The sequence below is a fragment of the Chelmon rostratus genome, chromosome 11 (genome assembly GCF_017976325.1).
Source record: "Chelmon rostratus isolate fCheRos1 chromosome 11, fCheRos1.pri, whole genome shotgun sequence".
Classification (NCBI taxonomy): Eukaryota; Metazoa; Chordata; class Actinopteri; order Chaetodontiformes; family Chaetodontidae; genus Chelmon; species Chelmon rostratus.
Genome location: NC_055668.1, coordinates 8716364 through 8857830, shown reverse-complemented (window position 1 = coordinate 8857830; position 141467 = coordinate 8716364). Strand labels below are relative to the sequence as shown.

Below are 141467 nucleotides of genomic sequence, written 5' to 3'. Positions count from 1 at the left end.
TACGTATATTTTGGGTGAGAAATGGAGATAAACTAGAATGAGCTTTAACACCATCCACCCCATTTTGTATACAGATAATATCCCATCTATGAAGACACCTAACACAGCATAACATAGAAGATAAACCTCCTAGTTAAAACAGTTAACTTTTCACTGTCAATCTAGATCTGACCATAGGTGTTCTGGTCCAGGTTAAACATTGGCTCAACTTTAAACTAGCTAACTGTGGTTGACGATACTGGAACACACTACCTGTATCAATGTGCACTTTAGCAGGGTTAGCATTTATGAGTGTCCAGAGCTGCTAACATAATGTCAAAATCAAATATAGCTCACTGATTTACATCATTAATTTCGCAGGAAAAACAAACAACTGGAATAATTAGTTTTATAAAAACGAACATGAAAATTGGGATGTGGGCTGATGAGCTAGCTCAGCCTTTATACGTAGTTTAGAGACATGTTATTGTTTATGTGCTGCATAAATAGTGTTTCTGTAGTCTAACCACTGCATATGTTCTGTAGAAAACGCTTATTACTAACAGTGCAGTGAGGCCCGCATAAAAGGGATAAACAGATAGGCTTGCTGGATTTAATGACAAGAGACGAGCTGGTGAAATGGGGGAAGGGGTGCAACATGAACCTTCAATTTTCTGCCCTGCCCTACCCAGTAGTCCTTTGTTTCATGGCAGGGAGTAAGTTATTTCTGCTCTTAACTCTAACAAATCAGGGGGAGAGACCAAAAAGACAACGAAAACACTAGCAGTTAGAAGTTACAATAGTTGCTAGTAGGCTGTTTAAGGAGATGTCTAGTCGAGCCAGATAGCAGGTAGGCCAGGAAGTTCTGCAATATTAGCCAAGTTAGCGATTGTTAAATTGATAGCCCTGATTGCCTGTCAAAAATGCTGACCCGCAGATGCCAGTTTGTTCTGAAACATTGCCACCGACCATCCGAGAAGAAAGTGCTGAATATGCTCAAACCAACCATGCACCCAAATGGGATAGCGGAGATTAGGGGGTCAATAAAAGCTAAATGTTAGCTAACGTTAGCCGACTTTTCGTCGGATGGATTATCGTTATAACACTAACGTTAGCTTTCACCGTTTGCTGTGGAAAGTCATGAATTCGACGGTTTCCTCTCTAGAGATAAGGTAGCTTATACAAAATAAAATGCCAACAAAACCAACAAAACACACTGGAATGAAAAACAACAACAGCCAGCTAGCATACAGCGCGCTACCGCGGACGGTTCTCTGTTGACAGTTACCCGAAGCAGAGTACCAGCTCCCGGCGTGACTTGCTTCTCTGCACACCACTCGGTTCGACATCTTGGTTCCCAAGCCGCCTATCTTGGTTTGCTTAGCTCTTGTCAGGCGTAAAAAAATAATTTGCAAAAGCCGGTGTCAGCCAATCTAGAGGAGAAACAACGCCTGCTAGCTACCTTGCTCGTAAAGACAAAGGGCAGTTCGACTCGAGAGACAGCTGGGCTAGCTGGCTAGCAATCTCAGTGTTCCGTCAGCTGGACGCTGTGTTGTTACCGGTTAATAAGTTAGCCGGAAAGAGCAGCTAACGTCAGTTTTTTAGACAGTCTGGTAATACTACCATGCAAATAAGGAAAGGCACAAAATACAAAATCTTTGTAATGTGCTAATATTAAACAGCCAGAAATGCAATATCGAGCCCAGGAGCTGTCATAGATTCAGAGGGGCTCGGAGGATTACAGGCTTGTCTGCCGAGCCAGGTAAGGGGCGTCGCTGAAACTCTTATATGAGTGACGTCAAGCATTTTGATTGGTTGCTTGATTAGCCAACATAAAGTGATTCGTGGAAAAATCCAGGAGGCGTAGCCATTACTAAAATGATTGTTTGATTATGAAATTGCTCTGTCCGCCAGGTGAGCGGGGACAGTATGACAATGGTTGACAATGGTCGTAGGTCTGATGGAAGGATGTCAACCAAAACTGTATTGTTTGCTGTTTTACTATTATCTTAAAAGGATAAGAAAACAATGAAATATTGAACAGTGAGATACTGCAGTGTTAAACTCACATACTTTAGAAACTATAACCTTGTTTTCTCTATTCAAATAAAACCATGTGGACAATCAACTCACAGGACAAATGCAAATTTGCTCCTCAGGGATTATATTTCTTATCTAATCTATCTTCACATTTAATATTCATGCAATGCCTTGATGTTTGTAAATGGATCATTGATTTAAAAAAAAGCTGAACTGATATCTAGGATGGGAAATGTAACATGAATGATGAGACAATGTGACAGTTTAAATACTGTATGTGTTATTTAGTATGTATTAACAAAGAGATAGAAAGTGTAATTTGTATAAAATGTACATATATATAGTCAAATTCTTATTTTGTATTTTTTATTTTCCATTGTCTTTGCTATTTGCTATTTTTATTGATGCTGCCTGTAACACCAAATTTTCCCCATCTGGAGATTAATAAAGTTAATCTTATCTTATCTTTTCTTTTCTTTTCTTATCTTATCTTATCTTATCTTATCTTATCTAGCCCATGTTAGATTCAAGCCTCACCTTATTTGATGTATCTATATATATGTGTGTGTGTATTTTTCCTTTTCCTTTCTTTTAAATGTATATTCTCATGGAAGGATGGAAAAGTTTAAGTTAAATACATCTTTCCAAAACAAAAAACAATAAGGTGTGCCTAAGGTTCTCCAGAAAAAAAAAAAAAACAATGCCAGGCCCTGATATTAAACTATGTTACCAGTAGTTGTTACATTTTAAGTAGGGAACACACTCTGTCATTCTTTTCAATGCTCAACAAACTGGAAGTCAGTGCTGGGGATATGCATTCAGTCTTGAATGATAAATCTCAGAACAGCACAGGTGTAGGTCATACCTTTTTGTCAATGAGGAAACGTATCATGCACATATCAAGTACAACTGTACACACATTATTATATTGTTGAATTAAATCAAAGTATTATTTATTGCTATATTCTATTACAGAGGGGGGCATACATACAGAAAGAAATACGAGCAATGTGGCTAAAGTCATTTACCACAGTTTTTATGTATTAATGCTAAAATAGAATTAACCTCAGGTCTCAACTCAAGGAGTGTTTTGAGCATGTGTGCGGAGCCTGTGATCAGTCTGTGGAGCAGCATTGAAAAGGGAACGGTGCAGTGTGCACTTTGTTCTGAACTTTCCTGCTGATCCATATGGTTGGCATGATTGTCCCTATAAGAACATAAGACATTATTTTTCTTCTCTTTTTTTTGTAGCAACTGGATCTTTTTTCAGGTTAGGTTTCCAGTTGGTTTATGAGTCCTGAAAAGTTGCAGACAATACAGTTTTATCCTGAAAATCCAAGCGGAAGTCATATTCTTTTTGTTTTTTGGTCAGCGGAACTGGAGTGCGGAGAGGGGACTGCTATCTGGTATACACACGGAAAAGCGGAAGTTATTGTGAGGATGTTCGTGTAGTGATGAGGCAACGGAGTTACTGTAAAGTCTGTGGCGAAAAGGTCGTTTTATAGACCCCAGACTTCGGATTGATACCGATTATAAATGCAACTTAAAGGCTACATTTTACCGCGTCCTCTGTAAAAAGTGGCTAACTCTGAGTTACAACTGGGAACAAGGAGGCGGTAACGTGACAGTAATTTCGGCCAAAATGAACGCAAGTAAAAGCAAAGACAGCGGTGAAGTTATTAGAAACTACCACAAGCAGGCGTTTGAGTATATATCGAAGGCATTAAAGATCGACGAAGATGATACAGGTTTGTTTATTGTGTTCGGGAGTTAATGGCTGTGTTTTGGCGTGTGACAGCTCGTGATAAACACCCCTCCTCTCTGTGGTGGCAGGGGAAAAGGAGCAGGCTGTGCGGTGGTACCAGAAAGGAATCGATGAGCTTGAAAGGGGAATTGCGGTCGAGCTCACGGGACAAGGTAACAGGCAACCAAACACCCGGATGTATATGTTATGCTCTTCTGACGTGCTTTAGGCGTATACTCCGTGTTTTGTTTGCAGGAGAGCAATATGAACGAGCAAAGAGACTTCAAGATAAGATGATCTGCAATCTCACCATGGCGAAAGACAGACTTGCCCTTTTAGGTAAGTGGGAACTCGGTTGCCTGGCATCCTAAAGTTAGTTTTAACAAACAGTGTTGCTATCTAAGCTGATGCTGAAGATCAGCACTGTCCTTGTGTCACAGACGCAACACTGGCATCTAAAAGGAGCTGTGATCCCCAGAAGACCTCAAATCATGTTCTTCCACAAGCGAAGCCGGTGCCTAAAAGCCAGCCTGCAGGGCGAGGCATGTCCACAACCGTCAGGCCTTCCTCTGCTGTCAGACCCTCATCTAGACCCGCTGAGGCAAAGGTGATTCTTATTTTTGATAAGATTTAGTTGTGCAGTGGTGTTTAGTTGTATGCTTTTTCACAATGTCTGATTCGGATCACATTGTAATGTGTTCCTGATATGTATGCGCCTGCTAAGGTGACCCCGCGGATGGGAAAAGCTCAAAATGGAAAACCGGCAGCTGTGAAACAGCCTCCAAAGAGGGATATGAAAAACTTCAAGAACGTTGACAGCAAACTGGCCAACTTGATCATGAATGAAATTGTTGACAGGTATTTAGAAGCAATGCTGTTGTGTCACCTGTAAATTTCGCTGTCTGTGGAAAACATAGTCAAAAACACCTACGCTGCAGTTAAAGTACCTTCCTGTGCTCACTGCAGTGGAGCGTCTGTATCTTTTGAAGACATCGCGGGACAGGAGCTGGCCAAGCAAGCACTCCAGGAGATCGTCATCCTCCCGGCCCTAAGACCAGAGGTGATCACTTACAAACAGTTTGTCTCTGCTTAATAGATTTCTACGTTTTCACATTTACAAATAATGCTCATTCACATTTTTCCATTCAGCTCTTTACTGGTTTGAGAGCTCCAGCACGTGGCTTGCTTTTATTTGGCCCACCTGGAAATGGGAAAACCATGCTGGTAAGTTTCCAGGTCTGTCAGATCAATCTGTGTTCTTTATGATTTGCATATAGCTATTGATATTCTCCGATCACAGCCTTTACTTCCTCTCACAAGGCCAAAGCAGTCGCAGCCGAGTCAAATGCCACATTCTTCAACATCAGCGCTGCCAGTTTGACTTCTAAATATGTAAGAAAACACTTTGGTGCTCTTTTTTTCTAGAGTATCTGTCCAAAGTTTGCTAAGTTTAGTGTAGATTTGATTTATATAACCTTTCCTGTGTTCACCATCGCAGGTGGGAGAGGGCGAGAAGCTTGTACGAGCACTGTTTGCAGTTGCCAGAGAATTACAGCCCTCTGTCATCTTCATCGGTATGTAGTACTCGATTTATGGAATACATGCACCGCAAACACCAATTTTTGTCCCCCAGATGTCCTCATTTTGTTTTTATTTCACATTCAGATGAAGTTGACAGCTTGCTCTGTGAAAGGAGGGAGGGAGAACACGATGCCTCTCGTCGATTAAAAACCGAGTTCCTCATTGAGTTTGATGGGGTAAGAGCAGCAGCAGCCGTCGCTCTGCAGCCTCTGAAATTTGATCTTGAAGCCGCAGCAGAGGGTTGAATTCGCTGTCATCTCAGAGGGCACAGGTGTCATTTTCACAACGGTGCTTTTGTGTTTCAGGTGCAGTCAGGAGGGGATGACAGGGTGCTTGTAATGGGAGCGACCAACAGGCCTCAGGAGCTCGATGAAGCAGTGCTGAGGTAGATGACGCAACTCCACGTGCTGCACAGTGATTACTTATTTCTTTTTGTACAAGCTAACTACAGTTTTTCTCTTGTGTTCATGTCACAGGCGCTTTGCAAAGAGGGTTTATGTGGCGTTGCCGGATGCAGAGGTATTTACTGCGAAACCATTAACACAGCACTATGATCAGTGACCTTTGTTAGCTTTGAAATGTGAATGATGCAGCATTTTTTTAAGTTGAAGTAACTCTCATCCCTCCAGACAAGATTCACTCTGCTGAAAAATCTTCTGGGAAAGCAGGGGAATCCACTGAGCAAGAATGAGCTGTCTTCTCTTGCCAAGTGAGTTTTGTATTTACATGCCACACTACCTTCACAGCATTAGTTTTGTATTTACTTGCATTAATTCCTGGATATGCAACTTGATAGAGCGACTGCAGGATATTCAGGAAGTGACCTCACGTCGCTAGCCAAAGATGCTGCACTTGGGCCGATTCGAGGTAAGACATCTTCCTCACTTCATCGTATGGTTTGTGTATATTTTAGTCTCGATGATGAGGTAAGTCGGCTTCTTTTTCATGTGAAAATCCTCTCGTACACAGAGTTGGGACCAGACCAAGTCCGAAGTATGGCTGCGAGTGAGGTAACGCTGTTAAAGTGCACCAGATACTACATATATTTCCTTTATGCCTGTTTAACTACCATTATCTAACAGTATTTATTTGCTTACTTCTGCTCTTTTTGTCTTTGTTCACAGATGCGTAACATCAAGATGAAAGACTTTGAGGACTCCCTGAAGCGCGTTAAGCCCAGTGTTAGCCCAGCAACTCTTAACATGTATTCCAAATGGAACAAAGATTTCGGTGACACAACAGCTTTGTGAGCTCGATAGTTCATTTTCACTTGTAAAAAAAAACAAACAAACAAAAAGAAGGTGAAAATGAAAAAACAGTTGATCGTCCTGTTTTAACCTACGGGTACAAGATGTCATTAACAAATGAACTTCAAAACCTGGAACACTTTATAGGTTGATAAAGCAATAATATATGTAAATATTATGCCATTTTGCAGCATTATTGCTACATTTCCTGTTTTATGGGAAGGCTTTGCTAGTAAGATTTGTATGAGTTTCTTTATTACTCTCCTAAAACACTTTTGCTACTTGAAATTTCATTATTTATTCTTAAGAATGTCCTGCAAAATTACAAGTGATCTTTCTCTTGCCTCAAGAGGGCAGCAAGTTTCTGCAAATCCTGACATCACCTCACTGATCCAGACTGTTTTGCACAACATCTTTTAGTTCCCTGATGTATTGACATGTCGATGGTATTGATCACCAAGTGCTGTACTTGTACACATGCCAGAGTGATAATAATTGGGAGAAGATTTGTCAAATTGGGTTCTTTTGTTGTTTTTGGATTTTTTTTCCATTTGTTGCTATAGTTTATAGATACTAATGCTTTGAAAGTTTGAGACCTAATGAATTTTCATGTTGGCCAGCTCTTTTTCTTTTTTTGTCATGACATTTAGTTGACAATGGCTTCCCACTCTCCTCATGCATCAATAAACTGGTATATTAAAGTCTCCCCATCTTTATATTTTCTTTTCTTTTAAATCAGGCACAGTATTTGAATGTCAAATCACTCCCTTTGAGTCATAATCATACAAAAACACAATGATTAATGTACAGTATACATAAATACTTTCTACTCTATTCTTTCAACACAGCCTCTCAGCACATTGAGATTTTCTATTAAATCTAACAGGACCCCAAGCTTAATAAAAACCACTGCAGGTTTTCCTTAATAAGAAGCACAGAAAAGCAGCTCATTAAATTATCTTCATTCTATATAAAAGTGTGAATATCATTGGTTGGAGTCGTAGGAATTGAGGTATCCCCCAAAAGAAACAAAGTTCTGCAAGCATGTTTTAAGATTTTTGTTACATGCACAAAATTTACATCCTGGACAGACTTCAATTTCAGTGAGTGAAGTTTCACATTGACAGGTAGGTGGTGCTGCTGCTCTGTTTTCACCTGTTGCTCCCTTCTGTGGCCCAAAGTGCATCCAGAATGAGCAAATGTTTGGCCTGCAACCAGAGAAGTGTGGAATGCAGTAAATTACTATTAATGAAAATAAAGCCTGCGTCCTGCTGCGAGGTGACAGCTTGAGTGATCGACTGGATTAAGTTTTGGGTATGTCTGATAGTTGTCGGAGCCTCTGTGGGGCTCATGCACATACATGTAGGTGCTTCAGAGAAACGGTCACATCGTTGATAAGCGAGGTTGCATTCTGCAGCTCTGTGGTCAAGACCCCATAACCAGCCACCTTCTAATAACAAGGCTGGAGACTCAGCTCGATCGGGGGTCACCAGCTGTCGGGGCATGGCTGATTCAAGCTTAGTAAATGCTTGTGGTCAGCCTTTATTTCAGTGCACTCCAAACTCCCCCACTGAGAAATCTGACTGAACCACCTCTTCCCCAAAGGCCCTTCCTATGGTCAGCTGGTGGTGTTGCCTGTGGTTTATGTGGCCCCGGCAGCTGCATAGCCTGTTCCTGCACATGTTTACAGACTCTGCAAATGCAAACATTTTCTGCAATTAATTAAGGCTGTCCTCTGACTTTTATTTCCATGCTGCTAGAAGTTATCATGAAGAGAGCTCAGCATGCAAAACAGTCTTTCCCAGAGCTGCAACCACACCTAGGCCTACTCTCTTTTCCTCAGGGGAGAGATGTTGGATGGGGAGTGTGTTTTGGAATTTGTCATGACTGAAGAGCTTCTTTCATGACGCCAGACAGGAGTGGAGCATGTTTGGGGTCGGGGTTTAGTCATCACCTTTTTTCTGTGTACACCCTTCACTGAGAGCATCCTGCACACCAAACAAATGATCTGTATGATGGACTAGTTGCAAGGCCGTTTAGTCATGTAATTTTAACACCTTTCACCTTCATGTCTGCATATACAATAAATGCCTACAGGTGGTAGAATTAGGTAATTGCCTCATATTCTGACAAGTCATTACTGTTAAAATACCCTGTAATTACAGTAAAGAGCAATCATCATATGTACACGTTGTGCTTTAAATTTTCAAGCTGACAGAAGACAGAGAATTACTGAGGTGGTTTGAACCTTGTAGATGATTGACAGCTTCCCTTTTTGGTTGCGTGTCAGCGCCCTGCACCTCCACAGTGGCTCATTGATGCTTCGACCACTACATCCACTCGAGGGAAAACAGAATAGGTGATCATTTGATACCTCCAGTGAAACAGCCCACCCTGTAGAGAGTAGAATAATAGTCAACACAGAGAGGACCTCTGAGTGATTGAGCAAACAGTCTGCGAGTGTTTCTTCAAGTGGCCCATTATGAAAACACTGTGCGGATGGGAGGGTTTTGTTATAGTGAGTGCAAGTGTTTCATTTTGAGGCTGCTGGGATTATCCTTTGAGTTTGTGGAGGCATTAATTGGAAACCTGACATATTTTGTCCATTGTCCTGCTTTACATTAAATGTTATAAGACTGAAAGAAAAGATGCACTGACTGTGTGCAGCACCACGTTGGAGGGTGGCTGTGTGCTCGGCTGTTTTTAAGAAAAGTAAATTGTTGAGCTGGTGGGAAGAGATTTCCTTCAAAAGCTGGGATTTGGCCCTTTTATCACCCTCGGTTTAAAGATGTGTTCAGGGTCTACACAGTGGAACGCCTTCAGGGCTGAGGGAGTCCACTTTCAGCACTGGCTGCTACTGTTCCACCAGTCTGCACACCCAATACATAACTTCATTTACCATGGCAGTGTTGTCTTTGTCTCTCAGGGGAGGCTACAAGCTGGCTCGAATCTTGTATCCAATGGCAGAAACTGTCTTTTATGAGCTAATTTATTTTTCTTGCTCGCTGTTTATTTAAGGTGTGTATATTATAGGTGTGTGAGGGTGGAAAAAGGGGTGTTGGTATATAAATTTGTACATATATACATATGTGAACTTGAGCTTATTTATGGCAGATCTGCCTTAACCCAGAGCACTCAGGGTAATTGAGCTAACTAGATCATGTGGAGTTTACACATTAAAGATGCTTAAAGGAATATTTTAGCATTTTGGAAAATACAGTTTTTCAATAGTTTCAAGACTGTAGGCCTTTAGTGACAATATATCATTTAACTAGTTGTTTTAACCAGGTGCTTTGAAATGATGATCAGATATGACATGTACGAGCTAAGGGAATAGTCTCAATAAGGTAACATAAATAACTGTGAATTGGCATCCATTGTCACTTTGAGTCTTTGGCTCATCAGGAACCATGAGGACATGTTTGTTTTGCTGCCTGATTTGTATTCATAGAGAGTTTACAGTAACCACCTGACTGTATGTCTGTTAATTTCCACTCCAGCGGAGTGATAGGTCTGTGGTGAGGTCAGTAATAGCTAGTCTCACAGCCTCACTATCTAATTTGGGAGGCCAGCACCTTTTTACGAGGTGTAGGGATACAGCTCGTGGAAAAGCAACATTTTTTCAAACTGCTGTATAGCATGTAGGTAGATTATTGATGAGCCGACGGAGGAGATTATTTAAGGCGTGGGGGATTTGAAAAAAACAATTACTCTTAGAGTGAATTTATCCATGTCTGCATGCTTTGGAGTGAACTAAGTTAAAGTCATGTATTTTCTCTCCCACTGCAGCCTGCAGCCACAAAGCTGTAAAAAGCGGAGGTGGATGGAGGGGAGCAAAGTCTGTGTCCTGCCCGCACATGACCTGCAAAGCCATTAATCTCAATAACCTCTGAGGCAAACCCTTTTGTTTGACTTCATAGAACCTGTTCAGATATATCAATCCTGTGTGGCCTGTTAGCACATCCCTAGAAAGGTCTAAAAGCTAAATAATGCTCCAGTCATCCTTTAAATGGAGGTGAATAGCTTGGACAAAGATCCTCCACAGACGATGCTCAGGATCTTATCGGCATTGGACCGAGGTGGACATGTTGAGACGTGGGTGTGACGCGGGGAGACGATGATGAGGGGAACGGTGCACAGCTAAGGTGAGCTGCAGGCTGCCCTGCGGTGCATTCCTTCAGCTCATGTGCAGCCAAAACACTTGATGAAAAGTGAAAGTGCAGTGAAGACTGAGCATTTTCATGGGAATAATGCTTTGTCATTCTGCTTTTCCCACTCCCCTTGTCCTCCCCTTTTTATCTCTCTGTTGCCCTTCCCTCGGGTCATTCATGTGGGGACAGGAGTGATGGTTCAGCTCCACCTCTGACCCCAGTCAGGTTCAGTGTGCAGCAACTAGACTACCAATCCATCCCCAGCTCACACTACTTGGTCAATGTGAATCCTGCCCGCAGATCCCAGGATTAAAAACATTTGATATCTTTAAAAAAAAAGTTGATCTGTTGATAATCACATTACTCTGTATCTCATCTCATATAATGGTAGTGCTATTTTATAGTCACTTAGCAAACGTCTTTAATTGACAGTGATAGTGAACTTCGGCTGCACTTTCAGTGAACTCACAGGAGACACTGCAGAGAGTCCTTAATTATCACCTTTTTACAGCTGCATCCACTGAAAGCACTGGAGGGCCAGATCGGGTGACTAAAAGTATCTGAGCTGATGTTGTGGCATTGCTCACTCAAAGGCTGGGTCCAAAGTCCCTCCCTTGACCTTATAGTAAACTACATTTACTGCCCGCCATTTTCTCGAGTGTCTGAATTTTGAGTGTGTAATTGTATCCCCTCTGTAGGGACCTCAAAAATTCCACAACTGGACAAAAAAAGCCATGTCCACGGCATATAGGCCTGCGCTATTTTCTGCTAACAATCCCACGATGTAATACACTATATTATATAGATGCGAAAATTACCATCACATGACTCTATAGCTGTAAGTGGTGAGGCGCGATGATGATGATAAGTTTTTGAAGTCTCAATTTAGTGCTCCCTATTGAGTGCTATATGAGGGGGTAGTGAATGAGTGAACAAAGGGGTGATTTCGAACACAGCCGTAAACTACACTTAAACAAGAGTCTGCAGCCATGCTAGCTGCTCTGTGAGGCTGCACTTCGGCACAGCGGTTCCTTAAGATATATGCTAACATAAGCATGCTAACATGCTGATTGTTTAGTTTAGTCTTCGTTTAGTTTGTTAGCGAGCTAACATTTGTTAATTGGGACTAAACACAAAGCACAGCTGAGGCTGATGGGAATGCCATTATCTTTGCAGGTTTTTTCTCATGAATCAAAGTACTGGACAAATTTGAATATTGACCTGATAGAAAAGTCAGAGGCCCACCGAAGGCTTTAGGCCTTTAATGCCTTCAATAAATTTCAGGCAATCTTTCCGTCAGTTGTCAAGATGTTTCATTCAAACCAAAAATTTAACCTAATGATGGCACATGAGAAAAATTAGGAGATTAACAAGGTCACTAGATTCATCATCTGTGGACCATGAATGAGATGAACCAGCTGACCGTCCCTGGAGCCACGCTGTGGGCTTGGCTTACAACTAAATCTGATTACAGCAAACAGACTGAGTTGACTTAAAGAAGGACTATAATTCAGTGGATGAGTTCTTCCTGATAAAATAATGTCTTAAGCATCTTGCTCGTGGCTTACTAAGTCTTTAAACTCAGGATCACACAGCTGCTCTTATCCAAACCCTCCTTTGAATGTGGTGGAATCGGTATGTGCAAAGATTCAAGCAATTAAATCTCTGCCTTTTGAAAATGATTTGCTCTGGCAGGTATTGAGAGAGTTAAGCAAAACACACATTCCTGCCATGGCATTAGCAATAGAACCGAAAGGACTGAAGCGGTTTGCAGAGTCACAGGTCTGCAGATCTGAACATGTTGGCATTCACACTGTGAGCCTCCTTCGACGATTTGTATGAAACAAAGTAAGGTTATTTATAGACGTGGAACATGACATGTAGTACGAGCTCAGTCACAGGAAACAAACGTGAACAAAACAGCAGAAACATCTCTATAGAAGCTCAGACTTTTTACACTGTGCATTCCCTCATGATAGCAGCCAGTGTTACGGTGATCACTGGTGGATGTCACGTGTACTTGTTCATCAAGATTCAGGTAGCGTGCTGTGTTCTTAAGCATTTGATCACGCATTAGTGTCCATTTGTGCGGGACATCAAAATCTATCAAAGACGTCCCGCCGAAACGAGCCTATGGAGAGGTTTGGTTTAGTGAGGGTGTTTCAAAGGCGGCTGTGTTGGCCACACGCCCAGGAACAAGCCCGGAGCTCTTTCATCTCTCTGTGTCCTACAGCATCTCACAGTGTCTCACAGCACCACTCTCAATGCAACACACATCACACACTTTGTGGTATTTGGTAGATCTTTAGTTTGTGGTACACCGTGTCTCTTTGTGGCGCTGTAGGGGAAGTGAAGTGATGAAGAATAGTCCCCAGGGCTCAAAATCCATGTTTTTTCATGCAAACATATTTATATTTCTGGCGACATTGGTTTGTGGAATGAAGAACTCTGTAGTTTGTATTACCAGAAGTGGCTGTCATGTAGAGAATCTCACGGCTGGATCACGCACTGGGTTTGAGCCTGAGCCTTGAAACTGCACTTGTTGTCTTGGAGCACTTGGTCAAGAAGCAGACCTTGACCTCTGTCACATGACCTGTAAAACAGAGGTCTGTTTATCCCGAGCATCGGATCATGAGGTGTCTGCTGGGGGAGGGGCAGGGGAATGGGGGTAATTCTGACAGGCTGTTTTCCAAATCTATCATCTTCCATGGTGACTGTCTGAAAAACAGAGAACATTGGGGTAGGTAAAACTTAGACCGGGTCGAGAAGCAAATTCATCTTTACACATACATGTACATTATGTCAATAAGGATAAATGTATGAGGGCTGAGTCACAGCTGCATCTGGCAACTACTTTTAAACTTATTTTGACTGATTCATGTGGAACAGGAAGAAAATCTGAGCTAATAAATGACTACAGTGATTATTGGATGTTTTAGATGGTGAATTTCATATATCATAGGTTTGCACAGCATCAGGAGTTATAAAGTTTAATGGGCCCCACTGCAGCATCCTGTGTAAATCCCTGTATACTTTAATTAGAGTACGTGTGAATTAACCACAATGTGTCGAGTAGTACTACTGAAGATTAGCATCATATTGCATATTGCATTTAAAAATCTTGAATGAGTATTAATAAGCATGAAGGCAGGAGCATATGAGGCTGTTTTCTGTGGTCATGAGGACATTCAGAACACTGACAATGCAACAGCGTGAAAGGGGTCACTTGTACTGATGAACCCACAGAATTATCATCTGAATCTGCAGCTCCTCCTTGCTTTGCAGACCTTTACAGCGAGTTTTCAGCGAAAAAGCTCAAAAATCACGCTACACTACTGGCTTAGTTCCAAAGGGCAAACAGACCCAGTTAGCGACTAACCGAGCATTTAGCTGCTAAAGAGCCGGATACTTCACTCCGAATTTTGTCAAGAAAAAAAACTAGCTAAAAGAAAATAAACACTGGACATAAATCAATAAGGTGGACAGAAACACAAGACGCTAGATGAATGATAACGTTGTTGAATGTGTAAATAAGCAACTCTTTACAGATTGTTGTGTTCACAACTTGTTTCTGCTGCCCTCAAGTGGTCAAAATAAAAGATTATTGTAGGTTCAAGAAACTGCTGCACCTTAACTTGTAGCTTGCAAACTGCAGCTGTTGGCATGCTGCTAACACTCTTTAAACCAGGGGTGCTCAAACTTTTTCCCTTGGAGGACCAAAACTGAAACTTAATGGTGGACCACATGCCAAAATGAGCACCTATTGTACTGTATTGTAAAAGTTCAAAAATGGAACAAGGATCACAGGTTCCCTTAACTGCCTAACTCCCTGCGCAATCAGTCTGACCGCCTTGCTCATATTGTGTGAAGTAAATAATAAATAGCTTTATTACGTGTTTGAACATATTTAAAGAGCATATTTACCTAAATAAATAAATAAATAAAACAGCATACATATTTTTTTAAATTATAATTTTCTTTTTGCTAGAAATATCTGGCGGGTCAGCTTTGACCTGCAGGCCCCACTTTGGGCAGCTCTGCTCTAAACTGCGTCATGAAGAGGAAGAGTCTAACTGTGATCAGATTAATAACTGGGCCGGGTCATTATTTATGAGACATATACCACTGGGATCCTCAAAGGATGAGTAAATTTATTGTATCCTTCCTCGCTCTCATTACGTAGTTTTATGGTGGCTCAGATTTTTATGTGGTGTTACTTTACTGATTAATGAGAAAGGCAAATGTTAACTGGGCCTCAAAACAGATTGCAGTGAGAGATGGTTAGACAGATTTTAATTGAGACTGGGGAGATCAGAGGAGCATCTAATCTGCTCTATCAGGGACAGACACTGTTAACACATAATACCATGTGGCTGGTATTTTAAGTGGAAGCCCAGATCTTGCCAGGTGTTCTACAGCTGGGCGTTGAACGCTTAAGTGAGTCACTACACAAACTGTCTGGTATGTTGTCCAGGTGGTCAATGGAGCGCTTCGTTTTAAGTGAAACCAGGCTCTGGAAGCTTAAACCCCCTCCACAGAAAGCAGCTGAATATTTCTGCTCTATCACTATCAACCAGCACACAGCAGCAAGAACAATGCACTAAATTTGCTTACAACAGCTTACAACATGTATGTGCATGTTTAAACACATTTTTCACATCCTTTTTTGTACATTCGGTATGATCTTCCATAATTATACCTCACAGTGCACATTTGCATCCATTTATCACATCTAAAAATGAGTGTGCATGCTTTGGATTGCAGAACATTTTGAATTTAGATTTGGCTCAGTGTGTCCTTTGGCTGTAATTGCGTTTGCATTGTTGTCACTGTGTTTTTCGTCTCTGCCAATGCTATGACCTCCCTCCATAGGGATCAGTGGACATTGGTGTGATAAATAAACAGACATCAAAATGTATTGTTTTTTCCATGATGCAACACAATGGTCGTATGCATGTTCTGATTTGCACTTACTTCTTGATTCCTAAGACATGTAAACTGGGAAGACTGAACACATCAGTTTGGGAAACACTTTGGGAAAAATGCTTAGTGGGTTTCTTGGTGGTACCTCTTAAGTTCAGCAATTACCACATTATATCTCATTTATTTTAATCCAGACAAAAAAACAAACTGTAAAAATGACAGGTTTTGGTTCAGCTTTGGCCTGGCACAGTAGATTCCCAGAGTCTGGTTCCTGTTCAAGGCTAAGTGTTTCTAAGCTAAGCTAAGATAACAGACAACTGGCTGTAATGTAGCTTCATATTTACCGACTTTGGACTTTCTTATAGCGTGAGCTGGGTGATTCCATTGGTTTTGTGCATTTACATTTCTAAAACATTCCACCGCCTCTAAACATTTAGAACTACGTCTGATTTTCAGGAATTGATAACCAGAGGCTTTTAAGGGGCCTCGAAGGCGCCACATACACCCAGCGGTTAGCAGGTCAGTTTATAAGTCATTTGTTTCTTCTCAATTAGGCTCAAACAGGCGTGTGTCATGGGTCATCAGTTGTAGCGAGAGTGTCATCTTTAAAGATGACAAGTTGTTGCTGAGGGAGAGGATAACGGTGCAGTCTACTAACCTCCTGTCACACACGGGTCAACTCACCAACCCCGACGGGGCTTCAGGACAACATCGATGTTGTTAACGGGGTCACGCATTTTTAAGGAGATTTGAAACGCTTGTTTGATGTGACTTTGATCCTGACTGACAGTTTCAAGCTTGTTTACCCCACCATCGACCCATGTGTTACTGCACGTCAGGCCACCGGACAGGTGGGCTTCCCTCGAGATGTCCACAGAGATCTGCAGCGTGATGGGTTGTCAGGCTGTCAGGCTCCTGCAGCTGTAGATCCTCAGAGGAGCAAGGTCACTAATCTCGTAAATCCCCAGAAGGCCAGAGGAGAGTATGCAGGGTCAGAGCACAAACCTTTCACTCAGACCAAGGAGGCTGATACAAAGAGCTAACCGTGCTCTCGCCACTGTGCCAAGCAGGGCTGCAGGGCTGCCAGCCACTCCAGGTAAGCTTCAGTGGAAGCACAGGCTAAAGTCTGTCAGACTTCAAACAGCTAGCCACGTAGACTCTGGAAGATCTTCAGAGATCCTTGGAAATCTCTGAAGGTATGAGCGTGTGCTTTATGCCAAGCTCAGAGCACATTAAATTTCTGTCTGTTATGATGGTCCATGTGTCAGACTTGGCGACTATAGAGTCATAAATTCTGGCCAGGACTTGACTGAGAGGCAGGCGGACTACACGTCGGCCCCCGACCAATAATAGCTTGCTGTCTTTCACGACATGCATGATGTCACCAGGAAGGAAGTGCCAGGGATCGACTTCTGGGAACATGAATGTAAACAAATAATGGCGGTGGGTATGAAACTGGCTGTCTTGTGTTCAGACAAGCCTAAAAGAAAGTCTGTGACCTTTCGTCTGTTTCACAGTTGCACCTCATGGCATCGACATCATTCCTCTTTCATTTCACTATGTTTGCAGGTGTGCAAGGAAGAGCATTCTGTGCTCCTGTTGGTCAGCATTTTGAACACATTGTGGAATTCGTTGTGGAAGGCAAAAAAATTCTAGCAGGCTAGTCTTTATGTTGGGCTGTTGTCAGGCGTCCTGATGCGATTGAAAACACTTTGCAGGAAAAAACGACCAATTGACGCGCCTGACGCCCATCTCTGTTCACCCTATGTCTGTCAGGTCGGACTATTATCAGTCTTATATCATAAAGTCTGAACCTGCCATTGGTTCTCCTTTGGATATGATCCCTGTTTTTGCATCTAATTGTCTCCATTTGTCAACAGGATGTAGCGTTTTATTTGCAGGTTTACATTTCAGCATCCACATTTCGGCAAAATATCCCCTCATGTCAAAGCTGATGTACAGACCCCTTCAGGAAGGGCATGTATTCAACCCTCAATAGGACCTACTTACATAAGTTACCTGCTTGAACAAACAGACCCTAGAGAAGAAATTGCAAACTGGACCCGGTGCCCAAATAAATGTTTGCATGTGGTTCAGGGCCAAAGATCTTGAGCCACAAAACCAATCCACATGGCTCGTTGGGCTCGACACAGAGTCTGTGTTCACTTGCTTTTAAATATATACTGAACCATTCATCTATTCTTTTCCTATGGGGTTTATTATGGGGTATTATGCAAAATTTCAGAGAACTTCAGAAAACAGTGCAGCCCCATTCTCTGGAATATAATAGTTGCAGATAAGACCAATAATATAAAGTGTTCTTTTCCTGTGTTGAAGTTCAACAGGACAGCAAAACAAAAGTGCGGTAACACCATGCACTGGTTTTTAAGTAATTATATTTGAAGCAGTAACCTCTGCTGCTGCAGACTTGCCGCGTCAGGGCAGAGAACTGTTTTGGTGCAGGGTGAAGAGGAAAAACAGTCCGGTCTTTGTACCTGTGGTAAAGTGACTGCATGAACTGTGGCCTTCACTGAGGAATTACAGAAAACTTTCACTTACGAGGAGCCTTTCACAAATCTCAGAGATGTACCACAGAGCTCTGGAGTGGGGTCTTGGTGCCACCTCAAGTGTAAAGTCTAATATCCACATCTCATCCAAATAATATCAGCAGACCCAGTAGCTCCAAAGAATGTGGACCCTCCTGTAGACCTCTATATGCATCATGCATATATTTATGTGTCATCAACCTCATGCGGTAACATGAAAGTTGTTCTTTGGTGAAATAGCAACAAATGGGCCTACTTCTGCGAACCAATATTACTCCTGAGAGACTCAAGCCGTTTGAGTAGCAGGTGTGAACATGCTGTGGGCAGGCAGAAGTGGTTTATAGGGTTTTGTTACTGGACCTATGCCATCCTCACCTGTAAGCCAGCTGGATGTTGCTTTAAATTAGCTGTCCTGTTTCTGAAAAGAGGCCAAGAGTCTGTATTTTTTATCCGTTTAGCTTCCCATTGAGAGCTGATTTGATAGGCTTGTGTCTAGAGGCGCTGTCACAAGTCCACCAGCCATTATAGAGGCAACATGTAAAAAAAAAGGCCAGGCTCTGACGAACCTCCTTGAACAAACTTTGTCACAGATTTCCTTTTGACAAGTGAAAGCCATGTCGGCCAAAATCTTGTGTCTTGAAATAACTGTGAACTAAAAGGAAGTATAGAAAAAATTTGCTGCTGTGAAGGACATACTTTACCAACATCATGCACAGGTTGACCCAAAAAATGACAGGCGAGCCATTTACCTCCACACTGTGTGGAGCCTTCATACAAGCAGTCCCTGTGTCTCTGGTTTAGTGACAGGGAGAGAGAAAGTGTGTAGAGCTTTTTAAGCAGATCCTGTATTGGTCTCTTGACCTGGTGTATGTCCTCTGTGAAGAGAGGCTTTGTTGCGCTCAGACAGCTCGTAGCCTTTAACACACACCTCCATAATAGCATCTGTGTCTGTGATTTTCCATTTGGAAAATTGTGAGCTTTTAACCTCACATCCCAGACTTCGCTCTTCATAGAGAGAGGGAGAGTAATCGTCATAAGCCTAATGATACAGTGGCCTACTGTGGCTGCACTGTGATCGCCAAGCTTCGCGCACACGTGCCAAAGCATACAGGCGAGAGTTAAGCTAATCTCGATGTCTTCCTGTAACGTGCTAACGCCTGAGCATTGTACAGTGTGCATGTATATGTCACTGCTGTGTGCTTAGCTCAGCAAACCTCAGATGTAACGTATATGTATAAAGGCGCGAAAACATCTGGGCAAATATGAACCGTTTGCAAGATCCTGCCCTCACATGCTTGTCTCATGTCTAAGAGTCACAGGTTTTTTTTTGTTGTTGTCCTTAGCACCTGTTGAATGCAGGTTATTCCTTGGCCTTTGACCTGTTAGCTTAGCTGCAGTGTAATCTCAGTAGCAGCTGTCCTTCACAGTGAGGGCACGACACGCGCTGGTCGCTTTCTGTCAGACGGTTTAATCTCCTCACTTTCACTGTAAGAGGATGGCGTTCCTAACCACTAAAGGTGTGAAGATCATTCATGAAAGCTGCATTAACAATAATGCCATGACTTCCCTTTAGAAACAAGAACGCTTGTCATGCAGTAAAGACCAACACTGGCACAAGCATTTCTATACGATGCCTCCCACAGCCATTATCACATTATCCACTTTAACCCGAAGACTCGTACCACAGAGGCATCAGAAAGCCTCCGTCTCCCCGGGCTCATGCACAGGGATCACTGCAGAGCTGGAGCTGTGTCGTGTGGCGTCTCTGGGTGAAGGCAGGGGCGAGCGATGACTGGGTTCAGTGTTTGCTGCTGGACGGGTGACAGTCGGGGTCAGAGGTTCACTTCCCCCTCAGCCCCGTCACTCTCTCCAGACTGGCTTTTCGGAGGCTCAAAGAAAGGGTTTGATGAGGAGGACTCGGAAGCACCGAGGCATCTGGCAGCAGCAGCAGCAGCCCTTCCCTCCACATCCTGAGGGCCAGCAGAGCTGCTCTGTGGCAGCCAGGGGAGGGAAACAAGGTGCACACTGTGATCTAAACACCGACTGAGGGGGGCGGTTCAGGTTACCCCTTTGATAGGTGTTTTTGCCACAGAGACGCTCACTGTGAAGAGGAGAAGAGTGGAGGAGGGGTGATGTGATGCAATTGTAAGTTTACATAGAACAAAAGGATTTTAATTAATAAAATTAGACCAGCATGTGTTCGCATAACCCCAAAGTCCCCACCAATAAACGGTTTGTTTCAGGCTGTAATGCTGTAAATCATATGGGAGGGTTCCTCACACTCATAGAGGGCCAGATGGTCTCACGCTGACATCAGGTCACAGTAAAGTTTTCAGTGCACACTTTGGCTTGCACAAACTTAATGATACTTAATATGATACTTCTGGCCTCAGTGTACATTTAGACGAATGTTCTCGACATTTTAGCTGCATGCAGTCACACTGGCAGGACTGCAGTCATAACCTGCACGACCCCTTTTAAATGGAGACGATTAGAGAAACTGGAACGTGTCTCTGGAGAGGAGGTGCTGGTTCTGGTGCAGAAATATGTGCAAAAGTTTTTTTTTTTTAAATGTTTAGGATCACGTAAATTGTTGCCAGACCATATACAGAACAGCTTACTCACCAACTGCCTCTACAATGAGACAACATAAAGTCACATCATGTTTCCCATTTTAGGATTATGCTTAATTCATGTTATTATTATTATTAAAAATAATATTTTATAATATTGGCCTTCTTGCAATGAGTTGGATGAAACGAACGGTAAATATGAAGCTACAGCCATCAGCTGATTAGCTTAGCTTAGCATGAAGACTGGAACAGCTAGCTTGGCTCTTTTACATTTAAAGTTCATCAGTCAACACTCTTATCTTGCTTCTTTAATCCGTACAAAAACAGTTTTATGGCGAGTTGTTTGCCAGATTATTTCTTGACCGAGCTGTGACTTCATGGAGTTAGTTTAGAAATGCATCAGTTGCTGGTAAGTAAAGTTTTGTTGACCGAGCCAGGCCAGCTATTTCCCCGTTTCCAGTCTTTGTGCTAAGCTAAGCTAACCTGCTGCTGTCTGTAGCTTCATAATATCAATCTGCTCATAGCATCTATAATAAAATAATTCTAGTAACACATGTATCAGTATTTAATTAGCTGAGCTAAGCTAAGCTAACACAAATTTGGAAGTTTCATATGCCACATGTGATCATCATTGTTTTTTGTTTACTCTAAGATCATCAGAAATGTAAGAAATGGTTTTGGCTGTTTAACTTCAGTCATTATACTGTGTTGATGTCTAGGTGGAAAAGTTCAGCATCCAGCTTCCGAGTTGGCTGCTAAACAGGACGGCATTCACATAAAATATTTACAGAAAACCGCAGTGGGGAAATAAATGATTAACAAATATCAGCAGTTGCAGAGGAAGCAGTTTGTAATTTGATAAATTGCTCAGACTTGGTGTAGGTGTGGACTCTGTCGAGGGCCCTCAGATGTCTTTGTGTGAGACGAGTTTTAGAACTAAGACTAATTAGTTTAAGATAAATGAAACCCTACAAAGGTTATTTCCATTAGTGGACAAGCTCACCAGACATTTCCCTGTTGGCCAGGATTTCCACCCAAATTCTCCATCTGCTTAGTTGTTAAGAAATAGATAGGATTACAGGTGCAATCATTTGGACAGTGAGTGGTGAGGTATTAGTCACTGCATCTAAGCTGGATTTAAAATGAACTGATGGGTCATCCCTACTGGTGTAACACAGTAGTGTCTACTGAGAGCAGGCGAGAGCAGAGCTGCTGTAGAGGGAAGCAAGGATTCATGCCTTGGCATCGAAACACAGGCCATGGAAATAACGCTAAAAGGTTTTCCTCTGAAGGTCGTGAATATTCCATGGAGGAATAATAACCTCAGTTCTCTGCATACAGAGCCTCCTCTGTCCGAACAGGGCGAGACCATCATCGGAGTCTACCTGTTAGTGTTGGGTAAGTGAGCCATCATATACTGGGATATAATGAAACGTGCAGTGTAGGGCTGCAGTGTTTCATTTGTGTGCTGTGTTTGGTTTGAGGTTGAAATATTGTAGTAGAGCATGGACACTTTAAGAGCAGGAGAGTGCCCATTGTAAAAATCATCCCAATTATCCATTGTGCATCATACTTCTGAAAACATCCTAAATCAATATCTATTAAAAGACATATATGAGCGACTTACAAATACTTAAAATATTTGCACTTAATTTCAAACATATTCTAAATTATTGCAAAAACATATTCTATGAGAAACTCTTCTCTCCTTTAAAGGCCTATGATACCAGCAGGAAAGAGTCACCCGCTAATGTTGTTCCTCTTGTTCCAAAGGCCAGTCCACCGCTGACACAGACAGTTTGTGTTGGTGGCACTGTTTGTCTGCTGGCCCACATCAGCTGATGTAGCTCAGGGATTTTGTCTCACACAGAGACTGAGTTATAAAAAGACAAGGGATACTCTTGGCCTTTTGCCACCATTATATAAACTACAGAGTGAAATGATTTATCTCTGAACTTCCTCTATTCTGTGCGCTATTCTAGTCTCTGTTCTATAATTATTGAGTTGAACTAAGGAGCTTAGCAGGTAGCACGTTGGTAGAGGTCAGCAGCTAGGAACGGTAGCACTCTGCTCTACTCTGCTACGCTATATTTAATTCTATTCTACTATGCTCTACTTTGTTGTACTCACAGTGACTCTACAGTACAATGCTCTACTCTAATCTTCTCTCTCTCTCACCCTGATGTCTTCTATTATGCCATACTGTACTGCACTCTGTTGACTCTAATCTACTCTATTACTGCTATACTATACTACACTGCACTACTACTAATACTATAAGACACTATACTTCACTACAGAATACTATATGACACTACTCAACTATACAGAGCTAAAAACTTATGTATATGCTATAAGCACTTTGCTGCTATTCACTGCAGTCCTTTCTGCCTAAATACAAAATAACACAATAAACACTCCTCTACTGTACTATATCAAACATTAAAATCAGTATTGTTTGTACACTCAAATATACTATACAATATTCAACAAAAATCTACTACTACACTAAACTCTGCACAACTCCTTTCTCTTCCACTCAACTATACTATGAAATTATCTTATACTGTTCTATACTATGCAATACAAATCTACTACTTTACCGCAATACTATACTACTGTCTACTACTACTATACTATATTCTACTGGACTACACTGTACTATACAATACTACAAAATTCTGTACATAACTCTACTCTGTTCTACTCTACCCTTCTCCATTTAACTTTACTATATTCCACAATACTATACTGTACTACACTATATTCGACTGAACTACATTATACTAAACAATACTACACTATACTATGCACAACTCTACTCTACTCTTCTCTACTCCACTCCATTTTACTTAACTCTACGCTACTCTACTATATGATAGTAGAGTATACTGTACTGTACTATGCTATACCAAAGCAGTGGTTCACTAAATGTTCTCTGGATATACTGCATGTTTGTCTCACTGTAGGATGGCTGTCCTGGTTTGGAAACAGTTTAGTGATGTTCGTCCTGTACAGACAGCGGGCCTCCCTTCAGTCAACAGATTTCCTCACTTTAAATCTTGCCATCTCCGATGCCAGCATCTCCGTATTCGGCTACTCCAGAGGGATCCTAGAAATATTCAATATCTTCAAGGATGATGGGTATTTGATCACCTGGATCTGGACCTGCCAGGTAAACCACGCTAAGACAATACTTCATTTAAAAGAGTTAAGTTCAAAAGACTTGTTTGCTTATTATTATCAATAATCTCTATATCCTTTCAATTTTTCCCCCAAATATTTAGTTATTGTACATTTTGCAACATTAACACTCAGTGAAATCCCAGGAACATCTGAATGTGATGACTGTGCAAATTAAGTTAAAAAAAAACAGCAACAACAGCACGTGAATGCATCTTCTCTCTGGGGCCAATCCCAATTAATGCAGCACATTAAAGGAATCTGAGGAAGTCTTGCAGTCCAGTGAGTATGCGTGTGAGTGTGTGTGTGTGTGTGCGTATGTGCAAGGGATTATGCTAGTAGCCATGTGGGCTGGAGGTTAAACCTGTAATAAGATTACCAATGTGGAGGCCTTTAAATGGGGGAAACTCTTCGAGCAGCATGGCACCTGTCAACAACCAAGCAGGAAACTAATAAGAGCTGCAGGGAGGACATTTGTTGTATAATTTAACCAAATGCTTTGACTGCATGTTGCTTAATTCTGAAAAGTGATTTATATTAAATTAAAAGACGAGTTCCTCTGTATGATTTCTAACATGTAGTGTTCATGTCTATGTTTCCCTCCCCTGAAGTCTCAGCTTGAAATGAAATAGCTGTCATACTTTAGCTTGGAACTCATCCAGGGTATTTTTCTTGCTCAAGGCTAGCTGTGGTGGAAATCGTGATATCCGTGCTGCAGCGAGTGAAGGAAAACAAGCTGGTGTAACCAGAACACTTTCGGCCTCAGTAGCATAAACCCCAAAATCTGAGTGGGAGAGACCCTGTGAGTAGAGGTCTGCTGCTCCCAGGCTTAAGTACAGCCACTGAGGTGACCTCACCTCTCAGGCATCCAATCTCAGATTTTCAGGTGAAGGCGATATATTGGGATAACAGTACGCCCCTCTCATTTCACCTTCCCCTGGGAGAGGTGGGCTGAGAGATGGAGCGTCAGTGAAAGATAAAGGAAAAGTAAGAGGTGACAGAAATAGAGGAGGGAAGGAACGGGAAGGTGAATGAGACAGGCATGTGGGAAGCATTAGCAGATTACTGCATGGAGCATGATGGGACATGAACAGTTGCGAGCTGGGCCAGATCCCCGTGTTTTGCACCTCATGGTACAGGATATTATTGAATATGACAGAGCCTTATGAAAGCCTTTGATGTTGGAAAGCGGAATACAGGGAGAGGATTATCAAAGCAGTGTATAAGGTGTATAAATAATACATAAATACTTGTTCTATGATCCAAAATGGCTTTTCTTTTGAGCCAAGACAGAGGCAGAGGTGAAACACTGGTGAGCTGGGAGGATCAATTTCAAGAGGTCTTAAATTCTTATTAAAAAAAAGTACTATAGACTTCTGCTGCATTAAAATCATGCTGGTCTAGACACTGGCTGTCTAGTACTGAATGCGAGGGTGAAAAAAAAAACGTGATGACTGACAGTAATAGGATTAGCACTAAGGAAGATCAAGAAAGTAATCAGTGAGAGACCTCAGCTGATCCATGTCACCTGGAAATGGCACAGTGGGGAGCTGGGTGTCGCACAGTTGTAGCCAGACTGAAACACAGTCGCATAATTCCTTTTAACGAGAGCTGTGATTAAAAGATCATCGTCCCAAACAGTTGACTAAATGCTACAAAGCTTCATGGTTTAATTCATTTGGCATTCATTGAACTTTTTCTCCCTCTGGATTTTTTTGCGGAAATCAAGTTAAAAATGAATTAAAGAATTAAAGCTACAATGAAAGTTTCCGTTTTAATTTCCCCAATGCTGACCCTGCGAGTTTAAAAGCCCGCAGCCCACATCACAGGAAATTCCCTGGGTCTGCAGCGCATTGGCAAAAAATAAGAGGAGCAGGAAGAGCTCTTGAAGAAGAAGAAGAGCTGTAGCGTCTCTATCTGATAAAGACTAAAGCAAAACAAATTCAACAGACAAAGGTCTGGAACAATTAGGCAGGCAATAGATCTATGCCCCGAGGCCTCAACAACCACTTGAAGACATTTTAACGGCATGATGTCACGATGCGCCAACTCATTCTGCTTTCTCTCAGGTAGATGGTTTCTTCACCTTGCTCTTTGGCCTTGCAAGCATCAACACCTTGACCGTTATCAGCATCACCAGATACATCAAGGGATGCCACCCGAACAAAGGTCAGACCCAACCTTCCTGAACTGAAGTGACAGAACATAAAGACAGCTTCAGCCCCATGTCTCTGCCTGCCTCGCATTCCAGCAGTTCTTATCTGACAGAAAAGTGTGTTTTTCAGTGCTAATGAAACCTTATTATGGACTTCAGCTATGGAAATGACTACCACTTGTCCCCAGAAATTTCATTTACATTTGGCCAACATGTCATTAAGTTAATTTGAGGTGACTTTTTCTATTTTCGAGTATAACTGATGCTGAAGAATGTCTTAATTATATGGAAATTGGGCTGAGCCTCTGTTGTCAGCCTGGGATAAGAGTTTTTACTGGGTGTGTGGTAACTCATAAAACACAAGTAATATAAACCTGTGCATGTTTTTTTTTTTTTTTTTTTTTGCATTGGTGGTTAAACTATATGAACATTAGCAGTACATGTGGGATATCATCAACTACACTACTGCAAAGGGCAACAAATGTTCCAAGCAATGATATCAGGTAATGCGGCCTAATAAAGCCAACCCAAGTAACCCATAGCAACAATTGCATTGTACTCTCGCCCAAGCTGTCCTTATCGTATCGTATTGACATAAGATATGTGAGCGCTGCTCAGGAATAGAGCAGGCCGATTGATTTTCTTTCTTCCGCTGAATACAAAGCCATGTGTGCCAACAACAGAGGTTCTTTTCAGTTGCAGATGTTTGCAAAGGCTGTTAATATAAGAAAAGACCTCATTGTTCAATAAATGTCACAATCTTGACATTCATAACAAGTCAAGAATGCTGCATCTTTAAGTGCCTCTCACTTTTTCTGTCCTGTGTTTGCCAAAGTCGTAACACTTAACCTTTTAAAACTGCAAACAGTCTGTTCCGTGTCTTGGGAATATGATGTTGTATTCATCGCACGTTTCCTTGTGTATTTTTGCAGCTTACTGCATCAGCATGAACACCATCGCCGTATCGCTCATCTGCATTTGGACTGGAGCGATGTTTTGGTCCGTCGCTCCACTGCTGGGCTGGGGCAGCTACACAGGTCTGTTCTCACACACTAACCCACCAAAAAGACTATAAGGCTTTATTTTAAAAGCCTTGATCTGAACTTTGTGTCTCATGTTCTTCAGATCGAGGTTATGGCACCTGTGAGGTGGACTGGTCCAAAGCCAATTACTCCACCATCTACAAGTCCTACATCATCTCCATCCTCATCTTCTGCTTTTTCATCCCTGTGATGATCATGCTCTTCTCCTACATCTCCATCATCAACACAGTGAAAAGCACGAACGCCATGTCAGCTGATGGCTTCCTCACCGCCCGTCAAAGGAAGGTGGAGAGAGACGTCACAAGGGTAGGCAAAAACAGGGGAAAAAATTCCAGTTTGTTTCTGGTGTTTTTATTGGAAGGACTTGATTGGAAAAGCAAAACGAGACTCTTTAAAGCTCTGCTTAAAAGTACTCTGTCTGTAATAAACCTCCTCTCACGTTATTCCAGTCCTGACAATTGTTCCCTCATGTTTCTCTTCAGATTTCTATTGTGATCTGCACAGCTTTCATCATGGCCTGGTCGCCATATGCAGTGGTGTCTATGTGGTCAGCCTGGGGCTTCCATGTGCCAAGCACAACCAGCATCATCACCCGTCTCTTTGCCAAGTCTGCCAGTTTCTACAACCCGCTCATCTACTTCGGCATGAGCTCCAAGTTTCGCAAGGACGTCTCCGTTCTGCTGCCGTGCACGCAGGAGCGAAGGGAGGTGGTGCGTCTGCAGCACTTTCAAAACATCAAACCCAAGGCTGAGGCCCCGCCCCCACCCGAATCACTTCCTGTCCAGAAGCTGGAGGCGAAATACGCCACGGGAGAGCTGAACCAATGCAATCCTGACAGCGACTCAGGGGTCAACAGCCCTCCTCAGACTCCTCCATCTGACACACAGGAGGTCTTCCACATTAACCTGCCCTCGCACATTGAAACATCAGAGTACTGGTGTGACAGGCTCTGAAGGACTTGAATACTTGAATTACAAGGGGTGATTAAGTGTATTTTTGTATCTTTTGGTCTTACCCTTGTTAATGAACTGTATGTGTAACCAATGTTAATAAATTATTTTCTGAATCTCAAGTGGGATTTCACACCTGTTCATTTCTAAATGCTTCTTAAGCAATCATTCAGTCCAAATTGGCAAAATGGCAAAATCACACAGAGAGATCCATAACTGACTTTCCTGAATCTTCTCAGAATACCTCCAGCCTGTGAAACGTGCAGTCACTAACATAGCGAGGCAAGAGATGCACGATAACATCTGGAAACACTGAGCTGTCCTTAACTCAGTTGAAGCATGTGATGGCACAAAATTCTGCTGCTTCCCCCTGCTACCCCCGAGGGCACTCATGCCATCCGACCTGCAATACATGCCACATACTCTGGGAGATGCCACACCACACTCGGTCAGGAAGGTGTCATTTCTCATCTCCATTCATTGAAGCATCATCACGTCAGTCACCCAAAGTCAGGTTGGAGCAAAGGTTTCCATGAAAGGAAGCTTCCTTCCCTCTGTGGCTCTACTTTTGCATAAAACTGAAAACTCTTCCGCAGGCTCATGGGTGTGGGTGTGGTGAATTAGAGCAAGTTTTTTTTTCTGCTGACAAGCTTTCAAATTAATGGCCCCACTGAAAGATAAATGGGCAACCCTCAAATAGCACCTGAGCTTTTTTCCCAGCAGCATCAACAGGCAATTTTCTACTTGAGCCATGAAGGTTTAATCTAAAAAAAAAAAAGTTCCTGAGGTGGTTTTTGCATTTCTGCAAAGACTATAATCACACACACAATGAGCTCTTTTACAGCAGCCCTTAAGACCTCTGAATCAAAATGGCAATCAGCTTCAGCATAACCATCCATATGGTGCATAATAGCAGCAGCTTGTGCGCCGATCTGCATAAACCAACAGACTCTCCCTGTTAGAGTAGTAGAGACTGTGTGTGTGTGTGTGTGTGTGTGTGTGTGTGTGTGTGTCAGGAGGTACTGTGAGGGTGCACACGCACTGCAGACCACAACAGCAGACACACAGACCACAAAGTGACAGTGGATGTGTCTCACAGTGTCTGATTCTCAGGCAGGTGTTGTTTGGTTCGTTCGCTGGAGGAGGAGTGATTACTCTGGTGAGAGTTTACGCGCTTGTTGGTTGTTTTATTTCGCAGGCAGACAGTGAGATGAGCGGGTTGCAGAACAAATAAGCAGGCTCTCTCTTAGAGAAAAGATGCAGCTTGAAGTGTGATGCATATAAATTCAGGAGCGTACTGCATTTGCTGGCTTTTTGTGTCAAATATACAGTGGGCTGCTGGCGCTGCTTTGGTGCTGGGTGCCAGGTCTCCGCATCCTCTCCTGATGGCCCCGGGTTACTGATTCTCTTCTGCCTGGGTGAAGAGCGTGGTGCCTGAAGTGGGACGGGCAAAGAGGGGAAACTCTGGCCCCGTCCCGTTCTCCACTTTTAATGAGCGCTCCGATCATGCAGGAGTAAAATTTCAGGTGGAACAGCGCAGAGCTTGCACACACGCCCGCTCGTCCAAAAGTGCTTTTCAGTGAAAGAGTAAGGATTCGCGAAAAGCTGCGCAGGGAATTACTTTTTAGGAACGCCTGGAGGACTGTTTTACCTTCTCAGGTAGGTTCACCTTCGTTGCTCTACGTGAATGAGGATTTTGAAAGGAGAGCCGCAATTCAGAACTGATATCGCGTTTGCTGCTGCGTGGCGTGAATGAGTTATCCACTTTTTAAATGATGCGTAATTGCGCGTAATTGATGTCCGTCGCGCCCAAGCGATTTTTTTGGTACTTTCGTTAATCAGGTCTGTGCGGAATTTTAACCAACACTACATCAGGTCTCTGCGTTTTTACCTATTAACACGTTTTCTTTGCATTTCATGACTCTGGTTCATTTCAGCTGAGCTTGTGAGATTTGACAGGCTGCTCAAATGAGCGTACCACTGCTTAATTCAATGTTTGTTTTACTTTCTGTTTATTTATCTTAATTTGTCTTTTTCCCTCCAGTAAACACAACCTTCCTCTTTACTTAAGTAAGTTTTTTTTGTTTTGCTTTTTTTTTTTTAGCTTGATGAATTCAGTCATGACATGATCATTCCTAACCTGTGGAAAATGATCCAGCTTTTATTTTTGTTATCTTTTCTATCAGGAAAGCTTGAGCCTTTATTTTGAAAAGACTCATTTTGCGAGTATAATAATAAGCAAACCTGAGAGGTGACATCTTCAGCTTTTGCTTTTTCCTTCTTCTACATTGTGTTTGGCATTTCTTTGTGTTTTCTTTCTGACATTTCTGTACGGTCTGAAGGAGCCTGATCAAGCACAGGTGGTCTGTACACAATATGTCCAGCAGCACACTGCAGGCTCTGGCTTGCACTTGAGCCAGTGCCAAGAATTAAAGTAATTCAGCCAGTTCTGTGCTCGATAAACAAACACTGTCCTAGCAGCGGCAGCCCAAAAGGCTACAGAAATGACCTTGTAGAGACATGTTGGCTTTCATGTGTGTGTGATCTCGCCAATGGTTCTTTAGTTGGCTTGTTGCTACAACACTTGGCACATCTAACACGCTTACAGTACATTTCTGACACCTGTGAATGCGGGGATTTAACACTCCCTGGCACTGGGTGTGTGCAAATACTGTCTCACTTCAGGCATGCCATCACTCAGGAACACTGTGAAACTGAGTTCAGGGCTGGCCATGAGACGCACATAAGCCTCAGTCCCCTTTAGTGCTTAACCCTCGTTGCATTCACGCTGGCCACCCCAGACAAGGAATGTGGCTGCTGCTGAAATGCAGGAAGACTGAAATGAAGCCCTTGTGTTTTGGCATGAAGCTGCACGGCCCTGAATTTCACCACCAATGATGAAAAAGCTTTTAGGGGTGAAAATGTGAAATAGTTTCAGCGTATTATCAATGCTTATCAACTACTTCCTTTACACACATCTAAGACTGCGACGCAGCAGTCACAGGTGTGTGTGGTCTGCCCACGTTTCTTGACTCTGTTTGAAATAAGCACAGACAGCTACTGTACATCCTGTTTGCATTATAGCCACTGCATTCCTGTGACACTCCTGCCAGGTGTGATGTACATCCTGCATTATCAGCTGTCTGTCTGCAGGATCTGAGAATGTCAACAGCAGACCAGTCTTTGTGCAAAAAAGCTCGGCCTTGTGTAATCTTAGTTAAGGTTCTTCTGTGCATGTAATCCACATTGTAGTGAGAATGTTATCCCGAATTGAGTTGCGCTTTAATTCCACAAACTATGTGACCTGTCTGAGCTGCTGGGATCAGCAGGCCCCTGCACAGAACCTTTCATCTTTTGCAGTGGCTGTGAAAATCACTTTGCTTATTCTGTGTACGGATTCTCAAAGTTAATTGTCAGTAATCAAACAAACTGCCAACAGTTTGTTTGATTTGTGTCTCCACCCAGCAGAAATGGGATGCAGGAGATGCTCAGTTTGGTGAAGTGATGAAGTATAGCTGTGCTATAGGTGCAACCCATGCCTTATCTAAAGTCTAACACGGGTGAGACGTACAACACATGGGCAGACTGTAACCCTCCCTGTTTATAATTTAAGGTGGCGCTGAGTCTGAAAGCCCTCTCCAAAGCTATCTGAGCATGTGATAAGCTATCCCAGATCTCATTCTCTGTTTATTTCTGATCCTTCAGTCAAACCTGTGAGTGTATGTGTTTGTTTGTGTGTGTGTGTGAGAGAGAGAGACAGATTGTGTCTTTGCAAGTCCCCTCAGGATCTATTATCCACTGAAGGAAACTCCCCACACTGTCAAAGGATATCATTTGCCCTGTGTTTCATTGCTTGGAGAAGGGGGCATTTAGAGGCTCACACAGAGAACACAAATTAAGACGTCTCAAATTATTGTCTTTTTTTTTTGCGCGCTTCATTTTTTCCTACAATGATGTCATGCCTTGAAGGACTCCGGAACCGAGTCCCTGAGCGAAGGCGTCTTTTGGAGATGTGCCTGATAAAAGTCGCTCTACTGTAAATTGGGGAACATGGTGTTCACGGTTTGGATTTCCTCGCAGGTGTATGACAGATCAGTTTTGTAGTTTGTGTTATCCAGTGAAGCGCGCTGACTCACCTCTCATATGCTACCGGTTCGTCTCCTGTAGACGTTCATATCTGTCCCAGCTTGTTCCCAGCCTCAGCTTTCTTCCCCCGCGAGGACAAATTGTAGTCCTGACTGTGCAGCAGTGATGTACCTGTCAAAGCACAACACTGTGGAAAAATCATGTCAGTGCTCATGAATGTCAGATAAAAATGCTGCGCTGCATTAGGGAAAGTCCTACCACTGCTAACTGCAGCTATATTAATTTTTACCTGAACATGATTTGCTATGTTTGTGGTGTGTAGTCACTCTAAAACTCGCATCATTATATGAGAAATCACAGGAAGCACCTCACACACATTCTATGTAGAAGCTGTAATAGAAGCTGTGAATGTCACCTTATGTTGACCAGCCTGGCAGGACTGTGATGCTTTACACCAATGAAGATCCAGCACACGATGCTATCGTTGAGGTGAAAGATGGTGATTCACATTTGAGTTTTAAAGGAATAGTTCGATATTTTGGGAAATGCACTTTTTCACTTTCTTGCCGAGAGTTAGATGAAAAGATTAATATTATACCTGTGTAGTAAATATGAAGTGACAGCTTGGCTTAGCATAAAGACCGCGGCGATAGCTGGCCTGGCTATGTCCAAAGGTTAAAAAATCTGCCTACCGGCTCCTTTGAAAGCTGGAACAAGTTTGTGTCATCCATTCAAAAACTGAAGCGTAAAAAGCGCCAAACTGTTTCTTGGCTAGGCCCGGTGAATTCCTGGGGTCTTGTCATCACTGTGAGGTTTCCGGCCAACCTGCGGTGGCTGCAGAGAGTCGCCACGCCCGGCCAAGTGATGCACATAACCTCCCTTAAAACCACAACTTGCTGTTTTACACTTACACTTTTACGGTTTTGTGTGAATCACATTTTCAGTCTTTGCACTGTACTAAGTTCGGCTAACTAGTTGCTAGCTCTAGCTTTATATTTCGCATAAAGACACGAGAGTGCTATCAGTCTTCTCATCAAAACGAATAAGAGTGTTTTCCAAAATGTCAAATGATTCATGTAAGGAGTCTGTTTCTGTTTACAACAAACAGCAGAATTTAATTTGGAGAAATTGTGAAACTTTTTTACCTGTGATTGACTGATTTTATATGATGATTAAAACATGGGTATAGTATGTATAACTGTACTCCAGCAGGTTAAAAATGCACTAAAGTCAATGATTTACTGCCTTTGTTCATCCAAGGAAGTTTTGCTAAGAGCATTGTTCTCTTTTTCAGGGACGGCCTATTTACATTTACACATTCACACCTGCGAGCTGCTCAGTCCAGCCACAGTCTGATCTGTCGGCCACAGAGTTCCTCAAGGCCAGTAGTTCTATTGAGGAAAGGACTTTCCTCAGCCAGGTTTACCCTCCTGGAATCCAGCCATCCACCTTTTAGTGACTAATCCGTTCTGACATACGCATCAGTGTGAACTGCATCACATCTGACCCTGCCTCAGAGGTCGCTGTATGATCACATGATCAGATTGACCCTGCTGGTGTGTGGCGGCAGCGACAGACAGTGGGTACAGCGTTCCTTTGCTAACAGGGAGGCCTCAGTCATCACCTCCTCAGGGAGGAGCTCCATCCCACCGGCTCGGTGCAGAGCAGGGACCGGATTAGCTCTCATATTAGCTCATCTTCCAAGACACCGTGGAGGACTTCTTTTAGGGTCTGTCTTAGCAGCAGAGGCATCATTACTACAACAGACCTGCAGTGTCTGGAATGATGTCTTGGCGACTGACTTCTGTTCTTCTTAACACAGGCTTCGACTCGATTTACAAGTTTTAAATCTGAATAACAGACAGCAAAAGAAATGTTCTGTGTCTACTGTAAACAGACCCTATTTCAAACACATCCAGCTTGATGTGGTTGGTGTCAAACAAACAAGCCATCTGAGTGAACACAGTTCTCCATTCCTTACACCTTAAATTACATCTGTGTGTGCTCTCTAATTGAGTCTGACTCCATAGATAGAGGGAGGACTCTCACATACAGTGTTGTGATACGGTCCAGATGTTCGCTGTGGAGCTTCTAATGGGCAAAAACTCTCAGCCTTTTGTAAAGAAATTGGAAACAAGCCGATGCTGAAACACAATCTTAGAGAGGAAGGCCCAACACAATAAAGCCACAATAAATGCTTACAAAATCTTTAATTCGCCATATTGGCTTTACAGATGCTAGAAGAGCTCTCTGTGTTGTTACAGTCCACAGTCTGTCTGCTATTTATTCAAAAAAAAGGTGTATCTCAGTGACACAAATTGACTCTGTCTTGTTTCCAGCTGACCCTACACTCGTCACACTCAGAAATGTTGACTTAAGTGTCCCGAGTTGCTTACAGCAGGTAAGCAGGGTGCCGGAAACGGTTTTCAGAGGATACCAGTGAAATTCTGCTGTTTCTCCTCTCTCTCTAAGGTTGGGAGGTTATACAAGGACATCTGCCTGACCTGCTGAACCAGCATCATGAAGAGGGCAGCACTCACCATCGTCTGCCTCGGTGAGCAACCCGTCAGTCTCTCTGCGGGAGCACGCTGGCTTTTAATACAGCGTCCTTTGCTACAAAAAAAGCTCCTTCAGAATGACTTTCCTGTAAATTCACTCCATCAAACAGCAGCATCCTCTGCAACAGAGGTCTTGTGTGTACAGTAAACACGCTGATAATTATGTTACTTTGTCTGCTATTATGCGAAACTCCCTCTGCCTCACCCACAGCGCTCCTCCTGTCCTGTGCTTGCTGGGCCAAGCCTAACGGATCAAAGAACAAGAAACCAAAGCAAGGTAGACATCATCGCAAGCCTCAACCCAAGTCTCTAATCTCTGTCAGTCCCGGGGTACAGGTTCTCGACTGGCTCGCTCCACTGCAGCCGCTTTTAATTCACTTATTCAAAAAAAGGTTCATCTGTGTCTAAATCACTTCATTATGAAAAAGGATTTCAATTTTAATATATAGACTGTGAACAAAGACGTGGATCTTTGTGCTTTGCAGGGCAGAAGGTGTCTAAACATTTATTATAGTCACTGAAATTGCAACTAACAATTGAAACAAAACAACTAACAAGCTCTCCAGAACCAAAAGATATTCAGTTAACTGTCGCACAGTTAACTGTCGCAGTTGAACATCACCTAACAAGCAATGCTGACCCATCAAAAATTCTGTCTTGAACCATCTCGCTCTTCTTCTTCTTTCCCTCCGCAGTTGTTCCAGCCATCGAGTGTGACGTCAGAGCAGGAAAGATCAATCTCCCGGAGTTCATTGTCAAATGTCCCGCTCACTGCAAGGAGACGAAGCAGCAGGTCTATGGGACAGACGTGTTCGCCTCCATCTCCAGCATCTGCAACGCGGCCATCCACAGGTTAACATGGAGGGATGAATGTGTAATAAAGCCTATGTGACAGTCGCAGCTGTCTTTTGACGGTTATATCTGATTAAAAGCGTTGTGTCCGCAGTGGCATCATCACCAACGCAGGAGGAAAGGTGATCGTGAGGAAGATGGCCGGCCAGAACATCTACAAAGGCAGCAATTCCAATGGAGTGCGCTCCCTGTCTCTCCCTAAGTGGAGGGAGTCGTTTGTTGTCTCAGGTATTAGTGATGAAATAAACGTTACGCACACTCGTTTATGATTTGGCCTCCAACAAACAGCCGGCTCTGTTGTGTTTCAGTGGGGAAGCCCAAGAAAGGGGTAATCTACCCATCTACTCTGGACTACGTCCCTTCAAGACCAACCTACGTGAAGACAAGTGAGAGGAGGGTTGTTGTTACACTCACATCATGCATGTATTATGTGAATATGATTTTGGGTGCATTACATTTAGTTTGCCATTGGGTAAACTGACAGATGTCCAGTGGTTCACAATGATAGGACGATCGGATACGTCTTTTTAGACGTGTAGACATTGATAGATAGATAGATAGATAGATAGATAGATAGATAGATAGATAGATAGATAGATAGATAGATAGATAGATTACAACTGATTAACAACTTTCAAGTTGAGATCAACTTTCAAGTAAAGAACTCAAGTAAGTGGCAACAATACAATACAAAATACAAAATAACAATATAAAAAAAATTGTGAAATAAAAATATAGAACTAAGCTGACATCAGCTAACATCTGGCTATACAGGATAAACATCTGAGCAGTTAAATATGGGCACAGTAGTGCATTTGTGCAAAATGACAGTGTGCAACAGTCGGTTTGTCCACACTTGGGTCCAGTTATTTCAACAGCATCTCATTCACTATATTTTAGTAGATAGATAGGATGTTTTCACAGTGAAATGCGGTCATGAAAATGCTGTTGAGACAAAGGAAAAATGCAACCCAGACATTTAAACTCTCATGTTGCAGCAATTTTAGGCCTGTTTTAAGCTCTAGACATCTTTTGGCCTACATATCACCAGATCAGTGCATTCTGGGGACTAAAGGTTACTGGATAGATATCCCTGCGTTTGACTCCGGCATGTTGAACATTGCTCAGGTTGAATGGGGAGTCTGAGCGCAGCAGTCTGGTGAAGAATGTCAAGAATGCATTACTACACAGCAGTTACTGTAGACGTTCTTCCCCCCCGTCCGGCCGTTTTGTACACAGCCGCCTCCATCTGTCGTCTCCTTTCAGGTCAAAAGGAGGCCAAATCCCCCGCGGCCACCACGGCGCTGCCTACGACAGCAGCCCCTGAACCATCCACAGCTACAACACCTGAACCCACTACCACCACCGCCACCACCACACTGGCTCCCACCACCACTACACCTCCACCACCCACTACCACCAAGGCTCGAGCTGCTGTCCATAAAGTCAGGGATGCAGGTGATTTAAACAAACACTTCGATCATACATCATTTTTGAATAGCTACATGCACAAAAAACTCACTCTTCCTTCTAAATCAATGGATCCATGTATGTTACGTGGAGGATTGTGTATTTACTTGGATGCAGGATGCTGTTAATGATCCAGTAATGCCGATCCACACAGATGATCCACTGCAGCCAGTGTGCCGCCTAACTAACAACATTAGCAGCTTGTAACTAGAAATGCTGTTTGGCAGAACAAGCATTCATTTGTGTGAAACTGAGTGATGAAGACGAACGATTGCAGCTGGTAATTACAAGTCACAACTGCAATTATGACAAATTACAGCTGGTCTGTGATGAAGTTACAGTGCTTTCAGTTGCCTGACTGACTGGCTGACTTAACTGTACACTTGATCACCAGACCGTTCATCACTCGTGATAAATGAAACCACTATCAGATGCTAATCGCTGTGAGTCATCTGCCCTGTTTTGGATAGAAATGCAGCTACAGCGAGTAGACAATGCTGCAGTATCTTAAGGTATGTGTGTCAATGAGATGGGCTGTGTGCCAGACAACCTTCCAACCTTTCTCTCTCCTTCATTTTCTGTAACATAATCTCTACCCTTTCCATACTGGCACCCCATTTGTCTTTCTTCTATCCAGGCAGCAGTCACCCATACCTTGCCTCTGTAGCAGCCGCAAGTTCAAGTAAGTGAAAGAAAGCAAACTCGGGTCGACACAGTGGGTTGTTTTTTTTTTTTCTTGGTGGCTCGAGGGGTTGCGGCGGTGTTGCTTTACACTGGGATGCAGAGGAACGTCTTAGAGCCGCGCATGGCGTGGGGAATAGCGTGCATCAGGATTCATCATGTATTGTCTATGACAGGTGGTCGGGTTTTCAAAGCAAGTTTGTCTTTATCGGTGGCACAACTTGTGTACTTAATTAGTGAAATCAGTTAACTTGTTTTAAGCCAAAAACTTAAAACAGAAAATCCATGACCCGGGCTACTGGTTTGTACTAAATCCAAAACTATGTTGAATTTGCTACATTTGCATCTAATTTACATGAGGGTTTTTTTGTCAAAATGTGCCCACGCTCTCTTATTCTCAACATTGGTATAGGACAGTCACAGAATGGTCAAGGAAAGAGTTTCAGCCAAGGTATGTGAATACTCACTGATTCTGCAGCTCTTGGAAAGTCCTTTACACCACAATTCAAGTGAACTAAACCCTGGCATTTCTTCAAAGTATTCAGAGGAAGTGCCTATCCGAATAGATTCCCACAGCGTGCCAGTGCAGGTAAACCAAGCTATAATCTTTCTGATGTGTCTTTTTTCATCTCATTCTTTCATTTAATAGAGAGATGTTTGCTCTTTCTGCTTCTTTTTTTGTACCAACACATCAACTCTGCATGGCATCTCTGTTCTGTATGTGCACAGCTGCTTTAAAACACTTGTACTAGTGTCCTAACACAGGGCCAGACCCGACTGCTCTGGACTTCCGTTCTGTTGTCTTTCCAGTAAAACACCATTGAATTACAGGATTCAGCGATGTTCACTCTGTATTATCAAGCATTTATTATCCTTTTCTGTTGAGTATAATGTAATGTTTTCATGAGAATGACTCTTTAAGAGTCTACAGCCATGATAGCAGCTGTTAGGCTGCACTTGGGCATAGAGGTGCTTTGAGCTAAATGCTAACATGCTCACAAACGCTAATATGCTGATGTTTACAATGTTTACATACCATAGCATAGCATGTAGCATATATCACCAATGCAATAATGGATTGACTTTACCTGGTACTCATGGGTGGAAAACCACCTGAGACAAGAGGTTGTTTTGATCCAGTAACCCAACAGTAATGTAAAATTACAGCAGGATACATGGATGAAGTCAATCCAGTGTTGTGGAGACTTTCTGTGGAGAGATTTTGACCTGATTGTGGTGCTGGATAAAAAATCAGAGAATCACCAAACTCGTTATAAGATACATCCTCAGGGCACCATGAGTTTCTGAACCACATTTCATGGCAATCCATCCACACGCTGGTATCATTTCCTCTTTTCTCATAACAAAACACATGATGTCACTGTGAAATGTGTTAAGCTCATCATGCAGTAGATACGTTACTCTCTTATCTGTCAATGCAGATAAACAGAAGAATGTTATTTCATGTTGTCTCATAATACGTTTGTCTATGAATCTTGAACTCAGGTATGCGCAGACCAGAGGCAGGGTCGGCTATCAGGAGGCAGCCATCCTCTCCAGTTGGCCCAGGTCAGCCTCGTCAGTAACACACACACACACACACAAACACACACACACACACACACACACACAATCAGAATATCAAACAGGTAGACACGGGGAACACTAGTGGGACTGACGGGGAAAGAAGTCTTTGTTGGAACAAGAATCCAGGAGATGCAGATCGCTGTAAGTCTGACCCTCATATCCACACCAATGAGCCCCTGTGATCTTCACCTCAGGGTCACTGCTAATCCACTCCATCAAGCATCTCCGCTAACATTCCTTTCGCGATAACCGCTGTTCTCTGTCATCAGGTGCGTCCTCTCGTTCATGTTTTCCTTCTCTGTGATGAAAAGAGGCAAATGAAGCCGAGCTGTTTAGGCCTGCGTCCACGCCCAGCATATATCCTTTTGTTTTGGATATCATGCTGTGGAGAAAATGCCTTCAGCTTAACTCAGAGCAAAACAGCTGGGCTGCATTTGCAGATGGAGCCCCCAACCTGAAGCTATCTTCTGCCCCCTCTTTCTCGCTTTTTCTTTCTCATTCTATCTGCCTGTCTCTTATTGCTACAAACAGCTTTTAACAGGGTTCAGCCAGCCCCACCCGAGCGGACTCCAACCATGAGCCAGTCCAACCCCGGTAAGTATATCCAGACCCAAAGCGGGAGTCCTAGAACTGCACTGGGGGACACATTTACTGATGTAGAGAAGTAGACAGGTCTGATCAAACAAGAGGAAAACTAGGGCAATAAAACTGGTTGAAATGTTTTATAAAGCAGCGCTAATGTTTACCCTCTGTGGGATGCTGTGGTTCAATGCTTGGCCATCCTCTATAAAGGACAGGCAGAACTTTAACTGTACCCAAGACTGAAAAAAAGACCAGTGAGTATGCCTCAAGGAGGAGCAATGATGTGATATCATTGTCCATCTTGTGCCATATCGCCACTATTCTTAGACAGCAGCAAACTCTCAACTGGCTCTTCTGGGTAAGACCACGATGAGAAACGCGCTCTGTCAGTGCTGTAATAACATCTTATGACAGATCACATCTGGTCTGGCCTCTTTGCCTCCCTTGTAAATGCTTGCAGAGAGGGGAGACATAGATTAAAGCAGCAGCACCAAGTGGCCCGGTGTTGCTCCCAGAGAGACGTGTGACCCAGTCCACAGCGCTGCAGGATCTGGGTCCACTCTCCAGCCTGTCAAGAATAGAAAGCTCTCGCCATTCAAACCAGGCTAGGTTTGGCTCACCGAGGAATGCGCTTCTGTTTTTGTGTCTGTGGAATGCAAAACCATGGATCCCTAAACTTAGACTGAACTATGTCCAGTTAAATGATGGTTGATTGTATGATATGATTTCTAAAACGCAGTGTGAGCTGTTTCAAGCTGGTGCATCATTTATTCGACTTGTCTCTGCAAAGACTTACGTGTGTGAAGTATGAGCAGTGTATAGAGCATCCAGATTGGTAGCTTTTGGATAATAATGTGATACTTTATTGATCCCCTTAGGGAAATTCTTCATGCTTGAGGTCAGAGGTCAGAGGTCAGGATCAGCCACGCAGCAGCGCCCATGTAGCCGGCAGGGATTCAATGTCTTTGTCAAGGATACTCCAGCAGCGTGGAAGCTTGCTGACGCTGTCTCGAGTCTTGAACTCTGATTTATGAGCTTTGCCACCCGGCTGCCCCGAACAGATGTTCAAATTTATTGCTCAGCTTTCTGGAAACATTACGATGCAGTTTAGCCTAGCCTTTGTAATGAGATATACCCACTTGATAACCACGAAGGTTCATGAAAACCTCCCTAAAAGATTTCGGTTTGTTGGGGTTTTTTTTAAAGACTTTCAGAGAAATTGCATTTTATCAACACTCCTGCAAACAAATCGCAAACTGAGCTGCAACCAAAGGTGAGTATCAGTATCCCTGGTCCTGTTTTGACCTTCTGGCCGCAGTGGTCACTGAAGTGGCATGATCAGGAGAGTTAAACCCAATCCTGTTAAAGCACCTGTTTCATCAGAAAAAACAACACTACTGTCTGCCATATAGCACTGTGCCTTTGACCAGCAGCAGATTAGGCTAATCTCAGCGTCATACTATCTACACTGTCCCTGGTTTGACACCAACTTTAGAATAATACTCCCACGCTTCGCTGGGCTGCTGGCTGGGCTCTCCCAGCCCGTCCCGGTCAACAAAGGCCCTGCTCACTAGCTGCCACTGGATGGGAACCTCAGAGCCCAGGCTGTGTTTGTGTAAGCGACCCATCCACCACAGGGAGGGGTTAACTGAAGTGTGTTGTCATGACTCAGGCAGTTTAGACAGACGTTGCGCACTGTTATGGTTTCGCTCAGCTGTTTGGGCTTCTAGTGTTCGACTACGAGAAATGCGAGAGTCAGGCCGATTAAGCTGCCACATGTTGTTTTTGCCACGTCATAAGTCGAAACTTTGGGTCTGTGTGGATTGTAACGCCAAAAGCAGCAGGTAGAAAATGGAAAAATGTGAAGCACGTTTTCTCAGAGAGTCGGGCTTCGTGTGCCTCTCTACCCTGCAGGTAAAACGAGCGAGGCCGAACTTCACGACAACAGCCTGTAGTTGCTCACTCACCGTCTGTGTGCGTGACTACTGTGTGTTTGGTGTCGAACTCAAGGCTGAACATCTTGTGCATACCCCACTAATAACGTGGCAGGTTTAGTGGAGGTCACAAGCATGCTCCTCCTTGACGCTTGTGCTGAACAGCTTTCTAATCTTCCCCTGCACAGCTTTTCCCAGAAGGGATTGGCCGCCCCCCTCCTTCCCTCGTCCTGATTGGTTCCCTGGAGTTCGACGGCCAGCAGGTACCAAATACAAAACAGATCATCCTTCTTTGGCAACTCATAAACACAATCAAACTTCAATGTAAATGTTTACTTTAATGCTCAAACTGAGTTCTCAAGTTCTCTTATGTCTGGTTGTTGTATCATGTATCACACCATTAGACTACGGTGTCAAGTTAAATGTGAGTGACATTGTATTAACTTACCCTCCCCTTTACTCTCTGTCAAAACAAAGCAACAGGCTACAGCCATGCTAGCAGCTCTGTGAGACTTACACACAGTGGTGCTTAAAGCTAAATGCTAACGTCAGCTAACATGTTGACATCATGGATCTATTCAGAGAAATTCTTAATACATCCATGGTTCTTAGTGACAGTGCTAACATGCAGGTATAATGTTCACTGTCTTAGCTTACCATGTTAGTATGCTAACATTTGCTACCTAGCATTAATAGAAAGTGCAGCAGAGGCTGATGGGAACGTCATTAGTTTAAAGTAACACCCTAAATGTAACCCTTGTAGCTGCTGATGCCTCCACCCTCTCTGCTGTACATTCAGATGTTAGTTACGCAGCGCCAGACTCAGGATACACGTGGAGTGAGACGGACACACCTGAGATGACAGGTAAGCCAGCCTCCCTCAAAGGCAACACAACATGACAGTTTGGCGTGTACGGCCTCCGCTCACAGCGGCAGGCCACTGCGCCTTTAATCTATCTAGGTTGCATGTGCAAACACAGCATGCTTGTGTGAGTGATACAGTTAGGTATCTGCTGACCATGTATGTGTTGAATTGGCTCCGTCTGCGAGTACATGCAATGTGTCTCTCAGGATGTTGTGTTTACATGCCATCTGCCTGCCACATGAGAGGTTCCTGTGAAGTGTGGAAGACAAGAGCATAGGGCAGGTTTATTGTTTGTGCATGTGTGAGAGAGATGCCGTGAGGTGATAATTCTGGACAAAGCCGTCATTTTCACTGGTCTGGGATTGGTTGGGAACAATATGTGACCAATCCCAACCATGGAAATGTGTGCTTTTCCCTCCGAAGTTAATTGTGGGAATACTAATGGGTTTCACAACATCCTCCTCTAGCTCGGGATCACAGGCCTGATATCTCAGAATATGAGCGCTGGTTTTATAACTTTGGACCGTACCGTAAGTGTTTTTCTATTCTATTTATTCGGGACTAACAAGTCTTGGGGTTCAGGTTTTCTATTGTCGTATGTACAGATTGTGCCTCTGGAGATGTAAACCCTCATGAAAAAAGACTTTTGACTGTTTTTTTTTTTTGTTATTTTATGGCACAGAACTGCTTTAATTTCTTTCATGTTTGATTTAGTGTTTAACTGGGGTCTCAAGGTGAGGTTGGTGTTTCTTCATCTAACCTCCGCTTTGACTTATTCGATTAGTTATATTGTAATACACTCAAAACTAAAACAGGTAATAATAATAAAATCTTAAGGAACTTATCTCATTGGGCTCGTTGACAGTTGGGCCATGACACTTAAGGAACACTTTCCATAAGTTAAATAAGATACCAGTTTCAAGTAGGTCTTATATGAAGCTACAGCCAGCAGTCACTTAACTTAGCTTAGCACAAAGACTGGAAACAGGGGCAAACTTGCCTGGCTCTGTCCGACGGTTACAAAATCAGCCTACTTTTTACATTTTGGGTTTTGTACAACTTGAGCAAAAGAGATATAACACGCTTATTAGTGAGCTTTACACAATGTCTACACTGGCTGTGCAGTGAAAGCAGCACATTAGCAGAGCTTTAGCTCGGTCCTCCGCCTGTGTCTACACAGGATGCATTCAGGCACAGCACTGAGTGCAGGTCATTTTTAGGTCATGCTGTCATTTTTGCGGCGCTTAGAGTCAACACACAGTCACTGTAGTAGAAAATAGAGCTGAAGCATAAAAATACGCTTTGGGTGGGGGCTACATGCGTCAAACTACAAGCTGTTGTGCAAATAAAATAAAAACTTCTGTTCGTTTTGTCAGACAAGTGATGATTGAAAAACACAGCTGAAGCACTTAATGTGTTGACAGGCCTTTCCAGGTGCTGGTAGGTGGATTTTATTACCTTGGAACAGGGCCATGCTAGCTGTTTCCCTGTGCTTCTAGTTTTTATGCTAAGCTAGGCTAATCACCTCCTGGCTCAAGCTTCCTACACAGACACGAGACACGTGGTCTCAATCTTCTCCTCTAACTCTTTGTAAGAAAGTGAATAAGAGTATTTCCCAGAATGTTGATCTATTCCTTTACGTGCCATCAAAGGAAAACACACTTGATTTGTTTTTAGTCACATCCTTCACACTAAAAAATACAAACCACTTACAATATGGCCCACTGACAAGACACTGGCATGTAAAAGCCCTCACTTCCAGATTACAGGTCATGGTTCCATGTGTTTGATGACGCAGCCGAGCCACCAAATCTAAGTAGAAGGGACGTGGTTTGCAAAAGCCAGTGGCTGAGCCATTTCCAGCGTGCACCACAAACATAGCGCCACACATCCAACCCCATGAAACATGGTGCCGGTGGGAGCAGGCCGTAATGCCATGGTGTGTTTACGTTAATTTCACATGTGTCGTCTGTCACACTCTGTCATCGCTGATGTCTTTACTTTTAGTGCCTCGTGCCACTGACTCAGATGGCAACCGTAAAGTGCCATTGGATACCACCCATACTAGAGGTGAGCAGTGGTTACCGTAGCTACAAACACCTGTTTGTATCCAGAAAGGCACCAGCTTGGACACAACATATTGCAATGCAAACTTAATTCAGACTTTGCTCTGTCTTTTGCTCTGCTGTTGAGTAAGCGCTGCTTTAGCTTTCTAATTATAAGTAGAGCTGAAAAAGCAGATATCACATTTATTTAACCATTTATGAAGAGGAAACCAAGAAACCTTTTTTTTTATAGCTAGTGTATAATAATCGGTGATAGTTACTTGCTGCTTTGTGGTAGAAATGTGCTAATGCTGAGCTTGTATCTGTGCAGTGGAGCCAGTGGATGCATGGAAGCCAGAAGCAAACCTTTATGAATCAGGTGAGATAGCTTGCACTACTCCTTTTTCTGCCTCGCAAACAAGTCACTTTGCCGGTAAGTCCCCAGTTGTGACTGTAAGTACAAACCAAACCGAGGCTATCCAAGGCAAAGCATCTGGGTTTCTGCTCAGCCTGTAATTGTAGGGATTTAGAGTTGAAGTCAAATGCATGGTTGCTTGGGGATAAAACCAGTTCCTGTTTGGTAAAGTTTTCGCCACAACAAATACCGGCTAAGGTTTAGGATCCCTGGAAAGTGGACAGCTGCGAATGTTCAATGGAAATTTTTACCAAACTTCCAGGTTGACTTTGCAAAAGTTGTAAGTTTTGTGGTAAGAGGACAGAAAATTTAGGAAGGTGAATTTCCATGACACATGATTTAATTGCCCTGGATGGTGACAAGGTATAATTTTAGTTTTTAGAATCCACGTGTCAATGATTTTCAAAGGACACAAAAAACTGGGAAATTTATGAAACCGCTTTCTTAAAATATAATGCCTACAGAGTGGATTTCAGCAGTATAGCAGAATTCTGCGTTGATGTCTTGTATGTTTCTTGATTTTCAGGCTTTAATGTGAGAGAGCAAGAACCTGTACCCAGAACACCTGAGCCTGTGTCACAGGGAGACCCAAGTATGTCCCTCATGCTTATTTTATTACATAATTCAAATAATTAATTATGGCCAAAGATTTTGGCCATCCTTGTGAAAACTGGGGCAGAGTATTAATTTCAATGTCACTGTGTCAAAACCTGTGGCGTGCATTAAAGGCACCCAGTAAACAAACACAGTCATCTTTGCATTCAGTGTTTAACAAAATCCCATTGTATGTATGAATGGATTTCCTTCCTCATAAAATATTTGCAAAGACATTTTTAATTGCATAAAATGAACTGTTTACACTCTTCATCTTCTGTGCCTGTGCTAGCTTGTTGCTATGTTTCGACACAAATTGTCAGTCCGTGAGGGAGTTTTGAGCCGTCTCCAGCAATGTGTAATACTTCACTCATGTGCCTGCACAACACAAACAAAACGGGTGCCCAGATTTAAAAGTGGTGCTCTAAAAAACTCCATCGGGTGCCTTTAATCTCTGCCACGCTGATTTTTTGCTACTACTGCTGCACGGCGTCAAAGTGCAATGTTTTTAATTTCACACATTATGGCTTAAACTGGTAACAAATCCATTTCCGAACACATCATTGAATCTGCCTAAACATTGCGGTGTTTCGTGTTTGTGCAGACTGTAAGGTGGACCTGGCCTTCCTGATGGATGGCAGCTGGAGCATCGGGAAGAGGCGCTTTAAGATCCAGAAGGACTTCCTGTCTGAGGTGGCTCAGGCCATCAACGTGGGTGTAGCTGGACCCATGATGGGCATCATCCAATATGGGTAACCTCACTGATCCTGTTGGGTTACTACGCACCATTTTTAGATTAACAGAAAACAAAAACATGTGGTTGCTTGATGTTTTGTCTGAAGGGATGACCCGGTGACAGAGATCAGTCTGAAGTCTTACTCCAGCTCCAGAGAGGTCAAGTCAGCCATAGATAAGGTTGTGCAGAAAGGAGGCCTCTCCAATGTGGGTGAGTGACCCACGGTCAGCTGCCAGCTACAGTAAATGTCTACACACACAAGTGTGAAAGTGAAACGGGTGTAATTATCGCATGGTTTACTACCCAGGCACATTTTCACATGCAAAGATGGAATTAAATCTAAATTTGCTGCGGGACACTGTCAGCTAAATTACAGTCCTGTTTCTGTAAGCCCTGTTTTTCCTCCGCTCTGACCAAAAAGCATTTGGTTTTACCATCCCGAGGGGGTCAGCTTTCTGAGGGCAACTGCTGTTTTTCTGCTCCGGTTGGTGCGTCAGCATGCATCCACTGCCACATGTGTCTTTATGACTTGCTAAATTTTGCATTCACGTACAAATAGTGTTGTTGTGTTTGCCCAGAAGTGCTCTCTAATCATACGACAGTGTGAGTGGTTGTAAAAGCTTCTATAGTCCCCAACAGGGCCTCTCCCGTTCTGCCATCGTTCAGACTACCAACAGGACTACATGATAGGATATCACTATTTTTGTCATGATATGCAGTTAAAGCAGGGCATGTTTTACAGAGAAATGAACGAAATACACACACTACCATAAGTTTTTATGTTGCATGCAGTTGTGTTTTTTTTTTAGGTTGCTACTGTGCGTATTGGTCAGTTAAGACGTACATCTCCCAAAAAAAACTTCAATCCATTGAATTTACATAATGAGCACTTTTAAAACTCTAATTTTCAAAGTGTCTTTTTGTATAATGTCATACTTTGCAGTCCATGTGTATTTTTATTCACTTGCTGAGGAGCAACTATGTGAATAATGGTTCCACTCCCTCATTTATACCACAGACTTGGATATAAAGTGGCTGTAGCATCTATTTAACTGTCTCCCTGCTGCCCCCTGGTGGGCTGACAGGAAAGGCCCTCACCTACATCAACAAGCAGTACTTCAGCGACGCCAATGGAAACCGAGGAGGGGCTCCTAACGTGGCCGTGGTGCTGGTGGACGGCTGGCCCACAGACAAGGTGGAGGAGGCGTCTCGGCTCGCTCGGGAGTCCGGCATCAACATATTCTTCGTCACCATCGAGGGCCCTGATGACAACGAGAAGCAAAACCTGGTTGAGGCCAACTTTGTTGATAAGGTGGTGTATCTTCACAGAGCCGTGTCAGTGCTTCATGAGAACATGGCAGTTTGAAACAAAGCATATTTGTTATTCCGCAGGCTGTGTGTCGGACAAACGGCTTCTTCTCCCTGCCTGTGGCCAGCTGGTTTGCGCTGAGGAAGGCCGTGCAGCCCCTGGTGAAGAGAGTGTGTGACACCGACCGCCTGGTGTGCAGCAAAACCTGCCTGAACGCCAACGACATCGCCTTCGTCATCGACGGCTCCAGCAGCGTGGGAACCGGCAACTTCCGCACGGTGCTGCAGTTTGTGGCCAACGTCACGCGAGAGTTCGAGATCTCTGACACGGACACGCGGGTCGGGGCCGTGCAGTACACCTACGAGCAGAGGCTGGAGTTTGCCTTCGGCCAGTACAACAACAAGGCCGAGCTGCTGAACGCCATCAAACGCGTCAACTACTGGAGCGGCGGGACCAGCACCGGTGCTGCCATCACCTACGCTGCAGAGCAGCTTTTCAGCAAATCCAAACCCAACAAACGCAAGATCATGATTGTCATTACGGACGGGCGCTCCTACGATGACGTCAGGGCACCTGCACTGGCTGTCCATCGCCAAGGTTAGAGGTCAAACACTAGAGAATCGGAAAAATAAGGAGATTTTAAGCAGATCGAGTAAAGCAGAGATAATTTTCTTGCATCTTTAAAACATTTTCAAACTGCACTAAATAAAATAGCAAATGCATGATGATAATCTAAAAACTAGAAATTTTTACTTCCTTAACACCTAAAGGTTTGAGTAAAAAAGAATCGACTATGTGATTACACATGGAGCTGTTTCCTCCGGTGTGTGTCAGACCACAGCGAGGTGTCAGCCAGCGTGTGTTTGATGTGACAAACACATGTGAGGGCCGCGTTGGTAATCTGCTGTCCCCTCCTTTGATCTAGGTGTCATTGCCTACTCCATCGGCATTGCCTGGGCAGCCCAGGATGAGCTGGAGTACATCGCCACGGACCCCGACAAGGAGCACTCCTTCTTCGTGGACGAGTTCGACAACCTCTACAAATTTGTGCCCAAGATCATCCAAAACATCTGCCAGGAGTTCAACTCCCAGCCCAGGAACTGAGGACGGACAGGTGGAGGACAGGTGTAGAGAGGGACATCTTGATCCTGGTCTTAACAGAACACTGACTGTAAATTTGCTCACTCTGTTGCCCAGATGGCGGAGCTGGATTGGCTGCAGCGCCCCATATTTGAACAGGGAGGGGTTTTGAATTTAGGTGAGGATTTTGGGTTTGAACAAAACAAATCTTAAAGTGAATCAGCATTCAGTCCCAAATGTACAGATGGTGCTAATGGTAAACGGCTTGTATACACAGTTACATACTGACATCTCTTCATACTGTGGTGCAGGTTGTTCTCAGTTGGTGCCATAAAGAGAACAGAGCATCCCCATTTAATAACGGCACTAATCAGTCAGCTTTTATAAAGGGTTTAAAAGGTGTAAATAAGGGTTTTAGTACTGTAAGTAAATCCTTAACTAATGCTTTATAGATAAGTTATAAGCCAATAATCAGAACAACATTTGGGTTGCCAGGTTGTGAAATATCCCCCTAGATGGTGCTAATCCTCTTCTGGCATCATTGCGCGTCATGCAAACCTCTCTAATGCAGCGTTTGTGAGCTGCAGAACATCTGCACCAAAATTCGCTCATTAACAACCAGATTTGATGGATTAGATTTGTAACCACGAGCTTGTGAAAGCAAGTGACACGCAGGAGGAGCCAAAGGGACTTTGCACACCTTGGGAACCCAAAGATTGTTCTTCATTAAAGCGTTAGTAAACGATTCATTAACATCAATAAAGCCCTGGAGTGCAACTTACATAACCGTATTGAAAGTCGTCTTATTAGGAGGTGGTACCAAAATGATTAACAAACATTAAGCTACCTTACTGGGATATGGTGCCTGCAGAGAAATGTAGATTTAAAGCATGCCTAGCACTTCCTCTTATGGCTTAACATACTTCATAAACTTAATAACATGGTGCTTTTTATACAATTCTCTGTAAAGAGGATATACTGTCATAGAATTGGTGCATTTTGATCTTCTTAATAGGAGAGATTTGATTGTAGGGACATTGTTAAAGTTCCTCTCAAAGACTATGGTGCTGATATTGAGTGGTAGTTGAAATGAGGCTTATGCGCGACAAAGCGGGTGTGAAAGGCAAATCAGCAACATGGAGGAAAGAAGTGGACTTGCGTGAGAAGCGAGGAGAGAGGAGCTTTTGTGTCTGAGAGCGATGGCAGGTCATGAGTTTGCTTCTCTGGATTGAAAGCAACCGATCTCATCACTCTTGTTTTCTAATAGTGTGGTCGCTTCTAACATTGCAGGCATTTCTGTTTTGTTGAAAGAGTATTTATGATTTTCTCCCTGTTATGTCCTGTTTGTACATATGCATATTAAAAGCCTTTCGCTAATAATGTTCAGATAATTGATCAATATTTTTTTTTTTGCAATTTTTAATAAAATAAAGAAAATGAAGAGAACTTAAAGTGATTTCTCCTGGAGCCTTTTTTGAACCGAACCCTAAACACACACTCCTGCTGTTCTGTACTCAGTCGGATCTGAAGACAGACATGATGCACATATTTTTAGATTCAGTGTGGATTCCAGTTTCTGAGGATGATCATCCTTTGTACTGATATGTCCAAGAATTTTTTGGCCATAAAGGAAAAAAAGTGCTTCAGAACTTGCATGAAAATAACCACATTTTAAAGTTTTCTTCTGTGTCAAAGTAATTCAGTGATAGTTGTGCGTACACCCACGGGCACACTGCAAACAGGATCAGCCAATAGCCAATTTGGCACTTTTAATGGTGCCAATTTGCCAAAATGTAAATGAAATTAGGCTGAAAAAAAGTTGCTGATCGCATCAGAATTCACTAAATCCATGGTTTCCTCAAGTTGCAAACAGCTTTCACATTTGTCAAATGACCAACATCAGAGCCCGGATAAGATTTTACAGCAGGTTTTATTTTGAACATACTTTCATATACAAACCAGTGACTGAGAAAATGGCTCATTTGACGCTGTACTCTACACGTACAACATCTTGATTGATTTGTTTTTTTTAACCCAGGATCACAGTTTACAGTAAACTGGAATTTGCAGGACATTTCTCTTCCCTCAGTGTTGGATGATTAGCTCATTATTTCAAACAGTCCTACAGTACTGCACTAATCTCCTGCTAAACACTGGACTACTGTAAATATCTGGACATGATACATCACTTTGTAGCCGAGCATGTCCACACAATTGGGGAAAACTACATACAGTACAAGCCAAACAAGAGCAAACTGGCCAAAATCAATTGGTTATTCCTAAAATGGACATCTAGAACCAAGTTTGAATTGTAATTATATAACCAAGATGGTTTACTTTGGACACTTATGTTTGTAATCTTACTTATGAAGTGTACAATAACTTGAATCTAAAGGACAGGCATTATATTTGATGGTCTGTATCACTCTACCAGATTTGCCCTGAAATGCACAAAATTGATTCCCCAACCACACTTATCAAAAAGGAGCACTCAAACTCACGCTGCACAGTAAATTTTAAGACTGAATATATATTTTGTTTATTATAAGCATTTGTAATTTTACATCCAATGTTAAAATCGACAACATTGTTACAACCAGTTCCGTTTGTCCGCCGTCCCCTCCCTCCCTGTTCCCCAAAACAAGCTTGTTAAAATAACATTTTTCAAGACCTTTTTAAAGCAAAGGCACATTTGTCAATACGTGTTTTTAAAAACGAAAATAAAGGCAGGCCAGCAAGCAGAGTCAGTCTGGGAAGCAGAGAAGAAGACGTGAGAGGCTTCCACGACAGCTCCAGCGAGCCTTCAGTACCCCACACGTCTGGAACATCACAACACAAAACCTGACTTGGAGTAAAGGGCCCGGACCTGGTTTGTCTGAGAGGGAAGGTCAAGGGCCAGAGGGATTTGGGATGAGCGTGAAGTCACAGGGGCAGAAGACCGGCTCGAAACCTCATTTCTCCACTCCACACTCTTTAACACTTGTCCTGAGCCTCCTAGCTACGGAGGTTAAGATTTAGTCTGTCTGTAGAGGGGGCGGCACTGTGGCCCGTCACACCCAGGCCTGCCTGGATGGTAGATGGGAGACTAGAGAGCAGTTCTCCTCCTGACTGCCCTCCCTGCCGATCCCTCTATGGAGAGTCATGGCCCGTTTGAGGCTAGCGGCTACATAGTCTACCAGTCCGACATGAAACCAGTGGGCTGTGAGAGGTGGGACTGGACCAATGCCTAAAGGTCCTTCCCCTCCCGTGTCTCTATTGGTCCCTGATGATGGGAGGCTGAGTCAGAGAGCAGGGCTGCAGGGAGAGAAGCAGCGCCGCGTCATACAAACACTTTGGCAAGAGCGTCCGCCCCAGCGCTGGCGATGTAGCATTTAGACGGATGAAACGCCACATCGTGGATCGACTCCTCGAACTTCTTTCTGTGAGCCGTGAACTCCTGGATGCAGGTTTTACTCTCCAGGTTCCACAGTCGGATAGAGCAGTCGTGGCCTGCGGAGCAGACGATGAGTTATAAGAGGTACAAGGGGAACAGCACTTCAAAAATGTCACTTTTAGTGATATCCAACAGAAGTGCAATAAGTACTGTTGGGAGTAACACGTGCTCCTGTGCTTCTTTTGGCAGTAACTATAAATCTAACAAATTACTTTTTCAAATTAAATGATGTAATTACAATGAGTGAAATTTAAATGGGTTTGATACTTGTTACTTTGGTCTTAAGTGAAAATAGTGCACAACTGTAGAGAATAGCAGGCAAACACAGCCTTACCCCCAGATTTCAGGTTTATAGTCTAACATCACTAACGTCTTGCTTTTCGTCATAGTGACTGTGATGTTTGTAATACAAACTCATCAAATGTAGTTATTTGTTACCAACTGTAGAAAAGCTGGGTTACAGTCACAGTCTACTAATCGTACTGTCTAACAAGACAATACAAGTGCAGCTGACAGGTAAAACGCTAGTCACTTGCTACCCCCTGGTGGTCGGGAGTCTTAAAAAAACCTATGACATGGGTAGAACGATATATAAAAACTGAGTGTCATCTTGTCCCACAGTAACACTAAGATAATACACATATGTGTGCATTGAGAAGGGAACTGAAGCAGACACTAAAATGAAAAGCAATGCAAAGTAACTGAGTAACTAATTACTTTTAAATGCAGTAATTGGTAAAGTAAATTAATTACTCTATTAATTACTCTGATTCATATACACAGTGATCAGGTAAAAAACACTCACCACATCAAGACTTGAAAAATAACAATAACATTATTAAGAAAAAATAACAACCACAGTTATGTTTAGACACAAGGAGACAGAGGTTGAGAGGGACTTACTGCCTGACATGAGATAAAGTCCATTAGGGTCTACAGCTAAGCTTGTGACAGCATCCAGGTGAGCCACCATGGAGTGAATCAGCTTCCCGCTGTTGTTGTCAAAGAACTTGATGTGTCGGTCCTCCTGTGCAGTGATGGTGATGGGAAGAGTTGGGTGGCTGAGGACCTTGTTGATCTGACAGGGGGTGCCTGGTTAAAAAGAGAAGCACCAGTAAACATCACACAGAAGAAGGCGGACTCATCTGTGTGAGTGAAATCACTCGCAACAAAAATCTGCTCTGGGAAATAATGATACTCTTTGTGTGGATGTTAAGCATGTTAACTTTAGCTTTTTAAACAATTTGGCATCACCTCACATGTACCAGTTTGTACGTGATGGAGACACCAGTGCTTGCTGGTAAACACCTTAGTAACACTTGACAGATGTGCAAACTGAACATTATTATGAACCATTAGGTCTTATATAACTCTTGTACCAGTGACCTTCCTGGCACTTAAGCTGGAAGTTTAAAATTAAATCCCAATATAGACGGAATAAAACTGAAAAACAATGGGAATTGTGGGTGAGAATGTGTTAATCCTTTTTGCCATATAATCAATTGAAAACAGTACAAAGACAAAATACTGAATATTTTACCTCATCTTTTTCATTGATTTTTGTAAATATATGCTTATTACAGTGTCCCAACTCTTTTGGGTTTTCTTATCAGCCTTGAAATCACTGGAGAATTTTACTGATCTGAGGTCTAAATGCTACCTGGCTCTAAATTGGACTCCAAGCTGAGGACCAGCTGGCGCGTCTCCATGTTGAAGAGGCCAATCTGGCCGTTTGTGAAGGATGTGACCAGGTGGGCCGGTTCACTGCACACCAGGTCTACTGAGGAGGGAACTCCTAGCTCTTGTACACAGAAAGACAGATACATGTATGTTATATCATCTATTCAATAAAGCAAACATTGAAGAGAGAAAAAAAATTCCTAGTAGGAGTTTGAAGTCAGTACTTTTGTCTTCGTTGAATACTGCGAGGGCAGGGGAGGTGGTGTTGGCGTCCCACAGTCTCACGGTCCCATCGGCAGAGCAGGAGAGGAGGCGTTGGTGTGCGCTGCTATACACCAAACCCCAAACTGAGTCAGTGTGTCCACACAATGCTCCACGCAGCATTGATGGGTCTGCCACAGTGAAACACAAGACCACACGTGTCAGTTACAATGATTGATAACCCTCAGGTTTAAAGGAGACAGATCCCGCTGTTTACCGTAGGAGTCGTATGGGTCGATGTTCGGATTGGGGGTGTTCCAGCACTGGATAGTCCCGTCAACACCTCCGCTGAAACACTGCTCCCCTGTACTGCTCATCACCACGCTCAGTACTGCCCCCCTGTGGTTCAAATAATGACGAATTATCATTTAAAGCCACACTAAAACAGAACAATGGTTTTCATTTATGTGCAGTCTTTTTACCTGTGGGCCCTGAAAGTGTAGATCGGTTCCACATCTAAAGATGCACTCCTGTGGATAAACAATGTGTTCATTAATGTAACATACTAAACCAAACAGCAGTGCCAACGTAATACTATGTGTCTATAATTGGCGTTATTATTATTGATTAGCTACCTTAACTCTGATATGACGTCATCTCTAAAAATAAACACACCACATCACTACAGAGCGTGTGTGGGCTGCAGAGTTGGGACGTGACATTATGAGTCTTGTGGAGCACAGTGTTCTCAGTTCTTTGTCACATGGGGACAGTTTCCTGTAGCTGAATCGTGTGACAGTGCAGCAACAAAGACAAGCTATCCTGCGTATGGGACTGCAAGCAACAACAGAGCTTTCCTTTCTGATGATGCTCAGTCTGCTGCCTCAGGAACAAAGTGAGTGAACCAGACACACAGCTGTCTGAGTATTAGTGTCTCCAACAGAGCATGTAAGTGAGGAATGGACAGCTAATCGATGAAACAGTAAATTTAAAGCTGCTCCTTTTGGCTGAGAAAAATAGAAATCGATGAGAAATGGGTCTGGGCTGTACCGCAATACTGTATCGCAGGTGTTCAACTAGCGAGGACATGCTTACTTTTTGGCAGGAGCTGTCTTTTGCAGGTTCCACATCTTGAGTGTGTGGTCCTCTGAAGCAGTGATGAGGACGGGCTCCACTGGGTGAAAGGCCAGAGCTCGAATCCCATCGAAATGGCTCCGCAGAGTGAATTTGGGGTTCCATGTTTTTCTCATGGCGTCCTTATTGTTGCCAATCTGAGGAGAGGACATCTAATCAGAACTCCATGTCCAAAATAAAAAAAAAATGGTAGCAGCCTTACTACATATAATCAGTTGTAGTACAAAGTGAGATTAAAAAAAAAACCTGAATGACAGTGTGATATGTTTCTGAATTTTGGGGTGCTGTTTTTTAAATATTTTTATAATATATATTTATATATTATTTTTTTATTTTTTGCCATCAATGCTTTGTATATCTTATATATAAACATCCTTTCACTACTTTTTCTGTAAAAACCTGCAATCACACTGAGATCAGTCTAGCTTTAGAATCCATGCTACAACCTATATCTTCCAGTATTACACATTCAAAGCAGCTTCCCTGACACAACTATAAAAATAGTTGTTTGAGACACAAATGGAAAGTTTTCAGCATGTGATGTGACTCTGTAAATCTGCTGCAGATCCGAGGCGGAGGGTGTGAAGGCTGTTTTTCAGAAGGCTCCAATGTTAACATGGACAGAAACAGTTTCCCCAGCGACACAGTCCCATGGCTGTTAAAAACCATTCTTCCTCTTCCCACTCACATCGTACGCCAGGCTGTCGGCCTCGTTGGCCACGGTGAGTCCAGCCAGCTCCCCCAGGCCCAGCTCGCTCTCCATGGCCTCCTCTGTGCCCATAATGAACGACTTCCCTGACGTGGGCGGGAAGGTCAGCGCCTCGACTGGGGAAAGAACGAATAACTAAATACACAACCACTGTCCACACAACGAGCCTGGGATGAAGAGCAAGTCTAACAAAGAGTTAACATTTCACTGCAACATTCTGCTGGTGTTGCTCGAGCACCTTCATCTGGCCGGTTCCCGTCGTGTTCATTGAACCGGACCGCGTTGGGCCGGGACTGAGGGGTGGATGGAGGCTGCATGTGGGACAAGTCCTCCGCATCTCTCAAGTTAGCCAGCATGTCCTGCAGCTTGGACCGGTTTGGCCCTGGTTAACGAGTCAGGTCAAAGGCGTTACCAAACAGACAAACAGTGATGGACAGTCGAGGAAAAAAAATGAAAACAAGAAAACATTTTATCACACACAGAATGAAAATGGAAGGAAAGGCAGCACTGAAAGGGAAGAAAATAAAGTAATAAATGATAGTATGCAAAAGAAGAGGAAATGAAGGGAAGTCAACACCAGAGTCCTTGTTAGATGAGTCGAAGAGGCAGAAAAGGTGCTGAGGCACGTTCATCTTCAAGTGTGGGCTGTGTGAGAGAGGACTGTAACATGCAGCTGGATTTTGTGACGTCTCAGCCAGGCAGAACCATTTAGGGAACCAATTATGGAGGTTTGATTTTTTATTACAAGCATTTTAACACATGTGGGCGCTTGGAATAAAACCTTGACCTTGGTGCAAAGATATGCAGCATACGGAAGGCACAACTGCACGAAAAAAAACGTCCAACAGAAAGAAAATCCCTAACAGGTCTCCTGCTGATCTCCTCCACCCGCCCACAGAAGTGATGACACACCAACACAGCGTGATGAACAAAAATAGAAAGTGAAGTGTAGAAAGCTGTGATGCAATCAAATCAAGAAGAAAGCCAGATGAACTGAGCTGTTGATCTCAAGGCTGAAAAAACAAAAATACAAAAAAATAATATTAAAAAAAGCAGCAATGGAGAGCTTTGGTCTCATAAATGTAAAATCGAAGCCAGCCAGCGCATGAGGTTACATCTGAATTGGGCTGGGTAGTACTCAGCCGAGTCACTGGAAAAGCTTTTAACTGCTATCAAGTTACAACAGCAGCAAAATAAATGATTACTGTAGTATCGACATGTCTGACAGATAAGGATGAAGATGCTTGGTAATTACATTATTATGACTGGTGAAGACACTGATGTAGGAAACAGGTGACTTTGGAGACTAGTGCTAACCCACATGGGACAAAGAAGGATGTGTCATCATGACTAACTGTAACATTAATCTGTGACATGTGACGGGCTGGACGAGATGATAGTGTGGATATAAATTAAAACATTCACAGGACAGAAAAACATGCATCAAGCATTACAGTGGGTCTGGGTGGGAAATAAAGGCTTGTGCAGTACATTTACTTGAAGACAGAGGAGACATTCGGTATGAATTGACAGACAAAAGGACAGAGAAATGCCAAGTAGAAGGCCTAATAAGGAGCTAAAGAAGGAGATGAGAAAAACAGTGAAGACGTTTTGTCTTTGATTTGAGGCTTTTTTGGCTGAACTCAGGAAAGTCTCTACAGAGAGAGGAGGAGGAGGAGGAGGAGGAGGGAGGCAGCAACGCCTGACGGGACTTACTCTTAACCCCCTTTTTCCCCTTGCGCTCCTTTTTGTACTGCTCCTTGAGTTTGGTTATCAGGCCCGGGTCCACGTCCCAGGCCTCAGAAATGGGACCTTGCTCGTCCTTCTCTACACAGGGGGAACAAAACCAGACCAAGAGGCTGTTGAGGAACTGCCCTGGTCGAGGCTTGAGAGGCCTGGCAGGGTGGGTAAGGTGTGGAGACCTCTCTCGGACCCATACTCTGCTGGAGGTTTCTCGCACCTCCAGGAGACAAGGCCTCCTGGAGGTGTGAGAAAGGCCTCAAGCCTTTAGGACCTGAGATAAGCATCTTTTCTTTAAGCAGGCCACTGCCACCTCAGTAGAATCAGACTGTCTATAACTGGCAGGAGCATTCACAGCCATCCTGTTTAATCTCTTTAGCATTTCTATTGGAAGAAGTGAGAGTGGTGGGAGGGAAGTTAATGCCATGTGGGGAATTCTTTCATTTGAATGAGTCTCGACAAATCTAATCATAGAAGCCACACCGTGAAATCTCTGCGATAATCAAATTGCTGTATGAGTCAAACCCATGTTCAAATACAAAAAAACACCTCATCATGACATCAAGTCCATTTTTTCTGGCTCTAGTCTAGGGACCAGTGAGACTCAAAGGGTGTCAGGTTGATTTGACGACACACAGGAGTGGAAGAGACATTGTGGTCACGGGCTGGCTATGGGAACACACAGTGGAAGAGATCACAAACTATGGGTTAAACAGAGAAACTCCAAACATCATGATTTATGACCACAGCATGATAAATGGATGACGAGTACTCTGTGCACAGTCACCAAACTATGAGAAGATGTCAACTTTAGAAAAACAGGCAAATTATAAGATTACAGCAGAAAATAATTAGCAGTATTTTCTAGGGATGCACGATAACTGTTTTTTAAAACCGATACCGACAACCGATAACTTTCAGCTCCTAAAGGCCGATACCGATAACCGATAACACACACATATACCTAACATCATGAGATCAATACCACGAACAAAACCAAAATCAGTTTTGACTCTTTAAATGAAGAGATATTTATTTTTCCAATGAAATACTATTGGTAAGCCTCTCAAACATGTTCTTAAAGCTATCAAACAAACCTATTTGATATCTCACATCAATTTAAATAAGGTGCATTACTTACTGATATAAAAAATAAAGGCCCCTTGAAATGATGCAAATACATGCATCAGGATTACAAACTGAAAAAGTGTATTCCAGAAGTTTACAAAAAATAAATATACATAGAAAATTAATGCACTGGCACAAGTTAGATTCAAACATTTCTATTTAAACAAACTGAAAAAGTGCATTCCTCAATGACAACAAAAATAATGCACAGTGCATATTGTACTGACAGAAGTTAGAAGACGGCACTCTTAAATACTCAATTCTGATTGGTCAATCGCGTGTTCCTAACAGTCAGACTAAAGGGGCAATCCCTTAATGTACCAAGCTGAATAACACATCGCCAGCTGATTTGAGAGGCAAAATATGGAGCATTTTCCGTACATTATTTTTAATTTGTTTGGAGAGGACCAAACACTTGGCTGGAGAATGATGTCCCCAGCAAAAAAGATGAGGAAAGTAAAGAACAACGCTGGACCGACAGCAGGAGCGATATTAAGACACAAAAGACTTGAGGACGCAGAGATTGACCAGACTGAAGCCGACAGACACGAAAAAAACACCAAGAAAAACAAAGCATGGACGATCGGTCTGGTTATTCGTAACAAATGTTCCAAGCGAGTTCCACTAGGAGTGAGAAACATGTTAGATGTTCCAACATGTGCCATAACATGTTGGAAAAGAAGCACTTCATTTTTTACTTTGATTACTTGGAGGCAAAGTTACAGAAACAGAAACTGAGCTGTTAGATCAAATGTAAAGAAGTTACAACCACTTCCTGTCAGTTTTCACTTCTGATAAACTGGAAATATTTCATGTTAAACCCTGTTACCGTGGTTACTCAGTGTGATCTGTGATGTCACAGTGTTGTCTGTGATGTCACTGTGACAACACACTGACATCACACTGTGACATCACATCACACACTGACATCACACGGTGACATCACACGGTGACATCACACAGTGACATCACACAGTGACATCACACGCTGACATCACACGCTGACATCACACTGTGACATCACCTCACACATCACACGGTGACGTCACACGGTGACGTCACACGGTGACGTCACACGGTGACATCACCTCACACATCACACACTGACATCACACTGTGACATCACATGGTGACATCACACGGTGACATCACACGGTGACATCACACTGTGACATCACACTGTGACATCACACACTGACATCTCACAGTGACATCACACACTGACATCACAGACAACACTGTGACATCACAGATCACACTGAGTAACCACGGTAACAGGGTTTAACATGAAATATTTCCAGTTTATCAGAAGTGAAAACTGACAGGAAGTGGTTGTAACTTCTTTACATTTGATCTAACAGCTCAGTTTCTGTTTCTGTAACTTTGCCTCCAAGTAATCAAAGTAAAAAATGAAGTGCTTCTTTTCCAACATGTTATGGCACATGTTGGAACATGTTACATGTTCCAACATGTGCCATTTCTCGCTCCTAGTGGAACTCGCTTGGAACATTTGTTACGAATAACCAGCGAACTGTCTCCTTCGGAAACTCTGAAGAAGTCTGAACTCTGTTTTCATAAGCACGCTGTGCCGCACGCTGCATTCAAGGTGTAACGTACATTCCCCCGTTCCCTCGTTTGCCAGTCGTTCTTTCGGCCTATTTAAGTTCATGTTTCTATTTTTTGTGTGTAACGTGAAGAAATACAGCGAATGTTAATTCAAGTCAGCAACTAGTAAAATTATGACCGAGTTAATGAGTTGTTTTCTGGCATGAGGGGGTATTCTTGATTTTTCCCAGTGAGAAAGAGTTTTTCTGATTATGCTAACGTCACTTGAACGCAGCATTCACTGCAGGCCATTCGGGTCTCATAGTGGGAGCGAGGCACTGCCGTGCTGACAAAAACACATATGTTATCGGGGCTGTTCGTCATGATATCGGACTTATCGGAATGACGTCATAATTTCCTGTTATCGTATAATTATCGTGCATCTCTAGTATTTTCAATGCCTCTGAAACTTGTACATTACATTTGTAGATAAAAATGGAACATTTTGATATTGTTAATATTAATATATCTGTGTTGTCGATATGGTACTTTTTTCATGCAATGTCTACTTCACTCTGCTCTCGACTGATCTATGACTCACCCCAGTCTGTGCCGTCCCCGTTGCCTCTGGACTCTGGCGAGGTGTCCATCTCATCAGGGCTGGACAGGAAGTCAAAGCCCTTCAGTGCCTCCTCTGTGTCAGGGTCCTCGCTGGTGTCCATACTGGCCGGCGACGATGAGGGCTTCTTCCTCAGGATCTTGGGAAACAATTGAAAGTCATTCTGAACAGTTCAGAGACAACTTCCATTTAACTTTGTTTGAGTGCAGAAGATGAGGGCAGACTTTCTTACCGTCCTGGATTCCACATTAGTCCTGCCCCTCCCCTCGCTATCCTCTTCCTCGTCTTCATCACTGAACTCAGCTGCTGCATTCTCAATGAACTTGAAGGCCTCCAGTACAGCGCTAGTCTCAGAGAGCTCAGCTTTCCTGTTGAGAAACGATCATGCATTCATTAACACGCTAACAAGGTGTAAGTGCTATTGAAATAGGGTCACATTTTTGTTGTGTGTGGGCTTTCTGTTTCCACCACCAGGCATATTATGCCTATTAAATACTGATTTATTCTTTAGTGCAATAAACATGCAGCAAATGTTGGTGTGTGTTGCCCTTTGAGGCCACTTTTGTGACGACCATATATTATTACTGCAACATAAAACTCATGGAAAACATAAGCCTCGGCTCTGGAGTTCGTGTCAGGACAGGAGGAGGGATAATCCGGATGTGTGTTTCCCAGTCAGAGTTTCTCTTTGCTGGTGTTGGCGGAGCTTTGTGGGGATTCACGATAAAATCCGAGCTCCGTGGGGCGAAACCTTTGAGTTGCTTTTCTTTTTGTAGTTGTGAACTGGATGGGAACTGAACTGTTCTGGGTTTGAGGGGAAAACGGAACTCTGGGGCTGTGCATCTGGGGATGCCTCTTTCTCACACACAGGCACACGCGTGCACACACACTTCTTTTCAGTTCCATTACCTCATATTTAATTTTGTGATCTGTCTGGTTTAAATGGGTGTGTTGGTGCTTTGCTGTAACTTTACACAGTTTTTGTTAATAATATTTCATGAGGAATGTAACTTTGTCGAGTTTTATTTGCCATTAAAAAATAAAAAAACAAGTGATATGGGCTATTTTGAATGGACATGGTGTGTCTCGAGCATAAAAAGTTTAAAAACCACTGCTTTGCACTGTGTGATTTTGGGCCACCTCACTAAAAAGTTCACAATCACGAAAACAAAAATGGTGATTTTAGCTCAGCCTGTCGGTCATGCCCATCGATGGCAGATTTTAGACAGCCAAAGAAAGACTCCAACAAAACCACAGCGACAGTGTCAAAAATGCAAACTCCACTGTGTGACTGTAGAAAATTGATACCCTTCATCCTAACTCGATTGTAAGCAAGACTTTCATAGACCCATCGAGCACAGTGTTACATGCAATGAACTTGGAATATTGTTGTTGTCATATAGTCTATTGGTATCTTAAGAGGAGAATACCCACCCTCTGCTGCCCATGCCCTTTGTTGTGTCCGTCCCATTGACCAAAGGCTCAGTACTGGTTCGTTCACCTGTCCTCCCGCTTCCGTCCCCAGCTAGCCCCAGCAGCGCTCGGACCCGCTGGGACTTTACATCCAAGATGGTGTCTGTGTAGCCCACCTCCTGAAGGTACCTGGAACAAGGCAAATAAACTTAAACCTGGATGCATTTGATCTAACCGAGTTTTAAAAGTGTAGTTCATTGCAAAAGGATAAGCTATGCATAGATGAGTCTTTCATGTTGCAAAGGACCAATGAATGAAGTCTTCTTTACAAAAAATTTACCACAAAGACTTCAATACGACCAGAGATGAGGAAGAGTTGAGTACTTGTTACTGTCAAAAGTGACAGGTCCTCTGGCAGTTGTCTAGTTGACGTCATCAGCTCTGTGCGGAAGATGAGCTACTGGGGGGGGGGGCTGTCTTAGCACACTATTGATCTGTCCCTTGACAGACAGTCTAGATTAAATTGGCTGCCTCGTCAGCCAGCATGTTGGGGCAGATGATGCGTGAGGCTGCCTGATGGCATCTGAGATATGGGCCGGAGCTCGGTCTATTTACACAGACTGACTGGAGAGCAGGCCGATATGATAAGCAAACTTTCCTGAGCCAGCTGAGTACACCGGAGAAAAAACGCAGAGCAGGTAATGACTGCTGCTGCCCATGTGAGGGAGCTCTCCCCCACTGTTTTTTTTAGCTATAGCACTTCTGGCACAGTCGCATACTTCATAAAAGCTGTCTGACACAAGACAGTGACAATACTATTGCAGAGAAATGCAACTGAGGCCAGTCAACATCGTGATCGTGATTTTGCTTTCTGGGTTGAAGACTGTCACAGGATTAAAGCATGTGCACTTACTGTCTGAGGAGCTGACGGCCTTGTTTCCAGGACAGCTGATTGTTGAGCGATCCAGAAGACTCGTTCTCGTTGGCCTCATCTGGCAGAGAAGAGAAGGACACAAATTAGGACTCCACAAAACAGCACAGCCTCTGACATTATTTCCACTCTGTAAACACGACCAGAACATTCCTGCATCACAGCATCCTGGCAACTAGACACATCCAGCGCTTCGCTGCTTTCAGTAAGTCAACAGCGGATTAGGGTTAAATACAAGAGTGTATTGCTTCTCTTTAAATTGTGCCAGTGAAACAACACTGTTGTAAAAGTAACAAAATATTCTTGAAACAGCTGTGCCTGAGAGTATTATCAGTATTTACGCTACATCCCAGTCCCCTTTTACTCTACTTCATGGTTGGATGTGGACCAGAGCTATTATTTGTCAACATGTGCAACTTTAATAACTAGCCTCAATCCAAATGTAGATTTGGTACTTAATGACGCATTCCGACACCTTCAAAATGGCTGGTCTCTGCTCCAACCATGTCCCATGACATACTAGAAACAGCAACGACGGGTATCTGTGCCTGCAGCATCCAGAACAACACGCACTCTTTATGGCGGTCCACGGCTCTGACAAACGATGAGATTCAAAGCTCACTTTGATATTCGACAATGTCAGCACTCGGCTCGCGAGTCAGCTGGGAATTTTGTATAGAGCAGAGAGATGTGTTAATAAGATTTAGAAGAGGTGAGAGTGTGTGTGTGTGTGTGTGTGTGTGGCCGAGGGATGATTTGGTGGGTCAGACAGACGAGGGTGCCTCAAAAAGTGGGTCATGCCTAATTCAGGAGGGTGAGGAGCGGGCAGGTGCGCCACCATATGAGCAACACCCCCCCCCCCCCCCCCCCCCCCCCCCCCCAAACACCTCTCCCCTTCACCTCCCCCATCACGTCCCCTCATTCATCAACACTTCAAGGGCTCGGGTGCTTTGAACGTCCCTCTCATGAATAGAGATGAGGAGAGAGGAGAGGAAATGTCGCAATCTGACTTAACGATGGCAGAGGACTTGAACATGAGAGGCCAATTAAACTACAATAATATGATGAGAAACAGGTAGTGCACTGATACAAGAGTGATACCATGGTAAAATAAGGCACTGTAACGGAAAGGTGGGAGCAAAACTTCAGATAAAGTAGTTTAAGCTCCATTTGCGGAGGCCGTGGGCATTTTTGTTATTCATCTAAAGTGATATTTAGCCATGCAGAGAGCTTAGCTTTTATTTTTCCGAGTTTTTAGACATTTGATGAAGAGCACTGTGCTCAATACTCACTCAGATGATAAAACAATTCACCACAACATCCATTTAATAGCTGTCGTGGAGCTTTTCAATCGCATCACATAATCTTTATCAGCCGGTGGACTTCTCACTGAACTGTAGATGCTCAGATTTTCAACATTTCTAAGCTCTTAAAGAATGAAATCTGCATTTGTACTGCTCACATCGTAAAGAAACTCACATTCCCGACTGCAACTAGTATGTATTTTGATTACAGATTACCCTGCAGATTAATCATTAGGTTTGTAATTGTCAGAAAATTGTGGAAAATGCTTGTCAAAATCTCCTACAGCCCAAGGTGAAGTGAAACGCTAGTTAGTTAAATGATTCATTTTCTGCTGACTGACTATTTGACTACCTCTTTCTGCTCTAATTATATTTTTAAAAAGTATAACAATAATATCTCTTTCCACAAAGGATGTCTTTGTTACTCTGGATAACTCACAGGACGGACTATCAATAGATTTCACTGGAACTTTCTCTAAAACATATAGTCCCCGCAGACAGCTGTGTGCATGAAACAGAATAACAGAGACACTGTTTGCTGCTATTTTCTTTGGTACAATATTTCAGTGTTTTATCCAGGGCAGATATCCCCAAATCTAAGCAAATAAAACCATAACAATCTGCCTGGTTGCGTGACTACATACCACTAGAGGCAAGTGAAAAAATGTTTTTTTGTAATTTGGGTAAACCAAGCCTTTATCGTATGCGTGACTTTGTCAGAAATCCTGTGAAAGAATAACTGTTCTGGACTTTTTTAAGAGTAAAGTCATGATAGCTCTCAATCTATACCATTTTAAAGCAATTTGATCACATTTATCATTCACTGACTCTTCAAAAATCTCCATATGTCTTCAGTACATCCGTAACAACAATGACACTCTTTCAGCATTCAGGAAAGGACACTGAGAAGAAAGCTATCGAAGCAAACAAGATTCAACATGAATGCAGCCTTCACATGCGTACCAGTCCTGTCACTTGAGGTATGTGAACTCAACAATCACAGTGATTTAGTATGAAGAGGTGGAGTTGACTGTTTGAGCCACCGTAGACTTACCAGAGTCGTAGCTCGGAGGCTTCATGTCACCTTGATTCAACTCCGTCCCATATTTTAACTTGTGGTACTTTGCTCTGGAAGTAAAGAGAAAAAAACAGAAGGCAGACAAGTGAGCAGGGCTGATCAAAAAGGTCTGAGGAGAAGCTATTTAAAAAACTCATTATGCGTGCCGTCTGCTTAAGCTTTGAAAGTCATCCCAATAGCAACTTGCTCTACTTCCCACAAACACAGATTGTTCAGACAGATTCACTTGCATGTATGGCTGTCGGGTAGCATGTTTGAAACTAATATCACAACATTAGAAGGATTATGTTTTAGATAGCGATATGCATCATGACAGAGAAAACAGAGCTGCAACTACTGTAACCATCATTGTAATCGCTTTGGTTTGGTTTTATTACCTGTCAGAAAATAGTTCAAAATGCGCCCAGAAAAAAACTGTACTGTACTTAAAACAATCCATTTTCGATTGATGGGCTGCCCAGTCAATCAACTAATTGCTTCAGCTGCTGTTGCAAATGTATGCAAAATCATATGCAAAATGTTTTTACATCATCCCTCTTCTCCCATGTGAAACAAACCTGAATTACAATTTTAACAACAATACAGAATACACCTGCAGTATCATCACAATGTGATTCCACAAAACACTGTATGTAGAAACTCTTAAAATGCTACACAATATATAGAAAATAGCAATATTTGGTTTTCGTCTCTGCGCGACTGCGCGTGCACATCTGTAATGTAAGTAAAGAGTTAATACAAGAAGAACTCTTAACCTTTTATTTCACACAGCCCCCACCACACTATTCCCCCTGTAATCCAGAGGAAGCCACCCCCATCCAAATCAAATTCATTTTAAATTGGGTACATCGTACTTTCAGAATGCCATTTCTGATATTGCTTTCAGATACTCCCGGAGACATGACCTGTTGCTTAGCAACGGGGAAAGTGGTAGTAATCCTGGGTTAAGTGTTGCTCCTGAGGCAGAGTCTGCGGTGATCTCACTGGAGAAAAGTAGATAAATGTACACTGCGAACAGCCAGAGGATGATTCCATGCTTGGCAAATCTAATGATGAGGTAGACAAAACGCATGTAACCTCGAAGCTGACTTGGAGGAATCACCTAACTAACCTATTTTGACACCTGTCTAGCTCAATTAGCCTAGACAATCTCAACTCCCAGCTCAAATAAAGATACCAGCAGCCAGTCGTTTCATTTGTTTCTCAGGCCGGTTTTCATTTTTCTGTTCTTAACCTTTACGTATCCATGAAGGACTCTGATTCATTTCAGCAATGCTTTCCTTTGCATTCCTGGAATTCCACACATCCCCAGCATGTAGTTGTCTAACACAAGCAGCATCTTCCACTGTCGACCACAGCGCAATTAAGAACAACCCGGATTGCAAAAATGACGTGACACTGTGGAAAACATAAATAAATAAATTTGCCAATCCTTTCTGACATATCCTCTGATTATTTTGAATTGGATGCAATAAAACATCTCAAGAAAAAGCTGGGAAAGTTGTGGAATGCTCCAAAAACACCTACAATGTGGATCATTCCACAGGTAAACAGGTTGATTGGTAACAGGTGAAAGTATCATGATTGGGTATGAAAGGAGCATCCTGGAAAGGCTCAGTCATTCACAAGCGAGGATGGAGCGAGGTTCAACACTTTGTGAAACACATAAAGGAATACAAAGGATGTTACTTCATGGGCTCCAGCTCCAACACAGTTCATTTGCAAAGGAAATGCATTCTGTTCTTATTTATAGTTTACACAGCGTCCCAATTCTTTTGGAATCAGGGTTGTACTTTTTCTGTAGTTACTGCTGAGGGAGGAGACAGTGACTGGATTGCCTGGCTGCACGGTGACAGCATTAAATCACACCAACGAATGGTCAAAATGTGAGCTATAACTAATTATCTGATTAACGTTAGATGGATTATTCTGGTGTATTACAAGTGAAGTCTGACAGGACAAGAAACACAAGCTGTCAGGCGATCAGACAGAATATGAACAAGAAAACCACTTAATTTAGAGGTAAAACTGACAGGGAACGCACCTGAAATGTTGATCATAATCCATCATTGCACAGGAATTTGGTGTACAAACAAAGAGTCTGTTTGAATGACATGCTCCATGGCTCAACGCCACATATATATATTTGTGTTGTAGTCACAAATATAGCTCTGTTCCAGGGTGCAGCCGTGCATCATGGAGGAAAGGAAATGCAAAGTGTATCACCGCTGCTACCATAGGGACTATTTGTGTGACGGTATTGGGCTAATGCACATGAAAAGAGAACAAAGAAAAAGACCGTTGTGGCAGTGTGCTTAGGTGGAGAGAGAATCCCACTCTCCTCTCCTTTCCCGTCTCGTCCATCTACTTGAGGACGGTGCAGAGTCATCAGCATCAGACGCCAAACAAAGCCTTCATGCCAACACATGCTCTTGTCCAGAGACATCACACCAGCTGGACTCGGGGGGAGGGGGGCACTCTCACTCTGTTACTTCTTCTGCTGATACCAGCTGAGACATGGGGCTGGTACGGGTAGAATATAAACAAGAGGAAGCTGGGAATCCTCTTTAAAAAGCTAGCAACCATTTTTAACCATTAGCAAATGCGCAGAGAGCTGTACTTTGGAGTGCGCTAGCTCTGGACAGGTGCAGCAGACGCTGATTTGTCGGCCAGCGAGAACCTTGTCACCATGTCCTCCTTCATACTCCTTCAGAGTTTATTTTTAGGAGCGTACAAAACATGGAAACACTGGAGTTGTTGCAGACTAGCTGAGGTATTTGTGTGTGTTGTGGGTGGGCTGAAGCAGCAGTGGGAGGTGAGGCACTCACCTCTCTTGCTTCAGCGCATACTCCAGCATTTTGATCCTCCTCACAAGGTCTTTCTTCAAGTTCTCCTGGCCTTTCCTCTCCCCCTGCAGGAAGGCGATTTGGGCCTGAAAACACAAAAATAGGACTGTCAGGTCACATTTTTAAAGTAGGAGGAGATTTACAGTAGTTGCTTTTATAAATAGAGTCAATGTTTCCGGTGTTCTGGCATCTTGGATTTGAGCTAGCTAACAACAAAGACCTGACTTCAAAGACAACCTTCATGAGGCAACATCTGAGAACAACTGCTTCTGTCAAGACTGAAATAGGATGATGTCAAATCAATATGCGTGGCATGATGGGAAATAAAAAGCCAATCTGGACTATTCTATTTTAATCTAACCTATTCACTCTCTCTCACACAAACCCCCCTCCTCTAAAATCCCTTCGCTCTGCGCACCACTGTCTCTCTTCAGTAACAGGCAGCAGCTGTTGACGCACTCAGTCTGAGTCAGCATTACATTACATTGCTGGGTACCACACACACACACACACACACACGCATGCATGCGCATGTGCACATGCTCACTTGTATTGTAGAGGCTAGCTCACAGCAAAGGGTGCAGTCCATGGGCTGTTGCAGATAAATGAAATAGGGCAGATACCACATTGAGCAAAGCTGAATCCATCTTAAAGCAGGATCAGACAGGGAATGACTGTAATTATCACTATATGCCAGTCACGAGTATATAAAATCAAGACAGATAAAATCCTAATCTACTGTGATATTCAGTCCAAAGGGCATCTAAGATGGGATAGTTTTCTTTTAAGACTACTTTTTCCGGTGTTACTAATAAATGTAGTAAATAAATGTAGCGAAGACTTTGAAGGAATTTCATAAAAGGTATTCAGAGTATTTGTTTGACATGACTGCAGTGAATAATTGCCAGTAAGAAAAAATACAATATTTTACCGAGGAGCACAGAGGATTGATTGCAAAACGTGGATGCTTCACACACATCTTCAACCCGGCAGCACAGAAGATCTTTACACCACATCTCCATAATTTTAAGGTGAGCAAGGTGACCAATTCAGTATCCAGACATAACTCGAGTGCAATGTTTAATTCGGATTTTGGATTAACACAAACGGCAAATAAAATCTGAAACTGAGCAAACCCTTAGCAAAGAAGAGAGGTGGCAAGATGGTATAACCATTACAAACGAGAACTGAGAAAACCACCACACGCCAACCTGCTCCTGTCTAATTTAAAAAGTGGACTCCAGTTTTCTCTTGGGAATCATTCAGATTCCAAACATCTTAAAAGGGAATGAATATTGATTCGACTCACTGCATTTCACTCTACACGCAGAGGATAGTGTGACTTTGAGTGGGCTCGATCACAGTTTCACACGGATAGCAAGTAGTGCTGCTGCTGCCTGCAACAATGAGTCATGACAGCACCTCAATCTGCCTCGTATTAATAACAGCATTTCTCGGCATCCACAGTTCTCCGCAGAGGAACGTCTACCAACCTGCCTTTAGAGCAACAGTGCCCTTAGGATTTATGCTATTGGTTCTCAGTTTGACTGTCCAAAAAGCACTGAGCTCAGCTGGCAACAGTCTCATGCCAGCAGTCTGCACAGATGCCAACAACCAATGCTCCTGAAAGGTGGGTCAGCACAGGTCATACATCACTCTACCTAATACATCCACACAGTCTCCGATTCCTTACTCACCCTGTTTTATGCGCAGCAACCCTCAGCTGGATCTATGCTAATGCATTCTGGATTGACAACAATGTTAACAATGTTCAGTATGCATTTGACTTTCCACATTCTTGAGCCAGCATCACTGAGCATTAAAAGCAGAAAGACTGAGAAAAATAGCAAGGTAGCAAAAAAGGGTTAAACTTGCCAAAAAAGACCTCTATTACATTTATATGCTCAGTGACAGTAATATGGAGCAGGGTAGACAATCACAAGTGAAAAAAAAAGTGAGCCCCAGTAGTCATAGAAGAGTGAGTCAGCCATTTATCTTTCACCTGATAAAAATATTTGTCCCGGTAGGTGGATTGAAAAGGTTTTTGGATATGACAGGAGGGGAAAAAGTGGTGTAGATGATAACTTGCTTACATTCAATAAAGCAGGGATCACTTTGTGCTGTCTATGAAGATTAGTGGAGGAGGCACATACAGGGGCACAAATAAGGCATTAGGAAAATACTGCATATGGAAAATTTTTACTGTTTGGACTGGGCCAGACTGTGTGGCTCCCAAAATAACTTATTCTGGCTAAAGTGGCTCCAATCCAAATATGAGTGAGGACCACTGTCTCGAGCATTGAAGCTGTATCACATGCAACTGGACTGCAGAACCTACAAACACTTCATTAGGCCCACTGCAGAGCTATTCCCCACTAAAAGACTCCTGATGTCCAGCCGAGTGTGGCCGATCTTTCAGGCTCAAATGTTCAAAACAACGCTGAGTAGAAAAGGAAAAAAAAATCAATAAATGACGAATAACAAGTACCATGATGTTGTCAACAGAGAAAACATCTAACTTATTTCAGGGATGAGAGGTAAAGCATGGCCAAACAGCTCACATATTAAAAACAGAGATTGCACACGAACACATTTTGCAATGTGGATGCAACTGTACATCTGCGTTGACTTGTATAGCGAGCGAGCATTAACTTCCTCATCCAGACGAAGCGCTGGCCCAGGGACCCCTGGCGTCCTGCGGTGCCAGAGATAGAGAAGAGTGCAGCTCTGTGAATCTCTGGCTCGCCATCTCTCCTCCATCAAACATTAACCTTGGGAGGAATGCAATGAGTCAACTCGGGCCACAAAGAGACACAGGAAGCATTTAATTCCCGGCCTCACACTGCCTGCATTATTGGGCTGCTGGATAAGGGCTCCTTAGTCTTGTCTGAGTAAGAGACATGTAGCATGGGGCATCCATCTAGAGTGCAGGGCTTGTCAGAGACAGGAAAAGAAGGCAGTCTAGCAGCTAGGGTGGAAAAGAAACATGAGCCACTGGCTAAATTCTGGAAAGCTAAGGTAAGAAAGTTGGTCACATTACCTTCTGCTTAGGCATATAGTCCAATGCTAGTTTAGGTGTGAATTTTCTACTTGAAATGAAATCAGTAAAAGGAGCAAAAATTGACTTAAAGCAGCGTCCAATCCAACTTAATCACATATTGAGACACATCTTAACAGGAACTGCATAAAACTGCAACGAACAATATGTCCTTAAGACCTTAAATCTTAGACCATAAAGTGTAGGATTTGTGAATTCCAGACATGTTCTCTACCAGACTTGTTCTGCGTCATCGCCAAAGACATCTACAACACAATGACGCCTTTTAATCTAGACAGCGGGAACACTGTGAAAAATCCAGTACATCTGAGCGGCACGACTGAGCTCACTCCATCCTTAAGAGAAATTCAGCGGATACTCATACAACCTCAGGGTTTACTCACAAACAAAATGGTCACACATGCGGGCCCGAAGAAGGCAAAGGAGCTGGTGTAAATCCCACATTTACAATGCAAACAACCTTTCTTTCAGCTAACACTGGGTTTGCTCTCACAGTTACCGCAAACCAATGAGCACCACGATGGCCGACCTGATGACTAGCCAAGTACATTCCACGCATGCCATTACACTGGTAGCAAGAGGAAAAAAAAGGCAGCAAAACAACTGAAGCAAGACAGAGGTGCTGGAGACTACTGTAACGTGGCTACAAGAGTGCATTTTCTATTTGTTCTTAGAAAACATCCCCACAGATCAACATTGCCTCTTTATGGCTAAAATAGCTCACTTCAAGTAGGTGAAATCTTCAATATTCCACTTATATAACAATGTTTATCAGCCATAACTGGCGACAAATGTATGTACTTTAAAAGGTTAGATTTACTCGTAAAAATGTATTGGCGAAATGGAAGTTCTCACTATATTGACATGTATGATTCCAGTGAATAAATTCCAGTGAGAAACATGCTGTCTTCACTTAGAGACTATATTTACAGCAGAGTACAGAGGACCGATGAAGAGCTTCATCACGTGGTGCAACAACAATCATCTGAAGCTCAATATCAGCAGAACCACTGAGCTTGTGGTGAACTATAATACTTCAAATATGGCTGTTGAAGCTACAAATAGTAAACGTGGATGCTTCACGCACAACTTCAACCCAACAGAAGATCTATACAATCAAGTTTCAAGGTGGACACCCAAGATAAGTGTCACCATTTCAGTATCTGACCAAATGTTAAACATGGTCCCAATCTCTCCTTCTGTTCCTGAGTTACTGTGTTGAATAATGGCCAGAAAAGGGTTTTTAAGAACATTATCATCACAGTGAAGTTACCTTTCACCTTTTCGATGTAAAATGTCATCACGTCATCATTTTATCCTGTGAGACACTGATGTGAAGGTTTGTCAGAATTCGTGTATGAATTCTTGAGTTATGACCAAAAATGTGTTTTGTGAGGTCACAGCGACCTTTGAGCACCAAAGTCTAATCACTTCATCCTTGAGTCCAAGAGGACGTTGGTGCCAAATTTGAAGAAATTCCCTCAGAGCGTTGCTGAGATATCGCCTTTCTGAGAATGGGGCGGTCCATCTGTTAGACGCACAACCCAAAAACATAATGCCTCCAGCCGCGGCATAAAAATAACCTATGTTGGGCAGCATGTCATATTTCAGCTTCATTTACATTTGTCTAATTTATTTATCTTTAAAATGCAAAAAAAGTAATTAAGGCATCCTCAAGAGATGGTTGGTGCTGTTTGGCTTGACCCTGCTAGATTTTTGAACAGCTTTCTTTGTAGGGCTGGGATATCTGGATAAAATCCTCAATCACAGCTAATCTAACTTTATAAAACAATATTGATATGTGTCGTGATGGAATTGACCTATTTATAGGTAGTACTAAGTTCAATTTAAGATGTTTCAAGACCTTTTTAACACCACATAGAATTAGTTTGTTTTACGGTCATACTGGCCTATAAACGGATAACAGAAAACCAATGAGGACATTATGGCCTGGAATTACTTTACATTTTATTCAGTACTTCCCAGTGGTACCTAACAGTAATTTCTGATATATATAAAAATGTAATAAAGTGACCTCGACCAGGATTCGCTCTACAAAAATGGATGGATGAATTAACCAAAGGAAAATGAAAAAAATGAAACAAAAACTCTGACAAATGCCCATTATGAGATGATGAGCTTCCTTGCTACTGTAGCCAGCAGCAGTCTACTGCAACATTACCTGCAACGGTCTCATCAGGGATATTAAAGACACTGCAACCACAATGTCAACTGTAGGGCAATATTTCTAATAGTAGACAAATTTATACTGTCTCACAGCTTAAGACATCACTTCGAAAGGAACTTCCATAACTACTAACTCCAGTCTCACATCCAGCTGTCTCTTTGCACTAAAACCTGTTTTCTCTTTATGACATTCTGCCTTGGAGAGCATCTGTACGAAGGCCACATACTGACTGTATGTATGTACACATATTATAAAATCTCTGGACAGACTGTCGGGTGTAGTATCAAACAAACTGCTTATCTTAATCCTTGGCTCCATTTTGCTCCTCCTGTGCCACAGAAGCAGTGACTTACATTGTGCACTGAGGAGTGGTGATCATGGCTGAGGCTCACTCCTTCAGATACAGACGCATAGCACATCGATCCATCCTGCTCATGTCCACCGGCACAGAGTCAGGGTTGCTCTGAGGGTCAGGGTGAGACAGTGAGCTGCTCGAACTGGGATTTAATAAAGATTTCTGGTCAGTTATCTGGAATGAGCCAAGCTGTGTCTTTCACCTCTTGGACAATACTCGGAACACAACACAAAATCCTTATACTGCCCCTCATATTGCTCAGAGTCAAAAATACATCTTCTCTCATCTCCAAAGCCTTTACAGAGACACAAATTTGATGTTTTCATCACAAGTTGCCACTCGAGCCTCATTTTTACACTTTGCCGTCACACAGCTCACATCAGGTTGACTCTGCAGCGCTACCTTTCAGGGGGTGCAAACAACGGCGGCATGTTGGGCATCTTGAGGACGAGGGTGCTGCATCCCATGTTGCTGCATTAATATTACATAAGGCTCACGGCGCACATGCACACACTCACATACTTGCATGCAGGCAAAGAGCTAAATTTTTCAACATCAGCACTTTCTCTGACAAACAGGTCGTGTGACTGGAAGGTGTGGTTCTGGCAGAGCCATGGGGAAAACATTTACAACAGCTTGACAATCTAGAGAGTAAAGATGCACTGTAGAGCCAAGAAGATCTGAAATGGGACAAACCAATTTAACAAAAGACTGCAATGTACTGTAAAAAGCCTTCAAATTGTAGGTCTGACTACATTTCTGGCAAAATAAGATCATCTGTCCATTTACTAGCAAGCATCAGTAACAAAATGTAAGAGTAAAAAGTGTCCGGAGCTGAACTAGACACATTGTGCATCATCACTGGCTCCTGAACACTTTGGTCAACAGTGCGCCCCAATTCTTAACATTTTATACAATGCAAAAAAGAGGTGCAAAATAAAATTAGTTGACTTAGGCTAATACTGCAATACTGTAAACAAAAATAGCATGACTCTGACTTATGGCTTTTCTAAATGAAGAGGTCTCCATCTGTATCCAGTTACTACACGTTAACAAAGTACATCAATATAAGAAATAAAATAAAAATAAATTGGTTAAGATCCAATATGTAGCTCTGAAAGTTTACATAGCAAACATGGCTTCTACAGTATTAATGAAGAGCGCTGCAGCCTGCAGCCACAAAACGGGCTGCAATGTAATCCGTCCGGGAGTTTGCACACTGTCGATGTACATTCACCAAAAGTGTGACAGTCTGTGGCTAACAACAGTACGGAAAGGATCCCTACAAAGACCTTTTTGTTAACGAGTAAGATCCTTTTTGTTTAACCAAAAACAGCTATTACATCGCTCTCGCCAATATCACCAGTGATTTTATCATCGTAAAACGCACTTCATTCAAACATGAAAAAAACAACATCAAACTTAGCAAAAGCTTCTTGAGTTGTCGTCTTTTCACTGTTCCAACAATCATCACCAACGCCGGATTGGTCAACAGACACTCTTCATTCAACAAACTGGGAGATGAGCGAGAGAGCGGACATCCGAGAAGCAGTGAAAACAGCGTGTATAAGGCACACTTCCTGCACTGCATTCAGTGGAGCCTCCGCTCAGAAAGTGGGAAAACAACAAAATCATTTTCACTATTTGATCTGGAGTACATCAAGTTACAACTCTGACAGACTGGAGACCTCAGATTTAGTGTAAATTTGGGGGAGGCAGGCAACTCTGAGGCACAACCAGGCAGCTGTCCCGCACACCCACATAAACAGATGAAGCCTGTAAGTGTGAATGGAGGAAGGAGTAGGGAATTAGCAGGCCGACAAGGCAGCTTTACAGCGTAGAGAAAGGCTCTGGTGTGAGCCAAACAGGGACAGTAGAGCAAAGCTCAGAGGACCGGGCTTTAGTTAATAAACAAGGGTCCCTTCAGGCTCTCTCACAGGAAAAACACAAACCTTTTAAACTACCCACAATCATCTTTACTATTTGATAGGCAGTACAGTGACTGTCTTTGCAGTGCTTCTGCTGAATCTTACCACAATCTGTTTTAACTGAGGATTGAGATGTTTCTTTGTGGTCTAGCTTTAACGTGAACTGGTATTTTTTTTTTAAGGTTTGTAGAGTCTGAGGATTAATATCAGAGAGCAACAACATTGACAAAATGGTCCATATATTCTTGGTGAGGAAGCACGTACTCTGTTTTTTTTTTTGTACTTTCCCATTCTGAGGCACACACTGAGAGGGCAAGCAAAAATAACTGCAGCTTGGGGGTGGACGTAGTTTCGGCTGAGGAATGACGGTGACACCCATTTCTGAATGCCACTGTATATGCATGTGTATGTTTGTGCATGGTTCAGTCCTTCTTATTGCTGCACCATTGAGCTAAATATGCCTCGAGCTTCGCCATTACTAAGAGTAAACATGAGGTCACAGTAATAAGTCATCTAACCACGGCAGGCTAATCCTAGGCTGCACCACAGTTCACTGTGGTCTTCTCCGACATGGAGATAGGTAATTGAATAACATGAACCACACAAAAATCTTGCTAATGTTAAAAGCTTTTCCTTTAGAAATACAAGAGAAACCTCTATCCAGTGAAGATAAGTGGGTCCACGTTTCAGTTTGCACCCACACAGAGCCATCTTACACCCTGAGTCACCTTCAACCTTCTCCTGGTGTCAAATTATGGCTGCTGACAGATACTTCTGGCAAGGAGATACCCTATGGAGCAGGGATTTCCCCATAACTGGAGGGCTGATGAAGCACGCTGTGGCACTGCTTGGCCTGTTCAGGGTGTAACTCAACTCAAGCTCAGTCACCAGGCCTGGAAAATACCTGTGCTGATCAGCATGGTTGATGACAATTAAATCAATATTACAATATTGATGCGGATATTTTTTCTGATTGATGTGCATTATGCAATATGGCAAAGCTACGCAAAATCACGTAAAGCTACGCAAAATCACGTAATCTAATCTCAATACAATTAATGTCTTCCACTGTTATGTATTACATCATACATCTCTGTAGACCCGTCAAGCAAAAACTCATTTTGTTCTTCGATTACAATGCGCTTGACATCACTTGGAGAACACAACAGCTGCAATGTAGTTCCAATGATAATTGCCACATGATTACACTGACTTATCACCCTGCCCAACCGAACACTCCTTTAAAGTCAATGGCAGCATGCTGTGTATAGAGTACTAATTAAAAATAAATACACTTGACTGGTGTGTGCCACTAATCTAACCTGAAACCCACACAAATTGGGCTAAGCCATCATCCCATTTCAGTGATTAAAAAAAGGGAAATTATTGGCCAAATAATTGCTCAGCCGTTCAACAGGAAACTAATCAAAACACATTTTGATTATCAATTAATGAAAGCTGAAACGATTGGTTGATTAATTGAATCAAAATAAATCAACAACTACGTTCATATTCAAGTAATCACTTAAGTCTTTTTTAAATGATGGAATATGAATATTTGCTGTGTTTGATTTCATTGTAAACTGACGGTCCAACAAAACAAGACATTTTAAGATGTCACCTTGGAAACTGTGATGGACATTTTCACCATTTTATAGATTAAACTATAAATCGATTAATTGTCACTTTCATTACCAAGATAACACACTACAGACCGACTAGAGCTGTAAACTATCACAAACTAAGCAAATCAGCATTATTGAGTCAATCAATTGATTATCTATGGCCACTCAACTGGAGTCTAACCATGAATGGCAGCAGCCTGTGTGCTATGCAGAAACGGCACAAGTCGGACATGTCCAGTACAGTTTCTATGCTGCTCCAGAAGAGAGGAGTGGCTCTGAGCATGACATAACAGGCTGGCTGGACAACATTCCTACAAGCCCTGGGGTTCGCCTTCCTCCCATACCACGACATAAGACACAGCTTCGACTGTCCTCCATTCAATGTTTCTATAACCAACACGAAAACAAATCCTGGGAGGGGAGTATTCACTGAGTTGTGAAATCGCTTTCTGTACATTCTTAATGAGCTTTCATCTGAAACCATGTACAGTATGTAACCCTCTTTAAACATGCAAGATAGCATGTTCTGCAGGGTTCTCCGCGCATCTTCCATCAAAAATCAGCTGAATGAGGTGCTCCTCGGCCCGAGTACAGCGAACTTTCAGAGGACAAAGGGGACAGGAGTCAAAATCCTGTTTGACTCTGATGAAGACACAGCAGTATTGAAACATTTGTCTGTTTGAACAATTGAAGGCCGCAAATTAATCTGTGTGCTGAGGTCCCTTCTGTTGTCTGGATGCAACAAAACATGTCAATTTTGATTCTATGATTAAAACACAAGTGGGTGGATATGATGATGAACACTATGAGCAGTGCGCTGCAGAAGGATGAACACAATAGATGCTGCCCAGCATCTTCCATTAGGGCTCTATGGCTACTTGAGCTCTTCATTATTCATACATTTCTATTTACGTTACGTGAACTTCTATCTTTTCTTCCTCACTGTGGTCCCTTCACTGAAAGTTAATCCACCAGTATCTTCTTTTAGTGGAACTACTGTATATGTCTGCAGTATGTTCACATCCTTCAAGGACACAACAAGGTTACATCCCATGTAGATTTTCAAAGCTTTTCAATATTTGAGGTATCATTCTTGGCCCTGTTTAGTGCAGCAATGGCACAAAAAGATATTAACAGCGAGTCAACAGTCACAGCTGACAAAACAGAGAATTCATTCTTGAAACATCTATTGAGACAGATACTGCGTTATTGTCATTAAAGTACAATTAAAAGGAAGCCTAACATTTTCAAGAGTCTAATGCAGGTCAAATTAAAGGTCAAAACAACAACCAGGCACAAACTTGGGGTCTGGTACAACAAAAACAAGAAGTCAAATTGAGCGCGCACTGTTTTGCCGCCACAAACAAACCACCCAGTAAGCCATTTGGCAACCTCACTGTGCTTTGCCGCAGTTGCTGCTGCTTCGCTGATAAGCTTGCTTCATGAGAGCAGACAGGAAGCTTAATACGTGGGCCAGATGAGTCAAAACCCTACTACAGTGAGCAATGTATACGTCACTGATCTAAAAACAATGCAGTGTCTCCCTCTCGTCTCTTTGTTAGCTGAGGTCGTCTGTTGATGGAGCTGCCGGGTGTCAAACCCTTAAAGTGTGTGTTGGCTCTTGTCTGTGATCCAACAACTAAGGCCACACATCTGGGTCAAAGTGATGGAAAGAAAATAACATTTTATTCCAGACTCAAGTTAAACAATTAGAAGCTGTAACAATGCCTCCTCAAATCCTGGACATAAGAGTGGTCTGGCACATGATGTCAAAAGTAATTTCCCCTGCTGAATATACTTCAAGTATGAAGAGTTGATCATGTGGGCTGGTGATGAATTTCTATCTCAAGTAAAGATTTGTTAAAGCCAAAAACATACTAGTGATAGGGCTTCGAATATTATAAACATTGCTCCTTTCAGCCAAATAACAAAAAAGCTAACATGGGTCAACTAATTCACCTACAAATAACAAGTGAGACAACAGGTCTCTCATTCAGTGCAATCAAACATGGAAAAAGAATAAAAGCTGATTACAATAAAACTTTAAGAGTAAAAATTGCAATTAGTCTAAAAAGCACAACAACAACAAAATTTCAGTGTGAACTTGGATATTTGCAAGGCATGACCTTCTGAGCAAGCTAAACATTAAGCATCTCAGTTTGTGTCAGGTTTCCTTATGGAAGACTGTGGTTCACAGCAGGAACACCTGCTCACTTATCTTACAAACAGCTGAATATTTGAGTTGTTTGAGCATCAGACATACTATCAAAAGAGTGGACCAACTATTAAAATGAATTAAAAACACTGTGACTTTTACCCTAGCAATGCACGGTAGCATTTTTTTAAATTTCTCTTAGGAGTGACAGTGACATGGCACCTAGCCTATGATAAGATTCATAAAAAGGACAGGCTGACTCCACAGTCTCTTGTGTGTTACGTGCTAAAACTGGCAGCACTGGCAGCTCTGAAAAGATAAAAACACTTAAAAAAAAAGTACTATCTATCCTCCACGTCATTTTTAACGCTTTAGAAATAAAATGCAATATACATCAAGGCGGGGTGCTATACAATTAGCTATAAGTAGGCAGGTAGGCGCCGTGTGTTCCTGCACAGCGTTTTGCACTAATGCTACATATTAAGTAGCTACTTTACAAGCACATGTAGCTGGACGTTTGACGTCTCAGTTGTTCGTTTAATTACACCCGATTTCCTACAAGACTACCCTGAAGCCTGTCTTCCAACTCCTAAAGGAAGCAAGAAAGTTTAGTGGTTTAGGGTCGCAAATAGTCGTCGTGCTGTCGGGTCAGGGGAGCGCTGCAGCTGCTTTAGCTGCTGAGCTAAAGCTAATGAGCTAGCCTGGTAACTAGAACAATCAAACACAGAAACTCAACGCGAAATACTACAAAGAAGCTGCGCTGTGCCCCTGTGCTGCCTCTAATATGTGGTCATGTATACATGAAATGTGGTTTTCACCTGTAATTCGGCCCGCTCCACCTCCCATTGTGCTCTCTCTACTTCGAAACGGGCCCATTCGTGCTGCAGGAAGTGCAAGATCCCCGGGATACTGTACTGCGCCCTAGCCGCCTCCCCAGCGTCGCCATCAGGCAGCGGTCCTTTCCCACCGCCGGGTAAAACAGAGTTGTTATTGTTGTTGAAGAACACGCCGGGCCCCGCCTGTTCGTCCATGGCCGGGCTCGGTGGAAAGCTCTGCCCGTTGTCTCGTTGATTCGAGGCGCTTGATACCAACGGAAGGGCAAAAACCTATCGACTACGCCGTCTCTTCGGCTCGGGGGAATGAACTCACTTTCTGACAGCTAGCTGTCATTGAATGACGTCAGTAACAACGGCCACGCCCACAGCATGTTGACTGGACGCGCTCGATTCAAGTATCCAGACATACCGGAGGGGCACAGTCGCCATGTTTATTTTACCACTTTCATCAGTGGTTAACATAAATCGTACATTCTGTTACAGATCCGGCATCAGTATTTATTCCCCAAACTAGGTAAAAATGTGTAACCAAATACAGGTAGCACCATGATGTCAAAGCAACTTTATTCACATCTCAAAGAAATGAGGGTGGAATATTACATAGGGCCATTTCAACAAATTTGCCACTTTTATGATGGTAGCTGATGCAGACCCATTCATGTAGCTATTACACATAAACAGATATGGATCAAAAATCATTTCTAAGCAGAAAGCCATCTGTATGATATGCAGCACACACATTAACTAATGTACTTGTTAATCATATTCCCCGATTTATCAGCAGACTTTAACTGTCTCTGTGAGAAATACAATTTCTGCCAAAAAACAATTTGAAAGCACGATGCATTAAATGTACAAAGGGTTCTAATAAAATCTAAATCTTCTGGGCTCAAAATAATGATCAAAAGCAAATTCTCAGTTATGTTTAAGAACATGTAGTAGGAATGTATACAACATAATGTAAGAGCAAAACAACTTTTCAAAAAAAAAAAGAAAAAGAAAAAGCAACAAATAAAGAAACTCACATCAGTAACAATCAGCAGACCAGAAGGCCACATATTGAACCAACTCCATTCAACATGCATGATTGGAATCTAAAGGAATAAGCCATGTTCATGGTGATGCAAAATCACAGAGAAAAATGGCACAGTATAAACATTGATTTTTGGATAGTGACGGAGGATGACCAGACAAAAAGGACAAGATCAAAAAAATAAAAATTAAATAGAAACCTACAGAAAAACAGAAATGTAAACTGTATCCCTTTATAAATGTGCATCAAGTCCGGAAATGATACATTCACACAATCAAAATTTTCTACAGATTTTAAAGTGAGCTTTTAGTAAAGTCAACATTCAAATACTTTTTAATGATATTTACAGCATTGCCTCCTTGACTTCAACAAGAGTTCTCATCCATCAGAAACAAAGATAAGATGTAGAATAAATAAATACTCTTAAGAAACTCCAGTTGATGTAGACATGACGTGGTGCTGCTCTGTTGACAGAAAACAAAACGGACCAAAAAAGACAACATTAAACTAGGCTGCGAGAGTGTACAGTGCATTCTGGGAGAGTTCAGAAGAAGCTCTTCTTGAGTTTGATGGTTGGTGCGGCTTGCACAGTTGGCTGAGCTTGCCTGGCTGCATCTTTGGCTCTACTGCTGGCCTGGTTGGCCCGTATAGCAGATTCCAGACGGATTTTAAGCTCAGGTGCGGCACCAATTACTATCTTGAAGGCAGCTGGATAGAGGGGCCCAATCCGCATTAAGTTCTGAAGGGCAAAATCATGCAGGCTCTTGGAGACTTGGGGTGCAGAGGAGATAGCATTTTCATCCAAAAGGTAGGAGATGAGAGTTGGTACAAGAAGAGCGAGCAACTGCACCCCTATTAAACACAAAAACAATGAGACATTAAAAAAAGATAATGACTCACAGCAAAACTAATTAGAGAGTTAGAATTAGAGAATTAGAGAGTTTAACTGCACTGAACACATATGGAACTGAGGCCACAAATCCAAACCAACACTGCTAGACCAGATGCATGAAATATTGGTTACCAAAAGGCTCTGGCACATCAATTGCTGAATGCTAGGTGATAAATTGTGTAGTTGTATTTGCAAGTAACCTGACATAATATTGAAGGGAAATGACAAACTGGCTGGACTGGAACTATTCATGTTCGAGTGCGCAATTCTGACAAGATTGGAGAAAGAATGAACAGAAACTCATCAGATCTCACAGAGGTTAATCATCAATAATAAGTTGCATAATAAACGCATTTAGAGCAGCAATGATGAATTAATTAGTTGATCGGCAGAAAATTTATCGGCTATTTTGGTAATCAAATAATTGTTTAAATTTTCAAGTAACCGCTTATCATCACTGCTAATATAAGTCAAATTCAAAATCAATCAACTTTTTTATAGCACCTTTTGTTCAAGTATGCAGTGCAGTTTGCTTTTCCAGGGAAATAAAAACACAAGAAACATAACTGAGGATAACACAAAACAAAACGTGTAAATATGAATAAATAATATATAATACGTAATACTGTATAGTACTATACTGTACTGTATAGTTGAAATCAATATAAAAACTGACAGTAAACCAGTGCAGAGATTCTAAACTTAGCATTTAATGCTCTATTGATCTGATCTTTGACAGCACACATCTAAAGGCACTGAGCTAAATACTTTAAGAGATCTACTTTAATGGAGCCAAACACTTTAATGGAACAAATACGGTACTTCTGTGGTCCATTAGGCAGAGGCACACTTACGGTTTTGCTCTTCACCCATGTTGACCAGATTCTCCAGGACCCTGATTCCCTCCTGCACAGCCTGCAGTTCCACAGCGGTCCCTGGCCGACTGCGCTCCACTGCCTTCAGCTTCTGCACCATGAGTGGAGCCAGAGCGTGGATGTACGGAGTAGACAGGGCACGATTGGAGTGCTGAAACACTGATAACAGAAGCTGGTAACACCGTGCCTGGACCTGTGGCACAAAAAAAAAAAAGAAGTCACACACTTAACATGTCATACACTTCTGGAAGGTCTAATACATGTTTTGATTCATGCATTCAGACTTTGCCCAAGTTGAGATTGTCACACTTCAGCTGTGTTTGTACACATAGGCGCTTACCCAGGGATCACTAGAGTTGAGGGCATTTCGGAAGCGGTCCATGCAGCCCTTCTGTAGGACTGTTACTCCAACAAGTTCATTGCTGGCAGACAGCAGGAAGAGCGTGATGGCTGTCAGCATACTGACCTCATCCATGTCAGGCCTGGACTCGTCTACAGAACGGCAAAAAGCATGCATACTGATGAATACTAATACTAATGAATAATGATGTCATACTTTTTTCTTGCCCCCTCCACAGAGAAGCCAGTCAACAGTGTGTTTGTGTGTATGTTTGCTTACCTGGCTGTGAGTGCTCGAGTACAGACGCCAGGCTGCTCCTCACGAGGCCAGTCCACTGTGTCTGCATGCTCTCCATCCGGGCCAGTGGGGAGGTGATGATGGTCTTGATGCCCTGCAGGGCGGCTGACACGGGCACAGGCACCGAGTTGTCAGCAGTCTTAACTGCAGTTTCCCTCAGCACACCCGTGATTAGGAAGAGCACCGTAGGTAGGATGGTCATGCCTCCTGCACAGGTTAAAAGAAACTGTGAGATGTCATTGTGAACACCGCTATGCTAATAACATTCATACGTACTCTTAATCTCACACTAACACATACAGTATCATTAGTATACACAAACTTGAACAATGCAGGGTATAATGTAATGCCAAGCAGGCTATAATAGTCATAAATAAAACATTGTGTCTTTTTCATGTATTGCATTGTGTGTGTGTGTGTGTGTGTGTGTGTGTGTGTGTGTGTGTGTGTGTGTGTGTGTGTGTGTGTATTGTAACAGTTTGCCTTGGGCCTCACCAGCAGGAGAGCAGAGGGAGGGCAGTTCTGCCAGGATGGAAACTGTGTTCGCCACCAGGCGTGCACTTTCTTCGGGTAGCCGCTGAGGTCTGAGTGGCACATGGCTGGGTGACTCCTTCACACGTGTATTAAGCTGTGGTAAGTGGCGGACCAGGATGAACACGAGCAGCTCCATGGCGGCGAACACCAGAGACTTGCCAGGGACGAGCTCTCCTGTGTCTCCTCCTTCCCCTAGGCTGGGCTGAGAGTCTTTCTCGCCTTCTTCCTCTTTGCCTGAACAATATAACATAGTGACCTATATCTATCAAACAGCCTCAAAATTGAAACAACTCTGCTATGAATATTAAACTCGACATGAACTTGATCATTTGTTCAGTCATCTTTCAGATGAAGTAAAACAGCACGGTGAGTTTTGTGTTTAAGGTGTAATATAATGCTATGTAAACAAGGCTGTAGGATGTGTTAGTTCCTGACCCTTGGTGGTCCTCTGTCGCTGCAGATGGTCCTGCGCAGCCCTGATGGTCTCCTGTACGACAGCAGTGACCTGGAGCTGTACAGCAGGAGGATCCCGGGTCAGCAGCAGTCTGTGGAGCACGTTCAGGAGCTCCACTGCCAACAGCTACAACAGAAATAACATATACAGTAATGACACTGTAAAATACTGGGAAAATATAATATACCCTACATTCATAATGCCTGACATGTCATACTCATCTGGTCTGGTCTCCAATAAAAACATCTAATAACTTCCCTACTGTATGTTAACAGTTGTACCTTTTTTTTTGCTATTCAATGAACACAAAATCTACATACACAGACATACACATACGCTGCATGTGATTTTAGCCTGTGACGGGAGACTGTAATAACGGTGTGGACGCAGCAGCAGAGTGACACATGCTGTGTCCTACTTTAAGGGGCTGGATCCACACTCACAGGGCCGGCAAGGACCTGTCCCATTTCAAACGCTCCTCTAAATTCAGCCGAGAAACAAAACCTTCTTTCTGAATTTGGACGACACGACCTACATATCCTTTGAAGACCCCAGCATCCATTGTGTGGCGGTCAGTTGTTTAATGGAACATTGGAGTGATGCTTGTCAACTCGCAAAGTCAGTAAACATCACACGACCCTGTTGTATTTACCGGGTATTTGCACTAAGGTGCTCATCGGTCACAAGTAAATGTATCACTTGAACTACAACAATGAAATAACTACTGCAAGGTGTAAATAATAGAGGCAATGGATAAAATCCACAGTTTCTTATTTGATACTTAGGAAACATCTATCTGCAATCAACAAAGCCACCCACTGGAAGTCACACCCTGTCAGTTGAATGTGTAACTTTGCTTTAGTGCAGTGCATGAATTTCCATTACCATATGACAGTAATACAGTTTATTATTAGCAAATTTAAACAGAGTTTTTAAAGAGCTTGCAAAATCCAAACAAGCAAATATAAATAGCAGCAGATTATTCATATATGTGTATTTTATTTAAAACGTTACACTGAATGTGTTAAAGAAATTCAATTTCTAGGATAGTTATACAAATCTTCCACCATACTGTGTCTCTTCCTAATGTACTGTATGTAATTTCTGCACTTGTGTCTTTACCTGGTCCTCTGCGATGTGGGTCTTTGCACATGGAGATTCTAGCAGAGTGAACAGTGCCTGCAGGCAGGACATCACATGTTCAATGGGCTCCTCGGGCCGGGGGAAGCAAAGAAACTCTATACTGACACCTGAGAGACAGAACAAGGAAACGCACTAAGGGTGTGTTCATGCTATTCTCTTTGTGGTTCCATGGCTGTAAGGTAAACAAAAAGCAGTCACTGTGAAAAAGTGCTCCGCTTTGCTTCTCTTAAGACAATCGGATGAATTATGAAGAATACTACATATATTAGGGTGGGTGTGTTTCCTCTATATAATACCCGATTACCAAAAAAACCCAAACAACCAAACAAACAAAAACACAGTAACATGAATACTATATATCATAAACAATGTGCCTTTCTTTACCCAACATTAGATGCATCCTGTCTTCCACCGACTCCTCAAAGGTCTTTGTGGTCAAGGAGGCTCCTTGAGGGAGGGCAGGTGTCTTGGAGGGAGCTGAGGGGATCTCCTCTTTCTCTTCACCAGCTCCAAACCCAGTGCTGCTCAGCCACAGAGCCACAGCATGCAGGACAGGGGCCCAAGAACTGCGATAGTGGAGCCTTGCTGTGTCTATAGTCTCTGGCGTATAAAACGCGCCGCCTGAACACACACACACACAACAATGGGACTTGTTCTGACTATATTATTTTAAAATGTGAATTGAATTGTTAACAAATGAACCTTATTGTCACTCATTGACATTCAAATATATGCTCCTAAATTGCGTTTAGGCCATCTGAAATATTATATGTTATTACATTTCACCCATTGATAAACAAAGACAGCTCCAACAATGTGCTAGAACATCTTATCCCATCAAAACAGCTACCTGACAGTAATCTGGGAGATGTTTTGTTGATTATTTTATTAAAAGCTGTCTAATTCCCACTGAAGTCTTTTTTTTCCTCTGGAGAATAAGAGCACAGTTTTTATGGGGCCAAAACCAGAGCAAAGAACTCAAGAACTAGTGCTACATATCCCATATACTATAAGAAAGCTTGTTATTTACACGTATCCATGCATCCATGAAGACATTTGATCCATATTTGACCTAAGACATCTAATATATAATTTAATTTCCTGTGGAATAAAGTGAGAATCTGTCTCGTACCGTCAGGGGGCAGCTGGCTGGAAAACTCAGCAGGCAGAGTGAGCAGGGCGTAGTCTCGCAGCATGGCCAGCCACAGGCGGCTCAGCGAGGGCAGCTCTGGCTGCACCAAAGTGATGAGGCTGTCAGGTGGAAGCACGTCGGCTCCCAGATCGTCCTCATCCTCGTCGTCGTCTGCACTTCGGACTGGTCTGGCAGGCTTCGACTCAGCCTCTTTCTTGATCTTCATCGACACCACATACACCTGAGAAAGCGAGCCGGTGTGTGTCGTCAGCTTTATTATTTACATAGGCAGTGTAACAAATATAGGACAGTACTCTGACGGGGGTCCGCTGTCGCACCTCGGCCCATGCCTTTAGCACAGCCAGTTTCTCCATCGTGGTAGCACTCTCACTGTACAGCTGACTGGATGAGCCCTTCCCAGCCTGCACCTTGTCCAGCGATGACACAAGCAGGTTATGGACTCGCCGCAGGTCGTTGAGGTCACTCACAACGCCACTGCCAATCCACGTACTACACACCTGTATTCACACAGAGGAGTCATGGTAATAAATGGAAAAAACAAATTGGATGTATACAGCGGCCACGGCCTTTCAGCTGTAACTTCTCTTACAACACTCAAGAAAAATTAAAAATCTACATTAAATAGCAGAGTGTTCAAGATTAAGTAGCTGTCATACATGCTGCCAAAGAGGGTGGGGGTGTCAAATAACAGTTATCAATAAAAAGCACTGACACATTAGGGCTGCACAGGTGGAGCACATTTGAAAGATTACATCCTTCTGAGGAGAGCTGCTATTAGAGTGTCAGGCAGCCAAGGGCAGCAGTCTGAGAAGGCTTTCTTTAAGGAAACTTACAAATGTGTTACAATGCAAATATTCTTTGCGAGACACCTTGCCACCCGTTTGCTTATTCAAAGGTATACTATGCAGGATAAGTGGCTCTAATTAACCAGTGACTTTAACATCTTGAGTCCAGCTTGCTGATATGCATAGTAGTAGACAATAAACATCATGAAAATAACTTAATTATAGTGCCTAGTAATCTGTTGAGTTACAGACAGCAGTCAACAAGCCTACAGCAACATTAGCTAATTGTTTTTGTTCAGACCCCATTGTTAGTATTTATTGGCTGGGGGCTACAAACCCATTGGCTCAAAGGTTGTAGCTCAGAAATGTCCCGGACAATGCAAAATAAGAAGAGAATGTGAAAATATTGGTGGAAGGCAGAATCTCAGTACATCGCCACACACTTCTAGTGGGTCCTGATTCAGTGGGATTACTTTTGTAGCAGTCGTAAAATTGAAACTACAGTGAAATTTCTCTGTCATGTGGTATGCCCTTTTGTTGTTGTTGCCCTCCTAAGTTAATCATTCTATTTAGAGAAATTCGACCCTGACATCAAGCTTTCGGCCCTCAGAAAGAACAGAAATGGTCTTAGTGGACAAAAAACACGAAGGGGAATGTCAAAGAGAAGAGCTTTTTTAAAGAACACTGCTGACAGGCATGTTTGTTATTTTCCACTGTCACTCATTCTTTACATCAGTCAAATAAGTCAAAGAGCATTAAGGCAGAAAATTTGACATTGCTGGGTTCTAAGGGGATGACTGACTGCACAGTGGCAATTAACCGCTACTGCAGTAGCATTGCTGTAAAAACAACATCATACTATAATAATGTATGTTGAGGGCTGTTAAGTTGAATATATGTTACAATAGAAACAGACCTCAAACAGGGGCACAAAACGTCTTAATGGTCATAAATAAAGTATAGCGTCTTACCTGGCATGCCTTAGCCGTTATGTCAGACGGTGTATCAGGTGAAAACGCAGGCCTGAGGGCAGCTCCAACCTAAACACATACATGATCGGTACAAAGTTCACTTCTCAGTTCGTTTCACATGTACTGTGCTATTTTAATCATGCAGCATAATGCAATTCAATGTGTTTTTGACTCACATTGGCCTGGTATTGTTCCAGGATAACATGCCCTGGGAACTCTGGCTCTGGTACGGAGGCAAACTTTTTAATGATGTCCTCCAGGGCCTGCAGGCCGGCCATCCGCAGCTGGTTACTGTGGTCTGTGGCCGCCATGAAGGCCATACGGATGAGGTCAGACAAATGGAGCACCAACTGATCCCCTGAACAGGGATGGGAGAAAAAACAGTGGGTGAGGAAAAGAAATGCAAGAAAATAAAAATCAGAAACTCGAATTTACAACGATTTCTTGTCATTTCAACACTTGCCAGTCACTGTTAAATATTTGCTTTAGTAATCCTTTGATGATGAGTTGTACATCAGCATGAAGGTACAGCTGCTGCTTCCCTCTGTGTTCGCTTTTGTAACACCTTCCTCTTTGTGAGATTGAATTGAGGATTAAATGCAGACAAACACAACAAGTCAGTTTTTAAAGTTTCAGTATGCGCTTCCAGTGGCTCAAAGGAACTGCGCATCGACCTTGAGGCGAGAGAGATTTAATTCAACTTTAGCTGAAGTGCACCTTTCAAGGGATTAGTTGGACACACCAACATGCAGACCAACCATCCACTCAATCCCAGTCAGTAAACTTGGGTTAGCTGCTTCCAGAGCTGCAAAATCATTACACTGAGCTCTTACTGTCTAGCCTGTACAATGCTTCCTTATTTTGATGGAGCTTATATAAAAAGTAGCTGCTCTATCTGTCACAGTGAGAAAAAAAATCCCTTCCACTTTTGCTTACTCATATCTGGCTTTGTTCCATCTTGACATAAAAGCACATGAGTGATTTTTTTTCCAGCAGCTGACACTTGAACTGCCTGGAGGTCGCAAAAAGATATGTAAAACAAAAATAAAAAATAACAAATTTACATTTAATTTTCTAGCAACCACAACAGTCTGTGCCAAATTAAAAGCTGGACTTTACATTAGTGGAAAGCCTATGTATGCAACATGACTTTAGAAAATCCATTCGAAGCACAGACAAGAGATCACAGGTTGCATAAATCAATTACCAATTCCTGAGGTGAACTGTGAGCTACTCTGTTGGGAGCACGGTGAATGGTACCTTTGGGGTTCTTGGCCTGTGCAGAGCGGGCAGCTGCCAGGTCAAAGTGTGCTTTGTCATTTTCACACAACAGGATGATGCGGCACAAGCAGTCCGCGGCAAATACCCTCGTCACCCAGCGCGGCGCCACGGAGGGCTTGGATTTGTCATCTTCACCCAGGCCTGTGAACATGGTGTCGTCATCCATCTCATCTTTTTTCTCAGAGTCTTCCTCATCCTTCTCCACCTCGAATACAACGGCTCCTCCTACATCTGAAAGAGGGGACAGACACATTTATGATGTAAGGATTTAAAAGAGCAGATTTAGTCCATCACATCAAGCATTGTCCAATTCATTGCTTGTGCTTGTTTTTGCTTCACTCGAAAGGAATGACTGATACTGTAAATGTGACATGCTTTAGCCTTGGCTGATGTTGGCCCGAAATTCACAAAACATTTAAACTGATATTGGGCTATAGAGTTAAACTTGAATTGATTGCTATGTGATACAGTCCTTATTTTGTTTTTGGTTCCAGCCTTAATTTCCTTAGAGACAGAAAATGGTTATGTGTCATATTTTATAGTTTTGTATTTACCTGTAGTTGCTGCCAGGACATCCTTGCAGAGTTTCAGCCAATGAGAAAGCTTTTCCACAGCAAGCGATGACAGCATGTGGCCCAGTGTGTCATGGATATCAGAACACAGCTTCCTGTCTGTCTCCCGATCCAGCATGCCAAAAAGAACGCCCTCCAAACCGGTCTCTGTGATGTTCAGATCTGAAACAGGGACAAAGTCAACACAGTGAGAGTTGCAGTGCCTCACTGAGGTGTATACTGACTAAACAGAATTGTCTCATCAGGTTTAGGATTTGAACTCACTGATTGTAGGGTCTTTGCTGTCTCCTGCTCTCTTCGCCAGGCTCATGGCATACTCGCAGACCTCTGCAGCCTCTCTCTGAGCGAGCTGTCTCAGGCAGGCCACAGCAGCACGACGGAGCAACAGGTGAGAGCTGCACAGGTGCACCTGCAACCCACAGTACAGTAGGAAATTAGGATAAATATAAGAACAAACTATAACTACTGTATTAGTAGCTTGAAACTCGTTATATCTTACACAGAGACAGGGCACCAGGCTGGACAGGTTGACATGGCGTGGAGCGAACATGTGCAGCTGCTGCAAGCATGAGATGGCAGCTGCCTGCACAAGGGAGTCAGAGTGGTCCTGCATTATGGCACAGCCCACCAGGCAGGACGAGCGGATGGTGGAGATAGTGGCTCCATTTCCTAGCAAACCCAATGTCATCAGTTAGGAAAAGAGACAAAAAGAATGAGTATTCTAGCAGCTGGAGGATACACAGTAATGTCTTCAATTCTGCTTCAGAAGCATGTCATGGGTTAAAATGGATTTCTCTGCCACCTGCTGGCCAGGAAAGGGTACATAACATTTACACAGGCGGAGAGACAAAGGAGGTTTGTGAATTTGTTTTTTGTCACAGTTACCCTGTAATTCTGGTCCCACAGTAGTGATGAGAGCTCCCAGGCAGCGGCCCAAACACTGGTGCACCTCTGTGTGAGACGGGGGCACGGTGAGGAGTAGGGTGAGTACCAGGGACAGTGTAGGCTCCACGTAGCCTCTGTACATGGGCCCACTAGAATCCACAATCAGAGCCAGAGAGTGCAAAGCCCATGTCTGAAAAAATACACAGAGAATATTTGAATTAGCGATGTGTAACAAGCACAAGCAAATCAAACAATAATGCAGAAACTACAGAAAAAAACATACAGTAGTTCAGACCACTCCAACTCTCTTATTCTCATTCAACTATGAGCAAATTTTTAAATCCATCCCTCCTGATTAATTCACTGTACCTGGACCTCATGAGAGGATCCATCCTGGGCCAGAGCTAATAGGATGCTGACACTGGTCTTTAAGTGCTGGCCTGAGCCAATTCCCCCAACGTATCGATGCAGACAGCCAAGAGCCAGTGAATGGCCTGTCCTTGATACCACATCACGAGCCGACTTCAGTCTGGAAATAGAGGAGGAACAGAGATATGAATCACGTAATTAAAGCCAAGGATAGAGAAGATAAACTAGATTCAGTTCAAGACGGCTTATGAGGGCAATCAAAGACCGAAACATTTATCTTCCTGAAAACATCTTTGACCTAAGAGAGATGAGAAAAGAACAGAATAAAGAGAGCCTAATACATGTATGAAATGCTTACTTGTCAAAACTGGTCTGGGCCATTCTGGCGATGAAGGTAGCCTCTCCCACCACCTGAGCCATCCTGCCCAGAGCCTCTCCGGCAGCACAGCGCAGGATGGGGTTGGGATTGTCCAATGCTCCCATCACCAGGGCCAAGGCCGACTTACGCACCTCCTCAGGGCCCAAAGTACTCTTGTTCTCAGCCAAACCCTTCAGTCAGAAAGGAAGGAAAAGGTATATTATTTCTTGTATATATTACCTGAATAATGAAACAAGATATTCCTGGATATAAAGCAGTTTTTCTCACCTTGAGGGCACTAAGCACTGCAGTAAAGATATTCAGCTGGACTGCTTGTTGCCGAACTCCTTTGGCCTGCTTTATACACTCTGCAAAGTGGTCTAGCATCTGCAGCCTAAATCGTATACAAAGTACGGTAAAATATATTACAAACAACGGCCGGAGTGGTGGAACAGAAGCTGGCAGACGGCTGCTGAGAGTCGGGGAATAAACACCCGCAGTCACACCGGATTCTGCTCTGATCCAGAGGTGTTTACAGAAGGGAGGAGAGCTCAGAGTTTATTTCTTTCTAGCTTTTGGGATTAAAAAGCAGATTTATCATCACTTCAACCTGTCTGCAGCAGCTAGCTGTAGAGGTGCCGACCTGTACTATAGTCTCTCTTTGTTGACTGCTTAGTGGAGGGGAAACTACTCCGGCTGTTTGGGACAAATCAACACAAATGCTGCCACGCACCACAAGTTTTGGTCCCAAAAAACAACTACTCACCGATGTTTAAAGGACACGTGGGGGAAAACAACACCAAAAAGGGCCACTGAAGCATCGATGACTGACACACCCAAAGGGAGAGGCCCTGGGATGGCCTCGCCTACAGGGACACGCAGGTAGATGGAGGAGGGATCGTGTTCCAGAGCTCCGCTGCCAGACGCACTGTTGGGCTGCAGCTGTTTAGGAACAATCACACAGTATTATCAACGTTGATGAGGACATTATATAATGGATATAAAGGATAAGGTTATGTATAGATAATTGTTGTTAACCAATTTAGAAAAGACAATGAGAATCTAAACCACACACATCTACATTTATTCTTTCAATACAGTATATAGTAGTAGTGTATTTTGGATTTTGTCACATCGTCGATGATTTCACTCACCTGATCCTCTATGGACTTGTGGTCAGTCTCCTGTAGCCAGGAACCCATGAGTACACTGTCGTCATAGTGACAGAGCGAGCGCAGCAAGGAGGTGGTAGTGTTAGCCGAGTTGTCCGTCAAAGTGAACTCTGCCACCAGCTCCCTCAGGAGGGCATTGAAGCTGCCTACACAAGAAGATCACTGCTTTTAAAACACCTCCCATAAAGGTGCTTAACTTCTGTTGAAAAAAACACGCAGAAGTGACTGTGTTACCTTCATAGGTCTTCGGGGGCAACAGAGCCAGGATGTCGTACAACCTGAGCCTCACCATTGCTGCACTTGCTTTCAGGTGAGCGCCATGGACCTTAATGATGGCAGGTACACTGACAAAATGACAAAACATTTCAATCACTAGACTGAAAACAACAATGAAAGAAATGGAGGAAATAGCTATCATACAAGACAAATCTAATGAACTGTGTGCAGGAAGATTCCATCAAAAAACATCCCTATCTTTATGTGGTCAACAGATGGTCATATTTAAAAGCATCACACTCACTGAGACATCATGGTCATGGCACATTCAATGGGAGTCATCAGTCTACGGATCACATCTTCTGTGAGCAGCTCGGGACAGTGAGCCACAAAACTACGCATGGCTGCAGAATAGGGGAACACAAGAGCTGGTCAGAATTGTGTCTGCTGACGTTACAGAGCATATGCAGCTATACAGGGAGGTGTGTTTCTTTACCACAAAGTGCTCCTGCTCGGCCCTCCAGGGTGACCTGCCAGGTGAAGGAGTCTCCTCTGGCCTTTTCTGCCTCCAGCTCCTTCTGGGAGCGAGGGAACACGTTCCTCCACAGCAGCAACATCTTGGGAAGGTGATAGCGCACAAGGGACGGTCCTGGGCACAAACGCAAATGTGGTGACAGTGTAGTCAGCAAGGGAGAGAGTGCTGTTGACAAATCAAAGCAAAGAGATAAGAGAAAGATGTCTGAGAGGCTCACCCAGAGTCATGAGGGCACCCAGCAGCAGCCATCCAGCCTGTGTGCGCTGCAGGGATAGTCGGCTATTCTGAGCAGCTGTCCGCAGGAGGTCTTCAGCTATGCTCACCACCAACTGCAAGTAAAGAACCATTCAGTCTTTAAATCCATATAGGGCAATCAGTGAGGCTTGTACAGAGGGTCAAGACCTAATTACATTTACACAAGACAAGAAACAAGTCAGATTACATTCTGAGGATACGCACCTTGCCCTTGGAGTGGGGGATGCCGAGTGGACACTGGTGTACGCCTCCCAGCAGAGCAGCCATTGCAAAGCTGTAGCCACTCACGGCCTCAGGTGAACTCTTCAGGTTGTTGATTCTCTCTGCACAGCGGTCCAGCAGTGGGGTCAACTGATACGGAAGTGCCACGGCAACACACCGCAAGCACCACGCGGCCGCCAAACGTGCCGCCATGCTAGGGTGTAGCAGCACTGAGGTGACAGTTTCAAGGAGTCCTGGGGAAGAGGACATGGAATATGTTTTAAGTTGTGAGTGAATCCAGGCTAAATTCATTCCTTCTGACCAGAGACAGTAATACACAATTGCATATACATCATCAAGCACTTTATGTATTTATGTAGCAGTAAAAGAAGTGGATGTAAGATTTACAAACGGCAGCTCTCAGCAGGGAGTAACATTCAATACATATATTGAATGTTAAAACACACTACCAAAGCTACAGAAGATGCCGTCAGATGTCATACAAGTTGGCTAAGAAAGCAAACTGTCACTCCAGCTAGAAGAATTCTATTCTGAGTAAATCCATTTTGTGTTTATAGAAACTTTTATTTAATATTTTGTGTGTCTCACCTATAGAAGGCTCCTGGATGAGGGGTGAAGCTGTGGCACTCAAGCTCTGAACCAGACTGCCCAGCTCTTTTAGGGCACACACCATAACATGCTGACTGGCAGAGACATCAGCCGCTCCGGCCTTGTTCTCTCCACTGATGTCATTCACAACTGCCTCTGGAAAAACCACGTGGCAGAGACAGAGAAGCGAACAAGAAGGGTTTATCAGAATAAAATGCAAATGTTTTCAAGTTGAACAAGATCAAACAGCCTTAAAGATATGATAATACGTTTAGATTTCAGAATGTATGCAGCACTGATGGATAAGGTGACCTGCGCTAAAATGCAACTTAGACTGAGATCTTTCCTAAAACAAGGCACTTATTGTCAGATTTACAAAGTCAATTATTATACCCTGACATATTACATAGAAATACACTGTAATAACCTAACTGGCTGGCCACATTAGTCCATCTAAATGCTATCACACATCTTCAATCAGCAAAGTTTTGCAACTGCAGAAGTAGAAGCCTTTAAAATACTGAGGAACACCGCAAAATGTGCCACAAACACAGAGCTCTGAGGATTAATTTTTCATTAAAAAAAAAGATACAATACAGGAAACAACGACTATACTTGCAGGATAAATGCCAGAAAGAGAAAAACACTAAAACTTCATCTGAATTTATATGATGGTCATTTATCAAAAACCCTCAAAAATCCTCAGAGCTCTAAATAGGCAACAGTCATGAAATATCACACGAAAGGAAAAGGTCAATTAAATAACTTAAGGGAGATATTTCAAGCTGCTTCTTGAACTGTGGCAGCTATGTTGTTCCACACCACTTAGGATGCGCAAAACCAACTGTATACATACAAAGAGATCCCACTTCCATCATGGCTCCAGGAAACATTTTCCAAGTTACTTTTAGCAGAGATATTTCACAAAGTCTAATTTCAAGAAGTCTCACAGATCCAGCTGGGTGGAAAAGCTACAAGCAGCAAGTATAGTGAAAAGCCCAGGGCCACATCATAAGAGACACCGACATTCAACACCATATTCAAATTCTGTTTTAACATCAATATGACCAAAGGACTGTATATTTGACATAGTTTACATCAGTTCAAAGGTTGCAAAGCAAATCAGAGTAAGAATCATCCTTCATGAATGAGATGATGGTGATTATAAACATGATTGATGTGTTGTTGTAAAGCAGAAAAAAGTGGAAATTTGGAGGAACTGAAATCAATACAACCAAATGACGGACAAACTAGCAAATAGTCTTTTTGCTGTGGGGGGAAATGGCTTTTTCCTACTATGTGTCAGGGAATTTAGTGGCACATGCTGCTTTTCTGCTGGTGTAAGCCACATGTCAACAGTCAGAAAGAGTTATGTTATCTGCTCCTTAGGGACTGAAATGCAGTAACAGAATGTGAATTCACAGGCAAACAGCCATGGAGGCTTTGCAGTAATGCTAGCATGAGTGGCTCAAATGCTGAGCCATCAGTGGATAGTGTTACATGACATTGTGATGCAGCTTGTGGTTAAAAGACATGTAAAGAAGGAGAGGAGAGAGAGATCCAAAAGAAGCGATGGCAGAAAGCAAGAGGAAAAGCAGACACAGGGAAAGCCATCTCCACACACGACAAAAGACAAGAAAGTAAAAGCTCTGTATGCAACTCAAGCGCAAACCATGCAAGACTTTTAGAAACTGAATGAAGGGCGAATTAAAAGTGATAATAATGGATGAGTACTTACTCTGTAATGCTCTGAACCGTGATATTTCCCCCCCATCCTCCTTACCCACAGCCCTCATTTGCTTGCTGATGGCTTGGCAGATTTCTTTGCCGGCTGCGATTTGTGCTTTCTCTCCAAGTAAGCCCCCCAGGGTGGCACGTAGCATGAAGGAGACACAGCGGCGTGAGTACACAGCCTCAACATGTGTCTGCGTGGCCCGTGGGTGAGACACCAGGTCCAAAACGTGGGACAGGAATGTGGCAAAGTTGCGCTCCAGCCACTGACCACCAAGTGTAGTCACAAACACAACGTAGGCCTGAGGAGGATAAAGAACGTTTATGTGTAAAGTGGTTGAATCAAACAGCACAGTCTCAGAGTCACATGTTTGAGAATTCACCTCACCTGTGTGACGCCCACCCGCACCTCCCTGCTGACAGAGCCTCCCCCCTTCAACATCTCCCCTCCGCTCTTCAGAAAGCCAGATCCACCACGCAGGAAACCTGTGGCCATTAGCTCCAGCACCTCCTCCAGAGTGGCCCGCTTCACGTTCTGACGCATCACTGAGAAGAAAAAGGATTGAGTTCATGAAGGATAAAAGTGACAAGCTAGTCTACATAAAATAAAAGTAACAAAACATGAACACTCAATCACAAATCAGCTCTTTCACCCTACCAGCTGCTTGTTTGGGCATCAGGGCAGTGGCCATGACTGTGCCCAGCAGCTTGGCCACTGCCACTCGAACCCCATAGTTAGATCCTTCCAGCGCTTTGAAACACAATGTGGCCACATTCTCCAGTTCTGTGGTCCACATGAATACTGCCTCATTCTGGAGCTCCAACAGGCACTGATCAGGCAAGAAGAAGTAAGATGGTGTCCTGTTAGTGACATCTACATTATGCATGTACAGGAAACATCTCATTTCTTAAAGACATGCGATGATACGTACAGGTGATACTGATGATTAGTTTAGACTGTACATATGTTGGACAAACGATCATATATAGTACAATTGTCATGTTTTCTGAACAGGAAATTGTCTTGCACAATAGAGAAGAGATAGTTCCGCCAACAAAAATGACATAGCAAAACTATGTATGTCAGTGGTATTCTTTTTCTAATGGTGGAACGTGCTGCTACTGACATGGCTTTATCTCCTAAAGGGAAAAATTAAACTGTTGCCCAAACAATTACCACAAGAAAGCATATGTTCCGTTTAGCTTCATGACAGGACCAGGAAATGCAGTCTTGAATAGTGGAGGATCCCCAAAAAAGGCCTCAATAAGTTAAGAACACAAAAGCTGCTCATTTTTGGAGCAAAGTTTGATTTTGGGGGAAAAGGTCTGAACATTACACTATGAAGTGTAGGTTCAATGCTTGCAGTTGCAAGGAACCTTCACAAACATTCAGCAGGATATGACATAACAATAATGTTTCCTTTTGTTTGACCACATTTACTAAATCTAATATTTTTGTTTATTCCTTCACAGCTCCATTTGACATTTTTCTGAGACCAACCTTTGCTACCGCGCAGCGTACAGCCATGGACCTGTCTGTGAGTAGAGAGCGGGCATTCTTGTAGATATCTCTGTGACATGAAGCTGCAGCTCCACCCAGTCCGCTGAGCACTTTCTGCAGGCTGAGAAGGATCTCTCCTCTGCCTTGGGACTAGATCAACAAAGCAAAGGTGAAAACAAGAGGATTAAAATAAATATCTACTCTGATTTTGAATTATAAATCTATTTAGTTATCCATTACTGCTCCTATATATGTAATACATTCCTTTTATAAGAAAATGGAATACTGCATTCCATTTCCAAGGTTGTATTCTTAAAGGTCATACCTCTGCACTCTTTAATGCTTTCAAAAGATTATTAATGGTGTCTGGAAAGGAGCTCCCCAGCATCCTGCCCATCTTCTCATAAAAAGCTCCAACACAAGCCACTGCAGCACTGCAAGAAAATGCAATGTAATAAGCAGATGCAATGGAAATGGAGGGTTGCTGTTTATTCCAGATAGTCTGACATTCATAAGCCTCCTCTTGAGAACATTCAGACTGGCTTTTATTTTATTTATGATTTATGATAATAGTATAACAACCTGCATCATGAGGTGCATTTAACCTTAAAGCTCCTAACAAATTATTATGTATACTAAAACACTGAAAAAGTAGAGCAGTGGCTTAGGGTTTAGCAAGGAGGTCTTGACCCTCATGTTTACCCCACAACCGCTCTCAGTTCACCTGACTCTAGACAGAAATAAGCAGGTGTACAAGAATGAGGAATAAAACCCTGCAAGACGACACTGATGCAGCTTCAACTACTGTTGGATTCAATTAATACCAGCAATAAACACAGCATAATATCTGCTCATGTACACTTAATCCCACCCTTTAAAACATGAAATGTCATTCTGCAGATTAACATTTGGCTTAACTGCTTATACCACTGAAAGTGGACATACAGTATATGACAGAAGCACTGAAAGCAGTGCTGAACAGCTTATATCTTCATGCAAGTGCATATACACAGTTGTCGCATCCATAAAACGGCCCATGAAAATACACAGTGCTAGGATGAAAAGGGACCTTACAGTTTTGTTGGCAGGTATGCAGGTGTGTCATCCTTGCTTTTGATGATCTCGTTGCATTTATCCAGTGTCTGGAAAACAGTGAAGGTGTCGCCAATGCTGTAGAGGGTAGCAAGGTTTTTGGCCAGTAGTTTTCTTGTTGGTGGTCCAGGGGCACTGCTGATCAGTCCTGTTAGCTGCTCCACAAGCTTCTTCTGCTTCTCCTTCACATCCACCTGCCATTCAAACACACAACAAAGTCACAAACTGCTTCTACTGAAACCCAGTCAGAAAGACGATGCCAAAAATCTGAATAGTCACCCTATTTGCAGCCACAAGCACTTTGTCCAAGAAGCGGAGCCATTCGAAGATGAAGACGGGCCTCTTTGCTTCAGTGATCTGGGCCAAGGCATCTTCATTGAGCAGCAGACTGTGAGCTAGCTCCATGACGAGGATCTGTTAGCACGGTGCTGTCCAACCCCGTCTCTGCAATGATTTATTAGGGGGTGTGCCTTGTCAGTAGATATATCTGCGTTCACTTGTTGTACACAATGTTGCAAACCAAACTGTCAAAGGTGGGTAGCGTTAACACTTGCTGCTCTGTGTTGACAGCTGCCTGCCTCAAGCTGTTGATAGGCGAGTTGGTTAGCAACCTAAGCTAGCTAGTACTTCCGAGGAACAAGCTAACGTTAAACTCCTGCTACGCACTCTCGCCAAAACTGAGCACTAGATATCTATCGTCATCTTTTAAAGTATTCATCTGTTCAAAAACATCTCAGCAACAACACCCTCCAAAAATATGGGACATATTTAATCAAATTGTTCATCCTACCTGTGTTTCGATAACCCAGGATGAATGACGACGGGTATCGGTGGTGTCGCATTAAAGTCTGTCCGACTTGATACCAAGGAAATTATGTGCAGACAAAACTGATAATTAACAAAAATTGTTTCATATTTAGTGTTTCATTTTTAACAGTTGTCTTTCTGCATTCAAAGTAAACACATTCTTCCGAATAACTAGTAAAAAATGTCGGAACTGTATACTTATTGTGTACCCTGTAGCTACTCGGAATATATCGTTGAACGAACCAAACATCAGTGAGGCAAATGGAAGCGCACAACTTGATAATAACTTAAACATTGCAGCGTTATTTTTCGGCGTTTTCTGTCTTTTGCGCGGCCATAATGTCTGATGAGGAAGAGGACTATATGTCTGATGCATTTCTAAGTAAAATGTAAGCGTTTTGCGTTTCTACTGTTTGTGGTAAAACCTAATGGTGTCGAGATTGTTAGATTGGCACCAACCACAATTAGCTTATGTAGTATCAGTCCTATTAGAGTTAATTGTGGAATTTTCAAAAAGTGTCAGTTGTGAAAATATAGAAATGGGGGTTTAAAGTCATTGCTGTCATACTAGCTATCACTGTTGTCTCAGAAACTTCTTCTATGTTCCTCTGTCTGTCAGACAAGATGTAAAACCAGGTGTCAGCATGGTGAGGCGGGTGAAAGAAGCTATTAAGAGGGAGACGCAGCAAAAGGAGACCAACATCAAGAACCGTCAGAAGACCTTCAAGGAACAGGAGAAGGAAAGCAGAGAAGCCGCTTTACAAAACTCCATTAGCAATGAGAACAAGGGATTTGCACTTCTGCAAAAAATGGGTTACAAAGCTGGTCAAGGCCTCGGGAAGGAAGGCAAGTTTCTTCTTGATTGAATTCTTTTTTTTCATTAATTTTCATAATCTGTTTTTCCTTTGTTGTGTTAGTTAATGTGGATCTCTGTTACCTCTCCAGGAGCAGGGAGAGTTGATCCGATTCCTTTAAATATCAAAACTGGTAGGTCTCATTTTTACGTTTAAAGTGTTTTTGATAACGACATGTGCCATTGGACTGATTTCTTCATGTGTTTATGTGTTTTCTTTGTGTGTTAAATCAGACAGAGGTGGCATTGGCATGGAAGAGGTGAAGAAAAGAAAAGCTGAGGAGGAACTTGAACATTATCGGCAGAAAGTGCGCGCCAAACAACAGAATGAGACCAAATCTCTGGAAGATTTTAGGTAAACTTTGCAGCTGTCTATGAGATGCACGATGGACTCCTTTAATACGAATGTTTAATAGTTTGTAATTTTGCTCTTTTTCATTCCAGGTCAAGGGTAAGGACAGAGAGAGAGGAGCGAAAGATTGAAGGAGATCTCAGAAGGAGTCAGCGAGCCTGTGAGCAGCTTGACAGTCAGAAGGTTGGAGGCATTATGGCTGTCGTACATCAGTACATCACAGTGCTTATGCTGTTTTTTCAAATTTCTATTAATTCGCTCTACAGTGAGAATAAATACAAATGTGCCAGGAAAATTGCCATGTATTAAAGGACCAGTCTGCATGGTTTAATGCCATGTAGTGTTGAGGTGGCAGATTGCATCCAACAGAATAGCATTGTATGACAAGGTTTCTCAAAGTCTGGATCTCGGTCCACATCCGGACCAAGTCAATCCAGACCCAGCCCCTACTTTGTGTTATTGCTAGTGACGTTGAATATACAGTGTAGCTGCCGAGAGGTCATTCCCAGTGATCCTGTCCCCAGATAAATGTGGTTTTAATGTGTCTTATTCCCCTGTTTGTTGGCATCGTTGTCATGGCGACATTCAGTGCTGGAGAAAGTGTTGTGTGTTGTTGCTGCCGAGTTCAAGCATTAAAGGATAACTTTCGTTTTTTACAACCTGGACCTTTTTTCTAGCATTAAGTACGATCATTTACTCACCCAGACAACTTTGGTGGCATTTGGAGTCGTTTTGAAGAAATTAGCCCCAGTGGAGCGGCGTGTATATCCGTATAATGCGAGTAATCGGGGCATCCATGCGCAGCCTCTATATAACTCGTTCATATTCCAATATTTTGTTATGATATGCTGGTGCTATTCCCCTCTGAGCCGGCGGTCAGATAGTTTAGCTGTAGTTTGGCACGGCTATGGTTCGTTATTGCGTATTCGTAGCGGACCGCCGCAGAGTCAGCCGTGTTGTGGCTGGCTGCTCGCAGCGCCCGGCGTTCGGTAATGACATCATCCACGTCAGAGGTAGTTGTCTAAAGATGCTGGATGTTGATAACATGCCACCATGGGCGTATTTAATGCTACAAATAAGGTCCAGGTTGTAAAAAACAAAAGTTATCCTTTAACGTTACACCAGAGAATGTGCCACCAGCTCCTAAATCACAGATACAGAATGTGTCTCCTTTTCTCTAGGACACAATTTCTACTACTAGCGTAAATGTAGTTGTAAGAATATGTCTGAGTCAGAAATAAATATGGAGTAACTGTCTGAGCCTTGTGTGCCTCAGTTTGTGCTGGCCCAATCACAAGAGATGTGACATCAGTAAATTCAACAGGCTAAATGTTATTGTCACTGATCAAAAATTCAAAATTCAACTAATTTTGTCAATTCGCTTTACATCAGTAAAGAAACAGCACTTAGGGTTTTCTTTGTGTGACTCCTTTGGCTGAATTTTCTCTTCAGGGCATTACTGTCCCCAGGGAAGACTGGTACTGGCCCAAAGCAGAGACTGATGATGAGGAGGATGATCCTAAAGAGGCGAAGGAGGAGGAGGAGGAGGAGGAGGAGATTGTGGAATTAACAGTTCGTATTTAGTTTACCTTGTTTATTCAGTGACATAATGTGTAATAATAATAATATATGAATGGACCAAAATCAGTTTGCTTCAAAGCTTGGTAACAACACCGCAATATACTTGTACACTTTGCAATTAATGACAATTAAATATATTGTCATATGGTGCAATAAATGCATCTTGTTAATCCAAATTAAAGTGTGTTTGATATGTGTTTCCCTGTTTCAGTCCTTTGACAAACTCCAAATTTTGACATCCTATTTGAGAGGAGTCCATTTTTACTGCATATGGTGTGGGACCACCTATAATGGTAAGAGTGATAACAACATGGATGTAGTTTTATCGTTGTTTTTGTTGCCTTTGCTGAAATATATATTTTTCTTTTTGACAGATGAAGAGGACTTGTGCTCTAACTGTCCTGGGGATACAGCAGCAGACCACGAATGAACTTGACAAAAAACATGCACAATAGTTCCCGGTAACAAAGCAGCTATGAACGTTTGACCCTGGAAATATTATAGAAATGAGTGCAGCCAGCATTTACAGTGTGAAACAGGCTCATCACACTGACGTGATCAACACTGGAGGAATATTCATTTGTCATCCTGTCCGAATCTGCTGCCCGTCTCTGGAAGGATGTCACTGTTCATGTTGTTTGTGTGCGGTCGTTCTTGAATTTGTCTTTACGTTTAGAAATCCTGTTGGAAATTTGGGATTCGTTTTTTAGTGTTTATATTTTGAAAACATGTACTAAGGTTTTTGAGGCATACCTGTGTGTTCATTAAATGTTTTAAGTAATATAACATTTTATAGTATCTTTATTTTAGCTACTTATAGTCCAAAAAATCACTCTGGGTGTGATTCACTTAACGAAATGTACAATGTCATTACCCCTGATATTGCCATTTTTCCTTTGTGTGTACGTGGTGCTCAGTTCTGCGTTTATGTGCTATTATCATTTCAGTTTCCTCTGGTGTCAGCACTGGATGTCAATATAACTTTTTCTCACCATAATATTGAATATTCTGTATCTGAGAAGCAAACCAGTGACCATGGTTGACTTTTCGCTTGTTTGGACATTTCCCTTCACACACATTAGGTGACTGTTTTGTCTCTTTCATACGTGTCTGCGACGTGCTAAAACATGATACAAAGCCCTTGTATATACTCTGGGACGTGAACTAATGGCTTGACAGTAACATTGTTTTTAATTAGTATTAACAACTCGAGCTCCCATGAGCCTTAGCGGTGCTAAAGCTTCTTGGGAGATGTGGTTGTTAAACGCTGATGAGTTTTACTATTTCAGCCCTTTTCCCGTTTACTTTCCCCGGTTTCGCAGCTTATCCACGGCGAACACATGCACTTATGTCGTATTTGCCTAACTAGTTCAGATAATTCAGACATCATGTGAAGTTGCCATGTTGTGTGACGTTTCCCGAGAAAGCGAAACTTAGCGCGGGTGAGGCTGAATCGAAAGTCCCCTCGGACGGAGGAAGCCGTGGAAGCGGAGTTGGCGTGAAAACGGATAAGATGTAGTGCTGTTAAAACTGCGCCATGCTGTCTTATTTCCATGTATTTTGAGCTGTCACTCGGACGTTGGGGTTATTCATAATGGCCAACTACGTGGCCAAACTAAACGAGTATGCGCAGAGGACGCGCTCGGAGCTGAGGTATGAGGACGTCGGATCTGATGGCCGCGATCACATTAAAACGTGAGTTGAATCAAGTGTCTGGTGGGTTTCACCACCTGGAAAGTCATGCGGGAGTGGATGTGAAGAGACCCTTATTGAGAGGGAGGATTGTGTTTCCTTTGGGTTTTGTGTAGAAAGGCCAATGAGTGTCACACAGGTGTGTTTACCTGCAGTACTTTCTCTGTTTTCGTTAATTAACGCTCTTTATCAGCTTTTACCAAACATGATTTCACATTAAGTTAACATTGTTTACCTCCAAAACTTTGCTGAGAGTAAGATTTATTGTTTTCGTGCATTTATAGAAACCCTGTGGTGGGAATGTGGCCTGCTATTAAACTTTTATTCTATTCAATTTCAACCAGTTTTTATTTAAAAAGCGCCGAATCACAAAAAAAAGTTGCCTCATGACACTTTGCATACAGAGCAGGTTTAGATCGCACTCTTCAATATGCAGACACCCAACAGTTCCCCCCATGAGCAAGCACTTGTAACAGAGAAACCTCCTTCTGACAGGCAGAAACCTGGAGCAGAAGCAGGCTCTGCCTCCACCAGTTAGGTTTAGAGGGGGGTGAGAGAGCAACCTGCACAGCACTGACAGTGTCAACAAGAGCAGCTATAATTGTAATGGAAATATGAGTAAAATAGCACATGGTAGTATGAGTTTGGTGCAACACCACTCCAGAAAAGGCAGTAGTAGATGTGTGGCTGTATTCTTGCAGTATTGATTTAGTTTTAGAATTTTTGTCTTAGAATCGATACCCACCTCAGGTGTCGTTTGACACCACTGAAGACACCACTGTTAATCATGTTGTATTGCAGCCTCCACTACACCACATTGTTGCATCTTGCCTAACAAATTTGATAATGTTTTGTCAGATTTACCCTGAGAGTGATCTTGAATGGTAAGGCGTATCCGGAGGGTGTGGGGAAAAATAAGAAGGAAGCCAAACAGAAAGCAGCTGAAAACACCCTGAAAGGCTTGTCGGAGGAACCCCCCAAGTCTGTAAGATTATTGTACGGCTTTATCGACCTACTGCACGTGTGACTTTTTGTATTCCAAACCTTACAAGACCAATTCATGGGCACACGTCTCCTTGACATATATTTGTTGACAGGTAGAAAATGCTGCAGAAGCTCCCACTTCACCAGTTCAACAGACAGGGATCACTCAAACCAACTACGTGTCTTGGCTCAATGAATACGGTCATAAGAACAGAGTGAATGTAAAGCCTTTGGAGTCAACAAGACTGGGACCAAATGGTGCTACTCAGTAAGTCTCCACACTGCATCCTCATTCGCTCGCAGTGGCTCAGTCACAATTTTAAATGCATTAAATGCATTTTGTATAATATTAGATGCTGTGTCTTCGTGGTTGGTGATAAGGAGTATCCAGCTGCCACTGGGAAAACAAAGAGGGAAGCTAAGGAGGAAGCAGCCAAACTTGTATATCATGAGATATATGGGAGTAAAACTACAGAGGTAAGTAGTAATGCACTAACCTGTAGTAAAAGCTAACCTGTCTCACAACAAGTCTAATCTGAAGAATAAGTTCCTTATTGGTCCTAGAAGACCGCAGAGCGAAGGAAGGAATTGACATGCTACTCATTGACTGTAGTATTATAGGTTTTTCAAATGTTACACACTCCAATCGCTGAATCACGACTAAATAATGCTTTTTGTTTTGTTTTCAAGACTGGAGGGGAGAAATGCGTCTCATTAAGTCAACCAGAGGAGGAATTGAATAAAAATGTGTCGGATGTCTGGTGAGCAAACCTTTTGATTCTGTTTGGTTCGTGTCTGGTCAGGGTTAAACATCCATCCATCCATCCATTGTCTTCCGCTTATCCGGGGCCGGGTCGCGGGGGCAGCAGTCTGAGCAGGGAGGCATTCCCAGGCCAGCCAGGCGACATAGTCCCTCCAGTGTGTCCTTGGTCAATCTCTGCTGAACCAAATATACAGCAGCTATAGACTCTATTATATTTTTTTGGAAATTGAATAAATGGACGGGCAACAATTTCTTGCAGTTAAACGAAGACAGAACTGAAATCCTACTTGTTGACCCTAAAACTGAAAGAGAAATGCTGTTTAATAATCTGGGGAAATTAATTCCCTGGATTGAATCTGAGGTCGCAAGTCTTGGTATTATCCTAGATCTAAGCTTCAAGTCACACATCAACAAGGTGACAAAAACTGAAAGATGGTGAAAAATTGTTTCGTGCCTTATTTTAGACTGAATCAATTACTGTAGCACACTGGCCTCCAGAACTTCATATTATTTAAAACTGTGCAGCTCGGCTATTAACCAGAACCAAGAGGTCTTCCTCCTCGTGTGCAAAGCCCTTAATGGACTAGTATCAAGCTACATCGCTAACTGGCTTGTTCATTATTTGCCTCGGAGAACACTGCGATCATCTGCTGCTGGTTTATTGACGGTTTCCAGCAACAGCTGAACGAAAGTCAGCATTTGTCAATTAAACTCTTATCCTTAAGCTCTGGATCACACTACCTATAGATATCAGGGAAGCAGCTCAATGAATAGTTTTAAAAGATAGCTAATTTAGCCTTTAACTGGCCATGACTTCCTGATACAGGTCTGGAACCTTTGCGTTTTGCCCCACACTTCTTGTGCACTGCTGCACTTCTTTTGAAATGTCGTGTTTTACTTAACTTTATGTGTTCTCTGTGCTCTATTTTTAACTTTATTTTTATTATTATTATTCAGTGGGTTTTTATTTTCCACCTCTTTATTCTAATTTCATCCTTATTTTTATCTTACTGCTACTATTGTTATGTCTTAGTTTTACTTTCCATCTTATTTTCCATTATTTTTTTCAGTTTATACGTTCCTTCTTTTTTATGTGACACACTTGGTGCATGTTATTTCTTTCTTGGAAAGCATTTCTTTTATAAAAGGTGCTATACAAACAAAGTTTAGCATTATTATTATTATTATTATTATTCTTAAAGGTTTTAACTTGTGCCTGATTTGTCTTGATGTTACAGTGATAAAACAAAGAACTTAAGTGTGATAACAACAGAAGATTTCGCAGAGATAAATTTCATAGGAATGGTCAACCACTACTGTCAGAAAACAAAGCGCTCTCATGTTTACGTCTTTGAGAACAGATGCGGACCCCCACATAACCCTCAGTGAGTATGACGACTGTAACCTGAACAGACACTCAGTGAAAACTCCTGATAGTTATGAGAGAGAAATCTGAACACAATTATCTAAATATTTCCTCCCTGTCTACACAGATTTTTCTACAAATTAGTGATCAACAATAAGGAATACCCTGTGGGTGAGGGGAAGAGCATCAAGGATGCCAAACAAAATGCAGCTCAGCTGGCCTGGTCTGCTCTTCAAGAACAGCCAGACTGGGACAGCAAGGTAATTCATCTTTTCTGTTTTTTTGGTATGTTAAAATTATGGTCTTTAATATGTCACCTAGTAGATTGTTAACAGGCCCATTGCATATGTTTCCTCAGCCCTTTATATAATAATCAGTTTATCTGCTCCCTGAAACCATAGTCACTACAGCTTACCCTCCTTTAAAATTCCTTACTATAAAACATGCAATGTAACCACCATGTCAAATCAAAATGTTTTTACAAATTGTGTCAATTGGCTTAACATCAAACATGATAACGGGAAAATATCACATTAATGTTATGCAAATGATTATTACACTAATGTTGCACCACATGCACCTCATGAGAGCACTGTTTTAACACATGGTACCTTCTAGCGGAACACTTCCTTTGTGCTTTCAGGTGTCAGCATCAGCTGTAGCTGAGGATGTTGCGCAAGCCAGGCTGTCCACACCGCCGAGCAAGCTGTAAGGCATCGACTGAGGAGCACAGATGGTAAAGTTTGATGTTGACAATATTCGACTAATGTGTCTCGATGTGTTCTCTAAGGGAGTCCCGTGACACAAAATACAAAATCATGCCAACGACATCAAGTGACTCGGTTGTTTTCGCCAATTCATCAAGTCCTCCCAAGACTCAGGTCTGTAATTTTTGTAAGTAATCCTGTGATACTGTCATGGTTCGTCACTTTGTAATGCTGAGTCAATTGCAAACTTTATAACGAGTTGCTTTAATTAACCTTTTAGGTTAATAAACCAATTTTATTTCAAGGTCCAGTGTGTAGGTTGCAGATTGCAAGGAGAACCTATTGTGCTTTAATAGATCACCAGAATGCATTTGTGTTATCCCTGAGGGTCACACGTGTATATACTGTAATAATGCATTAGTATTACAAGACAAGAGTGTGTCAATATAATCGACTATATTTCCCTACTTCCTGTTCCAAAGTTTCAAAGTCCTGATGCAAAGCCAAGAATAAGGTAAGCCGTCTTTTGAGACCCACTGTAAAGTACCGAATAGTTCCCTGATCTTACTGCTGATTATCTTTTTTTTTGTCCTGTCAGAATTGCTGCAAATTTCTCAAAGGTCCACAGAAACAGCAAAGAGGTAAAGTAAGAAGATAATCATCCTGCTGGTTTTTGTTTAACATTTTCATCTCTATATCATGACTTTATTTTATTCATTAAGGATGTAATGCCCAATTTCAAAGGCAAGAATACAGGAGCTAGACAGAGTGAGAAAACAACGACCACATCAGTAAACTCAAGGTATTAAAACTTCAAATTACAGTATTAGCATGATTTTCTGCACTAATGTGGCCGTATGTTTGTGTTTTGTGTGTTAATATACTGCACATCTAGAAAGACATTTTTATTTTCAGAAAGATTGATATCTGTATCGTCACCTTTTTACCTCAACAGTTCTTGTTTTAATCTGAACAGGTTTGCATCAGAATTTGACTCCATGATGTGCCTTGGCAAGGGAGCCTTTGGTCGTGTTTTCAAGGCAAGAGAAAAACTGCTGGAGAAGTACTTTGCTGTAAAGATTGTCCGCTGCAAAGAGTAAGTCATGTATGAATGATGTCTCATTTTTTCCCCTTTTTAAGTGAGCGCTACATATTATTTGAAGAAAGAAAGAAATGAATTGAAAGTTTCATTCGCTGAGCCACGTTCTTGTTCTCCTTGTGGATCAGAAAAGCTCTACGAGAGGTGGGGGCATTGTCGGACCTCCATCACTGCAATATTGTTCGATACTACACATGCTGGTTGGAGGATTCAGGATACCAGTGGGACAGTGCGGCTGACAGTTGCAGCAGTTCACAGTAAGTCCCATCCAGTTTTTTAGTAAAACAGCACAGATGTCATGTCACAGTTTTCCTGTTCCTAATTTCTAGGTCGACCGGTGATTCGTTGATGAGGTACCTCTATATTCAGATGGAGCTGTGTGACACCAAAACACTCAGGGTGTGGATCGACGAGAAGAACATTCAGAATGTGAAGAAATCTCTGCGCGACTCCAAGAGAAGAGAAGAAAGTCTAACCATTGCAAAGCAAATCGTCAGCGGAGTCGAGTACATTCACTCCAAGATGCTCATCCACAGAGACCTGAAGGTGAGACGAAGCGAATCAATCCATTTATGACATCACATCAAACAGGAAGCTGCATGTTTGTTTATTTCTTTCCCACGGTTAGCCCGCCAACATCATGTTCGGGCGAGATGGAGAGGTGAAGATCGGAGACTTTGGTCTGGTCACTGCAGAGAATGATGACGACGCTGAGAGCCTGATGGAGAGAACAGTGTACAAAGGAACCCCATCTTACATGGCTCCCGAGCAAGTAAGATGGCCTATATGACAATAGCTGCTGCACTTTAACTCTGATGCTGTAGAGTTAAAGTGCCTTTTGTTGACATTGTATTCTTGTTCTCTGGCAGAAGAACAGGAGCACCTACGATCGAAAAGTGGATATATTTGCTTTGGGGTTGGTATATTTTGAACTCCTTTGGAACCTCTCTACTGGCCTCGAAAGGAAAGTGGTGAGTTGTTCAGAGATCGGTCGAAATCATGCTATAAATGTCCATTTTGTCATCGGTCGAACAGTTGATCTTCAAATTTCAAGAGATCATCAAAGGCCTTCTTCATTGCCGACTGTTTGACTTGTCATAGTAGGAAAATATTATATATTCTAGACATGTGTGACATGTCCAAATGTCTTCTGTCAAAAAGGCCTGTTGGACAGCTTATCAATTTGTAGCACCCCAGTTACATGTTCTTCCTGCCTTTTATCACTGCATGATTTCTAGATTTGGGATGATGTGAGAAACCAGAAACCTCCTCAAGGATTTTTGCGCAGTTTTCCCATTGAGGTAAACCAGTATTCTTTCTTCTACTGGACTCATGAAACAGTATTTTCCACGGGATGGCGGTCAATATTGAGGTTGAGGTGTAGAGGTCGGTCTGTGAAACCTCGATGATGAGGAGACAGAACAAGGCTGTTGATGTGTGTGTGTGTGTGCGTGTGTGTATAATATAATAAAATGTAAAATATCAAGAAAGACAGATGACATTTTGGGGAAAGGTTTACTTTGTCAGGCTGTCCATGTAAAGTCAGCTTGGACATAGAGGGGAGCATTTATTGATACTATGGAGATCACAATAGCTATGTGCTGTTTTTGTTGCAGAACCAAATTATAAAGTCAATGCTGTATGTGAATCCAGAAGACCGACCCGAAGCCAGTAAAGTGAAGTTGGACTTGGAAGACTACACTCAGACACTTCTGACACTTAAAGACATACGTCGCGACAGTAAGACTGTCTGATCATGACAAGGAAATACTCAAACAGAAGGCAAACGCATCAGTCATCACTAGACCTGTCACAGTTATGACATCATTGCAATAGTTCGAGCTGTCCGCAATCATTTTTCAAAATTCTCTGTCAGTGGAGTTTCAAACGAAGCACATGAGACAAACACGAATGCCATATTTCCCTCACATTACCCACACTGTTTTCCATCGATTGAGGTTTGACTGACACTCTTTTAATTAGATCATCTTCTCATGCCCTTTTCCTCTGCAGAGGTTTAATGGCACCCGACTGGAGAATTATGCTGCGTTCCAGTCAAAGTCGGAGGTATGTGGAAGCAAAAAAGGGACAATAATATTTTGAAATTGTGTTTGTGGTGGAAATGAACTTTGGTGAAAGGAGAAAGATTAGTGATGACAAAAATATGTCTTTGAGAGTATGGATCAGAGCAGGATTCAAGCCTGATAAGCATTAAGAAACATATCAAGTGTGAATGGCGTACGTGAATGGACAGAGGAACTGTCTGGCAAAGGGGAACTAAGTGAGAGCTGTCAGAAAGGTAACAAGCAGATCTGGTTTAGGTCAGTTTAGTGGGAAGGTGTTTTGAGGTACAACTGTGTGTGTGCAGCTATCATAGAAACCCTGTCTGCAGAGTTACCGTATGTGTGAGTTTATGAATGTGTAATACAATTTTGCAGCTGTAGAAGTTTTTTGTGCATGTGTGGAAACGTTTTTGTGCACACATGTATAATTTGCACATGTACAAAAATTTTACTTGCTGTAGAAATATTTTCTGGATGTGGAATTCAAATTCGTGCAGGAATATTTTGAACATTGAGGTTTCACGGAGTCTGAGAGGCAGACACACAAATTTCCTATCTGTGTATGTGACACTGAACTATACAAGTTACAAGCTGCCAGTTACAAGCACGAATTTTGATCCTGTTTTCACACTTGAGCTGGCAGGCCAATTGGCATGTTACTCACTGACAAGCCAATCAGCATTGCCCCCTGACCATCCACTGGATGGCATTCAGTTCAGGCATAAAGACAGGGTCAAAATCTGTAGCTTGTATACTTCAGTGTCACATACACAGATAGGAAATGTGACCTCTAAGACTTTGTGTAATCTCACTGGTCAAAGTATTCCTCCACAAATGTAATTCCACATCCACAAAATGTACTTTTTGTACATGTGCAAACTATACCTGTGTGCACAAAACCTTTTCGCACAAAGTTTTTCTCCAACTGCAAAACTTTACAACACATTAACAAACCCTCTTTAACAAATTCACACATTCAGATAACGTGCATACAATTTTATCACATAAACACAAAAAGGGATACACAACTGCAGGCTGAGAAATTATTTGTGAACACCATTTCAAAGCGTAAAATATTAATGACCCTTATTTGCTTCCATAGAGGTCCTAATTTCCTAGTTGAAAGTCCTAACCTCCAAGTGTTCCACATGCACAACACCAAATGTAAACAAAAAAAATGGCTGACAGCGACAAACTGATATTTCTTAGCCAAGTGTTGGGAAGTTGTGTATTCCTCGGATGTACAAGAGGAAAAACGAACGCTATTATACATTTAATTTTACATAACATTTACACTTGGAGGTGTATCTAAATATTCAATTCACTAGCCTAATAAAAATACTGTAGTAGTACTCCACTATTGATTGACATGTACAAGAAGACATGAGACTGAAAACAAAATAAAAGCATTAACTTCGGACAGACTTCAATTTAAAGCCCAACATATTAAAAACAGGCAAATATACTTTGTGTTGCCTTTCATTTGGAGGTGTACCATGTACAGTGTGCACTTCTGTGGGTGCTGCCATTGTTGTGTGACATCAGACAACTGATTCATCATGAAGTTGGGTAAATGTTTACAATTACGAATTCCGACTTGTTTTGGTAGTACGTCAGAATTTTCAAGTCCGGAGTTGTCTGAAACACAGCATCAACTCCCCAAACTGTTTATCTTTCTGCACCCAACTTCTAACACTCATATTATGGTTTCAATATCAGGAAAACGAACATGGTAAAAAAGAGCTTGGCTATCTAGACCTCGCTTCTGTTGGGCAGGTTTGTTTTGTTGCAGCTCATATGGGACCATATGTCATGCTTTCCAGAGCAAGACAATGATATAGAGCTGCCAGTTATGTGTCTCTTTATTTAAAGCAGAGAGACTTGTGAGAAAGTTGTGCTTGAGATAATTCAGTCCATTGCAGCTTCATTTCAGTTTGCTCAAACTCAGTTTGCTGTGCAGTGCAATCTGACCAAACAGCTGATCTGTCATGTAATATTCTTCACAGCACCATTATTATTATTATTATTATATTTATTATTTTCATCTATGGCTCACATAAACTCTTCAATTCTAATTCAATAGTTTGCATGAAAATGCTTGCATGAAAACATTGCTTCTTATTGCCTCATTGCATATCAACTTTGAAAACGTTACAACAGGTCACACAACAAATCCATCTGCGTGCTGCAGAGTGACAGGGGGAACATTGTGCATTGTCCATTTGAAGATGAACTGACACTCTTTTTCCAGTGAGCGCCCTATTTTAAGGAGTAGCCGCTGAAATGAACAGAACAATTAATCACAAATTATTTGTATGACAGTCGTCAGCTAAAGTGTTGAACAGTCATCACAAGCATGATGGTTCAACGTCATATTCCGTAATAGTGGTACCTGGAAGCTTTTGAATGCTAAGGGGAGCTGCTGTTTTAATAACTGTTTAAATGAACTGATGTGACAAAATTTTATAATCAAGGAAAGCAATGTTGCTCACTTTTAACAATTATGTCCTGGGTAATTACATTGTCAACTGGCATGGTAAAGTGTTGAAAGTAATGTCACGTTACACCCTTTGCTTTGTAATGAATGGGCTGAATTGGACAATAAAACATTAGGTGTAATGGTCATTCATCTTCTGTGAAGTTTGTGTGTACTGTTGTATTTTTGTACATTTGTGCAATTGTGAATTTCAGTGTTTGTGCTGCATGACGTCGAGTCCATGCTTTGTTTTTATGTTCAGTCGAGTCCATATGGGGCTGCACTGATGATTGTGCCCCAGTTCCAGAAATCCCCTTTATGTACCAAATGCTACTAGTTTATGATGCTGTCTCTGATTCCCAAAACTGTTAGTGCAAGATAGCCATGTTCAGACATTAGGATTGAACATTTGAGACAAACAAATTACACTCGATACATGACTAATTTCTTCCAAGATCAAGACAAGTTTGTACTTGACCTCCAAGCAGTGCGTGCAATTTTTCATCTGTTTACTTGCAGATGTGGCCATGGTCTGCTGTCTTTGAAAACAATATATTCAGTCTGTAATTGCTTGCAGAAGTGAAGTTTCCAAAATTTGGCTGGAAAAGCTGAAGCTCTTAGACCGCAGGAGAAGCAGTGAAGTTTACCAGCGCCTGCAGCCTTGCAAGCCAGTTAGAGGTCTGAAGTCGACAGTTAATGAGGAGCTTCTGGGTCAGTATTCACAGAAATTGAAAGCACCACCCTACAAATGCAGCACAGAGACTTACAGGAACGCATGCCATACTGGACAGGAGCCAGGAAGAGGCAAAATCACATCATTCTGGGGTTGGCAACAGCGACATTGAGGGAATGCTGACAGACATGATCTCAGATAAATATCTCCAGTGACAGATTGTTCAGTCTTAAAAGGTAAGTAGCAAAGTGGACTCGGTCACGGCTTAAAAAATATATATATATATTAATGAACATTACACTTTGTTACTATGGGTATATACCAGTGGATCCACTTAATGTGACTGTAACAGGCTGCGTTTGCAGTATGTATTATACCCAAGCATGCATGAAATTTAGAAACATTTAATAGGATTTAGGTCTTCAGAAGTGGCTGCTTCAGGAAACAAACTGGAGGGAATGACTTGGAGGATCTGTGCCCATCGCCACTGCCAGGTACAGCCAGCCACTCGCCCACCTGAGACCACCAATGAGCCCATATAAATCGCATGTACAGGAGCCCGTTAAATTCAGCCCCCACTGTGTGAAATGGTGTGCACCCCGCTGGACAGATTCATTTGATTCTGCAAGAGGTGGGACAAAATAATAACTGAAGTTATTGATAACTAATCACACACTACAGCTGTAAGGTGGGGCGACTGGTGCCCAGTTCCAGTTTTGATTCTTCAGGCACGGAAAGACCACGTGACGTGTATACGAGGAAAACGAAACTTAGAGGTACTTAAAGTCCGCTGGATCGAAACTGATCGCGGACAGACGCAGGAGAAGGAGCAGAATCAAGACGTGAAGAGTGAAGAGACCAGACACCTTCGTCGTCTGTGATGGAAACTGGAAATTACGTGGCTCAGCTGAACGAGTATGCGCAGAGACAACGCTGCGTGCTGCACTTCGAGGACCAGGGCTCTGTCGGCCCTGACCATAACCGAACGTGAGTACAATCAATCTGTGTTTTCTATTATTCTGCCATAGTCCACCATAATGGGAGTGCTATTAAGAGAGTCTGTCCACTTAACTAGTTTGGTGTGGATGATGGCGATGGTTTGATGTCAAAGTAATATCCTCAGAAATAAAGCATCAGTAAATTTTAGGAGGAGGCCAGGTGTGTCCTTGAGAGACAAACAACTAAATACAGAGCAAGTATATCAAAAAAGGCACTGAGGGATTTAACTGAGGTTACAGAAGGACTTGTCACAGCTTTTTACTTACAGCACAATTTTAATTGTAATGTATTCTTCAGAGGAAGGTGGATGCTGTACAAGGCCACTGGTTGTGGTCAGGTAAATGTGACAGAGAAGAGTCAGCTTACCTGTGAAACAAATATGACGATTCCTCTACAGATTCATCCAGAGGGCAGTCCTGAATGGCAAAGTCTATCCTGATGGCCAGGGGAAGACCAAGAAGGATGCCAAGAAAAGTGCAGCTAAAAATGCCCTGGAATTCTTGTTGATGAATGAACATCAGGACTCAGTTCATTTGGTAAGGTTATATCTCCCATTTGCCAAACTAGAGCGTGTTGGACTGTACTGTAGGTGTTTAAAAGTTAAAGACCAATTCATGGCAAATGTCTCCTTGATGCATATTTTTGATTATCTTGACAGGCAGAAGAGGCAGCAGGAGCTTCTGCTGCATCATTTCACCAGCCAGGTGTCAGTAACATCAACTATATATGTTGGCTCAATGAATACGGTCAGAAGAACAGGGTGCGTGTAAAGCCTGAGGAGTCAAAAGGACTGGGATCAAATACTTTGTGAGTCTCCTAACTGCATCCAAATTCTTAGCTATTCTGTCACAGTTTAAAAATGTGTTGCATTAAAGTTTTTCATGCTATTAGTTGCTGTTGCTTCATGGTTGGTGATAAAGAGTATCCAACTGTCACTGGGAAGACAAAGAGGGAAGCTAAGGAGGAAGCAGCCAAGCTTGTATATGATGTGATATGTGCCAGTAAAACTTCAGAGGTGAGTGACAGACACCACTTTCTCCTTGATTAGTCATAGGCCTAAAAATTGTAGTTACTTGGATGTAACTCCAGTTGTATGAGTTTGTGTGTGGCCCTCTAACAGACTTCGCTATTGGTTTACCATCATGTGGCTCCGCCTGTACTCACTGTCCAATCAGGGGGTAGCACCCTCCCCCTCTAAAACACCAGTGAATGCCTTGTCACCCTTTGAACCTCAGCAACATAACCAGGGTCGGTTGGGCTAATGGATAGGCTATGCAAATACTTACAGTTGCATCGAGGTAGCTACTGTTTTATTTCATATGTTCGCCACCCTCTAATGGGCTTCTCTATTGGTTAAAACCGTGAAGGCAAAGGCCGTAGAGATGAGATATAAACCCAGTTGAGCCCGAACCAACGTAGTTTGAGCCCTGCCAAGTTTTTAAAGCAGCAACAGCAGTACAGCTGAGTACCGTCCGTCTGAGTGTCCCAGCAAGACTGCAACCCCACCAGCAAAAGCTGGATGTCATCAAGTGCACCTCAGTCTCCAAGACCATTTGGAAATCCCACTGAAGAACGAAGCATCAAGTAGGGGGCCTCAGACTGCGGGAGCCTGCAGGAAGCACCTCAACAATGTGTGGCTGCTGGCCGTGAAGCCGTCCAGACTGTCTAGTCCACTGTAATAGTTGCTGCAAACAGCCACAAATTGGATGCAGCAGACTGCTCAGTTTCACCCTCTCAAACTCCATAATGTAAGGCGCCATCCCAGGATCTGGTGTGAGAAGATGGTACCCCATGCCTGACAGAGGGCCATGGGCAGATCCAGTATTGGCCATGGGCTTGACACTGCTTGTCGACCAGGTCCAGGAACCACCTGCCACCCAGACTCTCAGGTGAGACGACTGTCAAAGACATGCTGTGTTCAGACTCTGTGGAGCAGCTGCATTGTCAGTCTCAAGGTTGGGAAGCAATACAGCAAGCCAGGAGGCCAAAGCGGTGGGCTGATGTATCCAGCCCCAATGGGGGGCTTCGGTGGACCTCAGGGAGAACCAAAGGGGACACTGGGCATTCTACTTGCTGGCCAACAGGTTGGCCACCACCAAGGTTTTATCTGACCAACTGGCCAAGGAGGCGAATGTGAAGACCTGGACATGATAAGGGATACACCCCAGCCTCACCCCCTTGTGGAGGTGGCTGGGTGAGTCCTAGTACACCACAAGTACACCACATCCTTCTGCACCAGTGCAGGGACATCGAGCTTGCGCTGCTTGTTTGAGCTCAGGTAGATTTATCATGTGCAACAGCCCCAAGTTCCCCCCCATGGCGGCTGCTGACATCTTCCAGAGAAGCGACATGATGAATTTCGCTCAGCTGACTCAGGCATTGAGTCAGCTGTAGAATTGCCTAAATCCACTCGTCTAACAGTTGTGTCCAAGAGCAGCCTGAGGTATGGCATCTGCTGGCTCGGCTGCAGGGCCGTGTTGCTGGGCTTCTCCTTCCTGGAGGCAGTGCCAGGCGTCAGTGTAGGTCAGGATTCTCAAGGATCCTCTCTCCCTAAGCGGCGCCACCACCATTTCCACACATTTGGAGAACATGTGAAATGCCAGCGGTTGACTCCCTCAGCGTCAGCCCTGGGAGGTGGATGGGGAGGCAGCAGGGTCATCATCCTGCCGGCAGCTGAGGCAAACATGTCGTGCAGGTCGGGCAGCGGTGGGCTGCTGGTGCGTCGTCGTCCTTAAAGAGTGAAGTGGAGTCTTCCTCCTCAAAGGCACACCAGTCATCCTCTTCAAGGGACGCAAGAGCCTCAGCCTGATGCTGCCAATCCAGGCGGAGAAAGCACTTGCGGGGGTCTGCCGGCAACATCAGCGAGTTGCAGGAGACACAAAGTTGGAAGAAGATATGCTGAAAATCCTTATGCATTAAAATCCATTCTGAAAGTGGCTGAGTAAAAAGGGACACAAGCAATGCATGCATGGGGGTTTTACTGGGGGGACGGTGATTGGCTGTTGTACTGGTGTTGAGATGAAGCCTTGAACAGGTAAACAAATAGTGAAGCCTGTTCAAGCATGCACAAAATATAGCTTATTATGTTGTGGTGTCACATACTCAGTCACGTTTCAACGTGTGAACCGTCTGAAAATTGTACTTTTTTAATTTCCTAGACTGCAGGTGAGCCTTACAACCATACATCAACTCAACAAAATGAGGAACCAAATGTTTCTGATCTCTGGTGAGTAAATCACAACAGCAATGCACCGTTTAACTTTCATGTCTTCATCAGCGTGAAATGTTGCTTGTTTATTACAGTAATAGGACAAGAAGCCTGAATGTGAGCCTCAACAGCAGCCTCACAGAGACAAACTACATAGGACTAGTCAACCACTACTGTCAGAAAACAAAGCGCTCCCTTGCTTACATTGAAGAGAGGAGATGCGGTCCATCTCATAACCCTCAGTGAGTATAAACCTGAACCTCTCTAACCTGTTCTTCATGGATTGCTAGTTGTAGACAATATTAAAATGTCATGCATAATGATCTAAACTGTTTCCTCCTTTTCATAAACACAACACAGATTTTTCTACAAGTTAGTCATCAGCAAGAAGAGCTACCCCGAGGGCGAGGGTACCACTGTCAAAGAAGCCAAACAAAATGCAGCTCGGTTGGCCTGGTCTGCTCTTCAAGAACAGTCAGACTGGGACAGCAAGGTATTTGATATTTCTCCTTCATTTATGTCCTCAAATATATACTCAGTTGCCAGTTTATTAGGTACAGCTAACTAAAACTAACACAGTCTAAGACAACAGCCCTACCACCTTCATGAAGGTTAGTGTTTTGTTGAAACTGTTTGCGAGAGAGATGTTTCTGTAAGTTAGCCTGCCCTTATTGATATGCTGTGAATGGGGTAAACAGAATAATAGAAACACCTTTCTGTATAACACAATACAATTCAACAGCACCACAACCCACAGCCTGCAGAATGACCATAAAGTTGAATCAACACCTCTCTAAAACAGTTTCAATAAAATCTGAACTTCATAAACTTTGTGAAAGTAGGATATGTGGCAGGACTGTTTTAATAGTTAGTGGAAATGTTAGTTTTTGCTAGGAGTACCTAACCATGTGGCAGCCAAGGGTAGTTTGGTAGAAAAGTACAGTTTTCATTGCAGGTTATGTCTGATGCCTCTAATTGTACTGCTAACAGGGGCCATATTCATCACAGCCTACATGCTTTTATTTTGAAAGCCCTTTTTGTAAAACATTAAAGTGATGCTTTTTTAAAATTCCTGGGATTGCACTTTTTTGTTGTTTTTGTGCCTTGTTTTACTACTAATTGATGTGTTTAACCTGCATTATCCCCTATGCTGCTGCAGCACTGCAAATTTCCCAGATTAATTTCCCTGATGAGAAAAGATTATATCAAGCTGTAATACTAGCAGGTGGCAGCAGATTTCAACCCTACTTACCTTTGAATACTTTTAAATAAAACAGTTTCACTCAGGTGAAGTTTTGCATGAAATAATCAAACATTACACCAAACACCTTCTCTGTGCACTTTAGGTGTCCATCAGTTCGACAGTGTCCGAAGATGGTGCACCACCCACATGGTCAGGGCCATCAACTACACCGTAAGGCACAAATTGTGATTAGCAAGAGAGCAGACCATGGCGCTAAATACTGAGAAAGCTTTACTCATGTCTTTTCCCCCAGGGACACCGAAGAATCATCATCACAAAGCATTCCAGTGAGTTCAGCTGGGTCAATCATATTCGCTGACTCATCAAACCCTTCCAACGCTCAGGTCTGTTACCTCGTAATCTTTAAAAAAAAACTTAAGTAAGTAAAGCAAAAATCTACACTTATGATATTTAATGATCGCGTCAGACTACCAGCAGCATTGTAAGAACAGGAAAGTTTAGTTTGGGTTCATATTTCAGGTTTAACAAGAAAAAAAAATTAAATTTGTTTATTGATTTGAAAAATGACATTACATAATTTATATACTTTGATATTTTCAGGCAGACTACAAGAAGGTAATCCATTTTATTTAGAACATGCTACAGTATAACAATTAACCACTTTTTTGTGAATTGTAGATACGCTTCGGGTCAGCTATGTCTGAAGATGATCCATCAACCAGGTTGTCAACGCCAGCTTCACTAGACTGGCCTTATTAATACTCATGTTAAATACACTGTAGATCTTAATAATGAAGAGGCTGTACTCACCCCGCTTATTATGTTCTTGCAGGGAGTCTCCTGCACCACCACAAGGCATCCAGATGTATACAACTAGCTCAGGAGTATTCACTGACTCATCAAACTCTTCAGAGGTTCAGGTTTGCATTTTTTTATCAATCGTGACTGTACAGTTCAAAGAAAACTCCACCCTCTTATATTCTGCTTAATTAGCAGCTGAAGAGAGCAACAGAAGAGTAGCAGCATTATAAGAGTGAGAAAGTTTGTTTTGTCTAGTCAAGGAAAATAGAATACCTGCAAATTTCTGTAAATGCAATACCAATTTCTACTTGTGATCCCTCCCCAACTATTGAGCGAATCAAAAGTTGTTAAAGAGTATACAACAGCTGTAAATAATCGGAGCAGGGCTCAAAATTTTAATCTACTTTATTCTTTTTTTCTCTAAGCATGCTGTTGGATACAAAAATATGGGAGCTAAGTCAAGGTATGAAAAAAATGCATTTGTTTGCAATGTGGCATGTGTGTTTTATATTGATGCAGTCTGAAATCTCTCCAATGTACTAATGTACAATCTAGAAGATATTTCTATGTTTTTTACATTTTTGCCTAAACAATAGCGTTCATTTTGACAGGTTTACTACAGACTTTGATGACTTTGCGCGTCTTGGCAATGGAGCATTTGGCTGTGTTTACAAAGCAAGACACAAACTGCTGAAGAAGTACTTTGCAGTAAAGATTGTCTGCTGTGAAGAGTACGTATGCAGTACTGAGCTGCCTGTGTGCACTACTGCATGTGCAGCATTTGTGCAAGTACTTTGTTTACTAACTCATTTTCTCATTCTCAGGAAATCCCTTCGAGAAGTGTCGACATTATCAGACCTCCAGCAACCTAATATCGTTAGATACTACACATTTTGGATGGAGGATTCGGGCTACCAATGGGACATTTCAGATGACTCTTACAGCTCTTCCCAGTAAGTCCAATGCACGTACCTTAAGTCTTAACTTTTGATTTTAAGTTCAGCGAGAGTAACAAAATCATTTCTCTCTTCTTACTTTTCTAGGTCTGTAGATAGCTCATCTGCAAAGTTCCTCTATATTCAGATGGAGTTATGTGACACCCGAACACTTAAAGTGTGGATTAATAACAAGAACAATGAGTCTCTCCAAGACTCCACCAGACGAGAAGAAAGCCTGAACATTGTTCAACAAATAGTCAGCGGGGTCGAATATATTCACTCCAAGAAGCACATCCACAGGGACCTTAAGGTGAGACCGAACTGTGCAGTTTGTGGCTGAGACCAAGCGTGTACAGAAGCGTTTGATATGTCCTCCGGTTAACCCTGACAAGACCCCACCAGCACTATGAGAGAGAGATCCTTGCACAAACCAGTAGTGAAGCCCATCAGAGGCTATTACTTGAACAATTAGTAATCAAATTGAACAAAATATTCCTTCCCATCCCTCCACTACTTGCCTGACTCATCAAACACACAGACCTCATCAGCAGGTTGGGACAAACTGTTCTGAGTAATGTTTTGCTTTTTGGCAGCACCCTCAAACTGTATAAAATGTCCTGTCAGCATTTGACATGAGTTAACATGTAACTTAGCAGGCTAACTGGTTAACATTATCTTGCACACTGCAGACGTGTTTGGACAGTCAACGGATAAACACGAGAAAAAGAAACTAACTGGTTGACCGACATGTGGGCTCGTACTCATGGGTCAGGGTAAATAGAGGGAACGGTGTCGGTTTTCAATTATGTTTTGTGGTAAAACATTGCTCTGGAAAAAGGCTGCTGCAGGCTACAGTACGGCGCTTTGATTTTACATCGTTTGGTAATATATGAAGGCTCCCCATTATTCCTTCTGCAACTTTGCAATTAAAACAAAAGACATCTCTGCCATTGTTTTAAAAAAAGTGAAAGTTAGCTTGCAAATGCAGATACATAGCTACACCTGGCTTCTCCTCGGATACCCCTCAATTCAGCATAGCCCCACCCTGCTGACAGGATTTGTTCCTGAGATATGTGATGCATGAAACCCTGGCTGAATGAATCTGTGTTTGTGAGGCTGTCTTTGGTTCACTGTAGTTCCAAGGTGGAAATGCTCAGCCATGGTGTTGACTGCTTATTTCGCTTGTGATGTGTGTTATGTTATAGAAAAAAACACCACGTGGACACGTTAACAGGTTAAAAATGTTATTTTCATTGGAGGGGGTCCTAATTCATTTTTAACCTCTAAGTTCACTTGTTTATATGTTTTACAGCCCATCACGGGAGGATATTGATATTTATTTGTTTCAATTTCTGTTTTTGCTTTTCACTGGTAAGCCTGCAAACATCCTTTTTGGACTCGATGGAAAAGTGAAGATTGGGGACTTTGGTCTGGTGACCAGAGACAATGATGGTGCTCTGATTGACAGAACGGAGAACAAAGGAACCCCGACTTACATGGCTCCTGAACAAGTGAGATCGTCAATATGGAGAATAACTTTCAATCCTTTTTATTTTTGCGTTAACAAATATGTTGGAATGGCCTTAATCAGGCAGACTTCCTTCATGCCCACCACACTTTACAATGCTCCCAGGCTTCCTGAAGCCCAGCCTCACCTGTCTTTACTGTCTTTAGTGTGAGAGCTGTAAAATCAAAAAGTATGCAGCAAACATGTTACTACTTTTATGCCAACAGAACATCAGTTTAAAACGTCATTTTAAATTTAAGCAGAAAAAACGGAGCTGAAAGTTGAAGCTTCATTTGGCTCATGAGCATAACCAGTTAATCTGCCGTGATGCTCAAGGAAAGGGTAACGCTGGGCAGCCTTTGTCAGTACTGTTTTTTTTTCTGTCACAGAAGAAGGAGAGGAACTACGACAGGAAAGTGGACATATTTCCGCTGGGGCTGATATACTTTGAGCTCCTTTGGAAAGTCTCATCTGAACATGAAAGAGGGCGGGTGAGTCTTTCATAAACAGAACCAAACATTGTGCATTTTTATTAAAGTTTGACAAATGACACAAAGAATATGATAATGATGTTCCCTTATTATGTAGGCCTCAGTCTATTATATACAAATAAGAGCCCAGCAAAGTACACACCAGTATGCACCGTAGATAGCAGATATGATGGAACTTTATTCTTCTTTTTCTCATATTTATTTATAATGTTAAATAGAACATATTTTGAATTATTAGCAGATTTCAGGCTAACTAACATGTTCTTGCTTCCTCTTGCTTCCTCTTTTTGCTCTTATTGCTCCGTTTGTTCTTATTTGCACCCCTATTGTTCTTACTTTGCACCTTATTGTTCCTATTATTCTTATTTGCACCTCCGTTTTCTGTTTGTACCCCCCCCCCCTTGTGTGTTCTGAAGAGCTTCTGTGAGAGTGAATTTCTCCATTGTCAGATTAATAAAGTCTTATCTAATCTTATCTCAATACATCAATACCAGGTTTTGCTTAAGGCCAGATGTCAGAAGTTCCCCAAGGAGTTCTCACTGACTTTTCACCGAGAGGTAGATTACCATATTCTTATTATTCTAACTGATTTACTGATTTAAAGTATTTTCGTACAGTATGACGGTCACAAACGGAGTAGCAGGGAGGCTGACACACAGGGGTTTGCTCCGTTACAACAGCTCATCTCTAAAGCCTCAGAGGACAAGGAGTCAAAACAAGACTTGTGCTGTCTGTGTGTGAATAATGTCACCGTGCATATGTTGGAAATACTGTCGAGAGGAGCTCCAGCATCATTGTGCTATGAGAGCGTTTATTGTTGTGGGTAGAAATATCTCACTAGCAGTTATTTTTGTTGCTTTTTGCAGAAACATATCATCAAGTCAATGCTGTGTGAGAAGCCAGAAGGACGCCCTGAAGCAAGTACACTGAAGGCTGAGCTGGAGAAGTTCAGCACGAAAAGAATGTGTCAGAGAAATGAAACTGTCTGATTATCACAGGGAACGGTGAGACGCCATCAGAACATATGGAAATCTGTCTCCTCTGATGTCTGTGATTTAATGAAATGATTTGATAAGACTGTTTAAGGAAACATGCAGCACTTCTATACATGTACAGGTTGAGGTTCTGTGTTGGGAGGAGGTCAAATTATGAACAATTTTTAATTAATGAACAACTGAAGAAAGGGACCTAATATTATGGGCTTTCTAATCAGGAAATGAAACATGAAATCTTCAGTAATTTTATCCTGTCTAGTAACTGTTACATTGATTCACATCATTCTGGCTGTTGTTCTATGTCATCATGTGGCCGGTCATTTCTATCAACAGCTGAAGTTAAATGTTTTTAAAGAGCCTTTTTTTGTATTGAATGTTGTTATTGAATGAATGCAGTCCAAGCTGACATTTTTTTTAATATACTGAAGATATATTTTTGATAGAGTGCACCTTATGATCCTAAACTTAATGAATTGCAAAGGTCAACAGAGTATCGGCTCGTGTCATTCCATGTTGCACCCTAGTGATAAAAAAGGATAGCAGATCTGGTGCAACGCCAGAACCTTCCCAAAGGATTCTCTCCCCATTTTACTCCAAGAGATGCATGAACATTTGTTTCGTTTTTATTTTTATATAACTTTATAACTAGTTGAATGAATGTTAAACTGAGTGTACGTCAATTTTGGATTATTTTATTAGCATGCCTCCTGGTTTACACTATGTTTTTATATTTGGGCGTGTCTCAGATAAGACATGTTTTTTTTTCTAATAAAAAATGGAAGAGAATAACTGATTATCTCTGTGTGTCTATTATATGTTTTACTTTGGTCTAACTTTCCCTGAAATCTACCTACTGTTGTCTGTCTTGTATTGTCATTGGTCTTTCTGTAAAGTTGGCACAGAAAACACCTGATGCACCTCATGTATGAAAGTGGGGAGAGGATGACATTTCCTGAGGCTCTGGGTGGGTGGTTAACAGACATGCTGAGGACTTTTGTAGTTACTGTAATGTTGAAAGCAACAGTAGTTATCCCAGAGGTTGCACCATGGTTGTTTTCAGCAAGGAAGAGTGCCCAGCCACGTCTGATGAAAGCCGTGTTTCAGACCGAAAGTAGGTGCTTCATTTTGATTGAGCTAGTTTAGTTTCGTTTAGCCATGATGTTTGTTTGTGTTGTTGTTGAAATCGTGATTTGACGTGCTGTGATTTGCATTGATTTGCGTCCTACAAGTTGGCTCGCTGATACCGATTTTCAGGCCAAAGGAAGAACAACGGAGGACACGGGAGGAGTACATCCCAATTATCTTAGATCGCATCCACGTTTCGCTCACTTGCGTCTTGTCCCTAAACACCGGGGGATGCATGGAGAGACAACGCAAGGAGAGAGGAAACGAGGGGACGTCCTTTAAGAGAGCTGAGACGTCCTTTCCTTTGAAGCGTCACGTGAAGCGACGTCTGTTTGTGATGAGGGCATAGCTGAATCTGCTGCATTTATATTCCCACACCCACCACCCCGCCGCCCACAATACTGTTAGACAATACGCTTAGACATTTATACTTACATTATCAGAAAAAAAGTCACAATATAATACCCACGGAGACTCTATTATTTATTTTCTTATTTTATTTATTAGCACTTCTCTTTCAGAATTGCTGTTTGTGGGTTTCGGGTTTTTAAAGAAAAAAGAAATCAAGTGATTCGCGCATCTGTGTTTCCTGTTTCCAGAACTTTCCTTTCCAGAGATGGTCTGAACCTGTCTTTAGCGGCAGTCTCTTCTCTGGCTCTTCTCACGGTGACCGGTCCGAGAGTTCAGGGTTTCATTCGAGATGGGGAAGAAAAACTGCGTAGATGAACTAAACAGGCATGCACGGAGGACACACTCGGAGCTGAGATATGAAGATGTTGTGCCTGTACCTGGCCACGATAAAAGGTGAAGTATGGCCATTTAGTTAAAGCTTGCAGCGTGAGAGCCCCGCGCGGTGAAGTCGAGCTGGATTTCCGCTCAAACCTCAGCGGGGTATTTAACTCTTAGCTCTTTAACATCAAACACTTACAGATGTTTCTTGTCGGAACAGAGCTACCGTCTAATATTAAGCGCTGTAAACGGCATCGAGTAGATTGAAAGCAATACGGTATTCTTATGTTCTGTGTAAGGAAGTAGGCAAAGAGCTGGATTTGAATTTCCCGCCAGTCAAATTAGAGGAGTGGCTTTCACCAAAAAAGGGATGATTCATGGCTCATTGACGCTTCTTCTTTCTCTTCTTCCACATAAGTCGCATTACCGCCACCTACTGGATTGCAACAGTTTCACGGGGAGCGCCATTTACAGTTTTACTAGAAGTCCAATGCACTATCCATTGCGCTACAGAGTGAGGAAGCAATCACCATAGGCAAACTCCCACCTTCTATGCAGCAAGGACTTATAAAATTAATACACAAACCAAATAAATACAAAATGAATATAGAAAATTGGAGGCCAATAACCTTATTAAACAATGATGCTAAAATATTTGCCTCCATCTTTGTGCAGAGACTAAAGGTAGGTTTGGGAGAAATTATTGATGAGGAACAATCTGGATTTATGGCAGGTAGAAGTATAATTAATATTGTGAGATTAATACTGGACTTAATAGATTACAATGAATACATCAAAGAGGACAGTCTTGTTTTATTTGTTGACTTTTACAAAGCATTTGATACAGTGAACCATCAATTCATAGTAAAAACACTCAATACCTTTGGATTTGGAGATCGATTTATCAATATCATTGGAACATTATACAAGGGATGCAACAGCTCAGTAAAACTACAATATGAAACCTCTCCTAGATTCAATATTGACAGAGGAATAAAACAGGGCTGTTCTCTAAGCCCGTACCTGTTTTCTCGCGGTATCTGTGCTTTTGACCGAGAATTTTAAATATCACAACTGGCAGATGACACTGCCATCTTCATTAAGACGCAAACAGAAGTAAGAAAAGTAGTAATTGTATCAGAGAATTCTCTGATGTATCTGGATTAACAGTGAATCTAGGAACATCTGTATTGCTGCCACTTAAAACTTGTAGCCTGCCAAAAGTCTAGCTAGCGATAACTAGCGCCAATTATAGCGATAACTAGCGCTAATTAGCGCTAGCTAGCTAGTGATAACTAGCGCTAGATATATTATAGCGATAACTATAGATAGATAGTTATCGCTATTAGATAGATAGTTATCGCTATCTATCTATAGTTATCGCTATAATATATCTAGCGCTAGTTATCGGTAGCTAGCCAGCGGTAGTTATCGCTATAGCTATCTAGCGCTAGTTATCGCTAGCGATAACTTGCGCTAGCGATAACTAGCGCTAGATAGCTATAGTTATCGGTAGCTAGCCAGCGCTAGTTATCGCTATAGCTATCTAGCGCTAGTTATCGCTAGCGATAACTCGCGCTAGCGATAACTAGCTATAGCGATAACTAGCGCTAGATAGCTATAGCGATAACTACCGCTGGCTAGCTACCGATAACTAGTGCTAGCGATAACTATAGATAGTGAAGACATTAATGCTCCACATGAAGGTTTGCCTCTGTGGGAGTATTTGAGGAAATAAACTTATATAGATATCAAGTATTTATGAATTACTATGAATACATCTTTCTGTAGATAGCCTACAGATGTTGTATTCATTCTAAACCACATATTTGAAATATAGATAAATAATAGATAATGTTAAATATATTCAGGGAGCTCATAGTAAAACTCATTCTCCATGTCGTTCTCCATCATGTCATAGCACAAGCAACGCTGTATGCTTTCAGCTAATCTTACAGCTTCTATGCAAGAACATGAATAGGAGTCAGGTAATAACTTATATTTATAGCCATGAAAAGAAGCCACATTCAGAGCTAAAAGCAGCAACTCCAGCCCCCTTCACTCTCCACAAAAGTACAGAAAAAAATGGGAAAAAAATGAAGCTGCACTGCAATTAGCCACCACATTCTCTGGTTTAAATAGCCCATTTATATTATTTTATATTAGGCCTATTATATTAATATTCTTACAGTAATTTTGAAACTTTTTGCCATACATGTAGACATGCTGATTTGCAATAAAGTTGAAGTGGCCCCTTAATTTTTTTTTCCAGAGCTGTAAATGCACACACACATGATCTTTATGAAGTAACAAACTTTCACATACACATTTAGCCATTTAATATGTTATAAAGATAGTAACATACCATTTAAAGACTTTGGTCCTACTTAAGACAGGCTGTATCTAATGAAAATATTTTTTAGGTTATCTGTCTCACCAATAATGACATTTTTTTTCTTTTCTTTTTTTGAAAAGTATCAAAAAGTATTGAAATACATGTTGGTATCATGACAACACTAGTAGATATTGATGCATATACCACGGTTTGATAATCAATAATTTTATTGAAATATGCCAATACATCTGATTGGCACAGAGGCTACAGACAGTTCCCTGTTGAAAAAAATGCATTTGTGGCTCGAGACACGACAGGGGAGACTATCCCATTAACTCCCATTAATTAAAAGTATGTATATTGTCCCTTGAAGTGACCTTCAATTATGTTTTAACTTGTAAAAACAAGGGAGAGATATCTTGAACTGAAATTGTGACTACTGAATGTTTAGTATAGATCAGTGTTTCTCAATCCTGGTCCTGGAGTACCACTGCCCTGCATGTTTTAGATGTTTCCGTGCTCCAACACACCTGATTCAAATGTTCAGCTCATTACTGGGCTCTGCTGAGGCCTGATAACGAGCCATTCATTTGAATCAGGTTTGCTGGAGCAGGGATACATCTAAAACATGCAGGGCAGTGGTACTCCAGGACCAGGCTTGAGAAACAGTGGTATAGATAACACCAGCAGCCCCCTCGTGCCACTGTCAAAATTTCGGCAGCGCCGGAATTGTCTAGTTATTACTACAGTCGTTATTAGAGTAAACAGATAGCTTGTGCTTGGCTGCACATATTTGACCTTTTGAACATCACATGCATATGTCATTGTTGAATATCTCCTAAAAAAAGATGAGATATAAATGCATACACACACACACACTCTCACACACAGGTACTAATCTGATGCTCATAAATTAAGTCTCAATCAATGTTTTTCCATTGCACACTGTTTGAAGTCACCCTGGCTATAACTATAGATTTTAAAGATTTTACAATTCTTCATCAGATTCCACTGCAGGGTCCTGCTCAATGGTCAAGGCTTTCCTGTTGCTGTGGGGGAAAACAAAAAGCAAGCCAAGCAGAATGCAGCAAAAATTGCCCTGAAATGTTTGAGTGAGAAGGAGAATCAGAGACCAGTGGTAAGATCCTTCTTTGTGAAATGGTACATGTTGGAGTGTGTGCTTGATTTTCAGAGTTCACATGCAGAGCATATCTCAATGATTGGTTTGTTTATCCTGACAGATGGAAGCAGTTGCTGAAAAGTGTATATTTGTTTTTTCCTTTCAGGTAAAAAATGCTGGTGATCCAGCTGCCACTGGGAAAAGAAAGAGGAAAGCTACAGAGGAAGCAGGCATGCTTGCATATCATGAGATCTCTGGCACTAAAGCTACAAAGGTATTTATTAATACACACTAGTTTTTCCTGGCTTAAGTGAAGCAGTATAAAATTGCAGAAATAGTTCACACTGAGGTACTTGTCATTCAGGGTGAAATTATGATAATGCTGTTGATGATTGTGGCTGATCAAGGTGTAAAAAAGAATAAAATAATGTAAAAAATATATATATAAAGTCACAATTTGTTCTACTAATTTCTCATCAAGATTGCAAAGAATAGTCTTAATGTGACGGTTCAAATTTGAGTCAAGATACTGAATCCTATTAAAAGGCAAAATACTGGAGCCACCATCTGGAGTTCGATGTGGAGATATTAGGAAACAACTGGCCTATGAGTCCAGGTGAAGGAAAGCCCTTGATCTGTGACTGTGATGGGCTGGCACCTGATGGCTGATTAGCTGATTTGATGTTTCAGACATTCTCCCCTTTTTTAAGAGGATGCATTATTATGTGGTCCTGGCCAGTTATTGATAGAAATATGTTGATTTTTAATCAGTGGAGGAATTCTGGATCACTATCTTTGGTCATTTTTTTGATTACCTCCACAACATGTCAAACAATTTGATATGTCTCTGAAAATTAAATTTGACGAGGACCATTTTCCATATTTTTTCCATCTCTGAAGAGGCAAAATCCTGCTGCAAGTCCCAAAAGAGGGTAAGTCACCTTGAGCACTCAAAGCTCAAGTTGCAGTATGTAACATTTCAAATGCTATGGCGCAAAAAATTATTGCTGATTGTCGTTTTTCATGTTCACGTTAGGTTTGAAACACTTTTCAAAGATGTTTGTGGAATCAGCGATAAGGTATAGTTGGACATTTGAATAATTTTAATGATTTTGTCATTATTTGTCGTTGTTTTTTTCTATAATTTAGTCGCTATATCATGATTTATTTTCTCCATTAAGGAGCCAATGATTGCAGAAGGAGTGAACACAGGCCCCAGTGAGACGACATCAACCCAATCGAAAAGCTCCAGGCATTGAAAATAAAAACTAAATTACAACCATGGAGTGTATTTTCCTGTGGTGTTCACTTTGTGTGTTTGTCTGTTTTAACAACTGATATACAATAAGAGAGACACGTCTTCTGTGTCAACAGGTTTACATCAGAGTTTGATTCCATTGTGTGCCTCGGCAAAGGCGCGTTTGGTCGTGTTTTCAAAGCAACAAAAAAACTGACTGGGAAGAAGTTTGCTATGAAGATTGTCCTCTGGAAAGAGTAGGTCAAACATTGTGGGATGTTTCATGTTTTTGATTTTCCTTTCATAGTAGATGTATTAATTACTGATGTACTGCAAAAGAAATTGCAAGTTTCAACCGAGCTATTTTCTTATCCTTGGGAACAGAAAAGCTCTACGAGAGGTGAAGGCATTGTCAGACCTCCATCACTGTAACATTGTTCGGTACTACACATGCTGGTTGGAGGATTCAGGATACCAATGGGACGACGCAGCTGACAGTTGCAGCAGTTCACAGTAAGTCACACCCACTCAGTAAAGTCCTTACTCATACTGGAGGCACATCATTTCCTCATTGGTGTTTTCTCACATTTCTAGGTCTTCTATCGTGGATTCATCTGTCGGGTACCTCTATATTCAGATGGAGCTGTGTGACACCGAAACACTCAGGGAGTGGATCGACAAGAAGAATATGAAGAGATCTCTGCGCGACTCCAAGAGAAGAGAAGAAAGTCTAACCATTGCAAAGCAAATCGTCAGCGGAGTCGAGTACATTCACTCCAAGATGCTCATCCACAGAGACCTGAAGGTGAGACGAGGCGAATCGATCCATTTATGACGTCACATCAAACAGGAAGCTGCATGTTTGTTTATTTCTTTTCCCACGGTTAGCCCGCCAACATCATGTTCGGGCGAGATGGAGAGGTGAAGATCGGAGACTTTGGTCTGGTCACTGCCGAGAATGACGACGACGCTGAGAGCCTGATGGAGAGAACAGTGTACAAAGGAACCCCATCTTACATGGCTCCCGAGCAGGTGAGACGGCCTATATGACAATAATATTTATATCATTGATTAGTTGTCAGAGGAGGACGTTCTCTGTGTTTCTACAAACAAAGACATTCATAGAATCTGAATGGCTTCAGTAACTATTGGTCAGTTACACACAGTGACTTCATGAGCATACAGTAACTGTTTATGTTTCATTTACACTATAGTGATTACAAAGAGACGATAAGTTGCCTTTTGTTAAAACTGTTCTTTTTTAATAACAGAAGAGCAAGAAGACTTATGACCAAAAAGTTGATATTTATGCTTTGGGGCTGATTTGCTTCGAGCTGTTTTGGAATATTTCCACTGGTCATGAAAGGCAAACGGTGAGTTGTTCAGTCACAACCCAAAATTGAGATCATTTTCAGTAGTTAATAACCTGCTGTATTTATAAGTTCCTGTTAAACATACCAGATAATTTTAGCAGATATCTGAAAATCATTCAAGTGCAACAGAGCAACTTATCAGGTGTGACAGGCCAGTTAAATGCTCTTTCTCCTTTTCATCTCTGTGTGACTTCCAGGTTTGGGACGACGTCAGAAGACAGAATTTTCCCCAAGGGTTTTCAGGCATTTTTTTCGAAGAGGTACATCATCTTGTACACTTTGGCCTTGTTCAGACTGCCAGCCCAAATCCGATCCAATGATGGATCGATCTGCATGGGCTGTGTATCGTTACCGTACACAGCCCATGCAGATCGGTTGGAGGTGTCTGAACACACAAATCTGATCTGATCACTTGCAAAAAAATTGTGCAGACTGTCTTAAAGGTCTGATTTGAGAAATAAGTCTGATTGCCTGCAGTCTGAACAAAGCCTTTGCCAATGCACTTGTATTACAGATCAGTCAGTATGTTTACATGTAGCTAAGTTACTCAGAGAAAACGGTTACACAGGCAGAACAAGTTTACATGCACCGTAGTGACCGTGGTCACTGTAAATTCATGTATACATGTAGCACTTCAGTAATAAGTGAGACAAAGCAGTGCTTTCATACACAGCACAAATGTGTCTGAATTCAACAAATATTAAATATTCCAAGGAAAACAGATAATTTGGACTTCAAGTTTGGACTTCAGTTTCAGGTTTAGTTTGACTTTGGGTGGAGTTTAAATGCAAAGATGAATTGCTGTGTGTAATCATCTCTCCTTTCATCCAGCCACTCTATTCTCACCCACGCTGTCAGGGGCTCCCTGATGTTTGTGTGTTGCACATGCATACTTGTAAAAGTCCATTACACAGAGAATTTGTTGTTCTACCTTTCAATTGCAGACACCAGGTTTCTCGTTGAAGGGATGTTTAAGAAATCTGATTAATGGAGAAAGCCAGCGTGGTTACAGTATTTGCTACAGGGAGCCGGTTTACTCATGTCGAACAGTGGGGCAGGTGGGAATTAGAATTCAGAATAGAATTAGTAGAATTTCTTAATGCAAGATTTCACTAGATCTCAATAGCTGTTCTTGTTTATGTTCCAGTACATCATTATAAAGCCAATGCTGTGTGTGAAACCAGAAGACCGACCTGAAGCGAGTAAGGTGAAGACAGACTTCGAAGAGTGCACTTGCAGAAACAGCACTCAGGAAATCGTACCTGGTGGCAGCAGGTCGGTCTAATTATCAAAAGGAAAGAAAAGGGGTGCACGATAACTATAGGACCGATAATTATCGGGCCAATAACAGGAAATTATGACGTCATTCCGATAAGTCCGATATCATGACGAACAGCCCCGATAACATATATTTTTGTCAGCAGGGCAGTGCCTCACTCCCACTATGAGACCCAAATGGCCTGCAGTAAATGTTGGGTTCATGTGAGGTCAGCATAATTAGAAAAACTCTTTCTCACTGGGAAAAATTAACAATACCCCCTCATGCCAGAAAACAACTCGCTAACTTGGTCACAATTTTGGTTGTTGCTGACTTGTATTGGCAGTATTTTGTCACATGTTACACATAATTAAATAATAAAACAAAAACACGAACTTAAAAAGGTCGAAAGAACGGCTAGCAAACAAGGAAACGGGGGAATTTACGTTACACCTTAAATGCAGCACAGCGTGCTTACCAAAACAGTAAACATGGCGTTGATTGTGTGGGTCTTCTTCAAAGTTTCCGAAGAAGACATTTCGGTAGTTATTTGTTACAAATGTTCCAAGCGAGTTCCACGAGGAGGGAGAAATAGCACGAGCTTCAAACCTGATCAGCCACCTGAAACATAACCAGCGCTTCAACAGAGTTTGGAAAGCGTATGAGAACGCCCGCCCTGCTTAAGACGCTAATGTTAGCAAGCCAGTCGCAAAGAAGCCACCGGGACTTTCACACACCGGCGAGGCTTTCGAAAAATCTAAGAAATCTGCCAAAGATGACCCACGGGCCAAGGTTATTGAAGATTTACTCATGGACATGATGGCGCTTGACTTACTATGGAGTGCACTTTTCCAGTTTGTTTACATAGATAAGTCTTACTTGTGTCAGTATAATATGCACTGTGCATTATTTCTTTAATGTCATTGAGGAATGCACTTTAATGAGAATGAAGACATGCAGGCTGTGGTGCCCCTGTGGCATGAGGCATGTGGCATGTTCTGGCCTGAGTCTCATTGCAGGCCTCTTTGAAGCTCAGTTGAAGCTCAGCACACCTGGCCAGTGTGCTGAGGTGACTTGCGGCCCTCTGCGGCAGGCCAGCTCTCTCTCTTCTCCTCACTGCCAGCCTCCACGGGCACACAGCTCTGTGGTTCCTCTGGTAATGTTGTGTTTTGGTTATGTTTGCACATTTACAACACACACTCACACATTTCACGCATGCACATCACACACCACTGATTTTACTGATGAACACACCCCATGCTTAGTTATTTACTTTACTTATCAGTTTGAATTTGTGTATATGATTGATAAAGTATTGTTTAAACAGTGCACAATTGTCTTGTCTCCTTTCTTTGCTGTGACACAGGTCAACCACACAGAAAAGCCTCAAAACGTCTTACACCAAGACCTGAACACTTGTGTTAGCTGTTTCTCTCTCTCAGTCATCCCAGCTTAGCTTAAAGTTCGGTGTGTCTGATATGAATGTTTTTTTCTGTATCACAAGTGATGAAAATAAGGGACTGAGAGAACCCCATATGACACATTTTAATGTATAGGACCACAGTCAAGTAATAAACACCTTTAAAGAATGAACAAACAACGATGACACTGCTTTCTCAGTAAAGCCACAGCCACAAGTCAGTTAACTGCAAACTATATTGTAGAGTACAGAAAGTATGTACACAAGTGACCTACATATATTTTTAACTGCATTTAAAGCACACACAGTATCGTCAGTTGTGTAACTGACATGATCTCACATTACTGCAGTAATGTATGATTTTAAGGTCAACCTTTTGACCAAATCCATGTCAAACATGGCTGTATGCTTTGTTTTGAACAGCTGTCATGGCTTGAATTGTACTCATACCTGCTTACTTGCTTGTAGATATGCTGATAAAAAATGTACATGCTGGCAAAATTGGCAGTTATGATCAAGATGTCCATATAATTTAAACAGTTGATTACACCACATGAGGGCAGTCTTGCCTTCTTATTTTTTCATTTATATCACACACTTCGGTGTTTTCCAAGATTAGTATTTGATGATTCTTGTGTTTTGACGATTGGCACTTTATGAGAGGAATTACAGAAAGAGGCAACAATATAATAACTAAGACACAACATGTTTTTTTGTTTTGGGAAAGCAACAATTCAGTTACCATTTCCCAAACAAATGGTAAAACATGTTAAAAAAAATCATCCAAAACTAATTTGCATAATGATTCAGTTCAGGATGATGTAAAACAACAGCCTGCACGCTGACCTGATTGTCGTTTTCTTCTATATTGTGACCTCTAGGGGGAGCTGTGGCTCTGTGTAGCTCAGGCTGCAGACTCCAGGCCTCCTCTGCCTGTGGGTGAGAAGGTTTATTCACAGTGAGAGGGCCAAAACCGAGGGAGCTGTGTGACATTTAATCATGCCTCCGGTGCATGCTCGATGATTAGCATCTCTGTGGAAAACAACAGTAACTAGTGCCAAATGCAGGAGCCCACGCAATCACCTGGCCGTGGTGCACACAGTCACAGAGGCCCCCAGTAATCAGCACAAATCAGCTCCTGCAGCTCAGTGTGTTAACTCAACAATCACCACGCTGCAAAGCGCCCTGAAATTTGCGTAATAGCCGTGGATAGAGGCCATACTGTAGGTGGATCGACTGCCTTCGGCTAGATTGAATAACTTGGTGATAACTTCTGTCTTATCAGTCATGGCCCAAACTCATGGAGTCACTGTAAAAAGGCAGAGGCTAAAAGGAGGGAAAAAGATGCAGCACTAAAAAGTAGAGCCAGGATTACGTTATTCTCCCTCTGGAGAACGCAGCATATTTTGAACCTTGCACTGATTATTCCCTCAGATTTATTAAAATATCTGGCTCTTTAGCTGCTAACTGCTCCACCTTTTTCACTACTAGGTGTTTGCTAGCCAGCTAGCTAGGTGCTTGCTAGCTGGGCAGCTAGCTTTGAGATTATCACAGTATTTGGGGACAAACTGCTACCTGTTGGAGCTGAAAATGATAGCGGTGCGCATCTTAATATGAAGCCAAATCGATGTTAAGATGCTAAAATGCTCCGTAAAGCTGAGGAGAACTGCTAAGAGTCACTACGAGCGACATCTCTCTCATCACACAGTCATTTGACCCACATATAAAATATTAATAATCATGAGAATTTTTTTTCAGCATGCCAAAGCATTTTATACCCAAGATAAATAAAGTTTGGCCTGTTGTGTTGCTGTATTTATGCGATAGTAAAAACTCAGTATATTAAGATTAAATAATATTTTGCCTCCACAATAATTACCAGCAGTTGCCAGCTGAATGTTTCAAAGATGTCATTTAGATATCAACTGCCTGAGAGAACTTCGAATCATTCTTCCCTTGACATTTACACCACCAAAACAATGTGCTCTCTCATTTAGCTGTATCTAAGATAAGAAACCTAGTGCTTCCAATCTTCCACAGCTGTCGCGCTTGTGCGAGCCGGGTTATTGGATGTATTGAGGTCACTTCCTCCGAGAGCAGTGTGGGCACTGAAGCAGCGCTCCAGTCAGTGGCCTGGACCGTGTAGCCGGGAGTAAAATGGACTCACCGGCCAGGAGCACGGCGGCCGAGTGCCTCCCTCGGTCCCATGGGTCGGAGCAAACCATTACCCCGTGCGCAGCCTCGCTGCAGAAACAGCAACCAGAGTTTGTTCTGCTCTGTGTGTTTTAGGAACCAGCCTTGCTGGGAAGACAAAACCATCGCCCACCAGCACACGTCAAACTGATCCGCGTTAAGTTGTCAGATAGTGTTGTCATCTTCTCTGTTGTTGGTTTCTGTTGTTTTTTATTGCCCACTGTAGTTATATCCCACTTAACCTCTGGTGAACTGCAGTTAACTGGAGCATGGCCGCATGCTGTGCCTCGCCGGAGGCCCCGCTTGGCTTTTACTCTGGACTTTCCACCTCTGCAGAACCACATCCTGCCACTGTCCACGCCACTCAAAGAACACTGCCAGCGCTGGTCCAAGGGCCGCACTGGAGAATTTGCATGTTTTAACCTACTTTACTACTGAGTATAATCACCCGGCTCTGCACTTTCTCTCAGCTCTACAGATCATTTCAGCTTCTTTGCTTTAACAGCCTGCAACTTCACTGTTTGGTTCACACTAACCATTCTATGCAGCAAGCAGCTGTTTTCAGTGCAGAAAGCTCTGATAAACTCATTGTGCACTACATGACTCCCTCTAACCTTAGAGCATTATTGACTTAACATTCCTGGTAATGCATTCATGGGTTGTAGTGAGAGGGTTCAAAAATACAAAGTACGCTGTGGTCCTTAAAGGACAACCATTTAACGATGTGTCACACAGGGACATAGCTGCCATTGGGGACACTGAGGTCATGTCCTCTGCACTTCTTCTCAGAATTTGGGGATTTCAGAGGGTTTAGGAGTTCTACAATTTCAATAAATCCAAGACTTGGTGAGTATTTTATAGGACAAATCCAGTATTTTTAGACTCAAAATGCTACTAAAAACAAAGGATTCAGTATTTCCCCACCAAAATATTATTCCTGATGCTGCTGAGAAAGTTTTGGAACAGACTTTGGGAAATAAAATAGCTGAATGAATAAAATATATCCCAAATTCAAATACATAAAATATTTCAAGACTTTATATCTGGTGTTTTCTCGAGATTTTCTCACAGGGGACGGCATGTTGTGGGACTTGGCCTCATAACCGTAGCATTGCTAAAATCCTGGCTGATGTCAAATTTACATTTACCCCAGATTTTTTTTCATTTCATCCTGTTCAAACCCTGCGAAGCAACATGTCTGAGGGGATATTTATGAGTGGGGACTACAAGTGATGAACAGACTGGTTTTTTTAAACTTACATTATGACAACAGTGTGCAGAATATATCAGGTAAAATATAATGCTAGGTGCATGTAAGGCACAAATTCATCTTTAAAAAAATATTCTGGAATTTATTTCACACTGTGCTCTTCACAGACTGGATGGTTTTTTTTGCCCCTGGAAATTATACTGGAAATACGACAAAAAGTTCTGCTGTCACTTCCTCTGAAGCAAAGTTCGACCTGTGTATCCCAGCTCCCGTTTGAAAGTAAAACACCGTGTGTTCACTCACATCCACCTGATTCAGCTCCAGTCGGCAGAGGAGAGCAGATCCTCTTCACGACACCTACAGTGCATCCTCCCCCAAGCTCTTGTACTCTGGTTACATAAAACTCATTTCATGTGAGAACTCCCAACTGGTCGACAATAAACGCGCCATAAACCAGAGACTTGGCCAACTTTGCTTTGCGCCAGCCAAATATTCACTCATATATTACAATAGTCATTCTCATTTTTTTAGATTTACTCCTCAGAAGCACCACCCCAGTGTCTCCTGAGAGCAGGCCGCTCAGATAGAAGAAATAATATTTTCACATCACAAGATTTCTTTGGTTCGCTGCTGCTGTTTATCACTGCCGGGTCGACTGTGGCAGCGACTGCCCTTTCTTCTCACCCTGTTGTTCTGGTTCGTCAGTCTAACTGATGCCAACGAATTTCCCTCGACTGTGACGTGTGTTTAATGTATCTTAACCAGGGAAGATGCACCATTAGATGCGAGAAAATATCACTTGATTCAAGGCCTAAAATAAAAGATTCCCACTGAGAAATAGTTTGTCGCACAATCACAAATCGGCTTATGTTCAAATTTGCTAAAATGTTATAAAGACATAATTTGTTCCACTTCAAAAAGCAAAATCTAACTAGGATGAAATATCTTAAATCAATGCTTGTTTTTTTTTTTTTTTTGGTCTGACAAGATATTTCTTTCTTATGTTAGAGCATTGCACTTGTTTCAAGCTTTATTGTCCTTAATTATCTTAAGATATCAGAACTTCTTACTGAGATTTTAGTAGTGGTTCTGAATAATTAAGTGCTTGAAACTAGAACTTCTAGAATCATAAAGGCTTTTAATGAACACAGAACAGAACTGCTTTGTCGAACCATCTGCACAAATGCACAGCTCTTGTTTTTAGTCTGGCCACAGGGCTTTTAAGATAACTGTGTGTTCTTTGAGACTAGATTTTTTATTTGTTTCACTTGGTAAGTGAATTTTTCCTGCTCTGCTGGGAGATAATTTTGCTTATTTTAAGTCACATTTTATTGCTTTTTTTTTCTCCTTTTTGAAAGCTGAGGTTTTGCACTTCCAGCCGTTGTTCCATAAAGAAATATTCTGTTAGAACTCACAGTTTAAATGTTTGCATCAAGAGATTTCTGGTGGGGTTGATGTTAAGTGACTCTTACCGTGTTGGCGTGTGTGTTTTGTTTTGCTTTACTGGCACATGTGGGTAAAAGCGTGGTACGTGTCTGAGCTTGTGTGCAGTTTTCTTGGCTTGCTCTGCGTGGCAGCTGAAGGAGCTGTCAGAACGACTTGACTTACGCTGCCTTGTGTCACTTTGTGTGGGCTGGTAATTTACTACAAATAATATTGCATTCTCTCTGTTGACAGCCTGCCAACGCTGTCAATTGGCAAAGCCAGAGAAGTCGTTTGTCAACTCTTTGCCCCCTCAAATCCCCCACCGCCACACCCCCCTGCAGCTTTAAAGGTCAAGGGCACAATGGCAGCCTCACCTGGTAAATCTTTAATAAGTCGAAGAATCAGCTCCATCTG

The 141467-nt window shown here is 42.4% G+C and overlaps 9 protein-coding genes across 18 annotated transcripts in view; 6 read left to right on the top strand and 3 right to left on the bottom strand.

Moving 5' to 3' along the window:
- Positions 1 to 1721, bottom strand: part of memo1 (mediator of cell motility 1) — an 8354-nt gene extending 6633 nt beyond the window's left edge. The window contains exon 1 of the mRNA XM_041947207.1: positions 1268 to 1721. Within this exon, the coding sequence (XP_041803141.1) occupies positions 1268 to 1328 (61 nt within the window). The 5' untranslated portion in view covers positions 1329 to 1721. The remainder of the gene's footprint in view (positions 1 to 1267) is intronic.
- A 1728-nt stretch (positions 1722 to 3449) lies between these two features.
- Positions 3450 to 7296, top strand: LOC121613719 (spastin-like). The gene is made up of 16 exons (XM_041947320.1): positions 3450 to 3767; positions 3853 to 3936; positions 4019 to 4102; positions 4204 to 4370; positions 4488 to 4621; positions 4730 to 4823; positions 4913 to 4987; positions 5084 to 5155; positions 5262 to 5337; positions 5429 to 5520; positions 5650 to 5729; positions 5821 to 5863; positions 5974 to 6053; positions 6141 to 6211; positions 6314 to 6354; positions 6469 to 7296. Exons 1-16 carry the CDS (start codon positions 3662 to 3664, stop codon positions 6592 to 6594), a joined length of 1425 nt encoding a protein of 474 aa, XP_041803254.1. The 5' UTR covers positions 3450 to 3661; the 3' UTR covers positions 6595 to 7296.
- Positions 7297 to 22043: 14747 nt separating this feature from the next.
- On the top strand, positions 22044 to 28118 carry LOC121614236 (opsin-5-like). The gene is made up of 6 exons (XM_041948051.1): positions 22044 to 22182; positions 23754 to 23959; positions 26037 to 26136; positions 27055 to 27159; positions 27248 to 27471; positions 27648 to 28118. Exons 1-6 carry the CDS (start codon positions 22044 to 22046, stop codon positions 28116 to 28118), a joined length of 1245 nt encoding a protein of 414 aa, XP_041803985.1.
- Positions 28119 to 29329: 1211 nt separating this feature from the next.
- vit (vitrin) lies at positions 29330 to 50355 on the top strand. 8 transcript variants are annotated; one of them, XM_041947186.1, is made up of 23 exons: positions 29330 to 29774; positions 34674 to 34755; positions 34971 to 35036; positions 35455 to 35611; positions 35706 to 35839; positions 35920 to 35997; positions 36878 to 37069; positions 37719 to 37763; positions 38175 to 38213; positions 38301 to 38351; positions 39269 to 39331; positions 39881 to 39943; positions 42054 to 42128; positions 42665 to 42730; positions 43198 to 43260; positions 44738 to 44800; positions 45107 to 45154; positions 45717 to 45782; positions 46389 to 46536; positions 46627 to 46730; positions 47606 to 47832; positions 47913 to 48426; positions 48755 to 50355. In XM_041947186.1, the coding sequence occupies exons 2-23, from the start codon at positions 34722 to 34724 to the stop codon at positions 48931 to 48933; spliced, it is 2475 nt and encodes an 824-aa protein (XP_041803120.1). In that variant the 5' UTR covers positions 29330 to 29774; positions 34674 to 34721; the 3' UTR covers positions 48934 to 50355. The 8 variants fall into 8 exon arrangements, with proteins under 8 accessions (XP_041803120.1, XP_041803119.1, XP_041803124.1 ...); XM_041947185.1 differs by having other exon boundaries at positions 42629 to 42730; XM_041947190.1 differs by lacking the exon at positions 39881 to 39943.
- Positions 50356 to 50820: 465 nt separating this feature from the next.
- On the bottom strand, positions 50821 to 81125 carry LOC121613854 (striatin-like). Its single transcript, XM_041947529.1, has 17 exons — positions 80798 to 81125; positions 68653 to 68756; positions 65801 to 65874; positions 63425 to 63503; positions 62533 to 62700; positions 61331 to 61466; positions 61081 to 61237; positions 57783 to 57893; positions 56305 to 56448; positions 56046 to 56182; positions 55319 to 55494; positions 54706 to 54753; positions 54501 to 54622; positions 54247 to 54414; positions 54003 to 54143; positions 53246 to 53434; positions 50821 to 52398 (listed from the first exon to the last, which is right to left on the bottom strand). Exons 1-17 carry the CDS (start codon positions 81008 to 81010, stop codon positions 52229 to 52231), a joined length of 2337 nt encoding a protein of 778 aa, XP_041803463.1. The 5' UTR covers positions 81011 to 81125; the 3' UTR covers positions 50821 to 52228.
- A 162-nt stretch (positions 81126 to 81287) lies between these two features.
- On the bottom strand, positions 81288 to 100908 carry heatr5b (HEAT repeat containing 5B). 3 transcript variants are annotated; one of them, XM_041947322.1, is made up of 36 exons: positions 100860 to 100908; positions 100349 to 100513; positions 100052 to 100263; positions 99303 to 99411; positions 98978 to 99127; positions 98135 to 98306; positions 97865 to 98022; positions 97484 to 97778; positions 95746 to 95901; positions 95140 to 95390; positions 94898 to 95009; positions 94642 to 94794; positions 94450 to 94549; positions 94164 to 94273; positions 93912 to 94075; positions 93524 to 93699; positions 93046 to 93151; positions 92758 to 92948; positions 92400 to 92559; positions 92031 to 92220; positions 91645 to 91814; positions 91410 to 91554; positions 91128 to 91307; positions 90553 to 90804; positions 89469 to 89650; positions 89293 to 89361; positions 87854 to 88033; positions 87516 to 87756; positions 86768 to 87004; positions 86363 to 86490; positions 85222 to 85366; positions 84748 to 85020; positions 84235 to 84459; positions 83956 to 84107; positions 83595 to 83808; positions 81288 to 82700 (listed from the first exon to the last, which is right to left on the bottom strand). In XM_041947322.1, the coding sequence occupies exons 2-36, from the start codon at positions 100472 to 100474 to the stop codon at positions 82393 to 82395; spliced, it is 6192 nt and encodes a 2063-aa protein (XP_041803256.1). In that variant the 5' UTR covers positions 100475 to 100513; positions 100860 to 100908; the 3' UTR covers positions 81288 to 82392. The 3 variants fall into 3 exon arrangements, with proteins under 3 accessions (XP_041803256.1, XP_041803257.1, XP_041803255.1); XM_041947323.1 differs by having other exon boundaries at positions 97529 to 97778; XM_041947321.1 differs by having other exon boundaries at positions 91410 to 91814; positions 97529 to 97778.
- Positions 100909 to 101126: 218 nt separating this feature from the next.
- gpatch11 (G patch domain containing 11) lies at positions 101127 to 104465 on the top strand. The gene is made up of 8 exons (XM_041947862.1): positions 101127 to 101265; positions 101496 to 101722; positions 101822 to 101863; positions 101964 to 102084; positions 102174 to 102264; positions 103534 to 103653; positions 103874 to 103955; positions 104037 to 104465. Exons 1-8 carry the CDS (start codon positions 101216 to 101218, stop codon positions 104090 to 104092), a joined length of 789 nt encoding a protein of 262 aa, XP_041803796.1. The 5' UTR covers positions 101127 to 101215; the 3' UTR covers positions 104093 to 104465.
- Positions 104466 to 105129: 664 nt separating this feature from the next.
- LOC121614053 (interferon-induced, double-stranded RNA-activated protein kinase-like) lies at positions 105130 to 114955 on the top strand. Its single transcript, XM_041947824.1, has 19 exons — positions 105130 to 105357; positions 106213 to 106339; positions 106452 to 106606; positions 106692 to 106815; positions 107029 to 107099; positions 108340 to 108486; positions 108595 to 108727; positions 109111 to 109175; positions 109258 to 109348; positions 109657 to 109688; positions 109773 to 109815; positions 109897 to 109976; positions 110151 to 110270; positions 110402 to 110530; positions 110603 to 110819; positions 110902 to 111045; positions 111143 to 111244; positions 111512 to 111574; positions 111890 to 114955. Exons 1-19 carry the CDS (start codon positions 105257 to 105259, stop codon positions 112025 to 112027), a joined length of 2082 nt encoding a protein of 693 aa, XP_041803758.1. The 5' UTR covers positions 105130 to 105256; the 3' UTR covers positions 112028 to 114955.
- Positions 114956 to 116239: 1284 nt separating this feature from the next.
- On the top strand, positions 116240 to 135613 carry LOC121614250 (interferon-induced, double-stranded RNA-activated protein kinase-like). Its single transcript, XM_041948066.1, has 26 exons — positions 116240 to 116472; positions 116882 to 117020; positions 117143 to 117291; positions 117376 to 117499; positions 119643 to 119710; positions 119788 to 119934; positions 120053 to 120185; positions 121039 to 121106; positions 121189 to 121279; positions 121575 to 121618; positions 121729 to 121816; positions 122123 to 122160; positions 122309 to 122428; positions 122522 to 122650; positions 122741 to 122945; positions 124012 to 124146; positions 124532 to 124633; positions 125128 to 125190; positions 125500 to 125584; positions 132287 to 132431; positions 132559 to 132687; positions 132769 to 132979; positions 133063 to 133206; positions 133446 to 133547; positions 133745 to 133807; positions 134695 to 135613. The coding sequence occupies exons 1-26, from the start codon at positions 116366 to 116368 to the stop codon at positions 134830 to 134832; spliced, it is 2967 nt and encodes a 988-aa protein (XP_041804000.1). The 5' UTR covers positions 116240 to 116365; the 3' UTR covers positions 134833 to 135613.
- Positions 135614 to 141467: the final 5854 nt, after the last annotated feature.

Bases quoted from the DNA above. Each gene is read 5' to 3' on its own strand.
- LOC121613854 (XM_041947529.1), bottom strand. From the start codon at position 81,010: ATGGACGAACAGGCGGGGCCCGGCGTGTTCTTCAACAACAATAACAAC. The intron at 61,238-61,330 runs GTAAGAAAGTCT...TTGTTTCCCAAG, and splicing joins CTAATGTGGAATCCAGGACG to ATCCTGAGGAAGAAGCCCTC. The intron at 53,435-54,002 runs GTAGCATTTAGA...CTTTTTAACCAG, and splicing joins GGAGTCCAATTTAGAGCCAG to GCACCCCCTGTCAGATCAAC.
- LOC121614250 (XM_041948066.1), top strand. From the start codon at position 116,366: ATGGAAACTGGAAATTACGTGGCTCAGCTGAACGAGTATGCGCAGAGA. The intron at 116,473-116,881 runs GTGAGTACAATC...ATTCCTCTACAG, and splicing joins GGCCCTGACCATAACCGAAC to ATTCATCCAGAGGGCAGTCC. The intron at 132,432-132,558 runs GTAGGTCAAACA...CCTTGGGAACAG, and splicing joins AAGATTGTCCTCTGGAAAGA to AAAAGCTCTACGAGAGGTGA.
- LOC121614053 (XM_041947824.1), top strand. From the start codon at position 105,257: ATGGCCAACTACGTGGCCAAACTAAACGAGTATGCGCAGAGGACGCGC. The intron at 105,358-106,212 runs GTGAGTTGAATC...ATGTTTTGTCAG, and splicing joins GGCCGCGATCACATTAAAAC to ATTTACCCTGAGAGTGATCT. The intron at 111,575-111,889 runs GTAAACCAGTAT...TTTTTGTTGCAG, and splicing joins TGCGCAGTTTTCCCATTGAG to AACCAAATTATAAAGTCAAT.
- LOC121614236 (XM_041948051.1), top strand. From the start codon at position 22,044: ATGGAAATAACGCTAAAAGGTTTTCCTCTGAAGGTCGTGAATATTCCA. The intron at 22,183-23,753 runs GTAAGTGAGCCA...GTCTCACTGTAG, and splicing joins AGTCTACCTGTTAGTGTTGG to GATGGCTGTCCTGGTTTGGA. The intron at 23,960-26,036 runs GTAAACCACGCT...GCTTTCTCTCAG, and splicing joins CCTGGATCTGGACCTGCCAG to GTAGATGGTTTCTTCACCTT.
- vit (XM_041947185.1), top strand. From the start codon at position 34,722: ATGAAGAGGGCAGCACTCACCATCGTCTGCCTCG. The intron at 39,944-42,053 runs GTAAGTATATCC...TCCCCTGCACAG, and splicing joins CATGAGCCAGTCCAACCCCG to CTTTTCCCAGAAGGGATTGG. The intron at 46,537-46,626 runs GTAACCTCACTG...TTTTGTCTGAAG, and splicing joins ATGGGCATCATCCAATATGG to GGATGACCCGGTGACAGAGA.
- heatr5b (XM_041947321.1), bottom strand. From the start codon at position 100,474: ATGGAGCTAGCTCACAGTCTGCTGCTCAATGAAGATGCCTTGGCCCAG. The intron at 98,307-98,977 runs GTTGGTCTCAGA...TTGCCTGATCAG, and splicing joins TACGCTGCGCGGTAGCAAAG to TGCCTGTTGGAGCTCCAGAA. The intron at 89,362-89,468 runs GTGAGTCAAAAA...GTATGTGTTTAG, and splicing joins TGGAACAATACCAGGCCAAT to GTTGGAGCTGCCCTCAGGCC.
- LOC121613719 (XM_041947320.1), top strand. From the start codon at position 3,662: ATGAACGCAAGTAAAAGCAAAGACAGCGGTGAAGTTATTAGAAACTAC. The intron at 4,622-4,729 runs GTATTTAGAAGC...TGCTCACTGCAG, and splicing joins ATGAATGAAATTGTTGACAG to TGGAGCGTCTGTATCTTTTG. The intron at 6,355-6,468 runs GTAACGCTGTTA...CTTTGTTCACAG, and splicing joins GAAGTATGGCTGCGAGTGAG to ATGCGTAACATCAAGATGAA.
- gpatch11 (XM_041947862.1), top strand. From the start codon at position 101,216: ATGTCTGATGAGGAAGAGGACTATATGTCTGATGCATTTCTAAGTAAA. The intron at 101,723-101,821 runs GCAAGTTTCTTC...TTACCTCTCCAG, and splicing joins TCAAGGCCTCGGGAAGGAAG to GAGCAGGGAGAGTTGATCCG. The intron at 103,654-103,873 runs GTTCGTATTTAG...TCCCTGTTTCAG, and splicing joins AGGAGATTGTGGAATTAACA to TCCTTTGACAAACTCCAAAT.